Here is a 144179-nt window from a genome sequence, read left to right on the forward strand (position 1 = left end):
TCTTACCCAATTTAGGCTTAAGAGGTGCAGACTTGGCTCTGTCTAGCAAGGTCAGTCCTTAGAAATGAGAATACAATTAATTACATGGGTTCACTACTCCAAGGAACCTTCTCGCTAACTTGGCACACAGGACTGGCCTCATGCTCATATGCTGAGCCTTGTTTGCTGCTTGTGTACGAGAAGGCCATGGCAGTTGTCTTGGTAGGCTTGTGTCACCCACAGCAAGCCTTCCTCCAATTTAAACAGAAACTTGGATCTGACTGAAAATTCATGTCTTTTTCCAGATTCTAGTCCAATATCCAGCAAAAGCTTCAGCTACGTGTTACTGAATACGTTTCTATTTGGTTTCCCTCAATGATCCTTTTTATGAGGTTTAGATCATGTGTCCCTCTGAATTTTGCAGTCCCTTCATTGAACCACTATTAATTAATTCTTGGAACTCCCTCAGCCTCTTCATTTTTCATTCAAAAGGTTTTGCTTGTTTTTAAGTTTTGAGAGTACATGAGGTCGGAGGGATAATATGAATCTTAGATCTAGATTGTGAAAGAACTGCTCTCCACTAGGACACCTTCACTTCTACCAGGGAATCTTATTACGTGTTTATCTTATTACCCTCTGTTTTATACAGAGCTAGTTCTGGTCAGATGTTTCTGGTTAACACAAAAATGTATCGTTTTCATGATCAAACTTGTGATTCTTTATGAAGACATGCTCATGACAGCATGTTACGAAAAAGAAAGAGAAAATTAGATATAGTAAAATCCCAATTTTGCACCAACCAAGAATTAAAACAAACGTATATAATGCACTGAAAAAAAAAAAAGAAGAAAATCCATAAAATAGTAACATTAGTTATCCCTGGATAGTGGACTTAAAAACACTTTTTTATTTGCTTCTTAAAATTTTTTCTTTCCCCCCCCACCAATTTTCTAAAAGAAAGATGCATTGCTTTTACAATGAGAAAAAAATAAGGATAATTAACATTTTTAAGCCACAAAGAAAACAGGGGTCTTAAAACTGCATTTCTTTTTTTGTGGTAGAATGAATAGAGACACAGAATTAGAAGCAATGTAAAGCAGGCCCTGTTGTGCTTCTCCATCCCTTCTGCTTCCAGAGGTGGTCAATAAGCCTGTTTGTATCACTCCTGAGAGGCCAGGTGCAGCTGTGATGGGGATGTGCCTGGCACTGTCTAGTACGCGTGGCTTCCTTAGATAGTCAAACAGCAGTGACTAGTGTTGGAGGTCCTATTGTTTGAAGAGGCTATTGTTTTCTTGGAGAGGAATGAGTATCTGTGTCTTGGTAATGTCCATCCTTTGAGTACCAATCACATAATTATTCTAGAATTTTGTTTCTGCATGCTGGTTAAAGTGCAGTTCAGTCTACTCATTCTTTAAAACAGAAGAAACTGATAAATGTGATAACTGACTTAAGGGTTTACCCAAGTTAGAGTAACTTTCTCTAATTTCTTTCTTTTCTTTTTCTTTTTTTTTTTTTTTTAGAGACAGTCTCACTCTGTCACCCAGGCTGGAGTGCAATGGCACGATCTCGGCTCACTGCAACTTCCACCTCCCAGGTTCAAGCGATTCTCCTGCCTCGGTCCCTGGAGTAGCTGGGATTACAGGTGTGTGGCACCATGCCCAGCTAATTTTTGTATTTTCAGTAGAGACAGGGTTTCACCATGTTGGCCAGGCTGGTCTCGAACTCCTGACCTCAGGTGATCCACCCGCCTCCACCTCCCAAAGTGCTGGGATTACAGGTGTGAGCCACCACGCCCGGCCACTTTCTCAAATTTCTATGTAAAATTACATCATGAAGGACTAGAGTCATTACTTACAGCATTACTCAGGGGGAATCCTAGCCTTCTTTTTTTTTTTTTTTTTTTTTGAGACCGAGTCTTACTCTGTCACGCAGGCTGGAGTACAGTGGCATCATCTCAGCTCACTGCTGCCTCCACCTCCTGGGTTCAAGCGTTTCTCCTGCCTCAGGGTTCCCAGTAGCTGGGATTACAGGCACACCAACAGACTCGGCTAATTTTTGTATTTGTAATAAAGACGGGACTTCACCATGCTGGTTGATCTTGAACTCCCAGCCTCAAGTGATCCACCCACTTTGGCCTCCCAAAGTGCTAGGATTACAGGCATAAGCCACCGCGCCTGCCCAGAATCCTAGCCTTTTCTGACCTCTTCCTTCATAGTGTCTTCCTGGCTGCTCCAGCTCCCATGGAGAAGCGCCACAGCTTTTCAGGATTAGGAGGATGTGTAAGACGTCTCTTAGTTCCTGTTTTGGATGTGGGTGGTTTTACTCTTTTGGCTTCCTTTACCCTCTGAGGCATGTAATACATTCGTCATGTCTTCCTCCTCTGAGGAGTCTCAAAGAACCAGTTTCCTGCCCCATTTGACCACAGTGAGACTTTGCTGGAATTCGCACAGCTCTCCTGGGATTTGAGGGCAAAACTGGAATAATGGTCTCTTGTCAGCATCCATAGCCACTGTGATCAGGACATCCAGCACAGGGCTCGTGGGGAGCCTGGGTTACCCCAACAAAACTGGGAAGGCAGAAAAGTGTGTCTCCTGACCCTAGAATTTTGTGCACTTTGCTCCTCTTTTGTGACCCCCTCTGGGAAGGGTCTCAAGAAACTTCTCACACCTAGGTATAAATGACAAAGGAGGCTTCAAATAATGATCTCTCTCAGAAGTATCTGCATATTGAAGAAAGCTAATGAGGACATTTCAGGTGTTTGCTATCAGTTAAGAGAGGTGTTAAGCAGGGATGATTGTTGAAAAAAATCCCATCTCAGCTCTTAAATCAATTCAGTCATTCATTATTTAACAAATATTTATTGAGTACCTACCATATCTGAGGCACTGTGTACAATGAAGAATAATACAAACACATTGTACTCCCCTAGAGCTACAGGTTAGCTCTGGGCACAGTAATACATTATTATATAAAAAATGAGACTGATTTTCTTGGGTGGCTTATGAAACCTAATCCCATTTTATGTGAGCATTTGGATTTTGTTCAGTGCTTTTGATATCTTCATAAACCACCCAATCACGCATTATATAGAGACGTTCTTTTTATCCTTTTTTTCACCTGGTCCATCGAGCAAAAACTTGACTGGAACTAGTTGGGGTCAAATAAAATTTAATTTTGAAGCAAACAATGGAATTGGGTGTTTCGGGTTTTGTCCCGTGGGAAACAGCTGTTGTTTTTTGCCTGCCTTCATAGCTTCTTTTGGTAACAGCACCCTGATTTCACTTTGGGGAATCTTCTTGCTTGCCTTTGCAGGCCTTGTAGAGACAGTGCAGGATTGACTCACCTAGCTCCTAGCTCCAGGAAAGGGCACGCAGTCTCTGCATCTCCTTGGTTGTAACGATTGATTCAGGGCATAGGGCCTATGGAAAGCCTCTACAGGATTTTTTCCCCACAGTAATGGGGAAAGAGTAAGCCCTTTCACTGGGTTTGCGGACTGGGAAGAACCTGCTTAAGAATATGACCAGCTGGACGTGGTGGCTCATGCCTGTAATCCCACTTTGGGAGGCCGAGGCGGGAGGATCATTTGAGGCCAGGAGTTTGAGATCAGCCTGGCCAACATGGTGAAACCTGGTCTCTACTAAAAAATACAAAAATTAGCTGGGCGTGGTGGTGCATGCTTGTAATCCGAGCTATTAGGTTGGTGCAAAAGTAATTGCAGTACTTGGGAAGCTGAGGCACGAGAATTGCTTGAATCCAGGAGGCAGAGGTTGCAATGAGCTGTGATTGTGCCACTGCACTCCAGCCTGAGTGACAGAGTGAGACTCTGTCTCATGTCAAAAAAAAGAAAAGAAAAAGAGAGAGAGAGAGCGCGCGCACTCGCGTGAGCGAGCCTTGGCTGCAGCAATTAAGGAAAATTCATTAAATAATTTTTAAAAAAAGAAAAAAAGAATACGGCCAACAAGAGGGAAAGCAGAGACCAATGCCATGAGAGATTCCTGACATCACTTGGGTGACTGTACTTAGGTTTGTTTTTTCAGATCTATGAAACTGAAAAAGGGGGAGAGATTCATTGATCTGTATAGTTCTGTTTTTCATCAACTAGTTTGAGTTGGGTTTCTGTCACCAGCAGCTAGGTGAACTTATTCATTCGGCTGTACTAAACACATACCTAATCAAGAAAACCTAATCAGAAGATGATGGACTGGTCTCCTTTTCACGCATTTATTTCTTTGACATATATTTATTGAACATGTAGTTAACTGGTCATAGGACAAAACCTGCATGAAAAACTGGGCATTGTTCAGGGTGACATCAGTGAGGAGCATGGAGTTCTGAGGCCCCTGAAGCTTACCTAGTTCCACATGCAGCTGAAACAGAATCCCAACCCCCTTTTAAATAGTGGCAGATCCCTTCAAAGCATCCAGGATTTTTTTCTTGCTGCCTCTCTGGAATAAGGAAGGACACAGTTTGAAATTCAAGCTAGACTATGAAGATAGTGGAAGAATGACTCTGACTCTTTCTTTAGCTCTGTTGATGTAGAAGGATCAGTGTTTTCTTTCAAACCCATTAAGAAAGCCTGAAAGAAACAAAGTCTTCCTGGCCTGTTAATAACTTTGTGCTACTTAAAACACAGATGAATTTCTTTAATCCCAAATTTAGAAGTTGCAGTATCAACCATGCAAATAAAACACCTGATCATGGTTGCTTCGAGAAAGGAGGGTTTTAAGCAGTGGGGCTGCAGCACTAAGAAAACTCAGTCCCTGCACTTCGCGAGTTCCCTGCCAAGAGCCCCCTTCATTGATGAACAAGCCCTAGGAATGGGGCCTCTGTTTTTTTCACAAAGTAGACCAAATAATGTGACTAACAGGAGACCTGGGGGATAGAAAGGTATTTTGATGCCCACAAGCATGGTCCCGCAATGTCACATTCTTGTCATTTTTACTGCCCCTTTCTTGTCTGCTACTATGTTTAGACCCTCCAGAAGAAAAATGCAGTTTCTGGCCGGGCGCAGTGGCTCAAGCCTGTAATCCCAGCACTTTGGGAGGCCGAGACGGGCGGATCACGAGGTCAGGAGATCAAGACCATTCTGGCTAACACGGTGAAAACCCGTCTCTACTAAAAAATACAAAAATCTAGCCGGGCGAGGTGGCGGGCGCCTGTAGTCCCAGCTACTCGGGAGGCTGAGGCAGGAGAATGGCGTAAACCTGGGAGGCGGAGCTTGCAGTGAGCTGAGATCCGGCCACTGCATCCAGCCTGGGCGACAGAGCGAGACTCCGTCTCAAAAAAAAAAAAAAAAAAAAAAAAAGAAAGAAAAATGCAGTTTCATTTTTCATATCTAAATCTCATACTTTCTGTTCCATGCCTTCCTCAAGTAAAGTGGCCCTTTTCATCACACACTCATAATCATGCACACATTCACAAAGTACTTGCCCAGATAGTGCATGTGTATAAACAACCCAAAGACATATATAAATAAAACCAAGTATTGTTTAGGGGTAGACTTCTCTCTCAATAAATGGATGGTAGCTAGATGGATAGCAAGCTAGTGAGCTAGCTAGACAAGTTTATAGATCTCAAAATAATTGACACACACATTTCCCAAATTCTGCTAATATCCAAAGTTTATCATAACTATGACAATATCAGTCTCAACCAGGTTACAAGTTTGTTACAAATTACAAACTACTTAAAAATAGTTTTGAAAAAAAAAAATCCCAAATATTAACACTAAACACTACCCTGGAGTTAGAAAAACTGTAAATGGGATGAGGAAACTGAGGTACCAGTGGTGACATAAGGCCTTTTTGTCTGAGAGACTGTTTTCTGAAGTCAGCGTAGGATGTAGTCTAACAGCCCTCCAGAAGAATAATTCTTCCAGCTACCAAATCAGCACATTGAGACATTAAAATACTCAGATCAGAATAAAGACCAACACTAAGTTTAAATGTGTATTTGGATTAACATTTTTCAGCAGGAGTGCATGAAGATGGGAGAGGATATAAGTCAAAGACTGGGTAGTCAGGCGCCCTGTCCCTTGCAGAACCTCCTACACTCACCAAACAGAATATTAAAGCAAGAGCTACCCAATAAGAAGAGACTAAAGACCCCAACTCACTCCTCCTGTGTTGGCCAGAAGAACCTGGGCTGTGAGTCAAGAAAAGCTTCCCAGGGAAACTAAGAAAAATGTTTTAATTATGTAGCTTGCACATCATGGTACTCAGGGCACCTCCCAGGAAACATCTAATCCACACTCAAGGATTCTGGAAATGCAAATTCATCCTCACAGGATCAATTGGGCAGCCGCCATTATTCAGGTATCACTGCTTTGCTTTCAGGAGGAGATGCAATGCGGGACATGAAACCTCCTGCCATTCTGCCTCTCCATGGGAGTTCTCCACATTCTCAAGGGCAGGAGAAGGGAGTGAGCCAAGGCAGCAACCTCCCATGGTGGTCACCAACTGGAAAAGCACAGGGCAGGAAAAGCTACTGCGAATGGAGCAGACACTTTTTTTTTTTTTTTCAATGTTTTAATCATTATCTCTTCCAGTCCAATGTTTTAAAGACTGGTTGGCCAGTTCAAATTTGGACCAAGTTGAAAAGTTGTCTCTAGGGTTTTGATACAATTTAGGGTCTTCTGTAACTTACAGGATTTCTATTTTATGTTTATGGCCACCTAAAATTAGTTTTTAACTGATATTTGAGAACCGTAAACACTTTAGAACAATAAAAAGGAACTTTACCCAAGCAAATCTGATAAGCTAAATCAGAGCTCAGGTCGGAGGTCGGAGGTTGGAGGTCGGCTGCAGGGATGGGTGAGTGTGGATAGCGTCCAGGGCTCCACAGGCTGACCAGCGCCCCTGGGACTCATCGCCACACGGCATTGTTTTCAGTAAGTTGTTGTTTAACCAAGTCCATCAAATGACATAAACTCAAACTGATAAAAGTCTGCTGCCCTCAGATCCAGTCTCTATCTGCCAGGGAACATTTGGTGTGGAGGCCAGGAAATAATCCACCCTGTGTCTTCAGGCTGACTCCAGACTCTCAGCATATTCTGCCTCTGCAATGCCTTCGTCTGCTGCTGCTACGACTGTTGCTGCTACTTGCAAAGAGATGTGTCCAGCAACTTCATCACTGGGGCACAATGAGCTGTTCTTCACATTTTAGTGTCCTGGACAGGAGTGTCATCCTGTGAACAGGGGAGGAAAGAATTAATTAGGAAAATGGTGAGGAAATCCTGACACTCAGTATCTCTCCTCAGGGATGCTGGATCAGGCAATAGTAACAGTAGGAGTAGTAAGAATGATAGTCATAAGAATGCTATGTGCCCGACTTAGTTTTATTTTTTAATGCATTGACGTATTTAATCCTCACGAAAGCAATATGAGGTAGGTACTTCTATTGACTCTGTCATAGGTGAGGCAATGAAAGCACAGAGAGGTTATATCCCCTAGGTCACACAGCTAGTAAGTGGTGAAGTCAGGATTTTAACCTAGAGATCAGAGCTTGAGTCGTCAAGTACCAAGTGACCCCGCCCACCCCTTGATGCCTGAGTTCCCTCTATCTTGGCCTCTTACCTATTCACTCATTCTCATTCAATGTGCTCTCCTGAAACTCTGCTCAAGATTCTTTGGCAGCATATAAATGGAAAAAGGACAGAAAGAGTTGAAAATAAAAGACTAACACTTGAGTAAAAGGACAGTAAAGTAGCTTTTTATTCAACAGTCATTCAGAAGGTATTACTTCGAGATCCTTCTGTGCTAGGAGCTGTACCAGGACTCCAGCCTCATCTCCATCAGTTCTTTAGCTGAGAAATGGAAACATTTGGGAATGTAACCACAGTACAAGGTGGGGTGTGATGTGGACCATCCTAATGGATTATACTGAGCAGGGGGGCATTTGTCCTCAGAGCAATCAGAAAAGGCCTGTGGAGGGAAAGATAGAGGTGTGGTGAGAGGACTTCCAGGTACCAGTGAGGGCTGGGTTTAAGTGGACTGCTGGCAATTTCAGCTGGCAGTGCAGGCATTTGGGCAAAGAGGCTGAGGGAGTGGATGAGGGGATGCTTTGCCTATTGTGGAATGGTGAAGGGTGCAGGCTGGCTGGAGCCCCAGCCACGCTGTTGAGGGGCGTGGAGACAGCGAAGGTTAGGCAGGTGGCAAAGCCCAGCCCGTGGAGGAGCATGAACTCCATTTTTCAGTGGGCAGTATCAAAGGGTTTGGGATAGGAGAGCAACCTATGGTATTTATAGGAAGAAGAATATGGCAATGATGTGTAGGGTGAGTCTGGAGACCAGGAATTCTGTTAGGAATGAGTTGTGATTGTAGAGATAGAAAAGAAAGGCTAGCACTGGTATCATCATAGAGATGGGGTTGCGCCATGTTGCCCAGGCTGGTCTCCAGCTCCTGGGCTCCAGCGATCCTCATGCCTCGCCTTCCTAAAATACTGGGATCACAGGTGTGAGGGACTGTGCCCTGCCACAATTCCATTACTGATTGAGCTCCCACAAAGCACTGGTCATGCTTGGGGCTGGGGAGGGTCAAGGAGGAGGAGAGGAAAAGGGGAGAAGAAGAAGGAGAGGCAGAGGGATCTCTCGGGAGGACAGTTAATGTGTCTGAGGGATGATGGAGGTGGGAATGCAGGGAGTGCGTCCCCAGGAGAACTGAGAAGAAATAAGGGCCAAGAACTGAGTCTGTTGACCTGCCAGTTAACCAGGAGGGAGAAGAAAGAAAGAACAAAGTAAACACTACAAAGTTACAAAGGTAGGGGATTCTCAAGAGAAGGATGTATTTCATCAGCTCAGGGAGAAAAGAATTTCAAATCAAATGTTGAGAAACCAAGGGGAATGACTTGGAAAGCAATTCAATCAGGCAATTAGGAAGTCAGCACTTATCGTTAATACAACAAAGTCTCAGATTTCATGTCCAAACATTTCGAATGTCTTTGTTTGGGTAAGTTAGTCTCTGGCATAGCTGAGTGCCCTACACAATACTGGATACATAATGAGTGTTTGAGAAACATTTATTTATTTATTTTTAAAACATTTATAAATTTATTTTTAGACGGAGTCTCTGTCGCCCAGGCTGGAGTGGCTCGATCTCAGCTCACTGCAACCTCCACTTCCTGGGTTCAAGTGATTCTCCTGCCTCAGCCTCCCGAGTAGCTGGGACTGCAGGCTCGCACCACCACCCCTGGCTAATTTTCGTATTTTTAGTGGAGCCACGGTTTCACCATGTTGGCCAGGCTGATCTCGAACTCCTGACCTCAAGTGATCTGCCCGCCTCAGCCTCCCAGAGTGCTGGGATTACAGGCGTGAGCCACCGTGCCCGGATAACACTTGCTAAATTTATTTGAAGTATTAGAGTTGTATCTGATTCTGGGCCCTCTTTCCAGGGTGACTTTTCCTTATAAACAGAATCCTAAGTGCAGTGACTTGATACGTCCAGCCTGCCTGTGATCGAAATCCCCACAATGGCTCCTTCTTTCAGCATGACATGTTAAAACACTTGTGAGGGGCAACCTAACAGTAAGGGAACCCTTTATAGTGCTTTCACACATCTGATGCCTTTGGCGTACTTATGGAACTTTCCTGTTTTCTCTCGAAGAACAAATTGCTCCTGCCTTTGTGCTTCACATAGCACCCTTTGAGGGCAGAATCCCATTTATTCCACTGCCTTGTCGTTATTTGTTTATGCCTCTGTCTTTTTCACTTTTGACTCCCGGTATCTCACATACTGGTAGGGATAACGGGTGCTTATTAAATACTGATTGCATGAATGCAACCATAATTAGTTTGTCTGATCAATCTATTTCTACCACCAAGGAACAAGATGGGAATTAGGTTGGGGGTTAGAAAACTGCTTAGAGGTGTGTGCTGCCTCTGGGGGATCCAGGAAAGACCTGGGACAGGCATGGGTGCCTAAGGAAGCCTATAACTCAAGGGGTCAACCTTGTAATTGTTTTCACTGATGATTCCTTTTGCACTAGTGACTCAGGCATTTTGATTCTGACCTTGACCTGGTTTAAGAGGAACAGGGAGGACTGGAGAACCAGTGCCCTCTTCCAGATTAAACAAATTATGCACACGTGCACAGGTACTTTGTAAGCAGTTTATTCTGATGATGGGGCAGGTGCCTAATATATCAACATTGATAGAACTCTGTGACTATGGACAACTCCTGTCCTCTCTCAGAGCCTTGGTTTCTTTCTCTCTCTAGACTAGTCTGGGCGTGGTGGCTCACGCCTGTAATCCCATCACTTTGGGAGGCTGAGGTGGGCAGATCACTTGAGGTCAGGAATTCAAGACCAGCCTGGCCAATATGGTGAAATCCTTATCTCTACTAAAAATACAAAAATTAGCCTGACATGGTGGTGCGGGCTTGTAATCCCAGCTACTTGGGAGGCTGACACAGGAGAATCACTTGAACGCAGGAGGCAGAGTCTGCAGTGAGCTGAGATTGTGCCACTGCACTCCAGCCTGGGTGACAGAGCAAGACTCCATGTCAAAAAAAAAAAAAAAAGAAACTAGGCAATTGGGTTAAGTGGCATCTCAGAGATGACAAGAGGAAAAGCATTCCTTTCATTCCATTCAGAGGTGGAAGTGGAGCTACTCTTTCTCAACCTGAGCTGCCTGTTTGGGAGGAGTGTGCTCCTGAGGGTGCTGGGCATTCTCTTCCTCTGCCCAGGGCTCTGTCGGGAATATGGAAGTGGCAAGGCTTGAGAGATTACCAGTGAGCCTGCCCCAGAGCTCCTGGAGTTCCTGCAGGAAGACTTCTTCTATCTGAGACCTCCCTGAAGCAGCCCTCTTCCCTACTAGCTTTTCAACCAAAGCGACTTTTCAACCCTTCAGGATTGGAAGGTGCTGTCAGTGAAATGGGGAGGTCTCCTGGCAAGGCATGTGTCTCCTAACCTAAAAATAAGATGTGGCAACCCCTGGAAGGTGACTACTTGGACCCAGTGACTTCATCCTCAAAAAGGACTAACAGTTTGGGGCATGTATTTGCCTTCTGTAGAGCTGGTGGAATCTCTCAATTCCAGAAGATTCTAAATCTAAAGACCGCTTACGTAGAATGGAAAGTGTTAAAGAAATCTGGAGCACCTCTGCCTGACAACTTAACCCAGGGGTCTCAGTCATACTTTATGAGTCTATGGGACTCAGACATTTTTCTCCCTGATCTAGCATGAGTGAGAATAATGTGAGGGTCCCAGGAGATCACCTAAACACATCAATTCCTCTTATATGTGTACTTCTATCATTAGAGAGTATTTCTTTTGGGTCAATTTCTGTCTTCCTTCAAAATTCATTCATTCACTCAACAAATATTTTTTAAAGAACCTACTATGTTCCAGATTCTGTAGCAGGTGCTAGAGATGCAGTAAGGAAAAGGAGTAGAGAAAGACAATTAAAAAATACACAGGAGAATTTCAAATAGTGACGTGTTCTGTGATGACGAAGTAGAATCGTGGGAGAGAGTAACTGATGGGGTGGAGGGAGGTCCGCTTAGACTGAGTGACACAGACAGGCCTCGGTGAGAAGGGACCATCTGAGCTGAGCTCTGAGCCATGGGTAAGAAGCGGCCCTGTAAGGATCAGAAGGAATGTCCCACACAGAGGGGACAGCAAGGATAGAGCTCTGAAGTGGGAATGAGCTTGCTGTATTTGAAGAACAAAAAGACCTCAGCATGGCTGGAGCACAGTGAGGGGGAGAGTCAGGGAGAGGTGGGTACATCCAATCCAAACCCCTAGTACCGGTGAATGCGACCTTATTTGGAAAGAGGTTCTTGGCAGATGTAACTAAGAATCTCAAGACAAGATCCTTCTGGATTTAGGGTGGACCCTACATCTAATGACTGACATCTTTATAAGAGGGAGGAGGGGGACTTTGAGACACACAGTAACAGTGAAAGGCCATGTGATGGAGATGGAGGCAGAGACTGGAGTGGTGCATCTATACGCCAAGAGATGCCATGAATTGCAGCAGCCACCAGGAGCCGGAGGAGGCAAGGGAGAATTCCAAGGGTTGCAGGCAGCCACTAGAACTTAGGGGAGAGGAACAAATTCTCCCCCAAAACTGCTAGAGGAAACTAACCCAGCCAACAACTTAATTTTGGAGGCCTGAACTGTAGAACTGTAAGAAAGTATATTTCTATTGTTTTACGCCACCAAGTTTGTGGTAATTTTTTTATGGCAACCCTAATACAAGAGGAGAATAATTTTAGCAAAGAGCAGTTGATCTAAAAAACAAACCAAACCTGCTGGTTGCTGTCCAGAGAACGGATTATATCAGCAGGGGAAAAAAAAAAAAGTGGAAGCAGGAAGCCAGAAAAGAGGCTACTGTAGCAGGAAGCTGATAGTGGTGTGAGTAAATGAATGCATGCATGAATGAATGCACTAACAAAAGTGAAGGGGGAAACAATTGTGGGTGACTGACTTGAGATTGTTAGGGACTCTGCAGGGCTGGTTCTGCTCTTATTTATTTATTTATTTATTTATTTATTTATTTATTTTGAGACAGAGTTTCGCTCTTGTTGCCCAGGCTGGAGTGCAATGGCGCAATCTCGGCTCACCGCAACCTCTCTGCCTCCCAGGTTCAAGCGATTCTCCTGCCTCAGCCTCCCTGGTAGCTGAGATGACAGGCATGTGCCACCACGCCTGGCTAATTTTGTATTTTTAGTAGAGATGGGGGTTTCTCCATGTTGGTCAGGCTGGTCTCGAACTCCCGACCTCAGGTGATCTGCCCACCTTGGCCTCCCAAAGTGCTGGGATTACAGGCATGAGCCACCGCGCCCGGCTTGGTTCTGCTCTTAAAGCATAGATAGGTGGGCTCAAGATGGGCTTCCTGGGAGTTGGTGGGGAGCAGACGGGTGTAGGGGAAAGGGCCAGTTAGCGCAGGCCTAGGCAGAAGGGCACGGGCTGAGTCACTCCGTCCTCCTCATGTGCAGCAGATGCCCAATTCCTGAGAGAGAGTGAATGTCCCAACGTCACATACAGCCTCTTTCTCTGAGGGCCAACTCAAATGCTACCTTGGCCCTGAAGCATCCCCAACTTTTTGTCCCATCCACACACAAATTTTTTCTGCCACCCTTGCACTTTGGGCTTCCCTAGGAATGCCCCCTGTCCACTGCCCGATTCCACCTTGTTTATGCACGTGAAAGAGCTGCTGGTCTCATGTGCTAAACTGAGATGATTTTTAGAAAGGAGCCCCCCTTTCTTTTTCATCTCTGGATCCCCTGCAGCAGCCCGCCCAGGCTCCTGCACTCAGCAGGCTTCCATAGAAGCCTCAGTTACTGAGCCGTGCCGAGGCTCGGTCATTCCACACACACCCAGAAGCTTGCCAGAACTCCCAAGTCAGCGAGAAGCTGGCAAGAGCACAAGACACACTTCCCCTTTGTGTCCTTTTGTCCCCTCAGCCTCAGCGACAGCCTTTCTCCAACCAGTTGGCACGAGGCAGGAGCCTGGCACCTTTGTTTCTGCAGATTGAGCTGATTTATGAAGGGATGTACGGAACAGGGCATGTGACAGACGCACTCCCTGGTCCTGGCACTGACTTCTGCGTGTGAACGAGCCAGACCACCTACCTCTGGCCTGGGGACCACTCGCTCGCTCTGGACCTCACTGCTGGTCTCCAGCTGGGCAGGGGCGGTCTGGGGGCTGCAACCTGGCTCGAGCACTGCCCCTTCCTGTTGTTTTTCCTTGCCTTTCTCCTGCTTGGGGACATCACCGCCCTTCACTCCTCCAGGGGGACTATGGGGGGTCTCCTTCCCTGCAGCTCCCTCCTCCGGCTTCTTTGTTTCTTGGCTCTCATGTTCAGGTCCCGCCTCTTCATTTTGCACCGTCTCCTCCTTCACCTCTGTAGCCTTTTCCATCTCTGCTTCTTCTCCAGCTGGCTTTTCCTCCCTGGGGCTCCCACACCTATTTTCTGCCTCTGGGCCAGAGGTCTGGGGTGCTTCCGGGGACTCCTCCTGGGCCGGGTGCTGGCCGTCCACGTCCTCTGAACTCCGCCTGGCCTTTTCGCCGTTCTTGGCTTCCTCTGTGGCCCTGTCCTCCTCCTGCTTCTCTGTCCTGCTGGGTGACCTCCTCAGAGGAGGCTTTTCAGCGGGCCCCAGGGTTCTCACTCCCTCTCCTGCTGCCCCCTCACTGGACGAAGGGGATCCTGGGGCCTTGCTCTTGGATGGGAACACCTCATCCCCATCCTCTTCCTTAGCACCATTCTCCTGAGATGACTCCGCCGCCCTGAAATCTCCAAGTTCCCCACAGTCTGACTGCGACCTTCGGAATCGCCTGGAGGGAGGGCGCCTTTTGATTGAGCCCCTCGTCCGCACCTGGAAGAAAGTGTTAAGGAAAATTATCCAAAATCCATTAAAAAAAGGCCAAGAGGAGGGCTGTATGAGCTTTCAATGTCAGTCTGGTGCACTGCTTCACAAGTCCACGCAAGGACCATTTAATTTTCCAGGAGAACGAATCATTGTTTGCTATTTATTATAGGTTAGAGTCGTGTGGGATTGTGAAATCACATGGTGACCTGCAGACTTATATTTTGTGAAGATGAAAATGCTTTCCATTAAGTAAAAAACAAAAACAAAAACTCATGATGTTATTACACTGTAAAACACTAACCAGTTTGGTGTCTAATTTAGCAATTTTATTCTGACACTTAAAAAAAATTGCTGCCAGGCATAGTGGCTCACATATGTAATCCAGCACTTTGGGAGGCTGAGGCAGGAGGATCACTTGAGCTCAGGAGTTCAAGATCAGTCTGGGCAACATAGCGAGACTCCATCTCTACTAAAAGTAAGAAAAATTTGCTGGATGTGCTGATGCACGCCTGTGGTCCTAGCTACTTGGGAGGCTGAGGTGGGAATATAGCTTGAGCCTGGGAGATGGAGGCTGCAGTGAGCTGTCATCATGCCATGGCACTTCAGCCTGGGCAACACAGCAAGACTCTGCATTAAAAAAAAAAAAAGAAAGAAATTGTCTAATTGTCTATAAATAACCAGTTCTTCAAATGCTGTTTCAGTAAGTTTTACCATCTTACAAGTTTCCTCATAAATTGACATGTTGAATAAAATCTTTCTCTATTTTGCATAAGAGTCAGATTTTTATCTTGTGAAGATGCAAAAATGCTTTCTATCCAGTGAAAAAGATAACTTATGATTTTACTGCACTGTAAAATTTTGAAAAATTTGAAAATTGAACTTTTGAAAATTATACTTTGACAAAGATGAATCGCACCGAGAAGAGTGTTAGAGACCTGCTGACGGTCAGGTCCTGGTGCAGGGACCTCAGGGGTGCTGAGCTGGACACCTGGTGACTAGCTTCCTCTCTTGCCTGACTCTGCCCTTCCCATCCCCCATGAAGCTGGCTGATACTGGGAAACCTGAGCAGCCAGATTCCTTTGCTTCTGGAACTCAGGTCCACCACTGTCAGAAGCTGTTCCCCAGGAGCGCCAGCAGAGCTGCCTGAAGGTGATATCTCTGGGGAGCATGTGAATCTCAGAATCGGGCCTCTTCTCAGCTCATCAGACTTAGTCAAAGGTGCAATGGAAATGTTCACATCAGATACCCTATCTACTAGAGTGATGCATCCTTTAAAAATTAGTATGTAAGTGGGCTGGGCGTGGTGGTGCATGCCTGTAATCCTAGTACTTTGGGAGGCATAGGCCAGCGGACCACTTGAGCCCAGAAGCTGCAGGAGCTGGTTGAAGACATGGCAAAACCCTGTCTCTACAAAAAAAACAAAACAAGGCGTGGTGGTGCGTGCCTGTAGTCCCAGCTACTAGGAGGCTTGCTTGAGCCCAGGAGGTGGGGCTTGCTATGAGCCAACATCTCACCACTGCACTCCAGCCTGAGTGACAGAGGAAGACCCTGCCTCAACAAAACAAAACAAAACAAAACAAAACAAAACAAAACAAAATAATTAGTTTGTAAAATAAATTTTTGTAAATGTTATTTTCCCACTGATTTACATTTTGGTATTTGTCAATCCTAGTTCCCCATCTATGAGGTTTGGAATGAATACTTGGTTTATCAGGGCCTCCCAAGCCCTTTCCTGAGACCATGATGGGGTCAGCTCTGGAAGGTATCAAGGCCCCAGCCCTTAGGACCAGCAGGGTTCCAAAATCACTTCCCCTTGCTGCTGTCAGAAGGCTGAAGCCTCCAGGCATTATGACCAGGTAGCAGCTCCTCCCTCCCTGCCTTACCCTGTGAGAAGATGCTTCTCTCTCGGAAGGTTCCTCTCTGCCTTCAGGGGTCTCCATCACCCTGGCTGGGGAACTTCCACTCTGCCCCTAGCCCACAGGCTCAAGCCTGCCCGAACCCCTCCTTACCACTAGTTTATTTCCTTGAGCCCTCCCTGTTTTTACACATTTGACTTTTTTTTTTGCTAGCTGGACTTCCTAGAATGGCCTAGAAGATCTCATTTCTCCATCATTAATTTTAAAGCCGCACCCATTTAGCATTCCCTGGCACCAGACCCCCAGAAGTCTTGGCTCCTGCTTGGCCCTGGCCCACATTTGTTGGCTACCTGCTTGGCCCGTACCTCTGATCCTTACCTCCTCCCAGCAGGGCCAGGGATGTGATGAAAGCTCACACAGAGGACCAGGGTTGCATCTGTAGAAATGCACCCTGCCGTGTCATTTTTGCAAAGGGAACAGTTTGGATGTTCTTTAACTGGGCCAAGCTGCAGGAAGAATGATTTGAGTCCACACTGGGACACTTAGGACTATTCACACCAGGCCAGACAGGATGTTTTGGAGTTCTAGGGATGCTGCCCAGCATTCTGTGCGAATCACTGATCAGGCCTTTAGCTTTTGCGTTCAGCTTTTGACATTAATGAACCATGCAGCTGGGATCAGTCGTGAATTTCCATACCTCTCTCCGCAAAGGAGAGAGTACACCATCCCCCAAGCTTGTCTTGGGGCCGAATGGCATAGTTATAGGGAGAGAAGATGAGCCAGTCAGTCAAGGAAGGTTATCCTAGTTCAGGAATCACTTGCAAAGGAGGGGAGAAATTTCACTTGGGTTAAAACGCAGCTCTGAGAATAACTCCGAACATTTCCTCCTTTCCTCAGGACAAAAGGGTAGATAAAATTCAGGGGTGCCAGAGTCCACATTTCCACAGACACACTGCCATAATCTGGAGCTAGAATTTACCTTGTTGTAACAGGGCAGATGACTGCCTTCAGGGGGCTGGTCGAAGCTGACAGGCACTTCCTCTGCCTCGCTGGGCCGAGATCGCACACCAGGGCTACTGGGGGTAGAAGGTGGGCTGTGAAACGGCGACACCATGGCCTTGAGTCCAGGACTCTTGGGTGAGGCCCCAGGCAGCAGAGCAGCTGGGTCAAAGGTTAAATTGGCCTGTCAAGAAAAGATGAAAAACTTCAAATAGGACTGGGGAGAAGATGAGAGCCTCTACTTTAGCTTGTTGCTTACCTGGCCTCAGGCCTGGTTGAGACTAGGTAACACCCGGGTTTTCATGCTAATTCCCAATCCATTATCCACTGTCCCATCACCGCCTGCTCTTGGAAGGCATCACCTACTCTATCCTCCTTCCGCTACCTGGCTTGCCACAGGCTGCATTCCAAAATGCTCAGCCAGCACTGATGAGGATCCAACAAAAATGTCCCGGAACAAGCCCAGCTTATCAACAAAGTGGCGAAGCAGCAGCTGCCAGGAGCACCTGTGGTGCCAGGATCTCACGGGAAGTCAGGCTCTATGATCGCCTTTCTCATCAGAGTCAATAGTACTCACTCCCACTGGATGCCTACTATTGCCGGGCACAGGTAGCCGTGTCCTCCACAGCAACCCCACATGTTCAGCTGTGTTCTCATTGCACAATCAAGAAAGTGGCTAAGGGATCTGCCCTGAGATTCACACCGGGTCTGATTCTCCCTCAGCCTCCGGGTATCAGGTTCCTTCTTAACAGACGGCAGAGTGGTGAACACAGTAGGCCGCTGAGCTCCTCTAGGAAGAAGGCAGCAGGACACACCATAGTATGAGCCACCACTTGGGGTATCAAGGTACAGGTGTGACCCGATCAAAATGAAAGGCGGCCAAATGGGAGTCACCCAAAGGTAACGAAAGCCTCAGGAAGTCTTGAGTTTGGTTGGGGAGGAGGCAGATGGTCCCAGATGCCCGAAGGTGTCCATGGGGGGAACGTGCGTGAGTGTCCAATCCTCTTTAAGGCCATCTAGGGGCGCTTCTCCTGCCCTTGGCATTCCTGAATCACCGCAGAGCTGCATCCCGCAGACCCTGTGGCAGTGGCAAACCAGGAGACAGAGCCACTTTGAGACTTCACAGAGAAGGGACGGAGTGTGAGGGGCAGACAGTGCAATGGGAAGTTCATGGGTTTTCCACACCGACAGATCTGACTTTAAATACTGGATCTTTCACTTAGTAGCAGTGTGACCTTCAGGCCTTCAACAAGTCCAACAGCCTTTCTGAATCTCAGATTCTTTGTCTGTCCAAACCTCTTGTCCTGACTTCCAAAGTCTTTTCTGTCTAGTCCCTGTGTACTCTTTCCTGTCCCACACTCACACCCTCTCCCTCCCGGCTCCCCTTGGCCACCTTCCCACCTCCCACCAGCCAGACTCTGCTGTCCTGGAAACCTCCTATGTATACTTTAGGACTTGTAGACTTGAAAGCATTGCACACGTTTAGAAGGGTGTTAGTGTTTTCATTGTGATCTGAAGAAAGAAGGTATCATACAGACAAGACTGAGTCATGGTAAGAGTTCAAGATATAAAATACGAAAGTTAAATAGGATACTAGTCCAAACTATGTAAAAAAGCAGCATATGATGCTGGGTGCAGTGGTGTGTGCCTGTAATTCTTACTACACAGGAGGCTGAGGTGGGAGGATTGCTTGAGCCCTGGAGTCTGAGAGTTTGAGTCCATCCAGGGCAACAAAGCAAAGCAAGACCCTGTCTCAGGAAAAAAAAACAACAAAAATATAAAGAAGAAAAAAAAAAAAAAAAAAAAAAGCAGTCAATGGGGAGTACCCAGGGAAGGATTTGCAGCATAGTTGCTGTGCAGGTTGATGTGCTGGCATGACTGAGAGGGCTTCATGGCAGAGGGGGTTCACTGGACCTTAGAGGAAATGCCCTTCTCTAAATTTCAAGCAGAGAAATTCCCTCTGTAAGACTGCTTGCAAATAAAATGGATGTTGACAGTCAGCAGAAAAGTTGAGTTGTGAATTTTGGACTATCCTAAAAAAGAAAACCCCTAGCTCACAATTCATTCAGTAGAATAGTTAGAAGAAAATCTAGTTGGTGATGCATTTCTTAGCTCTTTCTCCCACATATTCCCAAGAAAGTAAGGTTCCTGTGGGATTTGGCTAAGTTGTCGTTCTATTGCTGACAATCTCAATGAGATTGAACAACTAGACATCCTAACCACATTCTCAAGTTGTTGTGTTTCCCCAAAAGACTCACTAATGCCTGGAAAAAGGAATGGGTCCAAAACTACAGGGCACAGAACATTTGGTAACTGGTTTCTGGCACTTGAATGAGGACTAGGGTGGGCTGCAGGGAGCCAGAGGTAGGAGTCTGGGGCTGCATCCCTCAGCTGGATGCTAGGAGGGGTGCTGGAGTTCTGGGATCCCTTCTGAGAGATCCCTGTTACATATTTAGGAGCCCTGCAGTCTCCCAGAGTGACAGGTAGCACCACCCTATTCCTGCAGCCGGGTGGAGGGCTTCTCAACTTGAATTAAATTTCAGGTAGACACTGCAGAGCCCTCCCCACCTTCCACAGGGTAGGCTCATGGCCAGAAACCAGAGATGCTTGCCTTAACCCCCAATCAGGCTGGGATCCCAATCTCTAGGCTCTTCCATGGCTGGGAACTACAGAGGCTGTGGCTATTCATCTTGACACCTTTGATGCCTTCAGAATGAAGTTGGTGAGCCAGTGCTCTTAGGTGAGCCTGGATGGGAGGCTACGGCGCACAAGAGCCTTGTTCCTTCTCCTGGGTGGTTGGAAAGAGGGTGGGGTGAAAACAGGAGCCTCTCCTACAGCTCCCGCCTGGACATAACATACCTACCTCTCCTCTGCACTTTAGCTTCTGCCGTTCCTCCACGGGGAACATCTTCCTCCCTCCTTTTCAGCCACCCATCCCTTAAGGACGGGCTCAGGACATAGGTGTTTCATAAGACATTCATTAATTACTCTGGCCCACTCCATTCTCTTCTTGCTCTGAAATTCTAGAATGGTGGGTCTCACCTGGGGTCAGAGATGGGAGACGATTTTGCCCCCAGGGGACATTTGACAATGTCTAGAGACATTTTTCATTGTCACAACTTGTTGGAGAGTGCTACTGGCATCAGTGGGTAGGACCAGGGATGCTGCTAAACATCTTGCAGTGCACAGGACAGCCCCTGCAACAACACTATCCAGCTCGAGTAATATCAAGGCTGAGAAACCCTGGTCTCGAGCAGCAGGAGCTGGGCAGTGACCTGCAGTGGACATCTCTGGCATTAGCTCCTTTTATTATATCACCTGAGAAAGCTCTGTCTCCACAAGACTGTGAGCTCAGGGCCAGTGTCTTCTGCTTAATTACAGTCCCAGGGAGCCAACCAGCCCTGGGCATGGTGGTCGAGGGCTCTGGGCACACAGGATTACTTGTGGAGAGGTTGGACAGCATGCTTCCCAAACAACAAATCTGTCCATACTGGTGCAGTGTGCAGCAGCTGAACACCAGCCCTATGCAGGACTGAAATGGTCTGTGGCTGCATTCAGGCCTTGGGAGAGAGGGCTTGGCTATTTCGGAACTGTTTCTTGCAACTATGGTGTCCTTTCCCATAAGACTCTTTTTTTTTTTTCTTTTCTTTTTTGGAGACAAGAGCTTGCTCTGTCACTCAGGCTGGAGTATAGTGAAGTGACCTCCGTTCAATGCAGCCTCAACCTCTTGGGCCCAAACGATCCTCCCACCTTGGCCCTCAGAGTAGCTGAGACTACAGATGCACATCACCATGCCTGGTTAATTTTAAAATATTTTGTAGAGATGGTGTCCCACTATGTTGCCCAGGCTGGTCTTGAACTCCTGGGCTCAAGTGATCCTCCAGCCTCAGCCTCCCAAAGAGCTGGGATTATAGGCGTGAGCCCAGTCGCATAAAGACTCTTGAGGCATCCCGTTATCCATCAACCCCCACTAAATGTCAAATACATGAGTTTATGCTTGATGTGGTCCTTATGTTAATTCTTTTCCCTCAGGCAGGGCTGTGAGATCCTCATCATTTACTGCAATTTGATTACTGGCTGATTATTGGGGTCAATTATCCAGGTGACACATGGGCTACCCGATGAGCCTCAAAGTCATGCAAATTTTGGATAAGAAGTGGAATTAGATAAAAGGTAGCAATGGACAATGAATTTTGCACTTACCTGAAGCTTCTCAATCAGAGGCGAGCTCTTGACCTTGAATTTAGGAGGGTGGCTCGCATTGGGTGGTGATTTCTATGGGGCAAATCAACCAAAACAACCAGATAAGTAAGGTGAGGAAAGTGGGGTTCTGGTTGGAACCCAAAAGCCACAGGGAGAAGGAGAAGAGAAGCTGGTGTTGCCACTTTCTCATTAGTTCAGTAGCCCACATACCTCATCAGGGCCTGGGTGACGTGGACTTTCCCCCTGCCTCCCTCCCTCATCCCACCACAGCAAGATCTTCCAATCAGATCAGAGAAGTCAGCACCGACGTCCTCAATACAGAAGGTCTCTCCCAGGAAGAGTGACTTCATTGTCGTTATGAGGGAAAACTATGTCTGAGCAAGATCTTCACCTCATGACCTTCAACACTGTGAATCAACAATTTGGGGAATTTCAAAGATAAAGGGCAAAAATGACCATCCTGTTTGTCACACACACAACAAGAAACCAGACCAGGATGACAGAGGTCAGACTGGAATTCCTCCCTGGACCCAGTGATATTTTGGAAAATCCCATCGATGGCATGATTTATAAATTACGATTTTCCAAAATGTTGAATATTCTTTTTTTTCTTCTTTTTTTGTTTTTATGAGACGGAGTCCTGCTTGTTGCCCAAGCTGGCGTGCAGTGGCGCAATCTTGGCTCACTGCAACCTCCACCTCCTGGGTTCAAGCAATTCTCCTGTCTCTGCCTCCCAAGTAGCTGGAATTACAGGCATGCACCACCATGCCCGGCTAGTTTTTGTATTTTTAGTAGAGACAGGGTTTCACCATGTTGGCCAGGCTGCTCTCGAACTCCTGACCTCAGGTGATCCACCCATCTCGGCATCCCAAAGTGCTGGGATTATAGGCGTGAGCCACCGCGCCCAGCCTTAATATTTTTTTTAATCAAGTAACCATTTACTACGTTCCAGACATTGTGTGGGTCATAGAAAGATGAGCATGATTCAGTCTCGGCCGCAGGAGCAGTCCGTGGCTAATACATGTGCTACATAATCACACATATTCTCTGTTAGTTGTAGATATTTTTGTGATGAATGTATGCCAGGAATCTTGTCTGCCTTTGGGATCTATATCACGTAAAAATATTACCTCTGTTTTGCATAAAATCCCCACAAATATGTGGGAATGGTGACAGTGATAGGATGATGATGAAGAAAAGGAAGAGGATGACTTCCATGTGGTGGGACAGAGGCCAAGGCAAAGAAAGGATCTCCCGATAGTTTGGAGACCAGTGTGTATGATCTGCTCCTTGACCCAATGTACTAATTTACCTGAACCATAAGAAGAGGAACTACACTGATCTCTTAGAAAGATTCTGAGATATTTATGATGTGAGATGATTGTATTTTAGGGATGGAAGGAGGGAGGCTCACTCAACTGAACCGCTCGTGATCTTTTTACAGCGGAGATCATGGGCTGTACTCACAAGATCCCCACTCCTTCTAATTCTAATTTTGGCAGGAGCCAGACGATACCCCTGGCTTCAGCCTCCTCTACCAAGGTGCAGCTGGGCAGGAATAAATGATTCTAAGGACTCCTGCTGCCTCTGCCTCCATGTGTCTTCAATGTCGGGTATGTTCCTATAGCAGTCTTTCAAGGAGCTTTTTATCTATAAAAAGTATAAAGAGCTTCCAGCTACAGTGGAAGTGTCCTTAGTTTCTGTGCTTTACAGGGAAATTTCAGATGGGCTGGGGTTTTCACAGAAACTTTTAGAAACTGTAGCAACAATTTTGCTGATAAAGCTCACTTCACGTAATACTATGAGTTCTTCTCTTCCCCAGCTGACCACTGTCTTCTGAAATCTGTGGAAATTCAGTGGACTCTGCCCCTTAACCACAGTATAGTACTGGGGACCCAGCTGATGCTCCATAAAACCCTATTGATTTGAATTGCAAAGCAGAAAGAATCCTAAAGAGCCTCTAGTGCAGTTCCTAGAAATGACAGCAGGCGGCATCATTTCCTTTACAGTTTAACAAGGGGCTTCAGGCAAGTGGCTGAGACTAACAATTGGTGGAGAAAAACCAGCTTTCCATCCCTATATATGTATATATATAGATGTATCTACATGACATTCTTATCACGTCTAGAAACTACGGACTAATTTTCAGATGGGAATGCTTTTCGAACTTTTCTGAGTAGAGGAGGTAGGATCTGTGACTGCATTAAACACCCTTTGGCTGGTTCTTCTAGAGAGGGGTAACCCCCATCAGGAGGGGTCCTGCAGTCAGCAGGTGCTGTCAGGGGGCTGACCCCGCTGTCTCAGACCTGAGCAAGCATAGCGGGGCAGGGACGAAATTTCTGGCACTGTGCATTGGGAACCGAGGGGTAGCCTGACTGGGGCCCTCCCTGCAGGCCCCCAAGGTTTCCAGCATTAGGACCTCTGCAGGCTGAGCTACAGGAGTTTGGAAGGAGAGATTGTGGACAGCAGCCTCCAATTAGCCCTGTAAGACAAAGCTGGCTGCTCATTTTATTTCTATGTGAATTTGGAGGCCACAAAAAGTCATTGATCCCTGGAGGTAGTGTCCTTTCAATGTGCAAGCAGCTTGTCATTCCAGGCAGGACTTTCTAAAATCCACCCTTGGACTTATCCAGCCCTTGGCCATTATATGCCATTTAACTTCTGGGTGACGTGCCCCATGGGGTGAAACCTGCGAATGCATTTCCACAGAGCTGCCAGGATGGAGCTATTTAACCCCATCACTAGCCTAACTCCCTGTGCTTTTACTCCAGGGGATAAAACTTCCCTAGCCAGCCTCCCTGATCTAGCTGGTTAGTGTTTTTGTCCTCATTTCACAAATAAGAAAAGAGATTCGGTATGGTGCGGTGACTTCTCCTGGGCCAAGCCTGGGCTATCAGGGGGCAGCCTCATATTAAGCTCTGAGTGGCCATAGCCTCAGCCCATTGCACATCAACAGAGACACCGAGCCCAGAGGATGAGGGTTACAAGGAGAAGCTGACCCTCTGGAAAGAGAAGTTGTTGGTATGTGTTTGGTTACAGCATTGGCTGATGACCCCATAAAGCCACAGAATCATATTGTTGGGACTTGAAGAGACCCAAGGAAAACCTCAGTATTTTTAAACTGTGCTCCTTGGGGTTCTCATCCCAGAATAAGGCCTTTGTTGAGTGGGGAGAGAGTATTCTGAGAGCATTTGGGGCTCCAGGCCTCCCCTCCCCCATCTCACTTGGCCTGGGTCAGCGATGAGTTTCTGCTTTATCTACTTCAGCTGTTTCACTTTATAGATGAGAAAATTATAGGCATTAAGATGCTTGCCCAAGTTCACATAGGGGTACCTAATGGCTATTGTCAGGATGCTGGTCCCCCAAAAAGGAGAGAATAAAGAGGTTGTTGAAAGAGGTTGGGATTCGGGGATGAAATTGTCTTTGGCTTGCTTGTTTTATTTTGGGGTTGGCCTCCCAGGTCAGATGACAGAACATGCAAATCCATTTCTGGCACATACCATGACCACAGTGAAGGTTCATGGGTTGCTGGCGTAGGTGTGGAGAAGACACTCCTGCAGCTACAATTAGATAAATAAAGATAGTAGAATATGCAGGCTAAGAACCTATTACTGGCTCTGATCTATGATACCAGAGCCTTTATTATGTTGGTAACATTGGCTATTTATATCTGAGAGCAACGAGGCCTCCTGTGTGCTCTGGTTTTCTTCCAGTGATCTTGAACAATAGCCAGGCTTTACAAGGATGTTGCAGAACCACGGGGTTTTCTCACGCTTCCGTCCTACCCCATGTGAGTGTAGCCCCCTTTCCAGGTCCCTTCTCCACACCTTATTCCAAGATCATCTAAGTCAGACCTGCGAATAAAACAGAATGTTCCTGGCTCCTGAATTGGGTCTGTTAATAATATATGGCCCATTCTCTTTGTTAAAATTCTCAGGCTTGGAAAATAGTGTTCCTATCCTTGACAAATCATAAAGGAACTTCAGTAAAAAGGAGCAGGGAGGAACCTAGTCTCCAAAGTAAAGGATTCAGGAAACATTTAAGAGGAGATTCACTCTGAAATGGAGACATTCCTCGCATAGAGTCTGAGCCTTCAAGTATGAGTTTGGTGGAAATCATTTAATCCACAAAACAACGGATGAGGGATGCGCTACAACCATCCTTGTCAAGGCACAGAAAGGTTAAGCCATTTGCCCCAGGAGCCCCTCCTCCAAGAAGGCGATAGAACCCGTCACAGTGTCTTCTGAGCCCCAACAGCAGCACTTACCTCCTCACCATTCTGGCCCAGCTCTACCTTGGGGGGGAACAGGGGTAGGGAACAGGGCGGTTTCCTTCGGGTTGGTTTACTGGCTGGTGTCTGGAGGGAGGGTGACAGACAGACAGACACACAGAGAAAAAGAGAGCACTGATCAGGCAACAGGGAGGAAGAGCAAGGAAGTGGAAACTGGTTTCCGGAAGGTTTAGGGATTTAGGAATGTTAGGATGTTAGGGAAGTGTAGGAATATTTAAGAATGGAGGAAGGGAACTGCGTGTCATTAGGACAGCCCGCTTACTATTTAAATGAATTCTGTTTACCATCTACCCATTTTGACTTTCATCCTCTCGGCTCCATTTCCTTTCCTGCTAGAATGTCCTCTTTTACTTGAGATTCACTGACCTGAGTCACATTCAGTTTTCAGACAGTGCCAGCACCTGAGATCAATGCTATCTTCTTTATCCTTTATGACATGCCTACACTGTCTAGAAATTATGAACCTGATTTTTCAGATGGGAAAACAAAACCCCAAAATAGTGCACTTAAAAACGCAGGGCAAATAAGTACTCACTTGCCCCAAGGGGCCATGATAGATTTCTCTCCACCTTGGGGCACCCTTCTCTCCTCTCACTTCGTATGTAGGTATGTATTTATTTCTTTTGAGACTGAGTTTCGCTCTTGTTGCCCAGGCTAGAGTGCAATGGCACAATCTCAGCTCACTGCAACTTCCGCCTCCCAGATTCAAGCGATCCTCCTGCCTCAGCCTCCCGAGTAGCTGGGATTACAGGCATGCGCCACCACGCCAGGTTAATTTTGTACTTTTAGTAGAGACGAGGTTTCTCCATGTTGGTTAGGCTGGTTGCGAACTCCCAACCTTAAGTGATCTGCCCGCCTTGGCCTCCCAAAGTGCTGAAATTACAGGGGTGAGCCACCGTGCTTGGCCCTGTCATCTCACTTCTAATGAGCTTCTCACACTGCATGACTCAAGAAAATCTAGCCCAAATCTCTCCAAAGTTAAAACCCTCCCTTGTCATACTTTATTCTACTGGTGACCGGACGCTCTTCCTTCCTGATCCCTGGTTTCGCATCTGAATGTGCTTTCCTTCAAGTCCTCTCTTCTTTCTCAATTCTCAGTTTGGAGTCTGCCTCACCCTTGCCTTGCTCTGGCTACGGGGCAGTAGCTGGCTGTAGGAACTTCTTTGTTCTGACCCCAGTCCAGGCCTGGCACAGCTGTGTGGGATCTAAGTCTGTATAGGTGGATGATCAAGATGGAAATGGATACGGATGCCCATCTCTGCCCTGTGTCTCATCCCTCCTGGCCACAGTGCAAGCCTCACCCTGGTGGGGACAGATTCTGCCCAGGCACAGCAGCCGTGAGACATTCCTCACATTCAGAGAAACCCCTCCAGCCCCTGGCTTCTCTTCCTAATTTGGTAACTCCCAAGCCTCCTCCCTCCCTCTCTGCTGGGCCTGACCAGGTTTCCCCTTCCTCCTGCCCCCTGCCGAAGAGGCTGCTCTGAAGCCGCCTGACTCACCTCCTTGGCTGCAGCCGCCTGCTCCCTAAACCGCCCAGCCAGCTGGGCCACCGAGGGGGACGCTGAATTGTCCACATTGGCATTGGTCTCTGCCGGTCGTTCCTGGCAAATAGAGGAGAAGCAACAGTTCATCAGCAAATGGGTACCAGATGCCATGCAAGGCATTTGTTTTGTGGCCACAAGCAGGAATGCTGTGACAATGAGGTATTTTAAGAGCATTATCCAACGGGCTCCTGCATTCAAGGACTTAAAAAATTCGGTCAACCACATTTGGTGAACATCTACAATGCTCTTAGCCCTGGGTGTGGCTTTGGGGACCTGGAGACGAACAAAACCTGGTTCTGTCCTGGAGGGATGCCCAGGGATCTTAGAGGCAGTACAGGTCCAATTTTCTCATTCCTCAACGACCCCACTGACAAAGGACAATGTCTGCGACAGTGTACGAGTCTCCTTACCTCCTGAATGAGGGTGAGCAAATGCCCTTTACTGAACTTGAAACACACATATATGTGTCTTGTGTTCCCTAGTTGAGTGCTATGGGTAAAGAAGTGTTCAGTATATATTTGTGGAATTAATAAATAAGTGACATGAGAGCAGATAGCACTGTGGATGGGAGCCAAACTGCCTGGATTCAAATACTGACTTGCTCCATCTCTTACCAGCTTGGGGACCTGGGGCAAATGGCTTAACCTTTCTGTGCCTTGACAAGGATGGTTGTAGCGCATCCCTCATCCGTTGTTTTGTGGATTAAATGATTTGCTATATACCCAGAGTGCTGGGACAAGGCCTGGCACGTCGCAAGTGCTTTGGAAGGGTGGTTGTTACTGTTACTGGCGATGAGTGTTGCCTCCCGTGCGGTCATCAGTTTACCGTGGCTGTCCCTCCATTGAGGTGCCTCCAGGTTCCCTGAAGAGGCCAAGATGCACCCTAGGACACCATTTATTCTTATGTACCATTTGTCACCAAGACACACAGTAAGTCGGTGACGCTGGAAATGGCCAGTTCATTTCTGCCTTGTTATAGGAGGCCTACATAACCACTTGGTTTGAATCAGATTTTTTACATGTCCAGTCCCAGAGACATTAGGTTTTTGTCTTTTGTCACCACGATGGCAGCATTTCTTACACAGACTTCGAACTCCCCCGTCACTTCCCCTCCTCACTTCTAGTCTGAAAATGGGAGGATTTGGGCAGTAGTTTGTCTGAGAAAGTCCATCTCTGCCTTTCCCTGGCTCTTGTGGTCTACAAAAACAAGAGATGCTTCCCTCCAGCAGCGAGCTTACTCCCTCGTCCACACACAAACACACACACACACACGCACACACACACACACACACACACACTTCCATGGCCCTCCTTTTGTGCTGAAAGTGGTATCTCCGAGCTTTCTTATTTGGGTGCTCCCTCCAAAGTAAATAACTTTAGTCATTCTAAGACGCTGTCCCCTTGGAGCAAAGGAGGGGCAGATCTCCTCACCTCCCACCCACTTCCGGCAGGGAAGTTAAGTTAATGGGGTCAAGCTTTGAGAAGAAGGCTTTGACAGGCCAGGCACGGTGGCTCACGCCTGTAATCCCAGCACGTTGAGAGGCTGAAGCAGGTGGATCACTTGAGGTCAGGAGTTCGAGACCAGTCTGGCCAACATGGTGAAACCCCATCTCTACTAAAAATACAAAATTAGCTGGGTGTGGTGGTGTGTGCCTGTAATTTCAGCTACTCGGGAGGCTGAGGCAGGAGAATCACTTGAACCTGGGAGGCAGAGGTTGCAGTGAGCCGAGATCGCGCCACTGTACTCCAGACTGGGCAACAGTGAGACTCCGTCTTTAAAAAAAAAAAAAAGGCTTCATTTAGGGATTTGAAGGAACTGCTGGGGCCATGGACTTTCCGATCTGTGAACGGCTGTTCTGGAGGAAAAGACAGGTACCTGTTTACTGTGGGTTGCTCTAATTCAAGCTCATCTCCATCCCAGCCTAAACACCAAATACTGATTTCATATAAAGATATAAAAGGAGTCACCTCTATTCAAGATGCCAGATTTCCCCATGATGCTGGGGGAAAACCGGGGAGTGCAAGGCCCCACCCTGCTGAGTTCCCCACTGGGGAGGGCTCCTAGACCTGACCCGTTTTACCCTCACACTTGCCACATAAGGAGGTCAGAGAATGGAACAACGAAGGGAGGCTTGGGGACAGTGTGTGATTAATTGAGCTGTTTTTGGCAAAGACGCTGGCTGATTGGTTTGTCCATCTGTCTAACTTCCTGCCCACATCACAGATCAGTCTCTCTGTCCCCTGCTATTTACGCTTGGGTCCTGCTGACAGTGCGCTTTACCTCAGCTTCAAAGGCGCCAATCGCTGGTGGAGCAGGAAGATAAATTCCAGTTAAAAATAGAGCTGTATAGGAATCAAAAGCTCCTCCCTTACTTCCCTGTCTCAAACTGGCCTTGGCAAGGGGCTCAGAAGTGAGAGAACTCTGAGGTTTCTGGAAGCGTTTAGGGCTTAAAAGTTGGGTTGAAGGAAAGACTCTAATACCTCTGAGTTTGTTTTCCTGGAGCCTAGTGAATGGGTTTTCTTTAGACTAAGGACTCCAGAGCTTGTTGAAGCTTGGCAGATCCTCTCACCATCAGCCCCTCTCCAGACACTTCCCATCCTCTTTTGTGGAAGACTGATTGATTATTACCGTCTGCCCTCTGGGCACATTAAACCCAGAGAAGGCAAGTGACAGCCAGAGTCACACAGGACAGACCAAACAGGATAATCTGTGAAACATCTGACTCCAACTCCTGAGACTCCAGTAATGAACATCGGTTAAGTAACATCGTTTGTGAAAGTGCCTTGGCAACTGTAAAGTGCTATACAAATCTCACCATTATTATTAGCCTCTGAGTTGCATAGGTGCAGTGGAAGAAGCGTGGTCTTAGGGATGAATCGGGGCTGGCGGCTCAGCCTGTTTGACGCTTGGCCTGGATTTCTGCCTTGCAATTCTGGCAGGTACAGCTGCTAACCCCACTGCAGTGTGCTCAGTGCCACACCACCTCGGCCATGGGCCAGGAACTCTTCACGGCAGTCTTGCTAAGGCCATACCCTCACCTTGACTGTTAGGTCTGAGAACTTCAGTTTCTCTACCTATTCCCAGACTTTCCTGAGACACCCTTAGCCTCTCTGGATTAAAAGTTCTTTCTCTGTTCCTGTGATGTCCATAAAGCACTTAGCACAGAGCCTGAAACATAGCATGTGCTTGGTTGGGCACAGCAGCTCATGCCTGGAATCCCAGCATTTTGGGAGTCCAAGGCAGGAGGATCTCTTGAGCTCAGGAGTTCGAGACCAGACTGGGCAATAAAGAGATACCCCATCTGTATACAATATTAGCCTAGTGTGGTGGCATGTGCCTATGGTCCCAGCTACTCAGGAGGCTGAGGAGAGAGGATCGCCTGGGCCCAGGTTGTCAAGGCTGCAGTAAATCATGCTCACATCACTGCACTACTGCACTCCCGCCTGGGCAACAGAGACTCTGCCTCAAAAAAAAAAAAAAAAAAAAAGTGCTCATCTAAGGTTGGTTTCTTCCTCCTCATTCCATCTGACCTGGTCTGTTGGTGTCAGGACCTGGGCACCTGCTGCCAGAGTCACTGACACCCTCAACTCACCCCTGCGGACCATACCCAGATGTAAGTCCCTTCCCTGCCAGCACCTACCCTCTAGGTCTTGGTCATTGCCTTGACTTTAGCTTGTCCTTTCTTCTTGGGCCATTTTCCATGTCTTAGATCTGTTTTCTGTACTCATCTCCCTTTGTGCCCTGCTTTAGCTCACACTTGTCTTTACAGATCGCAGGCCTGCACTCCATCTTCCTGGGCCCAGGCCTTGCTTACGAAGCCCTCCCTGCTACCTTCCAGCTGGGCCATGCCAGGTAACTCGGAAACCATGCCTTTGGTTACTGTCTGGTCTGACTTTGCCAAGGCCAAGGGAAAATCACCTCTGGTGTTTACTTTCTATTTCTATGGGACTTTCTTCTGAGAACTGAGGAGCCCCTTTGTCTGGACAGCATGGAACTTCCCCTCTGCTGTTGCCATGTTGCGTAAACACAATTTGGATACTGCTGACCATCCACATAATGAGACCTTTATGTACAGGCCAGACTAGGCTCTACCTGCTTCCCAGGCTCTGCCCTGTCTCTCCACCCTCTACGCTGGTCCAAGGTCTCATTATCTCCCAGCCTTTGGGCTATGGTTTAGGGAAACAAGGCACCAGGGAAGGCCTCATCATCTACAGTTTAAGAGAAGATGTAGTGAGAGAGCCCAGCATGGGGCTGGAAGAACTATGCTCTTAGCTAAAAGGAAGTTTCTCTCTCTCACCAGAAATAGGCCAGAGCCCAGAGCCTCAAAGGTCTGAGGTATGTTTGCTTCTTCACACCTCCAGGACTGAAGGGGATCACCCCTTCCAGTGTGACCATGCTTAAACCATCACTTCCAAAGGACCACCACAGAGTCTCTCTGAAATACTGCAATGACTCTAGAATCTTCCTTTATGTCCTTACTTATCCCTAGTTCTTCAATTTATCCCAATGTTTGACCATTACCATCCTAGAAGGAGGGAAAAGGTTCTGGACTGGGAACCAGGTAGGTCCATTTGACCTACTTGTCTATCAGAGTACCTCCTATGTGAGAGGCACTGTCCTTACAGCCTTCGATATATTTTCTACAATTCTTACTTCTCTAAAAGAGGAAACTGGGGCCCAGAGTTGCTAAGTAACTTACTATTCTAGTCAGTAAGTGCAGGCATGAGAATTTTCTGGATTCCAAAGTTCTAGCTCTTTCCACACCAACATCCTGTACTAACTCTGTACCTTTACTGGAAGAGTTAACTTACTCAGTCTCTTGTTAATAGACATTTACTGGTCTAGGCCCTGAGATACATCAGTGAACAAGACAGTCCTTGCCCTTCAGAAGTTGCTACTTCAGCAATAAACAGGCACACAGCGAAACCATAAGATACTTTGTTATATTCTATGAAGAAAATAAAACAGGGCACTTATTTTATGGGAATGTGGAAAGACATCTCTGAAGAGAGAGCACATGAGTTGAATCCCAGTTGGGGAAAAGAGAAAAGGAAAATTGTTCTGAGCAGAAGCACAGACAGAAACAAAGGTTGAGAAGCAGAGAAAAGAGAAGGGTGGCAGGGCCAAGAGGGGGCGGGAAGATGCGAGAGGTGGTGTGAGGCCAGCTACATTGGGCCTCATGGACCAGAGCACGCAGTTTGTGTTTTATCTTGAGCCAGCGGGATGTCATTTGGAGGATTTCAAGGAGGGATGTGACCTGAATCACACATCAAGGGGCTGTCTGTGGAGGAGGGACAGGAGTGGAAGAGGGTGAGCAGAGGCAGGTGCTGGCGGCAGTCCAGCTGAGAGTAGGTGCGGGAGTGAACCGGGCTTGTGCAGGGGGATGGGATTTGAAGGTCAGGCTGCCAGGAATTACTAATGCATGGGTGTGAGCAAAGGAAAGAGAAGAATCATGGATGACTCCTGAGGGTTTGACTTGGATAACAGGATGCATGGGGTATTTGCTTCTGGGTTGGAAAGCCATGTTGGGGAGAGAGGAGTGGGTGGGGCTAGGTGGGCAATGAATAGTTCTTTCTTGGTCATGAAAGTCTGACATGTCTATTAGACATCTAAGTGGAGATGCAGTGCAGGAGGTTGAATATATACCCAAGTCTGGAGTTTAGAGAAGTGTTTCAGGACAGAAACCAAACTTGGAGAGTCACTAGCTAGAGATGGTAGTTGATGTTACAGGACTGCATAAAGTCAGAGGAAATAGAGAATAGGGAAGAGAAGAGGCCCAAAGACTGAGGTCTGGGTTGTCTCCTTAGTCACCCTAATCTGCCTTTCATTCTCAATGTGAGGGGACTGGTCCTGTTATTCCAGTGGGAGCCTGGAGGGCATTTTGGTGTAGAATGCAGATGGGATGGGCTTGAAAGGAAAATAAACCTCAGACCCCAAAATCACTAAGCCAAAGGGAAAAGTCAAGCTGTGAAATGCATCAGGCAAATCTGCCTCCCACTTTATTCCTGAATAAGATAGACAAAGATTACAAAGCGACATACCCCTCTCATAATTTTCCCACTAGAAAATTCCTTGTGGCCCCAAGATATTTACCCTAAAACAGTTTTGTTGAATTTTACCCTGATAATGTAAATTAATAGCTTATCTTCACAGGTGTGGGACAAAGGACAGAACTCTAAGTCACTCTCTTGCTCACCTGAGACAAATTCATACCTGAGTCCTTCCTCTGATGTAAAAATGCAGATTCACTGAGCTATGGAGGCAATAAGTGGACTGTTTCCTCTACTCATCTCTCACATGTAAATTGTGTATCTGGTGAAAGGCTGATCAAAGTCTGAAAAGAATGCAACCATTTGTCTCTTATCTACTCACACCTTTTTAAAATTTCTTCCTCTTTCCCCAATATTCATTCTTTCCCCTTTAAATATTAAAGCCCTCAACATCATCTTTGGAGAAAGGCACAGACCTGCCTCCTGAGGGTACATCCTTAACTTTGGCAAAATAAACTTTCTAAATAAAGACCTATCTCAGATACTTTTGGTTTACATGGGTTAGGGCCAGAAGATTTCTTTGGCTAAAGTGATAGAGGGTAAGAAATCCTGAATGTCACTCGTGAATGTTGCGTGCCCCATCCATATTGTTGGGTCATTTAATCATCCCTTCTGAGCAACTGTAGACACTGTAGAATGCATTGGGGTAACCGTGATGGCCCTCAAGGAGTGAACAGACTTTTTCAGGGGTGGGGAGAATACAGAGAGATAAAGAAGAACTGCAAGAAATAGATAACGTAGAGGAATTGAAACAAGTATATATTAACAAATACATGTAATCAGATATTTCACACAAAACCAAAAAAGTCCCAGATGTCCCCTACCTAACCACTTGTAGACTTTAAGGATCTGAAAATGGCAGGTCCTTGGCCACTGCAACTGGCTCCCAGGGAAAATCCCACCTGAGGTGCTCCACTCACACAAAGGACCCACACACAGGCACTGACCCCGGGAGTGTGTCCCTGTTTGGAACCTCCAGGGCCTCCCAATTGCTCCCAGGACTTGGCATTGTCACCCAATAGTCTGGATAGGGTTTAGCCATCCTCACACTGTAGGGAACAGTCCTGGCTGCTTCAGTGGTTTTAAAATCAGCATAGTTCACAGCCGCTGGTGCCTGGGAGGGTCCTCCAGGTGGGGGTCTGTGGGTTTAGTAGTGATGGCTAGTGTCTGGGCAAATTCCCAAGTGCCAGCAGGGAACCACAGAGGGGAGGGAGATGTTCATCCAGAATGCCATTGCAGTGACAGTATTTTATCAGTGTAATATGGGAGATGATGGTGGGAAATTTGTCTCTAAAATGTGTTAACAGTTGTACAAGCATAAAGAAAGAAAAGAAATTATTTTGAGTCTGGTGGGGGGTTGGGAAAGCACAGAGAACAACAAATTCAGAGTCAGATCTGGGTTTCAGTCTCACTTCTGATATATTTTGGGTGTGAACATCTCTGAGTCTCAGTTTCCTTGTTTGTAAATGAGGCCATTAATATCCATCATCCTTTGGTCCAACCCAATATACAAACACTCATCTTGTTCTCTGGCAGTGGCACCGCCCTTCTTCCATGGGTGGCAGGAAGGAGGCTGATGCACTGTCTGCCCTGGAGGGTGCACTGTGCTTTGAACTGCTTTATGAAGGGAGGAGCACAGAGGTGAGGCTTTGAGCCAGACTGCCTGGGTTCGGATCCCAGCTCTACATTTACTAGTTCTATGGCCTTGGACAAGTTACCTAATTTGTCCGTGCCTCAGACTGCCTATCTGTAAAACGGAATGATGGTGATAGTAGCTATGTTACAGGCTCATTGGAAGGATTTAATGAGTTTTTGTATGTGAAATACTTAGAACAGGGCCTGGCATGTAGGAAGTGTTTGATAATTGTTAGCTATTACTGGATGTCGGCTATGGGGCTAGCAGCATTCCTGAATACTCTGAGGGATGTCTAGGCTTGCATCCTAGATGTCTAATCTTCTCCTGTCCTTCCATTCCCTCTTGGATACAGAAGTCCCAGACAGAGCCCCAGCTAGCTAAGATGTGCTCCCTGCTGCTTGCAGCCATTCTTTGCTCAAGAATGGACCATCTGGACTCAGCCATCTTGGTGGGCTCTTTTGTTACTAAGGCAGGAGCTTAACAGACACTCTCACCCCATCCCTGAGCTCATATCATCCCTGAGAGATGGATGTGCATGATATCTAGCAATTGAAAAATAAATACAGCTAAGTTTCACTTTATGGCTTTTAGGGTCTTGACAAGGGTTTTGAACACTCGCACATCCCAGCTGTCCAGAGCCCTGGGTCAAGTCAAACAGCTGAACCAAAATATCAAGTCCATGTCTGACATGGTTTGGCTGTGTCCCCGCCCCAATCTCATCTTGAATTCTAGCTCTCCTAATTCCCATGTGTAATGGGAAGGACCAGGTGGGAGGTAATTGAATTACGGAAGCAGGTCTTTCCCATGCTGTTCTCATGATAGTGAACAAGTCTCACGAGATCTAATGGTTTTATAAAGGGGAGTTCCCCTGCAAAATCTCTCTTGCCTGCCGCTGTGTAGGCCGTGTCTTTCTTCTCTTTTGCCTTCCACCATGCTTGTGAGGCCTCCCCAGTCATGTGGAACTGTGAGTCCATTAAACCTCTTTCCTTTATAAATTACCCAGTCTTGGGTATGCCTTTTTTTTTTTTTTGAGATGGAGTCTCACTCTGTCACCCAGGCTGGAGTGCAGTGGTGCGATCTCGGCTCACAGCAACCTCCATCTCCCGGGTTCAAGCGGCTGTCCTGCCTCAGCCTCCCAAGTAGCTGAGACCACAGGCACATGCCACCATGCCCAGCTAATTTTCTGTATTTTTAGTAGAGATGGGGTTTCACTGGTTAGCCAGGATGGTTTTGATCTCCTGAACTTGTGAGGTTCACCCACCTCAACCTCCCAAAGTGCTGGGATTACAGGCGTGAGCCACCATGCCTGGCCGGATATGTCTTTATTAGCAGTGTGAGAACAGACTAAATACAATGTCCACTCACTGACAAATGGAGAAACAAAATGTGACACAGCCACACAGTGGAATATTTTTCACCTATAAAAATGAATGAAGCTCTAATATATAGTAAATGTGATGAACCTTGAAAACATTATGCTAAGTGAAAGAAGCCCATCACAAAAGACCACATATTATGTGATTCCATTGTTATGAAATGTTCAGAATAGGCAAATCCAGAGAGAAAGAAAGTAGATTAATAGTTGCCTGGAGGAGATGGGAAGACAGGAGGTGGGGTGATAACTAAAGCCTACAAGCTTTCTTCTTTCTCGGTGATGAAAATGTTCTAAAATTGACTGTGGTGGTGGTTGCACAGTCTGTGAATATACCAAAAAGTATTTCATTGTATACTTTAAATAGGTGACTTGTATGTAAATTATATCTCAATAAAACTGTTATTATAAAAATTGTCAAGTTCTTACAGCCAGTCTGTTGGATTGTGGGTAGGAGGGGCCAATGGAGGGAAATTGGCTTTGCTTCCATGTTCGTGACTTCCCTTCCCTTGTGCTCAGCACCCTCCACCCCCAGGCTCAGCCCTTCCCTGCTCCCAGCATGCCTTGCAGCTGCAGACACATCTGAGAAGTCTCTTCCAACCCTCCACTGGGAGGGCTTACATGTCTGTGAGGAAGACAGAGTGAGTTTCATGTCAAGTACCTGTGAAGGGTCTGGCTTGAGGGGGCACTCAGTCCATGGCTGTTCACTTATTCATTCATTCAGTGAATATTTATTGAACACCTAATGGGCCCGACACTGGTCAGATGTGGGGATATAAAGATGAAGTTTCATGGTCCTAGAGCTCAATGAGCTTCTACTCAGTTAAAGGCAGACTTATAATAAAACTATCAGAATGAAAACAGGCCATTGCTGCAATTGGGACATGCATAACACTGCAATGGAAGCTCAGGAGAAGGGGTACTTAACCTGCTTAGGTGAATCAGGGAACACTTCGCGAGGAAGTGATGCTTATGCAGAGTCTTGAAGGACAAATAACAGCTTGCCAGGAGAGAAGGTGGGCATGAGGGGAGAAGGAGGAAGGCATGTTGTAGGCACAGGGGCTAGCTGGTACATGCAAAGTGTCAAAAGCATGGAAAAGCATGGTGTCTATGGGAAACTTTAGTTCGATATGGTCTAAGCAAAAAGAAAGGTAGAGAAATTGAAAGACATGGCTTGTCCAGAGTAAAACATATACAAGTTATAATTCAGGCTCCAGAACTTATTAGCTATATAGGTGACCCTGGGCAAGTCACTTGATTTCTTGAGTCTCAGTTTCAACATCTGTAAAATCAGGTGGGCAATCCCTGTGTCATTGTGTGGTGACGAGGAGTATCTAAGATGATAGCAGCCGTCATAGCCACCACTCACCGTGAGCTTCCTCAGTGCTGGCTCATACCTCAAGTTCCTGCTAAGCATGTGAGAAGTGCTTGGTAAAAGCAGTTATACTGAGGCTGCGCTACAACATGTGGACTTCATTTCTTAAGCCGGGATGATGAGGAAAGTTATATTATTTGCTATTTAGAAGGATTACCTGGAAGCAGATAGACATCAATCTATGTTTCAATCCATTCTGAAAACCTTGGGCAAATGGAGGGAATCTGCTGCGACTCTTTTAAGGCAGTGCTATTAAAAGGGAATTTGTCATGTCCTCTTCCTCCTCTTTTTCTTCTCCTTCTCTTCTTCTTACAATTATGCTTATTGCTATTCATATGCTCTCCCATTGCCTAATGCAGGGAGCTCTCAGAGGCTTGCTGGTAAGAATGCAAGGTTAGTCCTGAGCATCATCTTGGATCTGTCTCTTTCCTGAGTTAGTCAGATCACATGAGCTCTTGCAGTCTCAGCCTCCTCATCTGTAAAATGGGATCATAACACCTGCCTTACCTACCCCAACTATCATGGGATAGTTGTGAGGCTCTAAAGACACAACGAATGAAAGCACCCTGGAAGAGACATACACAGAGAAGGACAGGATGAGTACGGTCTATAACTCTGGAGTTTATGGCCTACTGTGGAACAGGGACAATAAAGCAAGTACATAAAGTATGATAAGGTCAGTCAGTATGGTAGCAGAATAACGGCCCTCAAAGATGTCCATATTCTAATCCCTGGAACCTGTGAATATGTTAGATTAAATGGCAATGAGGAATTAAGGTTACAGATGGAATTAAGGCTGCCAATCAGCTGACTGGATTACTTGGTGTGTCCCATATTATCACAAGGGCCCTTAAAAGTGGAAGATGATGGCAGGAGAGTGAGAGCCAGAGTGACGGGAGGCAAGAAAGACTCTACCCACCGTTGCTGTCTTTGAAGATGGAGGAAGGAGCCACAAACCAGCAAAGGCGGGCAACCTCTAGAAACTGAAAAAGGCAAGAAAATGGTTTCTTCCCTAGACCCTTCAGAAGAAATGCAGCCCTGCTAAAAACTTGATTGTAGTCCATCTTGAGCTTTTGACTTCCAGAACTCTAAGATAATAAGTTCATATAGTGCAAGCCACTAAGTTGGTGGACATTTGTTACAGCAGCCATAGGAAACTAATACGGTCAGTGGGTCAAGTATTTGCAAGCACCCACAATGTGTTCTGAGTTCTGAGAACATAGTGGGGAAGAAGAGAAAGTCACTGCTTATCACTGGAGCTCACATTCCAGTGGAGAGAGCTAGCTAAGACTTCCAGGAGGAAGTAACAAACAGGCCAAGCCTGAAGGGTAAGTAGAGTTGGTCATTCTCACGAGGGAGCAGCACGGGTGAGGAGTTCAAGGCCGGGGAAGCCTCAGGGAATGACAAGTTCTGTCATGTAGGCATGCGTGCAAGATGAGGCCAGAGCATGAAAGGCTGCCTAAGTTGGGACTCTGGCCTAAGGGCCATCTGAGGTCACTGGAGGGTTCTAAGCAAAAGGCTTAGATTCATTTTTGCAAGATGCCTATGGTTGCAGGGTAAGAAATGTGTGGGCTGGGGGTCAGGAGTGGGCTTCAGGGGTGGAGAGCCCAGTCTAGAGGCCACTGCCACTGTCATGGAAGGTAAAAAATGAGCAAGTTGGCAACTATGCCACCTCCTGCAGAAGGTGGCAGAAGATCTTTTCATTGGGCTGAGCTTCTTGTGGGGTCTGGATCTGCCAAGGGAACTGGGAGCTGCATTTGGGAAGAGTGAGTGTGGAGGAGAGCAGGAGCAAGGAAAGCTGAGAAATGGATAAGGGCTGACCCCTTCTGGGGTGAAGTGGCAAGAAAGAAAGAACCTCTGGCAATGGGATGGCTGAAAGGACTGTGAGGATCAGAATTTCAAATGCTTGATTTAGAATTGTTAGCTGTGCGGTGTCAGCACGTCTTCCTGCAATCTTCAGACCTTTAGTAAAAGTTGAACTGTGCGCAGCAGCCTTTTTATTTGTGGGTGCTTTTTAGACCTGTAGAGTGAGAATCAAGAGCGTAGTCCACATTTAGAGGAGTAAAGGAATAGCTTCAAGATGTGGAGTTTGTTGAATGAACTACTCAGTAGATATTAATGAGGCCCAGAACATGCCAGACCCTAGGCCAGGCTCTAGGGATTCATCAGAGCAGAGCAGAGCAGATGAGGCTCCCTCCTTATAGGAGAATGGAGAACAGAGATTCAGCAGAGGCAGAAAACTGGGCCCAGTGGTGACCATGAGCAGGTAAGTCCATCTGAGAATAAATAGAGATCTTAAGGATGGCTTGGATCCACAGGGTTGGAGTCAATATTCTGTTGATTTCAGGAGTCTTTAAAACTAGAGAGGATGATGGCCTGGATGGGGGTATGGTTAGTGGAGGGGAGATTATTGATAGGACTCAAAAGCAATTTAGGAGGAAGGACTGACCAGAATTGGGGACTGATAGGTGGGGGCAGGGAGGAGTCAAGATGATGCCCAGATTTCTGGCTCTGGCTTCTGTGTGGAGATGAGTGTCATTTACAGAGACGGGGAGCTGAGGGGAGGAGTAGGACTGGAGGAGTGCTCAGACAGGGTGAGTTGCCAGAGTGGAGGGCCCAGGGCAGACCCTGAAGCACCTGCTTGGGATTTGTGGAGTCAGACAAACCTAAGGGTGAATCTTGGCTCAAATTACAAGGTGATGGCAGAGCCTGAAGACAGGGAGGGTGAGCGAAGGCTGCAAAGGAGATGGAGAGGGTGCTGGGATGAAGAGGCAGAAGGCAGCAATGCCTCAGGGGGTTACACACAACCATTTTTGTCTTCTCCTTCCTTTTCCCACCAGCAGGCATGCAGGGGCAGAGGTGCCGATCAAACTCAACCTTGTCAGTCTGGCAGCCTCTGAACAGCTTGAGTGTCTTCTTCTTCTTCTTCTTTTTTTTTTTCCCCACAGAGGGGAAGAGCGGGAAAGAAGTGTCTCTTCATAGCTGGCATGGGTGATTTAGATGGATTTACTCACCTAGGCCAGCAAGTAAATGTATGATTTGTTACTCTCTAAGGTAAGTTCAGAATCTCCCTGTCATGCACTACTCTGACTCTCTACTGTTGGTTAGTTCAATAATACAATTGACTTCACAGAGAGCTCCTCTAAGTCTGAAGGGCGGTTGGGCTCCAGGGAGCCACCTTTCCAGGGTTACCTGGAGTCCTGGGGTATGTTACAGCCACCTGGAGGCCCACACAAGTACCCTTCACTAGGGGCCATTCCTGCCTCCCAGGCAGGAGTCAAGTGACAGTGTGAGTGTGCGTGTGTGTCCTGAGGTCTGGGACACTTGTCCTTCAGGCTGCAGCAGGAAGCCAAGGCATACCTTCTAAGATTAGAACAAATTTCCCAAGGACCTGGCCCCCGGTCTGCATCCTAGTCAGCTGTAGCCTATCCTGTTACAGCGTCTCCCAACCCTACCTCCCTTGCAGTCAGGAGTGAGCATGAGCAGGACATGGTGCTGGGCCCTCTGGTCCCTGCCCTTGCAAGCCTCACGAGGGGGTACTGGAGGGAGACAGGAGAGGACCATCAGTTAAGACAAATTTTTGCATTTGACTTGTGGATCCAGGTCACATGCAGAAGAAATCAATGATAATAATTCAGTAGCTGCAACATCCTGAGCACCTAGTACATGCCAGGCCATCTGCATGCACAGTCTTCGTTAAAGTATGTAACAAAACCCAAAGAGGAAGCCACTTTGCCTAGTAGCCCATGTAAAGTGAAAAGAGCAGATGGGGCAAGGGCTATGCTGGAGACCAAAGGAGGCCCTGCCTGCTGCAAATAGACATAATTTCTCATGGTTGCCAGGCCCATTCTCAGAGGCTCAGGGCTGGCCTTGAAGTGACAGGTCAGGCAGGTTCAAGCATGCCCAGAGTACAGCCTAGGGCTTGTCCTGTGGAGGCCAATGGGCCTTGGCTCACATTATCAAGGCAATGGCAGAGCAGGAAGCTAGGAAGAAAAAAAAGAATGTTTTCCACTTTAATCAGTCTGTATCTGCACCAATGGTTTGACATGGCCACTTGATCAAATTGCCTATTGTTATTTGTCCATGATCCCTTGAAAATTCTAGATAACCTTATTATCCACAAATCAAGGTGTTTTCAGTGTTTAGATGTCACAGTCATTAGATTATTAGCAAAAAAAATTAGAAATTTTTTCATGCGCCTCATTTCCTTACTTAATTTTTGACTGTACTTGGAATTAATGCATGGGGGAAGTGTCTAATTTGGAGGCAGAAGAAAAATAACTGGATTCAGAAGAACATTAGAAGGATACAAGCTTAAGTTTATTATTGAATTCGCAAATCTGTTTAACTACATTTGCAAAATACTACATAAAGTTCTAGAAAGAATCTACGAGTGCCTAGTAATACAGAGAGCACAATCTGAAAAACTGACATCTGAGCTTCCTTCAAGCACAGTTTCACCCTGGGCACTTCCAGAAAACGCCCTGTGAAGCTCCCCTTCCCCACCATGCACCTTCCCCCATTCAGGCAGAATTGGCAGCTCCCTGGTTTTTTTTTTTTTTTTTTTTTTTTTTTAGTACATCTTGGACATATTCATTCATTCATTATTTCTGTATTCCAGGCCCTGCACTGAGTGCTCAGGGTATAGGAATGAGCCAAATCAAAAGGATCCTTTCATAAAGGAGATTACAGTTTAGTAGGGGAGACATATATTCCATAGCCATTATTATCTTAACTCCAGCTTATTATTTATTAGGGTGATAAATGCTGAAGAGGAAAGGGTTCTAGGAGAGCATGGGACAAGAAAATCTGACCCAAAGATGTGACATTTAAACTGAGGTCAGTAGAAGTGATCCAGGCAAAGTGTAAGGTTTGAGGGATGAGGAGGGTTAGTCAGAGGGTGGGCAGAGGTAGCCAAGGGCATTCCAAGTAGAGTTTACACAAAAACTTCCTGGAGGAGAGACAGGAGGTGTTCGAGGAACTGAAAGAAGGTGTTGCTGGGACTCAGAGAGTTTTTGCTTTTGTTTTTGGAGATGGAGTCTTGCTCTGTGCCCAGGCTTGAGTGCAGTGGTGCAATCTCAGCTCACTGCAACCTCCGCCTGCCGGGTCCAAGTGATTCTCCTGCCTCGGCCTCCCGAGTAGCTGGGATTACAGGTCCCCACCACCATACCCAGCCAATTTTTTTAGTTTTAGTAGAGACGGGGTTTCACCATGTTGGCCAGGCTGGTTTCGAACTCCTGACCTCGGGTGATGCACCCGCCTTGACCTAAATTGTTGGGATTACAGGCGTGAGCCACTGCACCTGGCCTGAGAGCTTTTAAAATACCCACATTTTTTCATGTTTTTCTCTTTCTACTGTAAATGCTGAGCACAGAGACCATGTGTTATTCATGGCCCCATCCCCTAGCCCATAGTAGGTACTCAGTAAATGCTGGTAAAGTGAATGAACGAATAAATGAATGTTGTCTCCATAAACCAATACCACTGGGACAACGTTGTGAGGGCTTGATAAATATAGATCCAGACCTTGAAGTGAAAATGGAAACAAATTGTCATCCAGGGAGGCTCTGAGCATGTCAGGCTTGAATATTTTAATTAAGGTTCAGTGACTTGTCCAAGCTCCCTACAATAGTAACCAAAGGGCAAAGAATGAGGCTTTCTCCTGCCCAAGCCATTACTTAACAGTCTGAGCCTCCTGTCTCTACTTGGAACTATGAAATCTATTATAATTCCATATCTCTATCCATGGGTATCTGTCTTCTCCAGTTTTAACAACCCAACCTATCCTAGAACATGACACATCGAAAATACTTAAAATTTGTTTCTTTATCTAGAGTGGTTGAATATATCTGTTGGCTGCTTGATATTTTCAGACCCATTTCAGCAAGGAGAAAATTTGAAGAAAAGAGAGGTATAATGCAGAAGGTAGAATTAATGTATTATGAATATAGTAGAATGCTGTCTGCCCCGGATCCGAAGTCCACATCTCTGGTCTGGTCTCAGTATCTGCCTTCAGTCACTAAGGGAGAGGCTCCACGCCTCCAGGCCCCTTCCAAGGGGTCCTCTGCTGCCCAGGGATACTCAAAGCGGGATTCCACAGTCTCTAGTATATCAAGAGGGCTCCATCCAAAGTACGGGATAGATCCCCGCTCCCTTGAAGCCTACTCAGCTACAGTGGGACCAAAGGGGATCTTGGAGCTGACTTTTTAAAACAAACTTTTCCATCTCCTCTCACCGACCTGCTACAAAAAGGGAAAAGAAACAAAAGCCATCCAGCTGAGTTGAGTTGCTTCCCTTGAAAGTTCGATTGCAGGGTTTTTCAATCTTCTGGCTTCCCTGGGCCACAGTGGAAGAATTGTCTTAGGGCACACATAAAATACACGAAAAAAAACTCATGATGTTTTAAGAAAGTTTATGAATTTGTGTTAGGCCACATTCAAACCACTCCCCTTGGCCACATGTGGCCCATGGGCCGTGGGTTGGACAAGCTTGTTCTATTGGGTTTTACAGAGCAAAGCAGCTAGGCTCCTGGCATGGCAGGCAAGATTGTTGGGTATTCAGCCTGTAGAGGCTTGCTGATGGCCAGCCCTCTCTCTTCCACCCACCCTTTCCTCTGGATGCTCCCTTTGGGCCTTGGGCTGATTCACGGTTACTGTCCCCTCCCAGGGCTGACAGAAAGCACTCCAGGGCATTGGTCCCATGAGAATTCAGACCTGCGTGTGGGGAATGGCTGCCGGGCACTCAAGTCCCCTCTGTAACTAGCATCATCCGCATACTCAGGAATTCTCTCTACACTTCCTTCCTGCTCACTGTCTCTCTTTAGAAACTGGTTTTGAATTAGTAATAGTAGGCTTTCGTAATGTATTTTTCAACAATAATAAAACAGCCAATTTACTGAATGATTATTGTGCCAGGTACTGTGCTAAGATGATCTCATTTAATCCCCATGACACCTCTGTGACATGGATTCATAATTATCTCCTTTTTACTGAAGAGAGTTGAGACTCAGGAGCCCAAGTAACTGAATTATGGGTTGCGGAGCTACGGATGAAAGATCTGGAAACCATGCTCAGTTGGTCTATTAAAGCCTGTGCTCCCGACCACAATACCACACTGCGTCCAGCAGGAAAAGCATAGACAGTTTACATTTTGGGATTAAAAAGTGCTCATCTGGCCACACACGGTGGCTCATGCCTGTAATCCCAGCATTTTGGGAGGCTGAGGCAGGCCGATCACTTAAGGCCAGGAGTTTGAGACCAGCCGGGCAAACATGGCAAAACCCCATCTCGACTAAAAATACAAAAATTAGCCAGGTGTAGTGGCACACGCCTGTAATCCCAGCTACTCAGGAGGCTGAGGCATGAGAATCTCTGAAACCCAGAGGCGGAGCTTGCAGTGAGCAGAGATCGTGCCACTGCACTCCAGACTGGGCAACAGAGTGAGACTCTGTCTCAAAAAAAGAAAAAAAAAAGAAAAGAAAAAAGGTTGCCCATCAAACTTATTAATAATGAGACAACAGTGAAAATGGGCAAAGGATTTAAATAGACACTTCACCAAAAAATACATATGAATCACTAATAAGCACATTAGTCATCAGGTAAACATAAATTAAGACTACAAAGAGATACCACTACACACCCACAAGAATGGCAGAATTAAAATAAACTGACAATACCAAACGATGGTGAAACTGCAGAACAACCGGATCACTCCTATGTTATTGGTGGGAATGTGAAATAGTATAGTCACTTTGAAAAATATTTTGGTAGCTTCCCATGAAGTTAAGCATACACCTACGCTACCCCTACCAACAATCTCACTTGTATTTGCCCAAGAGAAATGAAAGCATATGTTCACTTAAATACTTGTATACAAATCTTCAAAGAAACTTTATTATTAATATTGGAGACCTAGAAATAACTCTGATGTCCATCAACAGGTAAGTAGATAGACAAGTTGTGTTATACGTGCATTATGGAATACTATTCAGCAATAAAAAGGAACAAACTACACACAACAACATGCATGAATCTCAAAAGCATTGTGCTAAGTGAAAGAAGTCAGACAGAAATGACTTCCCGTATGATTCTATTTACATAACATTCTTTAAAAGGCAAAACTATAATAACAGAAAGAAGATCACTGATTGAGTGGGACCAGTGGTGGGGACAGGGAATTGACTGTAAAGAGTGTGAAGGGTCTTTTGGGATGATAGAAATGTTCTATATCTTCTTTTTTTTTTTTTTGACACAGCGTCTCACTTAGTCACCCAGGCTGGAGTGCAGTGGTGTGATCTCAGCTCACTGCAACCTCCAGCTCCTGGGTTCAAGAGATTCTTGTGCTTCAGTCTCCTGAGTAGTTGGAATTACAGGCATGCACCACCACACCTGGCTAATTTGTATTTTTAGTAGAGACAAGGTTTCTCCAGATTGTTCAGCCTGGTCTTGAACTCCTGACCTCAGGTGATCCACCCGCCTTGGCCTCCCAAAGTGCTGGGATTATAGTCGTGAGCCACTGCACCTGGCCAATTTTGTTTTTTTAGTAGAGACAGGGTTTTGCCATATTGGCCAGGCTGGTCTCAAACTCCTGACCTCAAGTGATCCGCCAGCCTCAGCTTCCTAAAGTGTGAGGATTACAGGCGTGAGCCACAACACCCAACCAGAAATACTCTATATCTTGATCATGTTCTATACATCTCGTGCTGGTGGCTATATGACTGTATACATTTGTCAACACTCATCAATGTATACACTTAAAATGGTTGAATTTTATTGTATGTATATTTTACCTCAAAAAGGTGATTAAAACATTTTAAAGTGCTCATGATAGTTCAGATACAAAAGTTGAGGTGCACTCAGCCTGCAGGAGGTCTCCTTTCATTTGCCCTAGGGCTAGAAGCCTGGCTTAGTCTCAGGATGCCAGCTCTGTGTGCCTCAGGGCGTCAGCAGGAAGGCACTGTGGCTGCAGGAGGCTGGCAGCCTCTGGCCGCTGCTGGGGGCAGGCCACATCCAGCCACTCCTGCCCTGCCCAGGGCGGCTGCCAGGCAAGACAGTAGAGACAGCACAGAATTTGGAGTTTGATAAGAGCAGGTTTGGATCCCACTCTATAATTGATGGGTTGTGGGATCCTAGGCAATTGACTTAACTGTTCAGACTCTCATTTGTAAAATGAGGATAATAACACCCCCTACAGGGTTATAGGGACACTAGGAGATGGTGTTTGATTAGACAGTTTGGGTTCACATCCAGACCCTGCCTTTTACTAAATGTGTGATCTTAGGCAAGACACTTGACCTGGTTGAGCCTCAGTTTCCCGACTTGTAAAATAAACATTTATAATAGCACTTATTTTTTAGGATTGTGATAAAGCCCAAATGAAATATTGCATATAAAGCCCCAGCACAGTGTCTGGCACATAATAAGCTCTCCCCTTATTTTAGCTATTGTTGTTGTCACTTAAGATACCAACTGACATACAGTAGGTGTTAGTCAAAATGTGGGCTGCCTCGCACTCCTTGTAGAGATACCAGGCTGTTGCCAGTTTGGCCCTGAAGGATTGTAAGGGGGTGGCAGGGATCTGCTACTGCCAACTCATTTTCATTCCCATCTTGCAGAATAGGTTGGCAGAGCAGATGGGCTGGTACTGCATCTTCATGTCGGAGGAATTTACAAATGGGAGTCTTCTGAACCACAGGAGCTAGCTGGAGTGTGATTCTGGCCTCCAGCCACAAGGACACTCACTCAGAGCAGGGCCGTTCATGTGCGGGGGTCATTTGGATGTCTCCAGGCTGTGGGGTAGGGCAGTGGGGTCAGGATCAGCCTTCAGAGGGAAGACTGCTTCTGGCTTCTGCAGGTTGGGGAAGGTCTTGCCGTTACCCAGGCGTATGGTATGAAGGGGCCATAAAGAGCAAGTCCCAAACGCAGCTGGCCTCAGGGGTGTGGCCACAGTTTGAGGGTTGTGCCTGCCCCTGCAGGTCTAAGCCTGATGGGGATAATTTCTCAAGTGAAGGCAGGGGCTCTCAGAGGCTTCCGTGGGTGAATGGCCTGAGTAGTTCTCCAGGGAAGGTAATGGTCTAGGGAGTGGGACTACGGGGTTAAGTCTCTGAGCAGACAAGCCCTGTCCTGCAAAGTTAAAGGGGAAGGTCCAGATGAGTCATTTCAAGAGCTGAGCAGCTGGGAGGCGGGTGAGGCCACTGACCCAGCAGTCAGAGGAGCGGCGTGAACTCACTGGCCCCCATGCCCTTCCGCTTCATCTGTGAGATGAGGGGCTTGCAAAGGACCCACGCTGCTAAGACCCATGCTGCTGGCTCGCTCTTCATTTTCAACATAACGTAAGAAGAAAATTGGAAAAACTTGGGTTATCTTTCTTATGTAGATGAAAATAGAGGTGGATAATGGATAACCTAATTAAGTTCAGGCAGAATCGGAACAAACTCTGCCAGGAAACTCAGGGATGCCAAGCAAACCCAGCGATTGCTACAGACCCAACATCTTCACACTCAGCTCTTCCAAGTAAAGAATCCCATCCCTCCTCCTCCTCCTGCTTCCTAAGATTTTAGGAGTGGAACTCCCTACCTTTCTTAAATCAGGAATAAAATGCACAATATGATATGGTCCTTTTATTCCAAATTAGCAAGCTGAGGCCAGCCATTCTTTTGAAAAGGAGAGTTTCAGGAAAGCAGATGGCATGGCTCAAATAGCCTAGGAGGTATCCACAAGCACTTATAGAGGAAAGTGGGTGAAAAACTGGTAATGAATAACAGTGACCAAGATGGTCAAAGGATACAAGGTCAGAAGAAGTATAACTGTGAAAGGGAAAAAGAAAAAAAGAAATGAGGAGACAGAAAGAGAAAGAAAGAGACAGCAAGATCAAGAGAGCCTGCATATGCACACATACACACACGAGTGTGCTGCCTGCACACCCCAACTCCCCCAACACCCCGGGGGATTGCTGCCACCCAACTAGGGAAACAATAACCTTCACTTTGGTTTTATCAGAAAAGTCATACAAAGAAGGAAAGAAGATTTTGTTTTCTTTCCTGTTACTTTTTTGCCATCTGCTACACCAAGGGCACAGGCCTAGCCCCTTGGCCAGCTTGAGAGCCTCATGGTTCTGAAGCAGGAAGGGTCCAAGCAGGAAGCAGGGGCTCTAAGAATAGAATGGGTCATCTAGGGAGGCTTTTGGAGTAGATACAGACTGGGTTTCTCACTAATCCGCCAGGGTGAGTTACTGGGGCCCTCCTGCCTCCCGCAGGGGGCTCCCAGGCTCTAAGCAGAGGTTAACATACAAGGTTGCTGCACAGATCAATCTGTGCGTTATATTCCTCATGGGAAACCCAAGAAGGGTTCTCCTTATAGTGAGCACAGAAATATAATGGCCCCTCAGCCCAAGAAGCAATGCATACAAGATCTAAGATACAAATAATTCAATCTCCTTTTGCTACACTCCTATTAGCATCTGTACTGTCCTCCACCAGATGCATGAGAAATCTCTTTTTGGATACTGGCCAATCTGCTCCTTGTATAGTTATTTGAGCAGATGACTCACAAGATTTTATATATATTAATTGACAGCAGAGTTGTGGACAGCCCAGGCAGTACTTTATCCCACCACCTCAGCACATCCACATCCACTTCCTAGTGGCCTCCAGGAACCCAGGATGGTGGCTGCTGTGGCTTTTGCAGGAGAGGTAGCTCCACTCATAGTGGCTTCCAGCCACTTCACCCAGAGAGGATCGAGGATTGCAAAAGGACCTTCTGGATCTCCACAGAAAGCAGAGAGTAGAAATGATGTTCACTTCCATCCCAGGGTCAGCACAGTGCTGGCAGTGAGGTCAGACTGTCCCATGCTGGTCTGTCTGGGATCAGCCTAACGTCCAAGCACAGCCTGGCATGGAAGATCCAGAACTAGGCCCTGAACTTGGGACTCCACAAGGGGAGGATGTGGAGTTGGAAGTGCAGGGTCTAGTCCCAGACCTACACTTCACAGCAGGGACCCTGGACAAGCTACCTATCTTTTCTCAACTTCATTTTCTTCCTCTGTAAAATGGGGATGATATCTACTACATAGGATCATTATGAAGATAAGTGAAATAAGGTGTATAGTAAGTGCCTTATAAACCAATGTTTATTTAAAAATAAGGAAATCCCAACATGTATTATTCCCATTTTCAACTGATTTTACTTAACATGGTTAGGGGCTGGCCCATGTTGGGAATAGAACCTGCTTGACAGTCAAGATCAAGCAGGGACTTCTGCAGGCCCCTAGTTGAAAGCAATGAGATTTAAGAAGATTCAGTCTCCCTACAGAAGTCTTAGCTAAGCCTCATTTTGATGGAGGCCAAAGGAAGTTCCTGAAAAATAAGATACTATCAACTAACAATTTGGTGGTGGGGAGGAGTTTACAGAGAAATTAAGTTGTGATTCCTCTGTATTGAAGTTGACAGACCAGTTAGGGAAATATGAAACCAGGGTACGCCAAATGCAAGAGTGAATTAAAGCGGGGCACGGCGGCTCACACCTGTAATCCCAGCACTTTGGGAGGCCAAGTCAGGATTACTTGAAGCCAGGACTTCGAGAACAGCCTGGACAACAAAATGAGACTCCATTGCTACACAAAAATAGAGAAATTAGCCCGGCATGCTGGCATGCACCTGTAGTCCTAGGTATTCAAGAGGTATTCAAGAGGCTGAGGTGGGAGGATCACTTGAGCCCAAGACTTCAAGGCTGCAGAGAGCTATCACTGCACACCAGCCTGTAACAGAGTGAGACCCTGTTTCTAAAAAACAAACAAACAAACAAAAAATAGCGAGTTAAGGAGATAATGGTATAGTAGTTGTAACTGTAGGGGCATGATTCACAGCCCGAGGAGCAGCACAGGCTGTAAGTGTGTCTGTGGCTATGGGCCCAGGAAGGAGAAGTGATGGGGTAAGGATGGGGGTCAGATGTGATCAAAACATGATTATAGACAGTGTTCTGGACATGGAGTGTCTGACTGACATCTCCATTCTGTTCCTTATGTGACCTTGGGCAAGTAACAACCTCTGTAAGCATCCGCGGCCTCATCTAAAAGTGAGGACAGGAACACTTAACGTCATAGGCTCATATAAGAATCAAACGAGAGAGCACATGTAAAATGCTTAACACAGAGCTTGGCACACGAACAAGTGCTCAACAAATGCAAGCTATTAAGCATGGAGCTAAGGTATTTGGAATCTATCCGGAAGGGGTAAATATGGCGAGGAGTTTAAGAGAAAACACTTGTCCTAAATTCTTACATGCAAACCAAGATTGCAAAAAAGAGGCACATGAGCAGCCCCCACAGTGATGCAGACATCCTTTTGGAGAGAGAGTTCGATGTCCAGGGAAGGGTGGGTGACCTGGCTAAGATGGCAGGAAAAGACCCTGTAACCCTGGGAGGCCCTGGAGCAGGGGCATGGTGAGTTCAGGGACATTCCATATCTATCCCGCCAGAGAGGAGGGCAAAATATAGAAGAGAGCTGAGAAAATGGAAGGAAAACTTCTATTTAAGGAGCAAATGGGGGAGGGGGCTGACAAGGGAGGAAAGAGATGACAGAAGCTAAGAGCTGGAGCTAGAAAAATTCCAGACTGGTATCAGCTACAAGATCTGGCCAGGGAATGGACACGTGGTCCAAGGGGAGCCTGTGATCACAGTTCCCAGCATGCTTTGCTGGATTCCCACGCCTGGCTCCGCAGTTCATGGCGTTCTAAAGGCAAATTGAGATTACTTAATTGAAACATAGGATGCAGCGGCAGAGTGTAGAATGTGCCCAAAAGGGTGTTAAAATGAATGTATCCCTTTTTAACTAAGGGAAAACTCCCAGAAGCTATTACAATTTTAAAACCCCAGGAAAAAAAGCCCTCCTGACTATGAAGGAAAATGTAAAACTTATTTACATATAGAAATACTATCAAAGAAGTCAAGAGAAAACTAGAGACCTGGAAAAGTATTCTAAAACAGATGAAAATGAGGTAGTGTCTGTTATATAAAGCACTCTCACATAATGACAGGAACGATACATAAGAAAGGATATAAATAGGCAATTCATAGAAAAGCAAATTCAAAAAGCCAATCAACATAAAAAGATGCTCAAACTTACTACAGTAGTTGTCAGGGAAATGCAAATTAAATTAACACTAAGATTTCTTTTTATGCTTATCAGATGATGGGTGATGGGAAGGAGAGGGAGAGAGAGAGAGGAGAAAAAAATAGCAATTGCGGTTGGGGAAATGGAGATAAGGAACCCTCATATATTGATATATTGCTGGAGTAAATGTGACTTGTTACAGCCTTTTGGGAAAGTAATCTGGCAACATCGATTAAATTAGATTACACAAACCCTTCAGCTCACCCTACATTCCTGAGAATCTACTCCATAGACATAAACGCGAGCGTACATAGCCATGGGGGCTAACTGCAGTACTGTTTACAGCAGCAAAACACTGGAGACAAAGTGAATACCATAAAAAGGGAAATGGTTTATGGCCCATCCACTTAACGGGTTATTAGGAAACCATTAAAAAGAATGAATTAGGCCAGGCACAGTGACTCACGCCTGTAATCCCAGCACTTTGGGAGGCCGAGGTAGGTGGATCATTTGAGGTCAGGAGTTCGAGGCCAGCCTGGGCAACATGGTAAAACCCCGTCTCTCAAAAAAAAAAAAAAAAAAAAAATTAGCCGGGCATGGTGGCGGGCACCTGTAATCCCAGCTACTCTGAAGGCTGAGGCACAAGAATCGCTTGAACCCAGGAGGCGGAGGTTGCCATGAGCCAAGATTGCACCACTACACTCCAGCCTGGGCAACAGAGCGAGACTTCTTCTCAAAAAACAAACAAACAAGCAAACAACAACAACAAAAACCTCCAAACTGTCAGGAAAAATTGCAAAGTGAGAATTGTAAGATGCAGATAAGTTTATATAATATGACACCAGTTTTATAAATCAACAGCCAAAAAAGCTTACCCCTTATGTGTGTGTATCTCTATGTACACATATGCACACAATGTATATGTAATTATTTATATAGTTACGTGAATATAAACTATCCTACAGAAAGGTATAGATGAAGTTTCTGGAGGCTGGACACAGGGAGCGGGGCTGATCTGGGGGAAGCAAACCAAAAGAAAAGCACTGCTGCATAAACCCAGTGTGTCTCATCCCATCTCAGTTATGTAAAAGTGTGTGTAGCCAGGTGTGGTGGTGCACACCTGCAGTCCCAGTTACTTGAGAGGCTGAGGCAGGAGGATCACTTGAGCCTGGGAGCTTGAGGCTTCAGTGAGCTAAGATGACACCACTGCACCCCAGCCTGGGTGACAGAGTGAGACCCTGTCTCTAAAAAATTAAAACAAAAATAAAAGCATGTGCACGTGTGTGTGTGTGCGCGCGCACATGAGTAAACTAGAACTGATTTATAGGGCTGTCCATGATATATTTTCAAGGGAAAGGAAGCAACAAGATATGTAATATGGAAAACATCAAATAAAGAAAAGAAAATTTTAATGCTGAAATGAGAATTTCAAGCTCTGCTCTCCAGGACGTCTGATTTGAGCAGGGGAACAAATACCAGGAAAACAACGCTGCAGTGAGCTGTCAATCTTCTCAGAATATCAAAACCAAGTTCTGGGTGTCTGGGGACTGGGCACATATGCCCAGAGGGGAGGGGAGGAAGGAGGTGAACTTACTAATAATACCATAAGGATATTTCATTACTAAATTTAAATGTATGCACCTTGAAGCTGTTTTTGGGAAGCATGAGGCTTACTAAAATTTAAGTCACTTTGCCCCATTTGCAGCCAGCCCTAAACATATTTTTTAAAATGCTGTCCCTTTGCTATTGGCAACTGCTTTCAGCTCAAGGAAATGATCAATCTGAAGTCAAAATGGGCCCTGTCATCTCAGCATATACTCTTAAAAATCCAAATCACAAGACAAGAGAAAGAGAATGGGAACATAGGTGATTTCCTTTAGGCCTCACACCCTGGATTTTCTGTAGGTTTTGGACATATCAGCATAGATTCATCTATATCCCTGGTGATAAACAGACTGTATCTCCAAAGGAGTCACGTATTCACCAGTTCCGGAAAGACCAGGAGGACGGGAATCAACATCTATAGATTGAGTGCTTACTATGTGCAAAGCACATCACAGACATTGGCTCACTTAATCCTCTTACTACCCTGTGAAGTAGATATTCTTGTATTATCAGTCCCATCTAACAGGGAAGCATAGAGAGAAAGTGGCTTTCCCAACCATGGTCACATGCTGGCATAGTGAAGTTGGGTTCAAAATGTGTCCCAGTCTGACTCCGAACAAGACACAGCTATCCTCCCTTCTATGAACTCTCTTTCTACTCTACGTCAGTGATGTAAATTCTGAACAGGAACTCCTAATCCGAGACTGCAGTTTTGACTCCTGGGAGCAATGATCCCCTTTTGGAGCAGATGGAAAAGGGAGAGCTTCCCAATGTGCAAGACGCATTTTCATCCAGGCCCACCTTTTAGCTTGTTTCCATGCCTCCCTCTGCCATCATTTAGAGGAGACGTTGCTAACTCCAGTGCCTTTAGAGGGCGGGCAGGCAACGTAAATGAACATGTGGAAGGCGTCCTGTCCTGACCCCACCCAAATGAATGGAGCTGCTGTTCCTCAGCTCTAGCTCACTCTCTGCCTGTGTTACACTGGGTCATTTTTCAAAAGATCATTCAAGGCCCAGCGTCACCAAATGATCGGATTTTTCAAAAGAAGATTAAAATCCAGATTAAGTGTAATCTGTTGATTTTTAAAATTTGCTCAATTAAAAAAGAAAAACAAGGAAGAACCTCAATAGTGGAGAAAATTTTTGCCTGCTGCATTTTATCCCAATAAAAGCACTCCGTTTGCCTGGACAGGAGGTGTCTCTTGGTTTAACATATTAATTTCTTTTTAATTATTATATGCATATCATTATACCACTGTTCTTAATGTGAAATAATATCAAAGGTATCATTACCTCCTCACTGAATTCTAGGGAGGATTATGACATAGAACTCGAGACAGGATGAAAAGACCTGGGTTCAAGTCCTCCACTTGTGCCTCAGCAGCTACTCAACCCCCTAACCATCCTGAGCCGTAGTTTCTTAAATGAGTTCACAATACCCACCTCACAGAATGCCTGTGAGAGTTTTAAAAGATAGGCTGTATAATTAAAATATTCATAAATATTTGTTCTGTTACTTCTAAAAGACAGATGTGAGGCTCCATAAATCCTTGTATATTGTAAACAGATACATTTAGAGAGATTATGTTGTTTAACTAATAGTTTCTTCACTTTAGAAAAGGATTTCCCATAATGGGCTTCTGTGGTGCAAGGAGAACGTGGTGTTTTTCCCAGAGTTTTAGTTTATGTATAACATTTTTCTTGCCTAAATGAACAAGTATTCTGCCTTTTCAACAGCGAAGGCATCCTCACCTGTTCTATAGGGCTGCCATCTCTGGTTGGGATGGAGAGTTGTCTTATGTATGAGAAGCAAAGAAGATTCTATTGCAGCTGCTAGCAGTAGCTAGGAACTCAACAACCACAGAGTATTGCTGGAGACCAAAGGCTTCCTGCTCTCCTAATCTCGCTTTTGTACCTCTTATCAGCTGGTACTAAGAGAGAGCCCTGCTATGCACCCCTGGGTGAGTGGTGGAGGGCACAGAGCAGGTTATGCAGCAGTGGTGTGCTCCCTTCGCCTTGCCCAGAGGGGGTTTGGGATGGCACATGCAGGTCATAGCAGGGAGACTTTTTGATAATCTCAGGAACAAAGCTGATTATGTGACGAGCTCTGACCTTTCTGACAGCAATACCATAGGAAACACCTGTATACAGCAGGAAACTAGAGGAATTAAAAATATTTCCCTGATCCCTAAAAAATAAATAAAAGAGGAGAGAAAAAATGGTCTCTCTTTTTCACAGGGAAAGCAAACAAAGCGATATCTGGTTTGAGCCATTTCCTCTCCGCAAAGCACATCCCTCCTGTGGGCCAGCCCTCCCCAGGCAGAGATGGGCCTGGACCAGACGCTTTAACAAGCTGTCTGGATGCCTAAGGGTGATCGTCAGTGCGGGTCTTAGGGCAGGCTCCAAGTGTCCAAGCTTAAGATTTCTTTTCCAGGAGGGAGGTTTGGGGAAGCTGAGCTCATTTCCTTCGGGAGAGGTGCAGCCTCCATCCAGCTTCAGAAACAAGAGGCCCTTGTACTCTTCCTCCACAGCCTTCTCAGCCTCAGGAAGTCAGTCCCTGAGAGGCAGGAAGAGCAGCAATGACAGGCTCGTCTGGAGTAGACATGACGGCTGGGTCTGCAGGACCCAGCTGAACCCAGGAGCAGATTTGGGGATGGCAATCAGGTGATGTCGGACTCTGTCTCCCCGGCTTTCTCACATCCAGTAGGTCACTAAGCCTAGTCCTGTCTTCTAGATCTTTATTACTGGTCTAGACTCTTCATCCTCACTGTAGTTACTGAACTTCAGGCTGCTATCATTTGTCTCTGGACTGTGGGGAGAGATTATGGCTACCTAACTGATTTCTTTCTGCTCTCCTCCTTCTTGTCTATTCTGCCCTCTTCTGCCCACATAACCTTTCTCAAATATAAGTCTCATCATGACTTTTCTCGGTTTATATGCTACCTACTAAGTAATCAAAACATCTTAGTAGAGAATATAAGGCCCCTGTCAATCTCTCCTTCCTGAAAGGTAACTGTGGAGGCTAACATAGCACTATATTGACTTCTGCTTAACCCTGGTTATAGGAATGCCTCTGAAATGTCCAGTTTAAGTATTGTTCCTTGTGTAAGAGCACAAACTTCCTGTACATCCTGCCCTTACATACAATCATCCTTGATAAACTTGTACTGACTTAAATCCTGCCCTTAGATCAAATTCCTACCCATTCCCTCTGAAGCACGTGTACCCTTTCCCTATGGTATATAATCCCTGGTCTGAGGGGTAATGGTGCAGAGATCTTCCTGTCTTGCAGCCACCCAAGACCATACTTCTGTCCATAAGTTCCCCAATAAAATCACCCTCCAATGGCAAGCTGGACTTCTTTGTTGCTCAGTTGCCTCTGCATTTGGGAGTCACTTTGTGTATATGACCCTTTCACCAAACAGTAACACTTCCTCAATAATGGCGAACACTTATTAAACATTTACCATGTGCCGAAAACCATGCTTAGCGCTTAATGAAGATTATTTCATTTGATCCTCAAAATTACCTTTTGAGCCAGCCAAGCATTATGATCCGTATGCTGTGGATGGTGGAATTGGAGCTCAGAGAAACAAAATGACAAAGGTGACAAAGCTGCAGTAGAGCTGGGGTTTCAACCCTGGCAGTCCAATTCCAGGCCCCTGCTCTTCCCACCAGGGACTTCCTGCAGCCTTCTGAACCTATTATGCATTTTCCTGCCTCTGTGTCTGCAGATGCTGTTCTTCTACCTCAAATGCCTTGATCCTTATTCCCTTCACCTGGATAGCTCTTCTTCATCATCCAAGACCCAGCTCCTTCCTGCCTTTTTAAAGAAGCCTTCATGGACCTCTCCCCTGGGTTACGCCATCACAGCCACTCCATGCAATTCTCCCTCATAGCACTTATCTTGCTCTATTGAACTATCTGTCCCTCTAACAGAGTGTGAGCCCACCTTGAAGGTAGGTACCCCCTCACCTTTACCTTGACATCCCCATATTCCTAGCAGAGTGGCCAACACATAATAGGTGTGCAATATTGGTGGGTTTAAAGATATCAGCCACTGGACACAGACTGAGGGTCTGTCTTCTGGATCAAGTAACTGGGCTACTGTGCCTAGGGGATCTCCATCTGTTAAATAACACTAGCAGTCTGCTCAGTTCCTCAGGTGTTGAAATTTTAGAAACTCTCCCCACAGGACTCTAACAGGCATCCAGGGTTGAGAACCACTGCTTTCATCTAAAGCAGATTTGGTGGAGGCAAGGGCTGCAGGGTAGAAGCTTGCTAAGGAAAATTACACAACATGTTTATACATGTGAAATCTGTGTAAAATAAACACCAGAAAGCAACTAAAGGAGATAAACTTCCAAAGCATGGGAGAAAATACCAACCCAAAGTTATCGTTTAGGAAGACCCCTGACATTGACAGTCGTTAATAAAATGCAAAGTAACTCTAAGGTATGGTTGCACAATTGTGAGATGGTCAGAAATCTGTAATAATGATAAAAAGTTGCCAGGATTATGGCGAAAATTTTTCCCTTAAAAACTGCTGTTAGCATTACCCATTGATTAATTCTACTCTGTTTTGAGACAATAATCTGCGACTGTGTAACCAAAGCTCCAAAAGTCTTTGTTCCATTTTTAGAATATACACTAAGAAAATCAAGGAGAAGAATGCAGTTTATTCCAAATTATCTGCAGCAGTGGCATGACATAAAGGTGAAAAATTAGTAGCCATCTAAATACTACATTTTGAAGAGTAGTTGAAGTAAATTATAGATCACAAAGTAAATTCTGGAGCGTAATAACACATTATGCTCCCATTACGGAATGATGAATATCCAACATTTCTCACACATGGAGATGTGTATGAAACAAGAAAAAGACTAGAAAAAATCCCCCGTGCTTTGTACCCCATGATGAGTCACATAACAGCAAATCAATATAAATTCACAAAGACTGGAAGTGTGTTTGACAGACAGGCAAAAATGTACTGTTCATTAGCCTTGAAGTTGTTTGACTTTCTCGTAATTAGAAAATAATATTTAGAAAATGTATGTCCTCTGCTGGGGCAGCAACTGTCTGTCTCGAGGGTGCAGCAGGCCTGGTTCCAGCCTGACAACTGCTTGTCTCTTTACCTAGGCCTCTGGCTGAAAATATGCTCAAGTATCTGGGCCTGGTGAGGTTTCATCTTTAAAGGGCTCAGTTCCTTTCAAACTTAAACTCTCTCCAGGCTAGATGCTAAGAGGGGAATCATGGCTCCAGGAGGAATGAAAAGTGAACAGAGGCCAGGTGTGGTGGCTCACACCTGTAATCCCAGCACTTTGGGAGGCTGAGGTGGGCAGATCACCTGAGGCCAGGAGTTCGAGACCATCCTGGCCAACATGGTGAAACCCTGTCTCTACTAAAAATACAAAAATTAGCCGGGCGTGGTGGTGCACGCCTGTAATCCCAGCTACTCAGGAGGCTGAGGCAGGAGAATCGCTTGAACCCGGGTGGCAAAGATCGCAGTGAGCTGAGATCGTGCCACTGCACTCCAGCCTGGGTGACAGAGCAAGACTCTATCTCAAAAAAAAAAAAAAAAAAAAAAAAAGGATGAGCAGAGGCAGGAGCCGGGGCTGGGGGAACCTCCTCCCATCTCAGGCCTGGAAACAGGGCTTCTGCCCTCCCATGGGAAAAGGCACTGTTGACTGTTTGGGTGAGAAGAAACATCTGGGCCCAACCCCCAGATAATGGTGGAGGTCGGGGAGGAACGCAACCTTCCACAGAAACAGCGGGGAGAAGGCCTATCAGAGGCTCATCCCACCCTGTTCCCTGCCATGCTTTCCCCGTATCTATACCCTCTTCTCCTCTGTCTTGGCTGGGAAGACCTAGCACCCCAAATGGAATAATCCTGGGAGGGTAAGAACCCAAAAGGACCAATATTACTAGCAGGATGGCAGGGAGGTGTTGCAGGTAGAGGGACCAGCAGGAGCAACAGGCCGAGAAGACAGAAGGGCAGGAAGACACCTGGTCACAGTCCACAGCATTGCACTCTGTGTTAGAAAGGGATGACACGAATTTATCAACCCAGAAGGAGGTGACATAAGGGAAGCTGGGCCCAGGTTGGCGTGTGAGGAGAGCTGCACAGCAACAGTGCCAGTGCAGATGCAGTGTGCCCTGGTGCCTGGGATGCTCTTTCTAGGATATGGCCCAGAGCAGGCATGACAGAAGGAGCTAGGCATGAAGGGAAAGGTTGGACCCAGAACTCCAGCACGGATCGGGTGTTCAGAGCCCGTGGCATTCCGTGGTTGGGAGTGGTGACCTCTGCTGTGACTTTTCCATTCTCACCCACAGCTGGAAGTGAGGCTCCAGGCTGGAGGCATTGTCCTGGGCTGAACTGTCTCCTGAAATTTCCATGTTGAAGCCCTAACCCCTAGTACCGCAGAATGAGACTGTATTTGGAGGTAGGGTCTTGACAGAGGAAATTAAGTTAAAATAAGATCATTACGATGGGCCTTGGTCCCACCTGACTGGTGTCCTTATGAGAAGAGACAAGGACACAGATACCCACAGAGGGAAGACCACGTGAAGACACAGGGAGAAGATGGAGAGAGGCCTCAGAGGGAGCCAGCCCCGCTGACACCTCCATCTCACATTTCTAGCCTCTAGAATTGCAAGGAAATAAAGTTCTGCTATCTAAGCCATCCAGTCCATGGCACTTTGTTACAGCAGCGCTAGCAAACTAATAAAGGCATTGAACTTGGCCTTGGGGAAGCTGCTTCTGGGGCTGCCCCCCTCCTCACCCCATTGTACCATGCACGCTCCTCTCACCCCTCTCCCTACTCCATTGCCAACCTCACATAAGCAGAACCATTGGCTCCACTCCCTGCTCTCTGCTTAATTGGTGCTTTTGTTTCTAAACCTCAAAATGCTTAACCAGACAGAGGGTAGTCCCTATAGCTCCTGGACTTTGGCCTTGGCTGTGGCTGGAACAGAGCTCTTGGCTGAAGGGATGGGCAGTGGTCCTTCTGGTTAGAGCGCACAGGCCTCCTGGTAGGCCTCTGGTGTAACAGGCCAGAGCTGGACCCAAACACTCGAGAGTCAGGAAATCCTGCCTACCCACTGGCTGGTGACCTCAAACACAGCCTCTGCTTCTGAGTGAGTGGTCTGGGCCTGGCCTAGCCTGGCCTCTCATCTGTAACAGCTGCTCAGAGCTTCAAAGGGAAGCCACAAGACGAGGAGGAAGCAGAGGCCAGAGGGGAGGTGAACGCCCCACAGCTTGACCCTGCCTCCACCCCAACACATGCACATCCGGACTCCAGAGCACCTGCTTTTCTTTGAGGGACCAAGCTGTTTCTGGACATTTCCCCATGTTTTCCAAAACACAGTGGAGACAACACCTTGCTTGCATCTGTGGAGTCTTTTATACTCTTTCCAAATCCTTAACTCTGAATTCATTATCTCATTTAATCCTCCCAATAAGCCAGGCAGGGATGAGATGATCATCCTGGTGAGGCCCCCAAATCTTGTGCCACGGATTCAAGATCCCACAGCAATTTAGTGATGGGATTTGGTTCAGAGCCTTGAACTCCTGTTGGCCACTCTGCCTAGCTTCCTCCTGCAACTTGTTAATGCTTGCTTGGTTCCCGTCTGGCACACACATGGACACACACAGTGCATCTTTACAGCTGTCCTAGAGGCACAGGTGAGCTGTTTATTATTATGGACACAAGACACCCAGGCCCTGGTCTGTCTGTCCTTTAAATGTTATGCCTACACCCAGGCATCCCCATTAACACACAGGTCCCTTGGAACAATGCTGTCCCCTCCCTTAGTCATCAGCTAGGCCTTAGAAAATGCTTGTCCCTGTGAGGAAGGGTCCTCCTCTCAAACTCCTTTCTCTTTCTCTGCCCCCACAGTCCCTTCTGAAGCCCAGCTCTCCTGGTCTTTAGTCCATATGAATGACCAGCCTCCTAAAGGCCTCATACCATGCTCTCTCCAATCCATTCCCTGAACCATGGCCAGAGCCAACTTCCTGAAATTCAAGTCTGGTTATGTAACTTTCTGCGCCCCCAGCACTCTGGGAATAAAACAAGTGATGAGGTCAAGCTGTGGTTTTTGAGAGCTGTAACACCCCATAATATCATCAGCCACACCAAATACATATTCCGTTTTAGGCAAAAAGTATGTTTGTTATACAAATAACAGTGTCAAGGCTAGCCCTTTGGACTCTCCCCTTGCAATTAGACTGTAGCTCCAAGCGCCTTCTGTGTGGAAATCCTGACACCTCCTAGATCAAGTCCTGAAGAGGCTCTCAAGGTCTTGCCTGGCTTACCAACTCAATCAGGTGGGACCCCGCACACTGTTCTCTTTCATGCTATTTCCTCCAGCTAGAACACCCTCCTCTTCACCCTTCAACTATCCATTCCCTCTTTGTCCTTCTGGATTGAGCTCAGGTATCACCGCCTTTAAGAAGCCTTTCTTTCCCCCAGCCCGTCCCCACTCTAGGCAAGATACCCAGGTTGTACTCAGATCTGTGTTCTGAACATAGATCTCTTAGAATACTTAACCAAACTGTTTCAATCACTTGTTATTCTGATTGTCTTACTAGACTGCAAGCTCCCTGAGGGCAGGATCCAAGTTTTATTACCTTTTGTGTCCAGAATTCCCAGCAGAGAACCTGACATAGTGGGCACTTTAAAAATATTTATTAAGCAAGTGAGTGAGTGATTGCTTCTACTCTCAAACCCAGGCTATTCTTGCTCAGGACTTCAAGGGATTTCCTAGAGAACAAGCCCATCACTCTCTAGAGTTCAGCCCAAACCCTCAGGTGCTCTGCCTCCATCCCTAACTGGTGGGTGAGATTATTGGTGCCCTGGTGTCCCCGGGCTCACTGTTGCCTACACCCCATCACTGGTATGTAACTTCCCCCTATCTACAGCTGCTCCAGCGGGAACTACCATATGATTGCTTCATTTCCAGGGTGTCCACACCCCTTTCCTGTGCTACCCTCCTGTCCGCTCCCTGCTGGTGGAGGGGGAACCACAGGACTTGCTGGAAAGCACTGGGAGGAAAGGGCTCTTTGCTAAACAGGCTTAGTGGAGGGCTCTCACCTCACATCTCCTCCCTGGCACATCTCGCTGAGCCTGCAATTGTGCACACCAGGTACATACAGTGAGTCTTTGCAAAAGGAAGGAAGGCCAAGGCCGATTTGGCAATGTTCATCAAGAGACATTCATATCCTTTGACCTAATAATTCCACTCCTGGGAATTGGTTCCAGAGAAATAATTCAAAAGAAGAAAAAGGATACATGTACTGTTTATAGCTATGTTATTTGTAATAAGGAGAAAGTAAAAGCAAATGCTGTGTTCCAAAATAGAAAAATGATTAAATAATTATGATATATTTGTATAATGGAGTGTCATGAAGACATTTACAATGAAAACATGACTATGAGGAACAAGAATACTGACCTGGAAATAATGTTAAGAGAAAAGATAGAGTACAGAGTTGTATATACGCTGATTACAATTACATAAGAATTATGTATTTGGCTAAAATTAATAAAGATATGGAAAACTGGAGGAGTTATATTATGCAGGATTGTCTTTTTATTCAAACTTTAAAAAATAATAAAAGAGATATAATTAACAGTTTCAAGGAAGCAAACAAAAAAAAACAAAAAAGAAAATAGTTATGTTAAGATGATGAATTTCAAATCTTAAAATATTTAAGATAAGCTTAATTTTAGCTAATTAATATTTTAAAACAAAGTGACTAGAAACTAGAGAAAATGTCTTGAACAGAGTCCTAGGGCTTTCTAGAAAGAATTTTTATTGGTTGTGGTCTTATCGTTGTTTTGTTTTATTTTATTTTTGAGATAGGGTCTTACTCCGTCACCCAGGCTGGAGTGCAGTGATATGACCACAGCTCACTGTAGCCTCCATCTCCCAGGCTCAAGCAATCTTCCTGTCTCAGCCTCCGGAATAGCTGGGACTACAGGTGCACCACCATGGACTGCTTTTATTTTATTTATTTATTTATTTATTTAGTTAGTTAGTTAGTTATTTTAGAGATGAGGTCTCACTGTGTTGCCCAGGCTGGTCTTGAACTTCTAAGCTCAAGCAACTCTCCTTCCTCAGCCTCCTGAATAACTGGGACTACAGGAACACCACCATGCACTGCTACTTTTTTTTTGTAGCAATGGGATCTCACTATGTTGCCCAGGCTGATCTTGAACACCTGGGCTCAAGTAGTCCACCCTGCCTCAGCCTCCAAAGTGCTGAGGTTACAGGTGTGAACCACCATGCTTGGCCCCTTGTTTTAAAAATAAGAACATGCCTCATGCAGGCCTTCTCAATGCATGGGTTATAAATTATTTGCTGTGGAACCCACAGCCTGATTAACACTAAAAGCACTTAAAGACATGTGCCTAATGGACAAGTAATTCTGTTGCCTCTACCCCCTTCTCTCTCTCTCTCTTTTTTTTTTTTTTGAGATAGAGTTTCACTCTTGTTGCCCAGGCTGGAGTGCAATGGCACGATCTCAGCTCACTGCAACCTCCGCCTCCCAGGTTCAAGTGATTCTCCTGCCACAGCCTCCCAAGTAGCTGGGATTACAGGCATGCACCACCATGCCCAGCTAACTTTTGTATTTTTAATAGAGATGGGGGGTTTCACCATGTTGGTCAGGCTGGTCTTGAACTCCTGACCTCAGGTGATCCACCCTCCTTGTTCTCCCAAAGTGCTAGGATTACAGTGAGCCACCACACCGGCCTCTACGCGCTTCTCTACTTGGCTACCACTACCCCAGCTTTCGGGCTATGCCCCGGAAGTTCCGAGGATCCTATTTCTCTTGAGGCGTCCATTTCCTGAGCTTGAGAAAGAGCTCTGGAAAGCAGGGGGTCACAGAAAGGAGAGTCCTGGGGAGAACGCCTAGACAGGATTAGAAACTCAAGCATCAGGACAAATAGCTATGGCATGTGGGGCTTAAAACCTAGATGACGGGTTGATAATTGCAGCAAACCACCATGGCACATGTATACCTATGTAATAAACCTGCACGCACGCATCCTGGAACTTAAAGTAATATAAGAAGAAAAAGAGAAAAAAAGAAACTCTAAGTCTCACACAAAATTGAGTCTTTCTACTTCTTTTTCTTCTTTTTCTTTTAGAAAAGTGTTAGCTTATGGTCGGTTATAACTCCCAAGCCCTCTTTCACTGTCCTTAGTCTTCTTGGCATTCCTCAAATGTGAGGGCTGTCCCGAGCTGTCCTTGGCCTGCTTCTCTCCTTATAGCCGCCGCTCACTACCCAGGCCTGCGGTGAACCACTGCTGCGCAGATGACCACCCAGCTGCGCCTCAGCCCAAAGCCCTCCAAACTCCACTTCGGAATTTCCAACGGGGTGTCCTGTCAATGCCTCCACCAAAACTCAGCCTCTTCCGCACCCCCAACGAGTAAAATTCTCCATGCTCCTAGATGGAAAACGCAGTCATTCTGATCGCTTTCTCTCTAACTCTGCCCCTGTGACAGTCTCCAACCAAATACCAACTCTGCACTGTGGATTCTTCCCACAGCTGGTTTCGCAGCTTCATTGCCTTTCCATTCTCAAGGCCACCTTTCAGCAGTGCCTTGGCCTCTCAACTGGTATTTCAGCTTCTAGATTAATCAATGGCCCTCCAGTGCTCCTTCCATCGCGTGAGCCCCACTCTGCAAGGACCTTCATTACAGACTGAGGGAAGTAGGCAGCGTCAGTGCTGTCTCCCTAGTGTGTGCACCACCTCATTGCATCCAGTCCTTCCAACAGTGTTTACCCTCCCACTCCCCATCCGCTGTGCACACACATGTGCACCCACACCCACACATGTGGGTTAAGAGGTCCTCCACCCTGGTCACTTAGGGCACTCACAGTTCCCCATGGGTCTCCTTCATTCCTTCTCATCACACTAGCTTCTCACCACCATCCCTTTCTTTGCCCCTTCATTACTAATACCTGTTTAAAAAAATTCTTCCTAGTTTTTGGTGGGCACTCTGATGTCACCCTCTCCCAAGAAGCCTTCTTCAATTGCACAAGTTGAGAATGTCCTTTCTCTGTGAAATTCCCCAGCCTCATGGTCTTGTTCCTTATATAATACTTTAGCATATCCTGTGCCCTGCTTTATCTAGGGACACATCTTATCTCTTGGCACCACCAGTACTAAACCTCCAGCTTATTGAGATACTGTCTTTATATTTCACTCCCTTCAGGAATCTAGACAGCATGTCTCATACAGTAGGCCCAATAAATATTTGTGGAACAAATGCATGCATATTTCTAAGCCAGGTCTGTCCTACGCTGGTGCATGAAATTTTCCTAAAGTTAGGCAGAGGATTTTACATTCATCCCTGTTTAATTTTATTATGTTGGTTTTGGCCCAGCATCCCATCCTGTATAAATCATTTTGAACTTGAGTATGTCACGTAGCATATCAACTGTCCCAGGTGTGGGTCATCTGGATTCTTTCTATTTTTCATCCAAGTCATTAACAAAAATGTTTAACAATCAAGGCCAAGGATAGAGCCCTGTGGCCTGCCACTGGAGACTTTATTCAGGAAAGACCTGGGGTCCTTAATCAAAATACTTTGGGCAAGGTAGTTCAACCTGCACTGAATACATCTTGTCAAAAAATCCTTTGTAATACAAGTAATGTGACCACATGAGAAATCAGAATACCCTTGTTGGCATAGGAAAGCACTCAACTCCTTAAGCCCAGTCGGAAAGATCAGGACTGATGTCAGCTTAGATAGGGAGAGGGGCTCTGGTTTGAATGCTTAGCCTCTTACTGTTCAATCCTTGCAGCTGTTTTAGCAGTCTCCGAATCCCACGCTGTTCAGCTCCATAGCAGGGGCCTCCCCACAGAGGTGTGAAAGGTAAGGAATTGTCAGGGTACAGGCAATCCAGGTATGTGAGGGGAGGAAGTGGAAGGGAAGCTCTACTCCACACTGCTCTCCTTCCCATTTCTTACCTCCTCCTCTCACTCATCTACCACGGTGAACCCACAAAATACACTTGCCATCTGCTCTCCTTCCCTCCCTTTCTTTGAAATTTATTTATTTATTTTATTATTATTATTATTATTTTGAGATGGAGTTTCACTCTTGTTGTCCAGGATGGAGTGCAATGCTGTGATCTTGGCTCACTGCAACTTCCGCCTCCCAGGTTCAAGCAATTCTCTTGTCTCAGCCTCTCGAGTAGCTGGGATTACAGGTGCACGCCACCACGCCCGGGTAATTTTGTATTTTTAGTAGAGACGGGGTTTCTCCATGTTGGTCAGACTGGTCTCAAACTCCTGACCTCAGGTGATCGTCTGTCTGGGCCTCCCAAAGTGCTGGGATTACAGGTGTGAGCCACCGCGCCCAGCTGAAATGTATTTCTTGAGCCAAGGAGACTCCCTTTTTCTTGCAGGTCTTGGCTGCCCATAAGCCTGACACTTGGATTTGCTATTCTATGCCCAAGGCTCCCCTAGTCTCCCAGGTTCTAGTATGGATTTGTGTGGGATACTGTTCCAGCATTGCCCCCAAGACCCAGCCTCCTACAGAGATTTCCCAGCAGAGTTTTGCGTGCAGGATGCAGTAACCACCCCTCTGTGAAACTCTCAGGCTGGAGGAGAACTTCAGATGTCCTCTTGTCCATCCCGTGTCCCAGTCAGAGCTGCACCAAAAGCACAGAGGCTGTTCTCTTCTAAATGATTATAAAAGCCTCTTTCCTTAATCAATAAACAATTACATTACACCTAATATGTACCAGGCACTAAGCACTTTACACAACCGCTAACTCATTTACACCTCATAACAACCCTATCAGGTAGGTGTTATCATTATTTCCATTTTTCAAATGGAAAAACCAAGCCACGGAAAGGTCACGAGCTAGTAAATGGCAAAGTCAAACTCAAACCCAGCCATATGGCTCTCTGTGCTCTTAGCCCTTAAGTTATTGCGCTGCCTCCCCATGAGGCATATGAAGCCTGCATTCCTGCATCTACTCACAGGATGTGTTGAACAAACATTATGCTCATCACAGGCTGTTAGGACCTATGATGGGGATTTGCAGAGCTTACGGTTTAGCTGACCAGGTACGGGAAGGTACTTTGAAAATAAAGTGTGGTAGAAGTGTAAAGTATTTTTCCTATTACTGTTGCACAGCTTAGAACTTCCTTTATGCTATAAAAAGCCTCTTTGTCCTGTATTGGAAAGGTTCACTTTGCTCATATGCACCAATGCCACCCTCTTTGCCTTTCCTTCTGCCACCTTCCGCTAGGCACAGAGAGTGAAGACACACTCAGGATTGTTACAATTTTTCACAATATCAGTTTAATAAATACTAATAACACCACCATCATGCATTTGTGAAAGAATTGAACGTTTCAAGGTACTTTCATAAGATATTTATTACATGCACGATCTTACTTCCTTTTCAGAATAACCCTGGAAAGTAGGTAAAGCAGGTGTCAGTTTTACAGAGGGGGGAACTGATCGGGATCCTGAGGCTAGTAACTGACCCTGAACCTAAAACCCAGGATTGATGGTCTTTCTCTGCATGGCATCCCCCTTCGTCTATTACAAATTCAATAATGAGGCAAAGAAAGCCTTAAGGGAGCAGAGGGCAGTCTGTTGCTACCATTTCTTCAACTTCTACTGCCTAATTCCAGTGTTACTCACAGGCTTTCACCAACTCCTTCCTTAGGGACAAAAGGTAGGGCTTATGTACAAGGCTTATGGGAAAGAATGGTGAGTCTAAGTGTTACGTAACTACATGTAGAAAAAAGGCATAGATTCCCTTTCACCAAGGAGGAGAGCGTTCCAGTCAAAAGGTGTGTGGACAATTCTATGCTGCTCACATAGCAATAAAGACGTCCACCTCCCAGGAGCCACCTAGGCTATGAGCTGTAACTCCTGGAGGCATGGACCATGGAATTGGCTGTTCCAGGGCTAAGAGGCTTGAGAAACAGTCTAAACAGAGGCCCTTAATGGCTTATGTTTACATTTCTCTGATATGTTTTCCTGCATATCTGCACCCCCAGCTTCTTGTTCAAACCTACTTGCCTCTCTCAATCACCCCCAAAGCAGAAGAACAGTTGACATCATTGAAAACATTATTTGTGCTTATGAAGCAGTTTTCATTTCAATCTGCAAGAACATCTCCGACCACAAAAGCTGTGTAAGACTCAAGCGAATGAGCCCTGAGTGGTGCAGATACACGCTTTCTCCCTCAGCTTTTCCCCCCTTGTCAGCCTGAAAGACACAGTCTTACTTCCAGACACAGCTCAAAGATCGCCCGCTTTGTGAAGGCTTCTAAGACTCCACCAGGCCACTAACAATGTTTGTGAAGTACTTCTAGCTCTCATCATTTGGAGTCCATGAGTGGATGGTACTTTCTGCCCCTGTGGTTAAGTGGAGCCACGTGGATAGTTAGCAACTTTCCAAGAGAGAGCATTTAATGGCCAGTACGAGTCCTTCAGAACTTTCCTTCCTTCTGCCACGACAATTAGCAAAGGGGTAGCTGCTCCCACAGCTTAGGTCTCAGAGGGAGGATAAGCAATGACCCAGAGCAGAGCCCAGCTAACCCTCAACAGACTTGCCGCAGATGTGAAAAGGAAACCTTTGTTGTTTTCAGCCACTAAGATTGTGGCATGGTTACAGCAACACTAGCCTGTCCTATGATTTATGAAACAGGACCGTTTACTCACTGCCTTTTCAGAACCAATCACACTGTTTTGTAGTTATTTCTTTCATTTATGTCCCTCTTTACCTTCAGACTGTATGGATCTTGAGGGCAAGGATTGTGCCTTATTATTGTTATTTTTTTAAGACAGAGTTTTACTTTTGTTGACCAGGCTGGAGTGCAATGGCGTGATCTTGGCTCACCGCAACCTCCGCCGCCCAGGTTCAAGCGATTCTCCTGCCTCAGCCTCCCGAGTATCTGGGATTACAGGCATGCACCACCATGCCCAGCTAATTTTGTATTTTTAGTTGAGACGGGGTTCTCCACGTTGGTCAGGGTGGTCTCGAACTCCCGACCTCAGGTGATCCACCCGCCCGGGCCTCCCCAAGTGCTGGGATTTCAGGCGTGAACCATGGCACCCGGCCAGGATTGGTCTTATTAATTCGCATTTGGTAGCTTCTTGGTACATGTCTCTAAATAAATGAATGAAGGGATGAATGAAAGAATAAGATAGGTGAGAATAGGATTTTATAATCTTGCTAGGCATAATCCTTTACAATGGTGGTGGTGATCCTAGATAATCTTGAGTGGCTCTTTCCAGCCTGCTTACACCATAGTTATCTCCCTGAAAAGGGACCAGATGAGTTGGGGGTGATCCTCATGGCTTCATGGAAACGCTCCATGGTGGCCTGGAGACAGACTTTCCCTCCCAACCGCAGCTTTCTGAACAGAGAATTATAGCTGAGACCCAAGCCACTAGGGGTATGGAGGACACAGCTGTGTATACGGGCTACCTAAGAGGCAGGAAATTAGTCACACAACAGGTGTCAATAAATATTCCTTGGTAATTTGCACCCAAGGCACTAGTGGGGGCTCACGGGGTGGTTATAATATAGCTTAACAATAACCCGGGATTCATTCCACCAATCCCCAAGTCCTTTACCTCTATATAGATAACATGTTGCCTGCGATAGTGGAGTGAGTGGTGACCCCCTAAAAGATATGATAATTTCCTGGACAGACACAGTGTCTCACACCTGTAATCCCAGTGCTTCAGGCGTCTGTGGTGAGAGGATCACTTGAGTCCAAGAGTTCGAGACTAGTCTGGGCAACATAGTGAGACCTCGTCTCTATTAAAAATACAAAAATTACCTGGGCGTGGTGGTGCATGCCTATAGTCCCAGCTACTCAGGAGGATGAGGTGAGAGGATCACTTAAGCCCTGGAAGGTTGAGGCTGCAGTGAACCATGATTGTGCCACTGCACTCCAGCCTGAGCAACAGAGCAAGACCCTGCCTTGAGAAAAAAAACAAAATAAAACATATGCTCACTTCCTAATCCCTGGAACCTGTGAATGTTACCTTATGTGCAAAAACAGTCTTAGCAGAGGTAGTTACCAATTTTGAGATGAAGAGATCATTCTGGCTTATTAACGTAGGTCCTGATCCAATGACCCAGGTCCTTATCCAAAAGAAACATGGAATGGAGCCGCCCCTTGAGCCTTAGTGGGGAATGAGGTCCTGTTGACTCCTTGCTTTTAGACATCCGGCCTCCAGAACCGTGAGAGAAGACGTTTCTGTTGTTTTCAGCCGCCCAGTTTGTGGTAATCTGTTACAGCAGCAGCCCTTGCAAACTCATACACCTGCCAACTCCAGTGGCATCAGATTCTCCACCTGGGCAGCATTTCCGCACTCTATAGCAGCCTGGAGTGCCAGGCATCTCTTTGAGTCTCCCATTCGTTTCCCCAAGGAAAACAAGCATTTGGAATCATCCTTGTTCTTCTCCTCTCCAGTACTTAAATTCAGGCCTTTGTGAGGGGATTCAGGCATGACTGGACAACAGGGGCCAAGGGGCTCCCCCAGAAAGACCCCTTGAGGGCATCAGAGAACGTAAGCCTAGTAGAACAAGGCATAGCGCTGCAGCTAGGGTAGCTGGGCCCTCCTAGCCTCAGCTCTGGGTCTCTTGGCATTTGTTAAAACAATGAGAATGGGCTGGGCATGGTGGCTCACGCCTGTAATCCCAGCACTTTGGGAGGCTGAGGCAGGTGGATCACCTGAGGTCAGGAGTTTGAGACCAGCCTGGCCAACATGGTGAAACCCTGTCTCTACTAAAAAATACAAAAATTAGCTGAGCGCAGTGGGAGGCGCCTGTAATCCCTGCTGCTTGGAAGGCTGAGGCAGGAGAATCATTTGAACTGGGGAGGTGGAAGTTGCAGTGAGCTGAGATTGCACCATTGCACTCCAGCCTAGGAGACAGAGCAAGACTCTGTTGCAAAACAAACAAACAAAGAAAAAACAAACAATGAGAATGAAAACGGTTCTTCTCCCTGCCCACCCTATCCCCACAGAGAGTGGTGCTTGCTAGGGAAGACCTAGAGAGCTGAGCACTACTGTGTGGAGGACTTCAGAGAGCCATGAAGACAATACACAGAAATGCGAAGTCAATAAAGTCATTATTTATGAGTCCATTTAAACAGGTGGATCAAAGGCACCCTAGTGTGCTGGGAGTCAGAGGACCTTGTTTTTTTTGTTTTTTGGTTTTTTGTTTTTGCTTTTTGTTTGTTTGTTTGTTTTGAGACGGAGTCTCGCTCTGTCTGGAGTGGAGTGCAGTGGCGCGATCTCGGCTCACTGCAAGTTCCGCCTCCCGGGTTCACGCTATTCTCCTGCCTCAGCCTCCTGAGTAGCTGGGACTACAGGTGCTCGCCACCACACCTGGCTCATTTTTTGTAGTTTTAGTAGATACAGGGTTTCACCGTGTTAGCCAGAATGGTCTCGATCTCTTGACCTTGTGATCTGCCCACCTCAGCCTCCCAAAGTGCTGAGATTACAGGCATGAGCCACCACGCCCACCCAGGACCTTGGTTTTAACTCTTGACCTGGCTACTAACTGACTTTAAGTACGACCATTGGTAAATCACGTATGTTCAATTTCCTCATCTTTAAAATGAAGGGGATGGAAGAAATTGCTATGGTTCTTTCTTGCTCTCAAAACTCCAAAGTTCCAAAAATGAATTTGGAAAAATCTTCCTGTTTTGCTTCAGGTGTGGGCAGCAGTTTCACCCACAGACACAACTGGAGCCTTTCAGAAGTCTTTTAGCTGTGCAGAGGAGGGCTCGGCGTAAACCTGTGCCAGGCCTTACAACCGCCAAGCCTTGAGCTGGCTGGCCTCCGCCATGGCCTGGCCTGAGCTGGAGGAAGACTGGCCAGGCTGAGGGGCATGTTGTCTCCCTGAGAGCCCACACAGGCGCTGTGGGGGAAGCCAGAGTTTCTCCAGAGCAAGAGGAAGAACAGGGGCCACAGGATCCCACTTGATAGGGTAGGTTCAAATGTTAGAAGGTTGGTAATTACCTTCTAGACCCTGGGCACATTATTTAAGCGTCTCAAAGCCTCAGCATCCTTTCCTAGAAGACTGACATAATACGACTTTATGAAGATTAAAAGAAATGAATTTGTGCACAGCATCTATATATAGTAGGCATTCAACAAGTGGTAGTAATTACCATGACAACAAGCTTTAGGTCTCTCCCACACTGACATCGGTGTGGTTGCTCAGAAATGAATTTCCCATTGTTCATCAAAACATCTCTAAAGCATGACAAGCCAGGAACCTGAGGCCTGGGAATATGCTTCAGATATGGAGGTCATGGTGGATGGCCCAGCAGGGTGGGAAAAGTGTATGTTTAGCTCATGTGTTGGGAATGAACTATTGAAAGTCTAGGGTCTAGGCTCAGAGGAGGCCCAAAACCTGCTGCGGCACATTGTGAGATGCAAATGCTCTGTGACCTGTGGCGTGGGTGCCTGGATTGTGCAATAGCAGCCACAAGGCCCAGTGGCACTGCTTACTGGGTTGGGGCTGATGCATGTGGTTGGCTGCTGCTCTACAGTCCACCCTGGTGCATGCCTTGGCTGCCTCTGGGCAAGCAGGAGACACGCTGGCTTTTCCAGGGGTGTAGAGAGTGTGTGGCCATAGGGGAAGGAATGAGCGGAGCTGCAGGTGGAGGTGTGAGTGGGAACAGAAGAGAGGTGTATGCGTGTGTGTATGGTCTATTCCTAGAGCTCTCTTTCTGTCAGAGAAGGTAGGAGGACTTGGGGTGGCTTTTGGTGAGCTTGACCAAAGGCATTCCCTTGGCACCTGGAGCCTATTTCAAATCAACTTCTCTAGCTGGAGCCTTTGGGGCAGGCCCCAGGCAGACACGTGCCCGCCATTAGATTGAGGTCTCCTGTGTGTTCTGCACCCTAGGGCTGCCAGGAGGTGGGGGAAGAACAGCACTTGTGGAGGAATCCCCAGCACAGGAAACCAGTTTTCTCTACCTTGTATTAGAGGAGCTTTAGAACGCCCACGCACCTTAGAACTTACCAAGATTCTATCTTGCATGTTTTTATGTCATGTCATTTGGGTATATCTTGTTTCCCCAAATAGAAGAGAGCTCCTTTTAGGGCAGGAACTGCAACTTACATTTCCTGTACTCCCCACCTAGTTCTCAAATATCTTTATCTTGCTTTATCCTCCAGGGATGAACTACTCATTATCTCCCATGCACACCATGCTGTTTCTTGCACCAGTAGCTTTGCTCTTGTCATTCTCTCTGATTAGAATGCTCTTCCCAATTTTCTGCCCTTGGTTAGCTCTTACTCACCCCTCAAGATTCAACTCAGAAATTATTTTTAGCAGGAAGCCTTCCCTGAGCCCCAGGCTGATGTTCCTCCTCTGTGAGTGTGAGCTCTCATCCCTGCTCTGCAATAATCTGTTTAGGTGTTTGTCTCCCCTCTTAGACTGCAAGTTCTTCAAGGGTCAGCAAGCTGGTAGATATGTACCCTTTTAGATCCGCAGTGCCTGGCAGGCAGTAAGGACTCAGTGTGTGCTTACTGAATCTAACTAAAAAGCTAGTGCATGGGCCAGGCGTGGTGGCTCACACCTGTAATCCCAGTATTTCGGGAGGCCGAGGTGGGTGGATTACCTGAGGTCAGAAGTTCAAGACCAGCCTGACCAACAAGGTGAAACCTTGTCTCTACTAAAATACAAAATTAGCCGGGTGTGGTGGTGCATACCTGTAATCCCAGCTACTTGGGAGGCTGAGGCAGGAGAATCGCCTGAACCCGGGAGGAGGCTGCAGTGAGCTGAGACTGTGCCATTGCACTCTAGCCCAGGTAACAAGAGCAAAACTCCATCTCAAAAAAAAAAAGAAGAAGAAGAAGAAGAAGAGCTAGTGCCTGGCATGCTGTGAATCATTAATGATTAATGATAAAAGATTCAGCCTGGGAAAGAGTAGTGATTGCTATCCCGAGTCCAGGAGGTTGGCCCTGGCATGGTACAAACAGGTTCAAAACAAAGGGCTGGAGACATCTGTGATGCTGACTCGAATTTTTCGCTGGAGATAATGTCTGTTCCAAAGTCCAGAATTTCTCAGTGCCCCCATCTGACAGCTCCAGCTTGGAGGCTTCTAATACTATTCATTAAAGATAGACTCTAATGGCAACTCAGACGGGTCTCTTACAGAGGTAAGGGCCCTGCACCCCTCTTAGGGAGTCATTGGGATTTGGAATTGCACTGGCTGGAGGCCCTTCCCATGGAATAGGATTTGATCCATCCAAATAAATGGCTCTACAGGGTTAGCCTCCTGGGCTTAGCCATCTGTTTCCACGATTACCAGGAGATAGGTATTCAGGAAGCCCCAAAGGAAAAAAATGGCAGGCTGACTGCCCAGAAGACCGAAGAACCAGGAGAGTGTTCATTCGGGTCTGGCTCTGGTGATGAGCTTCAGGAGATTCCTAGGGCAATCCTGTCGAGGGTGGCAACTCAGTGTTCATCCTGTGTCCGAAGCATTACTGAAACTTTGATACTACAAGAACCATCCTTCTGTCTTACTTCTGAAGGCTTGGGCTGAACTACTCCTCAGGTAAGAGAAAAATTGCAAGCTGTTGGCTTTCCCAAAGTCCAATAGTGCCTAAATCCTCAGGATACTTCTTGGTGAGTTGGTTTATCCCTTTACCTTATGGCAGAAGGCAGTTAAAAATTGTTTTATTTCACCCAGAGCTCTGAGATTTTTAGATTCTAATGAGTTGAATAGGGGTGGTCAGGCTGGCTCCACAGACTTAAATATTATTACTGGAGGAAAGCGGAGCTGCCTTCAGATTTCTCTGGAACCAAAATGCTTTCTCTTGCGGCCCTGATAAGATTACCGGGCTGCTGAGCCGCCAGTGTTCAGATTTCCCACGGAACCGCGCGCGCCAAGCTCTGGCTGGCCGTGCTGTGAGGAGCCACGCTGCGGATCAGGCTCTGAAACCCGACTCCTTTCCAGGAATGCACACTCACCCCTCCTGTGATAGGGCCTGGGCTGGGCCCTTAAAGTCTCACTCCCCAAATTCCCCCTGTCGTCGCAGTCCAACAAATGGAAGATGTCTGCTGAGTGGGGGCCAGTGTGACAGTGAGGGTCCCACAGAGCACGTGGGAGCCAGAGAAGAATGTGGGGTATTTTGGCATGCCGCAAGTCCACCGAGCCAAACTCTAGCTTTAGAGGCTGTGCAATTCCTAATTACGGCCCATCAGCTCCAACCAGCAGCCAACATATGGCTCAGGGAGAGGGTGGGTGGGTCAAAACACAGCGAGGCCGTGGGTGTTTCTCCTAGTGTTTCACGGTGAAATATCAAAATAATCTTTTTAAGACTTGGATTCGTTACATGTTTCTCTTCTATCTCCTAGCCCCATAATTTAAAAAAAATGTGGTAGAAAATGTTTACTGAAGTAAAAAGATACGGATGAAAAAGTAGGTTACAAAACGAACACATCATATACACCAATATGTACACACACACATGCATGCACACACACACAGACTCTCATCAGAGTAATACTGACAGTCTGTGAGAATGAAAAGACATGAGAGCTCCATAATTTTTAAGTAACATTTAAAATACAAGATCCAGTATGTAATAAGGGCCCAATAAATACTGAGATTTGCAGTTACCCCAGAGAAAATGATTCATTTATTGACTCCACCTAAGTTAGAAATTCATGATTTTATCAGTGCCATGATGTGCCTACAATTTAGTTGAACAAACAAAGGATTTAGTCAGTGAAAATTATACTTTTTTTGAGTGACCTCAGGCTATTGGCAGTGCACACAATTTATATTTAAGCGACCAAGAATATTAATTTAAATGTGACATCCTATGCCTCCAGCTCCTTCTTTACACACTTCTGTCCTCTGGGTTCCTATCCACAATAACATCACCTATTATCTCTTCTAGAGGAGAATCACATTTATAACATAACAGGTTTGTATTTCTTAGGGAGTGGTGGATATTCTGCTTAGAACAATCAAAACCAACATATCTAAACCCTGCTTGTCAAAAAAAAACCGTGATCTTTCTACCGTCTTCAATATTTGCTCATGCAACAAGCCTTTCTTGATGCCATTAGGCTCTAAACGTATAAGACATGGCCCCTGCCCTCAAGGAGCAAACAGGGAGGTGACAGTCAGGGAGGCTGACAGTTCCAGTTCTGCCTAGTGTTCTGATAGTGGCTTGAGCAAAGTGCTCTGAGAGTGCTGGGGGCATCACAGAGGCTTCCAGAGGTGGAGACGTTTGAGCTACAGACCGAGAGGGGAAGGAGTTCCTTATTTCTGCTAATCATTTATTAAGCAAACTTTTATTGAGAAATTATATGACTATATGCCAGGCACTGTGCTCATTCTGGAGACTCAAAGACCAGTGAGACAATCCCTGCCTGCAAAAGGCTTTGTATGGAGCTATAAAAGTTGGTACTGCCATTTTCCCTGGCACCATAGAGAACTTCACTCTTCTGGGCAGCTTGGTGACTTCTGACTCCCCTTCCAGCACATGGTCTTTACTCTTTTCCACTCTCTCCATTCTTATTGTATCCCGAAGTCAGAATATACCTGGACTCAAAAAGATGCTTTCTCCCCTGGTTCCCTTGCTCACTCCATGAACTGGCATTTTTGCTGTATCATCCCTGCTACATCACTGCTGCCAGCTGCCTCAACACCTCTCAGAGTTTCCTACTGTCCATGGAGCAGAATCCAGGGCCATACACCTCTGGCCTTCAAGGGTTGCAGATGGCCTCTGCATGAATTAGAAAAAGCCACCTGTGTGAAGCTCAACTAGGCAAGGAGATTTTGTATGAACAAAAAGTAACCTTTTCCTTCAAGTGATTTGGATTTCAGCTCCCACTCACCCACTTAGCTGGGCACCTACTATACTCAGTGACCTTGGATTTATCTTAATACTTTCATTTTTTTCTGTTACTGCTTTCCTACCTTCCTTCCCAGCTGGTTGGACAAAGCTGGCATGTTCTCCCTGTGCCCATTCCTTATACCTTCTCCTCCTCACCCACATCTTTCTTCCAAGGCTTCTTCTGAACCTAATCTAGTCTAAACTCCTGCAGAACTCATGATCTGCAGCAGTATTCAACTGGCACTTATGCATTTGAAGATTAGGTATATGACAGGATATAGTCAGTCTCATTCCCTTTATTGGGTTGTGAGCTTTTAAAAGGCAGGGATCAGATAGCATCTATACTTTGTTTATTCCGGAGGGCTTTATGAGGGCTGAAGTAATGATTGATGTTGTTGATAATGGTAACAGTGACTTTAAAAAAAGATCTCTCAAAGACTTCCAATGGGTACATGAGCTTTAGAGAACGAATGTTGAGTAACCCTTGTTGGTCTGGTTCGGATTCCTAATACTGAGAAGTAACATAACTTCATTTCTTTCCATATACAGTAGCCCTTTCATGTCCCAAAAGTGAGTTTCACCTCTCAAAAGAGGGTTTTACTCTGAGATTTTCAGAAACCCCCAAATCCCACTCCTGCATAACATGCTTCACCACGAAAAGTTTACTTCCTGGCTAAGAATGGTCACTTCCCTGGCCCCTAGTTTTCCTCTTTACTTTCTTCACTAGCAGTTGCAGGGTTTTTTTGTTTTTCCCCCCCCCCCCCCCCCCAGGCATTTTGACAAAGAAACTTCAAAAGCAGCCACTGTCCAACCAATAAATTGACACCCTGCAATGGATGCAGGGTGATTTGTCAGGCTTCTGGCTGGCTGAGCGATTCCCTCCCGTGTCCCTCCCAAATCCTGGCACAGGAGTGATTTTGGTATCTTGTGGAATCCTGCATAAGTTACTAAACATCTCGATAAGGAAGGGCCTTCTCTTTTTTTGCAATCCCCTCCACCCCCCAAGCCACACAGGAAGTTGCTCAGCTGATAGTTTCAGCGCCTCTGCCATACACTATCCCTTCCTCAACTGAGGGGGGAGAAAGTGCCTCTGTGGAAGGAGACCCACCTTGTTTTCCTAGAACAAAGTTGACACTTGCATTTGGCCCTCCAGTAGCAACCTGCTTGAAGTCTAAGAGTTGCTTTCCTCTTATCTCCAATCCGTTTCTTCAAGAGGTTAGACAGGTCATACATCATAGTGAACCTGCAGCCTGGGGCCTAAGGCACTTCGTACACTTCCAGAAGAGGGAAACCACTTCTAAAACAATATCTTAAGGAGCCTTCACCCAACCCAAGAAGCTGGGCGTTGCCTGGGCCATTTCCCTCCTCTGCCCTGAAGCAGTGGCCAGCTCAGAGAGAACCCTGTTGTTTTGTGCTTGTGTGATCTTTGGGTGGATGTGTGCACACCACCTGCTGAGCTTCGCTGTGTGCGTGCCTCACCCCCAGCCCTAATCTGCCTGAGCTTCCTGGCCTTGCAAATGTTTCTATGGAGGGTCCATCTTAGACTCCAGTGGTTCTTGCACTCTATAAAGTCTCCTTGAATGTAATTCCCTGTTCCTTGAAGACAACTGGTTGGGCTGGATGCCTGGATACAGCTCCGTGATTTCTCTAAAGTACAAATTTATTGCCCCTTTAGAGAAGTCATGAAGCTTCGCCGGCAAGCACAGAGTCTAGCTTAGAAAAGACAACCAGGACCAGGAGTGGTGTGGCTCATGCCTGCAAATCCAGCACTTTGGGAAGCCAAGGCTTAGAGGATCACTTGAGCCCAGGAGTTCAAGACCTGCATGGGCAATATAGTGATAACTTGTCACTACAAAAAAATTTAGAGCTAGCTAGGCATGGTGGTACACACCTGTAGTCCCAGCCACTTGGGAGGCTGAGGTGGGAGAATCCTTCAAGCCTGGGAGGCAGAGGTTGCAGTGAGCTGAGATTGTGCCACTACACTCCAGCCTGGGTAACAGAATGAGACCCTGTCTCAAAAGAAAAAAATAAAAAGACCACCAGGGCCCAGGCACAGAGCCTGGAGCAGGGAAGAGATAGCGGAGTTAATTGTGAATCCTGATTGCACTGACCACAGTCTAGTGAGCAACACAGGTTTCCTTTTGAACATGAGTGGAAATCACCTTTAAAACTATATAACATTAGCATCTTCTCAAAAGCACCAGGTTCTACTAAGATTGACTTAGGGCTACATATCAGGTCTCATTTGCAAGGGGGAAACATACCGAAGCCTCAAGATGTGCAGAAGAGAGGAATGTGGGGAATACACCCAACCGCTCCTCTGCTGAGGTTGTAACAGAACAAGGAAAGTCCCCAGACCTCCTCTCAGCAAGCAGAGAAGTGCGGGGCCTGGCTCTGGCACAGCCTGCATACGTGGCCAGCATACCTCCGGACACACAGCTTCAGAGGCAGGGGTGTCCAAGGGAGTCTTAAGTTTTATCAGAAATAATGTCATTCGACTGATCAGTGAGGGGAACTTTTCAGAAAGTTATGGAAGAAGATGCGACAGACCCAGGAAGGACTTCAGAAGCAAGAGGACAACTGGACTCTCTAAAATGCCACTCCGAAAGCGAAAAGGGAAGCCCACAGACCCACGAAGGCGTGCTGGCCTCGTGTTGCCACTTCTGTTTCCCTTTCAATACTCATCTCTTCAGATTCAAGGGCTTCTGCCTTCTTGCAAAGTTTTTGCTGACACGTTTACCCGTTTACAAACCTTGGCTGCACCTAACTTTTTTTTTTTTTTTTTTTTTTTTTTTTAGCATTTAAGTTCCTAACCAAAATACCCGGGCCTCTAGGAAAACCGTTTTCTCTCCCTCTGAGGTATTTCCTTACCAACCCCAGCCTGCCCACTCGGGTGTCCTAGGTGGGACCAGGGATGATCCTCCGGAGTTGGCCAAGGAGGCGTCGGAACAGCAGGCATTTGCCCTTCTAGTTGGCAGCAGCGATGAGCCGCGTGCTCCATGCTCAGAGCAGGGGCAGCCGCCCGGGGAAGGGGCGCCCGGTACCCCGCTCACTACCCAGCCCCGCGTCCCTCTCCAGGGTCCTTTACCTCCATGTCCTTCAGGTGCCGACTCTGAGGCGGACGCACCCGCTCGCTCGGGTCGGAGCTCACGATCCCCGCTGTCCCCTCCACTCCCGGCCGTGGCCAGTTTCGGGCTGCGGCGGGCACAGGGCGAGTGGGCGGCGGCGCGCGCCCGGCTGCGCTCGGCTGCGGGACTGCCCCGGCCGCGGGGGCCCTGCGCGAGAGAACGAGGAAGGAGGAGGAGGGAGGGAGGGAGGGAGGAAGGGGAGGGGAGGGGAGGGTGGGGAGCGGGGAGGGAGGCCGACGATCAGGGTTTAAATTTAGACGCAAATCTAAACAGATACTGTCCCTCCCAGGGCAGGACTCAAGAGCGGGAGCCACGACTCCATGTGCCCAAACATGGGGATGGGCAGCTGCAGGGCCCCTCTGTCTCGCGAAGTTTCTCAGGACCCTGGGCTTTGCCACGGTCTCAGTCCTTCTCAATGTCTCCCTCCCTTAATGCGTCTTCTTTCTTTTTCCTGTCCCTTCAAGAATTAGAGTGGTCCTTTAATTCTTTTGATTTCCTCTCTTTTCGATTTCCTTCTTCTGTGTCCATCCGTCCTGCTTTCCTTCTTCCTCTCCCTCTTTTTAAAATTGCATGACTGTCGTACCTGGTTTCCCTGCAGTTCCTGGGTGGAGTTCGAGGACCCTACCTGGTGGAAGGCGTTTGTGTTCTCCCAAAAGAGGAGCCCTTCAGACCGAGGCTTCAGAGCTCAGCTTGGCGCCGACAGGACCACCTTTCCCTTCGCACCTCTTTTCCTCTCCACCTTCCAGGAAAACACTATCTATCCATCTATCATTTGTGTACGAGGAGAAGGAGGAGGAGGAGGAAAATGAGGAATCCACGCAAAGTTTTCCAAGCTCCCTGAAGTGATAAACCTTTTCTTCAAATCTTGCTTTGACTGATGCATTCGGTTTTGTGGGAATTTTGGCTCCCACAAGCTTCTTGCTAAAGGGCCTCGTCTCCATTCCTGTTAAATATAGTAAAGGGCAGGATGCTCAACATCTGATTCCCACGGGGCCCAGCATAGCAACCTTCCTTTGGGGCCATCCCAGCTGGGCAGCAAAGAGACCGCGTGGGAGGGATGCGGGGACTGGAATCTGCACCAGGGTCGCTCCCTGCTATCCGGATCCCTGCTCCCTGCGGACCCTTTGGCAGAGAGAAACAGGAAAATGCCTTCAGAGACCTGCGAGTGTCAGGGTATTGGCTGGATATATGACGCCTCTGGGTTATCCCACAGCATTCTCACTGGCCCGACCCCAACTCAACCGGGGAGGGGAGCCCCGTCAGAGGTGGCCAATGGGACAGGTTATGGTGAGCGCTGTGAAGAGACATGTGGAGAAACAGTAGAGAAAACAAGCTGAGAGTCTGCTCCTGCTACAAAGACTGCCCTGATTCTGCTTATCCAGGCACCATCTGTGCACTTGCAGGCACTTAGATTGTTGCTTTGGGTACCAGTCTTAGAAATATGGCGTCCTTCATGACCTAGAACTTTCTAAGGCCCAACTTTCTAAAACACTGGCAGCCCTAATGCCAGAGTGGCTTCTAGTTCTTTAGCTTAGCTAAGTATAGAGGAAGACCCCTGGTTTTAGAAACAGACTGAGGGCTTAATTCCAGCTCTGCTACTTTCTAGCTGTATTTTCTTTCTTTCTTTTTTTTTTTTGAGACGGAGTCTCGCTCTGTCGCCCAGCCTGGAGTGCAGTGGCCGGATCTTAGCTCACTGCAAGCTCCGCCTCCCCAGTTTACGCCATTCTCCTGCCTCAGCCTCCTGAGTAGCTGGGACCACAGGCGCCCACCACCTGGCCCGGCTAGTTTTTTGTATTTTTTAGTAGAGACGGGGTTTCACCGTGTTAGCCAGGATGGTCTCGATCTCCTGACCTCGTGATCCACCCGCCTCGGCCTCCCAAAGTGCTGGGATTACAGGCGTGAGCCACCGCGCCCAGCCCTGATATTTCTTTTATTTAGAGCCAGGCACTCAGGGACCTAGTGAAAAGAGCCCTCACTCTCAGGAATTAATGGTGAGCCCCTCCCAGTCCAGACACATGGCTGCTCAGGTGAGGACTCCGGAGCAGAGTCGGCAGTAAGGAAGGATATTTACTGGTAATCTGCAACGCACGCTTTTGCTTGTGATATTTTCTGTTCTTCTTTTTAAAGGTTCAGGACATAGTGATGACTGCATAGTCTACTACCAGGTCTTCTAACTCTGCTCCACAGGGCCTTTTCCTTTCTCCTTCTACCTAGTCCTCCTTTGTGCTCAGAATGGGGCTGCCCCAGCACAGGTTTCTGGCTTCACAAACAGGAGGGCGGAAGTGCTTACCCAGAGGAAACCGTTAGGCCCAGATAACATCACAGTCACCCAAGGTGACTTGCAGCTGCTCCCCACGCCCTGCTCAGGCCTCCCTTGGCTGAGAACAAATGACCACAAAGCAAACAAGCTTGGCCTCCACCATGCTCCTGGGTCCCCAGTGCAGAGCTGAATGCTGCTCCAGAGCTATCTGGGCCCCAGACTGGGACTCCTCCTGAGGGAGGGGCTGGAAAAAGGGGAGGGAAGGACCAAGAGGTAGCCCGAGCTGTGTTTCGGCAGCCACGAGTAGGTGTGGTATGTGTATTCCACTCATCTTCTTCTGTCCCTATAGAAGATCTCCAGGAGCCAGAATAGCAGTAACTCTGCTGATAAACACCCGGGTTTGCTGGGTTATCTGGGATTGTAACTGGCTGCTCTGGGGGCTGGGAGGAAACAGCAGCCCAAGGGGAAGGGAAAGTGACTTTCAGAGGAGTTGGTTCCCCTCTCTTTCTGGGGGTCTGGCTAGCTAACATGGAACCACTTCCTTCACTCCACCCTGGGCCCTTACCCTTCATATACCCTGATAGTCAGAACCAGCCACACAATAAGTAGAGGTCATCAGGTAACTAACAATAAGAACACCAGGCTGGGCGCGGCAGCTCATGTCTGTAATCCCAGAACTTTGGGAGGTGAGGCAGGTAGATCATGAGGTCAGGAGTTAAAGAGACCAGCCTGGCCAACATGGTGAAACCCCATCTCTACTAAAAAAATACAAAAATTAGCTGGGCATGGTGGTGTGTGCCTGTAATCCCTGTCACTCAGGAGGCTGAGGCAGGAGAATTGCTTGAACCGGGGAGGTGGAGGTTGCAGTGAGCCAAATTCTTGCCACTGCACTCCAGCCTGGGTGACAGAGCCAAGACTCTGACTCAAAAAAAAAAAAAAAAAAAAAAAAAAAACCAGGCGCGGTAGCTCACGCACTTAGGGAGGTTGAGGCAGGCAGATCACGAGGTCAGGAGTTTGAGACCAGCCTGGCCAACATGGTGAAGCCCTGCCTCTACTAAAAATACAAAAATTAGCTGGACGTAGTGGCATGTGTCTGTAATCCCAGCTACTTGGGAGGCTGAGGCAAGAGAATCGCTTGAACCCGGAAGGCAGAGGTTGCAGTGAGCTGAGATTGCGCCGCTGCACTCCAGCCTGGGCAACAGAGTGAGACTCCATCTCAAAAAAACAAAAAAACAAGAACAAGAACAAGAACACCAGAGATACAGCTCAGCCAGGGGAAGGACGTGTGGGGAGGAGCCAGAGGTTCCTCCAGGCATATAGAAGGCCCTCAATACATATTTAGTGAATGAGGCCAGGTGGTAGCTCACACCTGTAATCCCAGTGCTTTGGGAGGTGGAGGATGGTTTGAGCCCAGGAGTTCAAGGCTAAAGTGAGCACTGTAGCCTTGGTAACAGAACAAGACCTTGTTTCTTAAAAAAAATAAAAAGTAAAATAAAAATAATTTGGTGAATATGTGCATGAATGAATGAACAAGTGAAGCAAATTAGGATTTTCCCCTTTAAGTCAAAGACAGAGTCTTTCAGAGATGGGTCTCCCATGGGAATAAGGACCCAGTGGGAGAAAAGATCATGAAAGGCCACAATAAGTAGTAACTTAATTAGCTTTCAAGCAGAATTGCAAAGAGCTCTAATCAATCAGCTGTTTATAGTGGACACATTTATTTTAAAAATGAAGAGCAAGAAGCAAATATTCTTTTTTGACTACAAATACTACCTAGTATGGTATAGGTAAATGCATATATAGGTAAAAATTACCTAATATGGTATTAAGTAAAATATCATCTATATAATACAGTTATATTAATAGAATATTTAAATATATACAATATAAATATATAAAATAATATAAACATATAATATATATAACATTTTACATAATACCATTCATTCCTAAATTCTGATAGATTGGCAAAACAAAATATAATGAAACACACACACACACAGGAGTTTGAGAACAGCCTGACCAACATGGTGAAACCCCGTCTCTACTAAAAATACAAAAGTTAGCCAGGTGTCGTGGTGTGCGTCTGTAATCCCAGCTACTCGGGAGTCTGAGGCAGTAGAGTAGCTTGAACCTGGGAGGTGGAGGTTTCAGTGAGCCAAGATCACCCCACTCACTTCAGCCTGGGAGACAGACCAAGACTCCATCTCAAAAAAAAGAAAAAAAAAAAAGAAAAAGAAAAACATACAAAATGCCAACTAACATGTGTAAAAAACATTTCCATCTAACAACCATCATACTTAATTTTAGGAAAGAAATAAAGTTGTATGCTAAATCTATTGGGTACAAGTGGGGTAAGGAATGAGGTTTTACATAATTTAAACCAGCTCCCTCAAGTCACTGATTAATTACAATAAGGAGAAAAGCAACCTTACAGAGAAGAAACTTTAATAGACATAATATTAATCAAGTGACCAAAGTCAACATCACCAGTAATGAAACAAATTGACGTCACATGATGGGATGCAATAAGAACGCACCATCGCTTCTGCAATATTCTGGCCAAAAGGGCATAACTTGAATCTATTCATGAGGAAACATTGGACAAACCAAATAGGAAGACATTCCTCAAAATGACTGGTCTGTAATTTTCATAAGTGTCAATGTCAGGGAAGTCAAGGGAAGGCTGAGGAGGGGTTCTGGTTAAAGGAGACTACAGAGACATGATAACTGGGTTAAATGAGTGGTTTGAGCCAAGCATATTAAAGGAATTATTAGGATAATTGGCAAAACTGAAAGGAATTCTGGGTGGGAGGCTATATGGGAGTTCTTTGTGTTAACTTTACAACTTTTCTCAAAGTTTAAAATTATTTCAGGCTGGGCACAGTGGCTCATGCTGGTAATCTCAGCACTTTGGGAGGCCAGGGTGGGAGGATTGCTTGAGCTCAGGAATTTGAGACCAGCCTGAGCAACATGGCAAGACCCTGTCTCTATAAAAATTAAAAAAAAAATTAGCTGGGCATAGTGGTATTCTACAGATTATAGTCCCAGCAACTTGGGAGGCGGAGGTGGGAGGATTGCTTGAGCCTGGGAGGTCAAGGCTGCAGTGAACTGTGATCATGCCACTGCACTCCAGCCTGGGTGACAGAGTCAGACCCTGTCTCAAAAAATAAAAATAAAATAAATAAATAAAATTGCTTCAATTTTAAAAATTAAGAAAAAAGGTAGTTAGGGGGGAGGAATTGAGCCCTCACACTGCTTTGATTCTGGACTGACTCCTGTGCCAGCCTTCTGTCACCCCCTCCTCCTTACCCCCACCACAGAGATCCACTGACAAGCCGGGGCCTGAGGACACTGGCCGTGTGGAGAGACAGGCCCAGAGAGAGCCTCATCTTCTGGAAGAATAGAGAATGGATACAGGAAGAGGAAGATTATTCAACTATTTCTTGGTAAAAATAACTTTGTGCTGTTTGAGTGGTTACAGTAAACACATGTATTTTCATAATTTGGGGGGAGAGATTTAATTTTTAAAAAAGAAGAAAACAAAAGAGTCCCAGACTGGACTGAGGAAAGGGTGGCTGTGAGGATGGAGACTGCACTCAGCTCAGGTGCTCTGAGGAAAGGGGTGGGTGGTCTCCAGCTGAGAGAAAGGCCAACGATGGATGGGGCTAGGAGAAGACACTGGTCTAATAACCGAGGCTAAAAAACAGTGTTGATGGAAAACCCAAGGGGATGACTTAGAGATCCCAAAAGATTACAGCCTTCTCCTTCTAGCACATTATCCCAGATTTTACGAATGACATTTGGTAAATCTACCAAGGAAGCTCGAACCTTCTTAAACCTAAAAAGTATATCATGTAGGGCACCTGCACAACAGTTTCAACTCAGGCTGTAAATTAGAATGACCCAGGGAGCTTTGGAAAAAATCTTTCTTGACTGGATTCAGTGGCTAATGCCTGTAATTCCAACACTTTGGGAGGCTGAGGCAGGAAGATCGCTTGAGGTAGAGACCAGTCTGGGTAATGTAGTGAGACCCCATCTCTTAAAAAAAAAAAAAAAAAAAAAATCTGTCCTAGCTACTCAGGAGGATGAGGTGGGAGGATCACTTGAGTCAGGAATTCGAGGCTGCAGTGAGATACGATCATGCCACTGTACTCCGGTCTGGGCAACAGAGTGGGACCCTGTTTAAAAAAAAAAAATCTGGGCCTGGGCCCCATGCTAGAACAATAGGGAGCGGGGCCTGGTGTTAGTGGGTTATTCCTGAATAGTCTAAGCCAGTTTTAGAAATATCATTCCCCTTGCCAGAAACTGTTTTAGGGAGGGATAAGTGAGGAATGTTGGCTAATGAGACAAAAGGGGGAAAGCATTACCCTTTCTGATAAAGAAACACACAGGAAGAGATGCCCTGTAAATATTGGGTGTTATCCTACCTTATAAGGATGCCTGGAACTGCAACAGCCATTTTGCTACCATGAGGCAAAGCTGCGAAAAGCTAGAATGTAAACTCCATGAACACAGATATTTTTGTTTCTTTTCTTTCAGTGTGTATCCTGGGTGCCCAAATCAAGGCCAGGCACAAATAGGCGCTCAGTGAACACTCATTGAATAAAAAACCCAATAACTTTGTTGAGGTGCTGAATCAAGCAACCCTGGGATGACTTCCCCCTCTGGACTTCTTGTTATGAGTAGCAAGTGCTTCCTTCCTCCTCTCCCCTCCTCTCCCTTCCCCTCCCCTCCTCTCCCTTCCCCTCCCCTCCTCTCCCCTCTCCTCCCCTCCCCTCCTCTCCTTTTCTCCTCTCCTCTCCTCTCTTTCTTTTTCCTGAGACGGAGTCTTGCTCTGTTGCCCAGGCTGGAGTGTAATGTCTCAATCTTGGCTCACTACAATCTCCACCTCCTGGGTTCAAGCAATTCTCCAGCCTCAGCCTCCCGAGTGGCTGGGATTACAGGTGCAAGTCATCACGCCCAGCTATTTTTAGTGTATTTTTTAGTAGAGACAGGGTTTCAACATGTTGGCCAGGCAGGTCTCAAACTCCTGACCTTGTTATCCGCCTGCCTCGTCCTCCCAAAGTGGTGGGATTACAGGCATGAACCACGGCGCCCAGCAGAGCAATACATTTCTTTATGCCTTAAGCCATTTGAGTTATAATCTTCCCTCCCCCACCCCCGGAGACAGAGTCTCGCTCTGTCACCCAGGTTGGAGGGCAGTGGTGTGATCTCGGCTCACTGCAACCTCCGCCTCCCGGGTTCAAGTGATTATCCTGCCTCAGCCTCCTGAGTAGCTGGGATTACCGGTGCCCGCCACCATGCCTGGCTAATTTTTGTATTTTTAGTAGAGATGGGGTTTCACTATGTTAGCCGGGCTGGTCTCGAACTCCTTACCTCAAGTGATCCTCCTGCCTCGGCCTCCCAAAGTGCTGGAATTACAGGCGTGAGCCACTGCGCCTGGCCGAGTTATAATCTTTTGTTATAGCTGAAGGTATTCAACTGAGTCAGATAGGTACAAACTTTAAGAAGACAAAATCAGACACATATATCCGTACAAAGAAAGAAGTTGACCCTCAGAAAAATGTGGAGCAGAGATGGGGAGAAAGAGACTGGCAGGGAAGGGTAGAGAGAGAAACACATGCGTGCGGGCGCGCTCACACACACACACACACACACACACACACAGAGAAAGAGATAGAAACAGAAAGATGGGAGAATGCGACACAGAAAAAGCGAGTGAGAAACCTAACATCACTCGTGGAGGAAAAACAATTTTAAATTGAAAAAAATAAGAGTAACCATTATCAGAATTTGAAGTGTTTTAATTCCTATCTAAATTTTAAACAGCAATGCGTATTGATAATCCTTTTCCTCATTCTTAACAAAGAACTAATTTCTTCTAGAAAATGAAGTGCTGTTTAGTAAAATTAAGGTTTTTTGGATGTAATTTCTTTAGGATATTGTTAGTAAGGTTAAGCGACTTTGCAGTTTTGCCTCTAAGGGCATTTGCTAATACAAATGAGTATCTTGAAGTGGGCAAGAACTTGTCCAAGCTCGAGGTTACCCACTTGGCCTTAAAACAATTATCTCCAATAATTCTATACAAATAAAGTGAAACAGACTATAAGAAATGAGAGTATCCAAATCCCACCTATGACTCATCCCCCTTTGTCTTTTTACACGGATAACAGGCAGAGAAGTATGTCAAAAGTTTTCTGCACAACGTGTTCTTGTTTTTGACTTTGGCAAAGTACTCATTTGCAAAAACATATTGAAAACCTGGGTCCCCACCTGATAGTTTCTCTTTCCTTCTTGTAGTGGCCTCAGTATCCATCCATTTGCTCATGACAGAAACCTGGGAGTCGCTCTTGATTTCTCCTTCATCTTTAGCAATCAGGTGCTGCAGTTCTAGCTCTGAAATACCCTGACATCATCGCCGCTCCCTCCCTCACTGTCACTGCCGTCTTACATCGGGATTATGAAAACAGTGTCCTAGTTCATCTCTGCATCTTCTAGTTGTTCTCCTTGCCTCCAACCTTGACTTGTACTCCCCCCCACCCCATCTATTTTCCACTCCACAGGCAGTAATCTTTCTAGAACGTGTAACTGGCTCCCAGGAGCACTCAGGATAAAGGCTGACTTCTTAGATGTCTCACTCACACCCTTTCCTGACATGGCTGCACTTATCTGCCTGGCCTCTTCTCAACAGAGAACAGCCAGTATTCCAGACTCCAGGCATTCTGAGCTGCTTTCAGGTCCCTGAGTGGGCTCTTCCCTCTGCCTGGAATACATTTCCTGATTTGCACAAAGTGAACTCTTACTCATTTTTGAAAAAGAGTTCTTGGTTTAGGGTTTCTCTAGGAAGATGATCCTGACCACCACCACCCCTTTCTCCACTCTCCTACCACCTGGGAGAGAGACATTTCCTATGGGCCACTCAACACCTGTACTATTACTGCCATTGAGAGAATTATTATGTAATTGCCCATTTACTTTCTTTTTTTTTGTTTTTTTGAGATGGAGTCTTGCTCTGTTACCCAGGCTGGAGCACAACGGCACGATCTCGGCTCACTGCAACCTCCACCACCCAGGTTCAAGTGATTCTCTTGCCTCAGTCTCCCCAGTAGCTGGGATTGCATGTGCCCACCTCCGTGCCTGGCTAATTTTGTATTTGTAGTAGAGACGGCGTTTCACCACGTTGGCCAGGCTGGTCTCGAACTCCTGACCTCAAGTGGTCCATCCACCTCAGCCTCCCTCCCAAATTGCTGGGATTACAGGTGTGAGCCACTGCGCCCGACCCCATCTACTTTCTTCATTTTCTTATGAAACTGTAAGCTTAATAAAGGCACATTCCACCCTATCTTGGTCAAAGTTCTATGATCAGTGTCACCTTCAAATCTGGTGAGTCAATACATGTTGGATGAATGAGCGCACACTAGCCCCATGCAAAAAGGTAGATAATTCATTTTGTAATCCATTCTCACATGCCCACTTAAAAATGCAGTAATAACATAGGGAGTTGTAATATACAATATACCATAGCGCAGTTAAAGACCTGACCTTTTTTCCTAATTACCACATATCAACTAGTTTACGTACTATCATGTCCTCGTATAAAGTCACAACTCCTGGTGCTGAAGTCTCTTGCATGTTTTTACGGTTTGGGAGTATGTTATAATTACACTGTCTGCTTCCTGCTGTGTGAGAATCTTTGAGACTTTTAAAGACTTTTTCTCATCTTGGTGTACCTAATACCACTCTAGGACCCATGAGGCAAGCATAGAGTTCATACCTTGTGAGTGTCATTTATCTGAAAAGGCAATAATAGATCCTTGAGCCTTTGAATCAGAGTACAAGCTAAATACTAAATGTGTTGAAGCAGTGTAAGACTGGATGTTGCTGGATACTGAGGAAGGCCGGAGGGACAAGGATGGAGTGCCAAGGAAGGCCTTGGGGGCAAGAGGAAGAAGGTGTTGGTTTAGGTGTGCCCAGTGCAGGGGCTGATGGCAGAGCTTTGTGCGGAAGGATCCTGTCAGCAAAGAGCCCCAGAAGCCTGCGGAGGGGGTAGAAGAGAACGTGAGCTATTGCCAGAGCCAGCTTCAGTCCTCAGGTTTGCAGGGCCCGCTCCAACAGGGTGCACATCAGCCCTTTGAGAGGGCACAAAGTTTGGAATCCTTTTCAGTCTCCTTATGGAGATCCTGCTGCACTCAGCATGTTGTTCCGGGAGAGTTTTGCGCTTGGTGTTTGCCTCTGTGAAAATGGGTGAAATCTGCATTTTGAAGATGATTGAACTTGAGCAGAATGGCTTCTGATTTGTATTTTCTGCTTCTGTTTCCTTCATTGCACGTGGAAGGGCTTTTAGGTGGCAACAAAGAGAAAGAGCTGGGATGAGAGTAACCAAGGGAAAGAAAGATTTGACAACAAATTACCTATAGATAACCTGTAGGCAAAGGGGCCAAAGTGAGGCCTGGGGATTCGAAGATCCTACCAGATAGGTGATTTGCAGAGAGCAAAGTGACTTTATCGTTCTCCTTTTCTAATTTGAGGAGAGTTCTCATCAGTCACCCAGGGATGTGGTAAGGAACTCCTAATCAAAATGACCATAAATCTGAAACCATAATGAAATGGGTTAAGCACTAATCTGACCCCTCACAGCCAGGCTGGCAATGAAGCAAAGGACGCAGACAGCCCCTGATGGAAGTCACACAGGGAGATGAATGCTTTGCTGCGGAAAGGGGAATGGTGTGGGTGGCAGCCGTTGGGGAGAGGGGTGGGGGTGGGGTGGAAAAGGAATTTGCATCTCATGGCTCAATCAGATCTGAAACCTAACATCCTGTTTTTCTGTAGGTTGGGCACATCAGTAGCTGAGAGACTCCTCTGACCATGGTCAGCCTCAGGAAGTGAGTGTCAACAGCCTTGCAGATGGGAACTCAAATCCTGAGTACCCATGCCTGAAAAGACGTAAGTCCCGCTCCCATCGGCACCAGACCCCCTGCCCTCCCTCTACCCCCAATACTAGAACTCCAGACCTCACCCCTCCTCCCCAGAGACATATCAACAGGAAGTTAAGTCAGCTGGAACACTCTGTTCCCTTGACATTTCTGTTTTAATTCTGCAGCTGTGTTTAAGGCTTCATGAATGATCTGTCTGGCACGGTCTGTTTGTCTGCCTGATGCCTCTTCTCCCTGCACCAGGTCATGATTACCCTAAGGCTGGTAGAGCAAAACTAGAACTAGGGTTGGTAAGAAGGAAGTGGGATGGTAAGAAAGGGCATTAGGGACTGTAGTATTAGCTGTTGATGAGCTAAGGAGGATGATCTGATTGCTTGCTCAGGGAGAAGGAATTCCTAAATCATTAACAGTGTGCATTGCCCATAGCTCTCTTTCCTCACCCCCTTATGGTATTTATCTCTACGTCACATCATAGTGATGTATGGGTGTGTCTTTTCTCCTCAGTATTCTATAGTGCCTACTTACATGCCTTATTCATGCTTATTCATGTTCAGGAAGTCGTTGGTAATTGAAGGAATGAGACTTCTCTCCTTCCTTTTATCTCAAGTCAGCTTATCACTTAAAAACAAAAACAAGCCACAGCTTCCAAATTCAACTTGGTCCTGCTCAGGGTGGTATTTCTTAATTTCTTGTAGCTGCAATTCACAGTTCTGTATCCTTGCTTGCCAATGTCTGTTTTGATATTCATGGTAGTTGGTTCTGAGACATATCAGAGCACTATTTTGTTCTTTCCTGGCTGCTTTTTCTTCTACTGCCTCTCGTCGAAGTCTTGAGAGAAACTTAGAGACCTTCAGTTTCTAAAGCCACTAAGAACCTAGAAGGAAAATGGTGATTAGTCTCTCCAAGTTCCTCTTCCTCAACAGACCCAAGAAGAGTCTTCTGCATTCACTGGTCCATCGGGCTCACATGTGTGAAACATCAAGGCTGGCTTTAAAGGACCACCCAGCAAATGGCTTATTGTTAGTTACACGAGCTGGGTATGCTTTGTCAGTCACTCCGCTTGAAACCTAAGCATGAGAGAACATAGCTCACAAGACAGGTATGGCCCCATATGTCTCCATAAGCCCACATCTAGAAAATACATATGCAGATTTTTCTGTTGACAGTTGGTCATCCTGGGCTATCATTTCTAATGCGTGACTAGTTTCAACCAAATTTAATATTTTAAAACCAGTCTCAAAGCCCTATATTTTAAAAAGTAAAACTAGAAGTGGGCCAGGCATGGTGGCTCATGCCTGTAATCCCAGCACTTTGGGAGGCTGAGGCAGGTGGATCACGAGATCAGGAATTCAAGACCAGCCTGATTAATATGGTGAAACCCCGTCTCTACTAAAAATACAAAAATTAGCCAGGCATGGTGGTGCGCACCTGTAGTCCCAGCTGCTTGTGAGGCTGAGGCAGGAGAATCACTTGAACCTGGGAGATGGAGGTTGCAATGAGCCAAGATCACATCACTGCACTCCAGCCTGGGCGACAGAGCCAGACTCCATCTCAAAAAAAAAAAAAAAAATCTATATAAAGCCCACAGTTAACATTACAGTCAACAGTGAAAAACTGAAAGCTTTCTTTTTTTTTTTTTCTTTTTTTGAGATATAGTCTCACTCTGTCACCCAGGCTAGAGTGCAGTGGAACGATCTTGAGATATAGTCTCACTCTGTCACCCAGGCTGGAGTGCAGTGGAATGATCTTGGCTCACTGCAACATCCATCTCCCAGGTTCAAGTGATTCTCTTGCCTCAGCCTCCCAAGTAGCTGGGATTACAGGTGCGTGCCACCACACCTGGCTGATTTTTGTATTTTTAGTAGAGGCGGGGTTTTGCCACATTGGTCAGGCTGGTCTCAAACTCCTGACCTCAAATGATCCACCCCACCTCAGCCTCCCAAAGTGTTAGGATTATAGGCATGACCCACTGCACCCAGTCAACTGAAAGCTTTCTAAGACCAAGAACAAGGCAAGCTTGCCTGCTCTTACCACTTGTATTCAACTTGGTACTGGAAGTCCTTGCCAGAGCAATTAGGCAGGAAAAAGAAATAAAAGGGATACAAATCAGAAAGGAAGAAGTAAAATGATCTGTTCACAGATGACATGATCTTATATGTAGGAAGCCCTGAAGATTGTACACCAAAACACAGTTAGAGTTATTAGATGAATTCAGCAAAGTTACATGATACAAAATTAGCATAAAAATCAGTTGTGCTTTTATTGTACTAACAATGAACAATCCAAGAAAAAAATTAAGAAAACAATCCCATTTCCAATAGCAACAAAAAGAGTAAAATACTTAGGAGTAAACTTAACCAAGGAGGCAAGCTGAGAACAACACCTATACACTGAAAATTACAAATCATTGCTGAAAGAAATTAAAGACACAAACAAAAACACACTCTGTGTTCATAGATCAGAAGACTTAATGTTGTTAAAATGGCCATACCCCCAAGGCTGTCTGCAAATTCAATGTAATACCTATCAAAATTTCAATAGCTTTTTTTTTGCATAAATAGAAAAAAATTTAAAATTCATATGGAATCTCAAGGGACCCCAAACTGCCGAAACAATCTTGAAAAAGAACAAAATTAGAAGCTTCACACTTCCCGAATTCAAAACATATTATAAAGCTACAATAATCAAAACAATGTGGCACTAGCATAATGACAGACATATAGACCACTGAAACAGAATAGAGAGCCCAGAAATAAACCCTCATGCATATGGACAAATGATCTTCAAAAAGGTTACCAAGACCATATGATGGGGCAAGGACAATCTCTTCAATGAATGGTGTTGGGAAAGCTGGGATATCCACATGTGAAAGAATGAAGTTGGACCCTTACCTTACAGTACATACAAAAATTAACACAAAATAGATTAAAGACCTAAACCTAAGGCCTGAAACTATAAAACTCCTGGAAGAAAACAGGGGGAAAGTTTTATGACATTGGATTTGACGGTAACTTCTTGAATATGACACCGAAAGTGTAGGAAACAAAAGCAAAAATAGACAAATGAGACTATATCAAGCTTAAAAATTCCACCACATTAAAGGAAACAACAGTGAAAATGCAATCTATGTAATAGGAGAAAACAATTGCAAATCACATATCTCATAAGGGGTTAATATCTAGAATATAAAAAACTCCTACAACTCAACAATAGAAAAACAAGTAACCAGCCAGGTGTGGTGTCTCATGCCTGTTAGCCCAACACTTTGGGAGGCCAAGGCAGGAGAACAGCTTAAGCCCAGGAGTTCGAGATCAGCCTGGGCAGCATAGCAGAACCCTGTCTCTAAAAAAAAAAAAAAACAAAAAAATTAGCCAGGCATGGTGACATGTACCCATAGTCCTAAATACTCAGGAGGCTGAGGTGGGAGGATCACTTGAGCCCAGGAGGTTGAGGTTGCAGTGAGCCATGATTGTACCACTGTACTCCAACCTGAGTAACAGAGCAAGACCCCATCTCAAGAACAACAGCAACAACAAACCAAAACAACAACAACAACAACAAACAAAAATAAAAAAACAATAACAAAGGCAGGCAGGAAGGAGGGTGGGAGAGAGGGAGAGACGGAAGAAGAAGGGAAGAAGGAAGGAAGAAGGGAGGAAGGGAGGGAGGGAGGGAGGAAGGAAGGAAGGAAGGAGGGAAGGAAGGTCCGTTAAAAAAATAGGCAAAGGACTTGAAAGGACATTTCTGCAAAGAAGATACATGAATGACCAATAAGCATATGAAAGGATGCTCAACATCACTAATTACTGGAGAAGTGCAAATCAAAACCACAATGAGATAGTTGAGCATACCCCATACTCATTAGGGTGGCCACTATCAGAAAAAAACCCCCAGAATTCTCTAATTTTTTATGGAGAAATTAGAACACTGTGCACTGCTGGTGGGAATATAAAATGGTGCAGTCCCAATGAAAAACAGTATGAAGTTTCCTTTAAAAACTAAAAAGAGAATTACCATATGATCCTGTAATCTCACTTTAGGGTATATATTCAAAAGAATTGAAAGCAAGATCTTGAAGAGATTATTTGCACACCCACGTTCATAGAAGCATTATTCACAATAGCGTAGAGGTGGAAGCAACTTAAACGTCCATTGACAGATGAATGGATAAAGAAAATGTGTTTGGCTGGGCGCGTTGGCTTACGCCTGTAATCCCAGCCCTCTGGGAGGCCAAGCTGGGCAAATTGCTTGAGCCTAGGAGTTTGAGACCAGCCTGGGCAATATAGTGAGACCCCATCTTTACAAAAAATACAAAAATTAGCCAGCCCATGATTGCACCACTGCACTCCAGTCTGGGTGACAAAGCAAGACCCTGTCTCAGAAAAAAGGAAAAGAAAAAGAACAAAAACAGAAAATGTGTTATATGCATTCAATGGGATATTATGCAGCCTTTAAAAAAAGGGAATCTTGTCACATACTATAACATGAATAAACCTTGAGGATGACATTTATGCTGAGTGAAATAAGCCAGGCACAAAGGACTGCATGATTCTACTTATGTGATATGTCTAGAGTAGTCCAAATCATGGAAAACAAAAGAATATTGGTTGTCAGAAACTCGGGGAAGGAGGAAAAGAGGAATTGCTTGACAGAAAGTTTCAATTTTGGAAGATGAAGAAGTTCTAGAGATCTGTTACACAACAATGTAAATATAGTTACCATTACTGAACTGTACACTGTACATTACTGAACTGAAAAAAACGAGAGGGCAAATTTTGTAATAGGTGATTTTTTTACCGCAATTAAAAATTATTATTATTATTATTTTTTTTTTTTTTTGAGACGGAGTCTCACTCTGTCGCCCAGGCTGGAGTGCAGTGGCGCGATCTCAGCTCACTGCAAGCTCCGCCTCCCGGGTTCCCGCCATTCTCCTGCCTCAGCCTCCCGAGTAGCTGGGACTACAGGCGCCCGCCACCACGCCCGGCTAATTTTTTGTATTTTTGGTAGAGACGGGGTTTCACCGTGGTCTCGATCTCCTGACCTTGTGATCCGCCCGCCTCGGCCTCCCAAAGTGCTGGGATTACAGGCGTGAGCCACCGCGCCCGGCCTAATTAAAAATTATTTTAATTAAACAATAAACACCTGAATATGCCTGACCATAAATTGCCACCATCAGTGTCACTCCTCTGGGTTAACTTCTAAGTTCAGGTTTATGACTAACTGGGTAAAAATTCTAAGAAAGCAGATTTGGCATCAATAAAGACAACACTTTTATAAGCCTTCTAGGTGTGGCCTCTTTTTTCTAAAGATGTGTGTTCTCCAGTACTGAACATCACAAACAAATCTCAGACAATCACTTTTGGGTTGTTAACGTCCATGTTCTGATAGAGTCTAATGATTTGACTTTCAAAGTAGTTTCCACTGTGGAGATTCTGAGGTTAGAAACCATACATTTGGGCTGAGAAGTGGTGATAGGAGAGGTAGAAGGCCCTTTGGCTTTGCACATTATCTCCCTTTCTGTGACTAGTAATGATATTAACTGCTGAAGCCACAAACTAATGTCACACTTGAGTGGATGAAATGTAGGACATCTATGACAATGTGTGTCTGGTGGATTGGCTGGGGGTGGCGATGTGGTATGTGGGCATTGACAAGGGAGCAGGAATACAGCGGAAAACAAGCAAAGCCCTCGGGGAGTGAAAGGGAGGAGGGCAGGTGAAAGGTGGGTAGCATCTTTCAAAATGAGGCAAGAAGACATTACGCCCATCCTGATATGATGCAGTAAGGACACAGTGCCACCTATGATGATGGGATATTTGCAAAAGTAAAAAAATATAAAATGAAACCAGAGACTAATCAAGCCTCTAGCTCTAACTTTCAGTTTACAGGAAACATGGCAGATGGCCCATGTACATCCCATGAGGATTTAATCAGCAAAAACTAGAATGTGGGAAATTTCTATAGATCAAATGAACTGGTTTCTTTAACAAATAAACAACATTTTTAAAAAAGAAAGAGAAATAATTGTTATACATTTAAAGAGACTTAAGAGAAGTATCAGCAAAATGCAATGTGTGGATCTTCATTGGGTCCAGATTCAAACACACCAATAATTTTGAGACAATTAGGAAAATTTGAACACAGATGGTATTAGATGATGTCAAGAAATCCATGTTACTTTTCCTAGGTGTGAAAGTGATGTAGAGATTGTGTTAAAAATAAAATATTTTATCTGCCAGAGATATATACTGAAGTACCATGGCTAAAGTTACATGAGGTGTGAGATTTGCTTTAAAATCTTCCAGGGGCAAAAAATCCTTAAGGAGATAGATGAGGCAGGATTGGGAATGCATTGATAGTTGAAACTGGGTGCAGGCATGTGGGAATTCATAGCACTATTCTCTCTGGACTTGTATATCCTCATAAATTTTCACAGTAACAACAACAATAACAACAACAAGAACAACAAAAACAGTGAGTAGACTCAAGGTGATTGGATAACCAGGACAGGCTCTTGGTGTTGGAGAGAGAAAGGTCATTGAAAACTCTGAGATCCGTAAATACATCTTTATCTACTTTAGAGGTTTGCTTAAGGGCAGCATTCTTCATATGGCTGTTGGAAGAGTTTATTCATTTCCTGAAAAATTGTTGACTCTGCTCCATGAACCAGCAATTCCAAACCTAGGCATGCTCCCAAGAGAAATAGGTAGATATGCCTTCAAAAGACACATACAAGTCTATCATAATGGTACAAATCAGTTTTATCTATGATAGTACAAAACTAGGAACAATCCAAATGTCCAAGAACAGATCAACAAATTGTGGAATATTAATGCAGTATTAATGACCACACTCAGCAATAAAAAGAAACAAAATACTGACACACATGACAGAGGTGAATTTCAAAAACATAATGCTGAGCAGAAGACAGACACAGAAGAGCATGTGCCATGACGTTTAAGAATAGGCACAACTAATTCAGAGTGATAGATGTTAGAATAATAGGTACCCCTGAGGTGGGATATTGACAGGGAAGGTGCATGAGGGACCCTTCTGAGGTGATGGAAATGTTTTACAGCTTGATCCAGGTGCTGGTGTATACAAATACAAGAACTCACTGAGCAGGACATTTAAGATCAGTGCACTTGTGCACTCTATGCTATTTGTATTGTATAACTCAAAAATAGTCATCATAATGAATAAACAATAAAAAAGGAAAATAAAAAAAAACCTGGAAATGTTTTGAATTTCCAGAATAAATCTAATGGTAGCAAAATTTAAGACAATATTTTTAGGGTCTAATGAAAATTGAGTTTGTGACTCAGAAAGCTAAAGTCTTATGCTAGGAAAATGTTGTCTGGAATGTTCTATAGTCCAGGGGTCAGGGAAAGGGTTCCAGTTCTATTGCAGACTTCCACCCTGGCTTTTTCTTTTTGCAAAATGCGTCAGCCCTATCTAGTCAGTTCTTTGCCCCAGCAGCAATTAAAGAATCCAGTCTTTTTTTCTATTTTTTTTTTTTTTCTGAAAACATTCATGAGAAAATCCTAATAATCACCAGGTCAACACATTAAGCCAAAGGAAGTTGTCATCTACAGAATAATGAGCATGCAGCCTGCAAAGAAGAAATGGTTTGTTTCCCAGGACCTCCTCCTGGGGTACAAGGTCTGAGGGAGAGGGGGATATGAGGTAGGATGAGGTGGGGTAGGGTGGTCGAGTTCAGTAAATGGTACTAGGCTGGTCTTCCTACTAAGACTTGGGTTCTAAATATAGCTATTTTTCGAGTGTGTTTGGGGGCAAATCATGCCAACTTCTCTTGTCATCAGTTCTTCCTATAAAAATTCAGGGTGATGAAATTGCAGGGATATCGTGAGGATTAAATCAGATCATGTGCACACAGTCGCACAATCAACAGAGACTTAAATAGAAAAGAAGTAGGAGGAACCAACATTTTCTGGTTTTTTCTTTTCATCTTTGTACTAGTTCCTTTTCTCTTCCTCTTACCTCCTGGTGCCTCAGAGGACCTCAGGCCCTCCTGCTATGGTCAGTACCACACTCTGGCACCTCCTCTCAAGTGCTCCACTACAAACCTGAGATACAGTCTTAGATGTAGCCAGTGCCCTTAGCCTGGGGCAGAGATGGGACAGCAGTGAGAGCTAAGGTGCTGAGGAGGTGTCACTGAGGACTGAGCACTGGGATTAATAACAAAGACCCATGTCAGATTTTTCCAGGCTGTGAAGCCATCAGGAGCAAACCGGAGGACACACAAAGTGGTGCACTGTACAGAGGGAAAAGCAAAGTCCATTGAGACGGGGATGACAGAGAGGAACAGGGGCTGGAATTGGACATGCAAAGTAATTTGGACTTTGTCAGTAGGAGAAAGGGCAACATCTTAAGAACTGTTTTGCAAGAGTAAGATTTACATTTTAGGAAGATGATTCTGACAGCAGAAGGAATCAGAGGCAATTTTGCATACAGGAAAACAAGTCAGGAGAGTTGAAGACCTAAGCTGGAGAGGAAAAAGAGGGTTGAAAGACACTACAAGGTTGATTTTCCAGGGGTTGCACACGTACGAGGATGTGGGAGTAAGTAGGAGGAGCCGAGATTAACTTAAACTTTCAGAGTAAGGCTGCCAGGTTTATCAAATAAAAATAAAAGCCGTCCAGTTAAATTTGAACATCAGACTATTGATACGTAATTTTTGGTATAAATATGTCCCATGTGTATTAGTCTGTTCTCACATTGCTATAAAGAAATACTTGAGACTGAGTAATGTATAAGGAAAAGAGGTTTAATTGGCTCACAGTTCTGCAGGCTGTACAGGAAGCATGACGGCATCTGCTTCTGGGGAGGCCTCAGGGAGCTTTCACTTATCGTGGAAGGCAAAGCGGGAGCAGGTGTCTTACATGGCAGGAGCAGGACTGAAAGACAGGAGGAGGTGCCATGGACTTTCAAACAACCAGATTTTATGAAAACTCATCATTCTCAAGTTCAAAGTTCCACAGATACTTAGGGCAGGGGCATAATGCCTGTGAGTTCTTTGCTAATGCATAACAAAAGTGACCTTCGCTCCAGTTTCCAGTAAGTTCCCCATCCCCATCTGAGTCCTCCCTAGCCCGGCCTTCACTGTTCATATCACCATCAGCGTTTTGGTCACAATTCAAGCAGTCTCTAGGAAGTTCCAAAATTTCCCCCATCTTCCAGTCTTCTGAGCCCTCCATACTCCTCCAACCTCTGCCTGTTACCCAATTCCAAAGTCGCTTCCCTTTTCAGGTATTCTTATAGCAATGCCCTACTTCTCAGTACCCATTTTCTGTATTAGTTCATTCTGGTACTGCTGTAAATAAATACCTGAGACTGGGTAATTTATAAGGAAAAGAGGTTTAATTCACTCACAACTCCACAGACTATCCAGGAAGCATAACAGCATCTGCTTCTGGAGAGGCCTCAGGGAGCTTTTACTTATGGCAAAAGGCAAAGCCAGAGCAGACATCTTATATGGCAAGAGCGGGACCAAGGGTGGGGGGTGGTGCCACACACATTTAAGCAATCAGATCTTGTGAGAACTCAATCCCTAGCATGAGGACACCAAGGGGATGGTGCTAAACTCTTCATTAAAACCCTGACTCCATGATCCAATTACCTCCCATCAGGCCCCACTTTCTTTCTTTTTTTGTTTGAGATGGAGTCTTGCTCTGTCGCCCAGGCTGGAGTGCAGTGGCAATCTCGGCTCACTGCAAGCTCCGCCTCCCGGGTTCACCCCCATTCTCCTGCCTCAGCCTCCCAAGTAGCTGGGATTACAGGCACGTGCCACCACACCTGGCTAATTTTTTTTTTGGATTTTTAGTAGAGACAGGGTTTCACCGTGTTGGCCAGGATGGTCTCGATCTCTTGACCTCGCGATCTGCCCACCTCAGCCTCCCAAAGTGCTGGGATTACAGGCATGAGCCACTGTGCCTGGCCAGGCCCCACTTTCAACACTGGAGATTACAATTCAACATGAGATTTGAGTGGGGACAGATTCAAACCATATCATCATGCAATAATTAATCTGAAGTTCAAATTGAATTGGGCGTCCTGTATTTTGCCTGGCAACTCTATTTCAGAATCACCTCCCTAAAATGCAAAGCTGATCTGTTTTATCTATTGCTATCTTAATGTGACTTCACAGGTAAATAATCTTCCTCAAAAGAGACTGTATTTGTCAACTGGAAGGAGTATTTGGGTCAATTGAAAAATCATATTTCTCATTTTCAACCAGAGAATCAGCACAGTGAAGGGCATTTTCCCAGCACCATTTTTGTTTCGGTGCCATGGGCTCTCCATACCGTGATTTTTTCAGTATATTTTAGATCTATATTAAATTAATTTACTTTTTAAATTTTGCATTACACTAAGTAATGATATCCATGAAATTACCACTACAATGGGCTACTGATTTTTTATACCTATTACAATACACACAGGGCTATAATAAATTTTTATTCCCATATTATCTAAAACTTGCATGTACACTTTGGGAAATACCAATAGAGGAAGGAGAGCTGTGCTGGCGCTGGTCTGATCTGACTCATACTCTACCAGCCCAGAGGCCTCAATTACCATCTGGATGGAGAGGAGAATGCCCTGGTGTGCTGGCAAACCCTGAACTTGATTGGATTAGATTAGGATGGAGGGACAGGACAGTCAGGCTTCTGGTAAGGATGGGCAAATGGGAATTTGGAACTCAGCCTCCAGGAATCCCGCAGGTCCCATGGTAGTGGAGCCATATATATATATATTTGGAGTCCCACTACCAGAGAAGAGATACATGGGGACTGGTGAGGGCCAAGAATGTGGCCGGAGGTTGTGGTTGAGGAGTTTAGGACCCCAGATGAACAACACCTCTCTCCAGGGGCTGTAAGCAGATACTTAAGAATTCTTCTTGTGGGATTTGGACACCGACTGCGATCTACCTGCCTGCACAATGTCTCATTGTTCTTGACTTGTTAAAAAAGCTTCTTCTGATACTTGGTAGCAGTTCAGGTTGATGTCAGTCCCTGGGCTGTCCAGCAGAAAGATTTTCCCAGGTTTCTCAGTGGAGACTGGAGCCACCAGAACTGTGACACCCTGAACTTGAACCAACCAGCCAGTTTTGCCGAGGCACCTCTGACCCTAAAGGTCATGCTGAGAGCGCAGAGGCTCTGATCATGATCTCAGCACTTCATCCACATAATGAAGTCCACTGTTGTGTTGCCCAAATGCTGCAAGGCTCTTTTGCTCCGGCTTTCACTGATCCGCCCCTCCTTTTAAAAAGACTCTTGGATTCTGCCAACATTACTCTGGGCCCCCACTCTCTGCTCACCAAAGCCTAAGCCCTGTGGTATGGGCCGATGAGTCCTTGGAGACATTTCCCAGTGTGTTTTTCCTTGGTGGGCTGCTGAGACAAGAGATGATGGGGGTCTGTACTTGTGTATGTAACACAAGGCTGTTCTGCAGAGGGGCTGGGCAGGAGGGAGAGTATGAAGTGTCTGTTATGTGCCAAGCATTGAGCTAAGCCAATTGTCACAATAATCCTGGAGGCAGATATCATCATCTTCAGTTTATAGATGAGGAAAGCTAAGCTCAGAGAGATTAAATGACTGTGAACGGCAGAAAAAACAGAGCCGGAATTAGACGTCAGGCCTTCCGACCTTAAGTTTGGTGCTCTTTGAGTCACGCCACCTGAAATCAATTCGAGAGAAAGGGCAATTGTTCGCTCAACTTTGATGAAATAAGAGTTTGAGGGGACACTCTCTGGGTGCCTAAGGATGAGGCCCAACACAGGGAACAGAATTCAGGAGACTCTGCGTGGGCAGAGCATACTGGTAACACATCCTGCAGGCTTTAACTCCTATTCTTTTTTCGTGATTGTTCCACAGTCTTCTTTCCTAAGGACTATTATCAGATCTATATATCCATGTTAGTTAGAGTAAATGTTAGGCTTCTGTAACAAATAAACCCAAAATAGAATGGCTTAAGCTTATCTCTCTCACACAACATTCCAGGTGAGTGGTTCAGAGCTGGCGCACAACAAAATGGCTTCCTCAGCTCCTACCATCACATCCTGCATCCCTGCCATCAAGATGGAGGAGAACATGCAATTTCTTTTTAAGAATCTGGCCTTGAGGATTGCACGTATCACCTCTACTTGTATCTCATGTTGTCCCAAACAATGACATGAACAATTGTAGCTGCAAGGGAAGTTGGGAAATAGAGTCTTTATTTGAGTTACCATGTACACAATAAAAACTTCTGTTGCTATAGAAAAAGAGGAAAAAATTGGAGAAAACATAGAGGAGCCACTACTACAATAATTTGGGACACTCTTACATGAATTGAGAGCTCATTTATGTTTTCTTTAAGAAGTCTGGGCCAGGCACGGTGGCTCACATCCGTAATCCCAGCACTTTGGGAGGCCGAGGCAGGCAGATCACCTGAGGTCAGGAGTTCAAGACCAGCCTGGCCAACATGGTGAAACCTTGTCTCTACTAAAACTACAAAAATTAGCTGGGCATGATGGTGGGTGCCTGTAATCCCAGCTACTTCGGAGGCTGAGGTGGGAGAATTGCTTGAACCCAGGAGGCGGAGCTTGCAGTGGCGCCACTGCACTAAAGCCTGGGTGACAGAGTGAGACTCCATCTCAAAAAAAAAAAAAAAAAAAAAGTCTGGATTATGTGGCTTAGAGCCACCACTCTGCCACTTAGATGTGATCTTGGCAAGTTGTGTAACTTCTCTGAATCCCAGATTTTCCCTCTGTACAACGAGGTGATGGAATTAGCCTGCCTACCAAACTGGGATGTTGGGAGGCCCAAATAAACTCATATCTTTGAGTACTGCATGTAGGCTGCAAGGTCCCATGAAAAGTGAAGTGCTACAGCATTGGGCCACCCAGAGGGGGCTTTTTTATTTTTGTCTGTGTGTTTGTTAAGCATTTGGTGCTCGTTCCTCAGCTTGGTTTAGCGTGAAAACCACATATCCAAGTCTTCTATATTGTATTTCCACTCTCAGGGGGAATACTTTAGCACATCCTATTCACTTCTGCTGGTTAGCCTGCCTCTCTCCCCAGAGCCCTGCCACTCTTGTGGGCTCCCATCCTTCCCTTGGGTGCAAGTCACTGCCAACCCACCCCCACTGGCCACTTCTGATCTCTAATCACATATGGGTAATAAAGGCCTGGAAACTTACTCCTCCCGGAGTGGATTTGGGTGGAGGGCCCCGAAACAGGGCCCGCAGGAAGGAGCCCAGGAAACGGCCCCCAGCAATGCTAATCTGAGCCATTTTTCCCAAGCACATGCAACAAACCTCAAAAGGCCACCTGCATGCTTTCACACCCCTAGTTGAGTTTGTTTGACAGTCTGCAGTGTGTGTTAGTTACAGCAGAACCAGTTGTTATCTATTAGCCTCTAAGCTCCTTAAGGAAGGAAATAAACCTTTTCTCAGCATCTATTATGCCTTAGGCTCATAAACAACTTGCCAGCATTTATTCCTCACCCAACCTCACTGCCAGCAGGAATTATGACCTCCTCCTTGTAGACGAGGAGTAAGATGTTGAAAGAGTACCTTGTTCAGTACCAGACAGTCATCAAGTGAAGGAGGCAAGATTTGAATCCAGGATCTGCTGCCAAGTCTGGCTCTCTCCTATGATACCGTGATTAATGTGTCTTGTAGTTGAGTGTGAAAAGGTGGAAACTGCGTGTTCAGCCATTGTACCTTCCCTTGAGCACTAACACAATTTCATGCCAGTAGGGCCTCAAAAGGGTTAAAGAGAATGGCATTTTTCACTATTTTATCTCTGACAGTGCACAGCACAGTTCCTGACACGCGAAACAGGTCATTATGATATTTCTTGGACATACCGAAATTGTTGGATTGGTATTTTAAAAAAAATCATAGCTGCATTCATTCATTCCAAGAGCGGAAGGTGAAAGTGCCTTGCAAAGCCTTCCTGGGAGTAAGGTTGTCATGCAGATAAAACAAGCGAGTGAAATCAGGGAAAAGATTTCCTGGACACGACTGTTCATGCCTGGCTTCCTGGCAGAACCACAGCAGGAGTTAACCAAGGGCCTACTGTGGTTAGTGCCTGGGCCCCACTCACAGCCATGAATCTGTGGCAAAAGCAGATGGCACTTCCGGCAGACATCCCCCAGAGGAGAGAATTTTCCATGAGGCCTGTGTATGGCAGCCATCCATCTGGGTTTCCTGGCATGGTCCAATTTCCCATCTTTTGTCTCAAAGTCCTTAGAAGGACATATGTATGGGGTGGGTAAAGTCCTGCTCTTAGTTATTTAATTTATTTATTTTTACAGGCAGCCTCTCAAACCAGAGTAGGCTCAGAGAGACTCCAAGCCCTGCTTTTGAATTTGGAAAATACGGTTATAGCAGGCACGTGGAAAGTGGCTTTTACTGCCTCCCACCTGCAGATCAAAGGCAGAGGGGCCGGCCCGCCCAGGTCAGCCTGTTTCACCCGGGAAAGGGAGGGCCATCTGCTCCAGTCAGGAAGCCCTGGGAAACCTTCTAATAGAAGAAGCCCACCAGGGCCAGAGCAGGGCTATGTCCTAAGAATTCAACAGTCCCCAAAAAGTCAAAGAAAGTAGTGACAGGAAAGAAGCAGCAGCAGAGGCAGAAACCGCTCTTTTGATCTCATTGCGCAAAGGAAGGAGGTGACCCAAGGCCTCTTGTGACACACACAGAAGCACATAGAAGTATATTTGGGGAAGTGCGTGAGAGCTCGCCCCAAAGATGTCTTCAGATTAGAGGCCAACCCTGGGTGGCTGCCCTGGGACAAACTGGGATGCTCTTTGTGGTTCAACTCTTTCCACACTCAGATGGGGTCACTGCTGGGTAACGGTATGCCTAGCAAGCACGGGTAAACCAAGCCAAAAGCCTATTTGTTTTCTAGGATCAGTCTGTTAACCCCTCAACTCCCAGCCAGGTCAGGCAGGTCCCTATGGGTTAAGCTTTGTGCTAGGCCTCAGGAGACCTTGGGTCTCATCCCGATTCCCTAAACAGCTCTGAAGCCTGGGACACATCACTCTTTTCCTCTGACCTCAGCATTCTCACCGGTTCAGCTGAAGAATCAAGAAGACTAACAGAGGTTTAGAGGGCTTCCCGCACACTGGCTGTTCGCTTTGCCCTGAAGTGATTCAACACTAAAAAAGCTCGAAAGTGTTCGTTTTCTTCAGTTTGGTAAAACCTGTGTGATTCTACACACCCTATTCATTCATTCACTTGCTTAAACTTGTCCTGAGCATCACTATACATCAGCACTGCTAAGTAACAAACACTATTAGTGTCTCCTTATTGAGTTCCTACTAAGTGTCAGGCACTTTATACAGATTACCCCCACTTAATCCTCCTCACAGATCTATGAGGTAATACCTCCATTTTTATTTATTTACTTTTCTTTTTTTGAGACAGGGTCTTACTCTGTCACCCACGCTAGAGGACAGTGATGCAATCATAGCTCACTTCAGCCTTGACCTCTCAGGCTCAGTTGACCCCCCCACCTCAGCCTCCCAAGTAGCTGGGACTATAGGTATGTGCCACCATGCCCAGCTTATTTTTATATTTTTTTGTAGAGACGGTGTTTCACCATGTTACCCAGGTTGGTCTCAAACTCCTGAGCTCAAGCAATCTGCCCACCTTGACCTCTCAAAGTGCTGGGATTACAGGCCTGAGCCAATGTGCTCAGCAATACCTCCATCATTAGAGCAAGAAAAGGTTAGGCAACTTGCTCTAGGTCATTCATCTTTCATTCTCGGTCAGTCTCCAAAGCTGGTGTTTTAACACACTAGTTCTATCCCCGCAGAGATAAATGAGATGCGGTCATCCTCATTTCAAGGAAGTTCCAACTAGCAGCCCTGTGGTCAGAAGGCCAGCTTGCAGCCCCGAGAGTGCCGGCATTGTTCATAGAGTACATTAGGACATGTCACACTTGGAAAACTTGGTGAGCCTAGAACACATAGCAAACCATTTTTCTCAGCATGTTCCTAGCCACGGTTCTGCAGACCTAGCTTCCCACAAGAATTTCTGTACCATGAATATTACAAACTATAGAAATAGTGCCCTCATGTGTCAGGAGCGCAACACACCTTTGAACTCTGGAGAAAGGCACATTTTAAACATTCTTAAAACTATGAAACACTTTTATTTTTGCTTCTTTCATTTGTTTTCGCTTTTGCTTTCTATGTCTTTGAAGCATGCTGGGAAGAAATGATGAAAAATTGCTCAATCTGCAGAACTCCACCCAGAGGCAAATTACTAAGCACCAGGACCTGCAGGAGAAACCAAAGGGAAGTAATCTTGGAATGGCTGGTATTCCATGAGTTGTCCATCTGTGGATTCAACCAACCGTGGATCAAAAATGTGTGAAAAAAAATTCCACAAAGTTTCAAAAAGTAAAACTTGAATTTGTGTGCACTGAGTACTACATTAAATCCAGGCAAGTGAAGTGATATGTAGGCATTGCATTAGGTAGTCTAGATGTGATTTAAAGTATTTGGGAGGTCATGTGTACACTATATGCAAATACAATGCCATTTTATATAAGGGACTTGGGCATTGATATGGTTTGGCTCTGTCTCCACGCAAATCTCAACTTGAATTCTATATCCCAGAATTCCTACATGTTGTGGGAGGGAACCAGGAGGAGGTAATTGAATCATGGGGGCTGGTCTTTCTCATGCTATTCTCCTGATAATAAGTCTTATGAGATCTGATGGGTTTATCAGGGGTTTCTGTTTTGCTTCTTCCTCTTCTCTCTTGCCACCACCATGTAAGAAGTGCCTTTTGCCCTCTGCCATCATTCTGAGGCCTCTGCAGCCATGTGGAACTGTAAGTCAATTACACCTCTTTTTCTTCCTAGTTTTGAGTATGTCTTTATCAGCAGCATGAAAACAGACTAATACAGTAAATTGGTACCAGTAGAGTGGGGCGTTGCTGAAAAGATACCTGAAAATGTGGAAGCAACTTTGGAACTGGGTAACAGGCAGAGGTTGGAATAGTTTGGAGGGCTCAGAATAAGACAGGAAAATGTGAGAAAATTTGGAACTTCCTAGAGACTTGTTGAATGGCTTTGCCCAAAATGCTGATAGCAATATGAAAAATAAAATCCAGGCTGAAGTGGTCTCAGATGGAGATGAGGAACTTTTTGGGAAATGGAGCAAAGGTGACTCTTGTATGTTTTAGCAAAGAGACTGGTGGCATTTTGCCCCTGCCCTAGAGATTTGTGGAACTTTGAACTTGAGAGGGATAATTTAGGGTATCTGGTGGAAGAAATTTCTAAGCAGCAAAGCATTCAAGAGGTGACTTGGGTGCTGTTGAAGGCATTCAGTTTTAAAAGGGAAACAGCATAAAAGTTCAGAAAATTTGCAGTCTGACTATACAATAGAAAAGAAAAACCCATTTTCTGAGGAGAAATTTAAGTCTGCTGCAGAAATTTGCATAAGTAGCAAGAGCCTAACATTAATCCCCAAGACCATGGGGAAAATGTCTCCAAGGCGTGTCAGAGGTCTTCACAGCAGCCCTTCCCATCACAGGCCCAGAGGCCCAGGAGGAGAAAGTGGTTTTGTGGGCCGGGCCCAGAGTCCCCGTGCTGTGTGGAACCTAGGGACTTGGTTCCCTATGTCCCAGCTGCTCCAGCTATGGCTGAAAGGGACCAACACAGAGTTCAGGCTGTAGCTTCAGAGGGTGGAAGCCCCAAGCCTTGGCAGCTTCCACGTGGTATTGAGTCTGCTGGGGCACAGAAGTCAAGAATTGAGGTTTGGGAACCTTTGCCTAGATTTCAGAAGATGTATGGAAATGTTTGGATGCCCAGGAAAACGTTTGCTGCAGGAGAACCTCTAGTAGGGCAGTGCAGAAGGGAAATGTGGGGTTGGAGCCCCCACATAAAGTCCCTACTGGGGCACTGCTTAGTGGAGCTGTGAGAAGAGGGCTGCTGTCCTCCAGACCCCAGAATGGTAGATCCACTGACAGCTTGCACCATGCGCCTGGAAAAACCGCAGACATTCAATGCCAGCCTGTGAAAGTAGCCAGAAGGGAGGCTGCACCCTGCAAAGTCACAGGGGCAGAGCTGCCCAAGACCATGGGAACCCACCTCTTGCATCAGCATGACCTGGTTGTGAGACCTGGATTCAAAGGAGACAATTTTGGAGCGTTAAACTTTGACTGCCCCACTGGGTTTCAGACTTGCATGGGCTCTGTAGCCCCTTTGTTTAGATCAATTTCTCCCATTTGGAATGCTGTATTTACCTAATACCTGTACCCTCATTGTATCTAGGAAGTAATTAACTTGCTTTTGATTTTACAGGCTCATAGGTGGAAGGGACTTGTCTTGTCTCAAATGGGACTTTGGACTGTGGACTTTTGGGTTAATGCTGAAATGACTTAAGACTTTCAGAGACTGTTGGGAAGGCATGATTGGTTTTGAAATGTGAGGACATGAGATTTGGAGGGGCTGGGGCAGAATGATAAGGTTTGGCTGTGTCCCCACCCAAATCTCAACTTGAATTGCATCTCCCAGAATTCCCACATGTTGTGGGAAGGAACCAGGGGGAGGTAATTGAATCATGAGAGCTGGTCTTTCCCATGCTGTTCTCGTGATAGTGAATAAGTCTCATGGATCTGATGGGTTTATCAGGGGTTTCTGCTTTTGCTTCTTCCTCTTCTCTCTTGCTGCTGCCATGTAAGAAATGTCTTTCACCCTCCACCATGATTTCAACCTCCCCAGCCATGTGGAACTGTAAATCCAATTAAACCTCTTTTTCTTCCCAGTCTCGGGTATGTCTTTATCAGCAGCATGAAATTGGACTAATACAGGCATCCATGGATTTTGGTACCTGTTGGGAATCCTGGGATCAGTCCCCCATGGATACCCAGGAATGACCGTACTCTCATGCATGCTGAGGGGAGCTGATGTCCTACGCTAGCCTGGAAAGTCTAAAACTTTTGTTTCAAGGGATATGATGAGGAAAATATATGTAATAATAACAATAATAATCAGAAAATGATCCTTACTTCTTTACATGTTTGTTTCTTCTTTTATACTTTCCTTTTCATGTCTTTTATTATTTTCCCTTCATTTGCTTTTTTCCTTCCTCTCTCTACTCTTCCTATCAACTTTTAGAAATAGTTATGTTTACTTAGAAATCATGGTATTTTAATTTTGTTCATTTATGTGGTTTTAAAACTTTGCCACTTCATTTTTGAGTGTGTGTTGGGGTGAATGTAGATGTGCAGAGATTGAAGCACTATGATATAACCAAGAGAAAACCAGACTTGGATTTAAAAGATCTAGGTTCCTCTCCATCTGTCCTTCCCTCCCTGCTCTCTCCACAAAGGATTAGCAATCATTCATTAAAACACATACAGTAAATAATCATACAATATACTTTTAAGGGGTATGATGAAGGAAAATAATAAAAAAGTCATGGGTAAGACCAGTGCAAAGTAATGTATAACATAGAGTCCATATTTGCTCAAAGTAGATCACAAGATATTTCATTGTGAAAACTCTCAGAAACCAAAGCAAAAAGGAAAAATAATTAATAATTGTTTTTGTCATCTCCATTAGATTAAAAGAAACCAATTGCTCTTTGGAAGTATTATGCTTTCTGATATTGAGAATTGACACATTCTCTTATGGGTGCTCATAAAGAAAGTATTGTTTTATAGAGGGAGACATCTCAACACAGCCCTACAAGAGCAATAGTAACACATTTCCTCCTGTTCTTTCTTATAACTATGTTTGAAGTAAGCTGATATTGTAACTCCAGGGTGCAATTCAATAAAAACAAAACCAAACAAAAGGCCAAATAATACAATTACGGTAGGCAATTCTTTGATACTCAGATACATTTCAAGGGTACAATTTAGAATACCTAAAAACAAACAAATAAACAAAAACAAAACAAAACAAAAAACCCAATATGAATGGACTGCATGTTCTTAGGAAATCCACCACGGGTATTATTTCTTCTAACTGGGCTTTTGATAACACTAAACATGGCAGAGTGTGAAGCTGTGAAATCTCAAAAGAAGCAGCAGAAGGTAGATTAAGGGGGTATGCAAAAACGGAAGCCAAAGTCTCTTTCAAAGAACAGTTTGGGATCTCCTTTAGCGTATGAGAGAAAGAGAGGCATCGAAGAATTCTCGAATGTTGTTGTGCATAGGCCGTACTTGGATATTTGTTAAAAATGCAGAGTCCCAGGAATCTCTCTATGGGGTTTTGATTCCATTGTTCTAGAGCAGGCCAATGAATCTGCATTTTAAACAATTACTCAAGAAACAACTGGGACAGGACACTGCCTTAAGCAGGTTTACGGTAACTCTAGCTGGGGAAAAAATTCAAAGCAGATGCTCAGGATTGCTCACTTGGACAAACATCTCTCAGTAAAACACCTTAACTTAATTTTAAAATACAGAGTTAAAACAAGTTTAGCCTAAAGCGGCCTCCTTACATATAAATATCTTAGGTTCGGCCTAAAGGTTTCTCTATATATCATGAACTGTAACCTAAATGGACTTGTAAACAGATGGTAGCCTACTCTTGTGCCAATTACCAAGTTTTGGCCAGTCAAAGGTGGCCAACTGTTCCAACCCTGTTCAAATAAGGCGAACACTGAGCTGTAACCCATCTGACTGTTTTGGCCCTCATTTCCATTTTTTATAGGGCACTTTCCTTTTTCTGTCTATAAATCTTCCATCACGTGTCAGTGCTGGAGTCTCGGAGCCTACTCTGGCTTGGGAGGCTGCCCGATTCACACATCAGTCTTTGCTGAATTAAACTCTGTTAAATTTAATTTGCCTAACAAATTAAATTTTTTTTTTAATTTTAACAGTAGCTTCCTGGTAAACCCTCTAGGACAAATTAGTTTGGAATTGCGGTCCCTGAGTAAATGAATGTTTTCACCCACTGTATAGAATTGCTGCTAAAGCTAATTTATGTTAAAGGATGTGTGCCAAACTTTTTGATTTTAGAGTAGATAAACTAAAGCCATTAGATCAGTTTGGATTAGGTTTGGCTGCATATGACAGAAAAAATACAGTGGCCTAAATATCATAGATGTTCTTTCTCATAGAAATGGGTTTCTCATTTCATCCTGTAATCCCAGCACTTTGGGAGGCTGAGTCAGGCAGATCACTTGAGCCTGGGAGTTCGAGACCACCCCAGGCAGCTTAGTGAAACTGCATCTCTACAAAAAATACAAAACTTAGCCGGGCATCGTGGCACAAACCTGTAGTCTCAGCTACTTGGGAGGGTGAGGTGGGAGGATCGCTTAAGCCCAGGAGGCAGGGGTTGCAGTAAGCCAAGATAATACCACTGCACTCCAGCCTGGGTGACAGAGCAAGACCCTGTCTCAAAAAAAAAAAAAAAAAGAAAGAAAGAAAGAAAGGAAAAGGGTTTCAGAGGTTGGCAGTGCTGAGTGCTGAGCAGGTAGCAGGTATCATGCTCTCCAATGGCAGGGACCTAGGCTCCCTCCATTGCTCTGGGCATGTGGCTTCTACATGCTGAAAACATCACACCCAAGATGGCTGCTGAAGCTCCTGCCACAGTTCCACATTGCAGATTGCAGGAAATAAGAAGGGCAAAGGTGGACGTACTCCATCCCTTTAAGGACATTTTCCGATTTTGCATTCAGGATGTGTACATACATGTCATTGACCAGAACTTAGTCTCATGGCCATACCTAGCTATGAGGAGTTGGGGGTAAGAGGGTGTAGGGAAATGTAATTTTTATTTTGGATAGCCACATGCCCAGCTAAATATGGAGGTTGATTACAAAAGAAAAAGGGGGAAAACGGGTCTACCAGTCTCTGTTATAGGCGTTTGTGGACATAAATTAGGAGACAAAAGCAATTGTCTATTGAAGCTAGACATGATACTATGATAAAACCTAGTAGGCAACATCAAAGCCATGTCAACTCTCTCAGGACATGTCTTTCTTAGAAAAAGTCTTTCTGAGGCCGGGCGCGGTGGCTCAAGCCTGTAATCCCAGCACTTTGGGAGGCCGAGGCGGGTGGATCACGAGGTCAGGAGATCGAGACTATCCTGGCTAACATGGTGAAACCCCGTCTCTACTAAAAATACAAAAAAAAAAACTAGCCGGGCATGGTGGCGGGCGCCTGTAGTCTCAACTACTTGGGAGGCTGAGGCGGGAGAATGGCATGAACCCGGGAGGCGGAGCTTACAGTGAGCCGAGATCACGCCACTGCACTCCAGCCTGGGAGACACAGCGAGACTCCGTCTCAAAAAAAAAAAAAAAAAAGAAAAAGTCTTTCTGATTTCAATATCAAATGCACATGCTTCCTCCTTACCTGAAAGCAAAAGCAATTCATGAGATACACACTGAAAAGGTGTGTGGTCAAAATCCCTCTGCTTTTTTCCATTTCTACTGTTATGGAATTTTTACATGTGTAATGTACCCTTATTGTGACAAACCCAAGCAGCACAGAAGAGTAAAAAGTGAAGCATCCTCCTGTTGAAGCGCCTCCTTCCCCCAATCCTACCTCAAGTGCTGCCTTGGTTAACATTTTGAGTGTTTCTTTCCAAACAAGATTTGTCTCCTACTCCAAATTGTTACCTAATCTGTCAGGACTCCATGCTTCTCCTGACTTATATTCTGCTATGTTTCATATTAGTGTGGCATTTTATAGTCATTCACTGCAAGAAGGGATGCAGTGGGGGTCAAAGATTACAAATGTTAAAAAGTGAAAGGGGCTTGAGATATCACAAAGCATTCTCACAAATGATTCCTTGGTTTATGTTGGAATGTAAGTATGACTACACTTGCTTTTTTCCCACATGACTTAAGGAATTTTCTTTATGTTGTAATGTTTGATGGATGCAAAGCAAATGTGTAACTTACATGTTTAGGAAGCATAATAACATAACGAAACCTGTGCATCCACCGCCAAATTTATAAACCAATTTATGATCGGTGCCTTCTAAACTACTTGCATGTTTCTCTTTTCAGCCCTCCACCTCCCCACGAGAGGCCGTACTATCCTGACTTTTACATTTTAATTAATTTGGCTTAAAAAAAATAGTTTTACTACAGAGGTATATGTGTACAAACTATATATCAATCTTACTTCTTTTTTGAGCTTCAAAAAAGGGATTATATGGTGAATCGCCTTCTGCAACTTGACTTTCTTCTTCCTACTACATTATACTTCCAAGATGCATTCATGTCGATACAGGTAGCTGGTGAAAATATTTTTTTTTCTTTCTTTTTCTTTTTCTTTTTTTGAGACAGGTCTTGCTCTGTCACCCAGGTTGGAGCACAGTGGTGTGATCATAACTTACTGCAGCCTCAAACTCCTGGACTCAAGCAATTCTCCCACCTCAGCCTCCTGAGTTGCTGAGACTACAGGCACATGAAACTGTGCCCAGCTAAAGATAGAGTTTTTCATTGTTGTATGATATTCCACTGGGTAAATATTTCACAAGTTATTTATCTATTCTCCTGTTGATGGAATTTGGGTAGGTTCTGTTCTGTTTTGTTTGGGTCATATAAAAAGTGCTGCCCTAAACATGTTTCTTGGTGGGCGTACATGAGCAACAGTTTCTCTAGGATATTATGTCCATGATGAAAGGAGAGGTGGGTGGTAGGATATGTGTCTAACTATAGAAGATAATTACAAATTATTTTTCTTTTTTTTCTTTTGTTTTTGTTTTTCTTAAGACAGAGTCTCACACTGTCGCCCGGGCTGGAGTGCAGTGGCACAATCTCGGCTCACTGCAACCTCCACCTCCCAGGTTGAAGCGATTCTCCTGCCACAACCTCCTGAGTAGCTGGGATTACAGGCGCCCGCCACCACACCCAGCTAATTTTTTGTATTTTTAGTAGAGACAGGGCTTCAGCCTGTTGGCCAGGCTGATCTTGAGCTCCTGACCTCAAGCGATCCGCCCGCCTTGGCCTCCCAAAGTGCTGGGATTATAGGCGTGAGCCACTGCGCCCAGCCCGACAAATTGTTTTTCATAGTGGCTAAACCAATTTACATTCCCACAGTCATGTATAATACGTTATTGACATTTGGTTTAGTCAGACTTTGTTATTTCTGTCCATCTACTGGATATAAACAGTGCTCTCCTTTGTATAATTCATAGTGTGGCTTGGGATCTTTTCACAGTGACCTTATCCTAAACTTTAAGGTGATACCAGGACTTTGTTTTATTTTTATTTTTTTAAGTATATATACAGACAGGCCTACAAACTTACTGCTTCCTGAATCCACTCACAGTACAGCCATGACAGCCAGTGGTCTTGGCATGCTGGCCTCAGACACAAAGGTCCCAGAAGTGGCACAGCCCTCTATGGGTCTCCATGTCTTCACAGAGCTTGTTGTCCGGACCAGAACCTAGCTATAGTTTCCATCCTTTACATCCTTCTGTCTGTTCAGGAACTAGTGTGGGATCTTGTAATGGCGTGGATTCTGCATAAGGGTGATCCTCAGGGAGTTCCACTTCATCCTCAGTGAAATCTCCTGCCCTCTTGGGGAGGTCGATGTCTGCTTTTTCAACTCCACACGAGCATAACTTCAGCACATACCCTTCATGGCAGTGATGGCAAAGGCTATTTTCTGCCACACATTGATGTTGGTGCTGAGTATTCACAAAACATGCTGGAACTTCTCAGTGATCACTAAAGACACAGTGGCAGCATGAGTGGCGATGCGCAGGCCTCCTGTGGAAGAGCTATGTCAGCGCTTTGGATGACCAAACATCAAGATTAAGTCTGCACAGCTCCGACTGATAACCTATCCTATCCATAGGCTCAAAGACTGAGGAAAAAATATTTTTAAATAAAGGACACAACCTTTTTTTTTTTTTTGAGATGGAGACTCACTCTGTTGCCCAGGGTGGAGTGCAGTGGCGCAATCTCGGCTCACTGCAACCTCCGCCTCCCAGGTTCAAGCAATTCTCCTACCTCAGCCTCCTGAGTGGCTGGGATTACAGGCGCCCACCACCATGCCCGGCTAATTTTTGTATTTTTAGTAGAGGCGGGGTTTCAGCATGTTGGCCAGGCTGGTCTTGAATTCCTGACCTCAGGTGATCCGCCTGTCTTGGCCTCCCAAAGTGCTGGGATTACAGGCGTGCGCCACCGCGCCCGGACAAGAGCACATTCTTACGTTGATTCTGACAGACTTCCCCACAAGGTGTTTCGCATATAAGTCATGAACTGGGGCTGGGTTCCAAATCCACATGCTTCTGGTAGGGAATATTGATCCAAAAAACCAGATCTGTCAAGTATGAAAAGCAACCTGGAGTTTATAAGCTGTTTATTATATAAACTGACCTATTATTTATGGGAATAGAGAATTGTCCTCCTAACTATGAATCAGGTTTATATTTAGGATAGGCTTAAGATAAATCTGATTATAGAAAACCTTTAGCTTTATATTAGTCCATTTTCACGCTGCTGATAAAAACATACCCAAGACTGGGCCGGGCACAGTGACTCATCTCAAAACAAACAAACAAACAAACAAAAAATACCCGAGACTGGGCAATTTACAAAACAAAAGAGGTTTAATGTACTTACAGTTCCACATGGCTGCGGAGGCCTCATAATCATGGTGGAAGGCAAGGAGGAGCAAGTTACATCTTACATGGATGGTAGCAGACAAAGAGAGAGCTTGTGCAGGGAATCTCCGCATTTTTAAAATCATCAGATCTTGTGAGACTCATTCACTATCATGAGAACAGTGCAGGAAAGACCCACCCCCATAATTCAATCACCTCCCAGCAGGTTCTTCCCAAGCCATGAGGGAATTGTGGGAGCTAAAATTCAAGATGAGATTTGGGTGGGGACACAGCCGAACAGTATCAAGTCTGTTATTTGAGAGTTCTGATCTCCTGTACCCGATCACAGAGGGACCTGGGATCAGCAAAGATCAGAGTGGTTTCTCCTGGACCACACGGCCAAACAATCTTTCTGCGTGAGATACTGACCACACCTTTTGGGAGCAAATGCACCCGAAACTACATTGCTTGATTCCATGTCGTCAGCTTGGTTGGTGGTGGGGAGCTCACGAGCCTGGTTCAGTAAGCAGGCTTAGTTGTTGGAGAGGAAAGATTTTGACTAAGATAGTTTTCTTCTGTTAGTCTGCCTCAGGAACAGTCCCCAGGAACTTACGGCTTGGTCCTATAGAGAAGGGGGGTGTACATTAGGACTCCTTGAGGAGTGGAGGCACAAGCAGTTCTTCTTTGTTTGTGGCCAATCTGTGGCCAGTATTTCTTTGTTTGTCTCCCAGCATCCTCTCCCTTGGTGCAGCAACGTTCCCTGACTTCCCCACCCTCTCCTAGTCATGTTGTTGGGGTGCAACACATGACTCAGCCTTGGGCAGTCAGCATAGTTCATTCCCCGGCTTAGGAGTGGGCTCCTCACCTGAGTTGGTCTGATGAGAAGAAACCCAAGACTCCTCTGCAGAACTCCCAGAAGAGAGGCTTTCCTTGTACTGCCTTGGAGGCCATTAGGTTATGATGGTTTGCCCCTGCCTAGAGCCTAAGAATGCTGGCAACACAGGGAACAGCAGAGCAAAGAGATAGAAAGAACCCAGAAGACATCACTCGAGCTCTGAGCCCAGCCACATCTGAACGTAAAGCTCCTCTTCGGATTTTTTTTTAACACTATACTTTTTAATTTTTATTTTTAATTATCTATATTATTTGTACATATTTTGGGATACATAAGATATTTTGATACATGCATACAATGTGTAAGGATCAAATCAGGGTAACTGGCTATCCATCATGTCAAACATTTTTCTTTTCTTTCTGTTGGGAACATTACAATTCTTCTCTTCTAGCTGTTTTGAAATACACAATAAGTTATTAACTATAGGCCAGGTGTGGTGGCTCATGCCTGTAATCCTAGCCCTTTGGGAGGCTAAGAAGGGCAGATCACCTGAGGTCAGGAGTTTGAGACCAGCCTGGCCAACATGGTGAAACCCCATTTCTACTAAAAATACAAAAATTAGTAGTCCCAGCTACTTGGGAGGCTGAGGTGGGAGAATCAGTTGAACCCATGAAGCAGAGGTTGCAGTGAGCCGAGATTGCGCCACCGCACTCCAGCCTGGGTGACAGAGCAAGACTCCGTCTCAAAAAAAAAAAAAAAAAAAAAATTAACTGTAACTTCCCATTACACTATAAAATACTAGAACTTATTCCTTCTTTCTAACTGTATCTCTGCACCCATTAACCAACTTCTCTTGATCTTCCTCCCGCTTCCTTTCCCAGTTTCTGGTAGCCACCATTCTACTTTCTATCTCCCTGAGGTCCACTCTTTTAGTTCCCACATATGCATGAGAACATGTGATGTTTGTCTTTCTGTGCCTGACTTATTTTACTTAACATAATGACCTCCGGTTCCATCCATGTTGCTGTAAATGACAGGATTTCATTATTTTCCATGGCCAAATAGTATTCTACTGTGTATATATGCCATATTTGCTTTATCCATTCTCCTGCTGATTGACAATTAGGTTGATTCTGCATCTTTGATATTATGAATAGTGCACCAATAAACATGGGAGTGCAGATGTCTCTTTGATATATTAATTTCCCTTCTTTTGAAGATATACCCAGCAGTGAGATTTCTGGATCATATGGTAATTCTATTTTAAGCTTTTTAAGGAACCTCCATCTTGTTTCCTGTAATAGATGTACTAATTTACATTCCCACCAACAGTGTGTGTTCCCCTTTCTCCATATTCTCAGCAGCAGTTTTTTTGTCTTTTTGATAATAGCTATTCTAACTGGGGTCATATGACATCTCATTGTGGTTTGATTTGCATTTTCCTGATGATTAGTGATATCGAGCATTTCTCAAATACCCACTGGCCATTTGTATGTCATCTTCTAAGAAATGTCTTCAATCACATAAATAGTATCTTCCTTGTTTACTTACTTATTTTTTTGCCATGGTCAGTTTGAGTGTGATTTTGCTGACACTTGATTCAGAAAATGTCCCCATAGGTAACCACCTAAAAGAGGTGTGAAACAAATTCAGGAAAAGAGAGGCCATCTTCCTTTTCTACCACAGCATTTAGGGGCTCCAGTGGCACAGAAGGTGGCAGAAGCCCCCAGCCAGGAATTGTGGGGTCTGCCACAGTGGCCCCTGCAGATGCATGTGAAGAGGCCAGCAGAAGTAGTGATACCTTGAAAGGGCAGTGGTGTCTGGAGCAGATCCCCAGCAGAGGAGGCTCTAGCAGGAGGAGGTGAGAACGTGGTCTATGCGACGCGTACCCCAGTCTCCTCGCCCCAGGGCTGTGGCTGCCAGTGCGCTTGCTGCTGTGGTCGTCATGACTTCATCTTCTCATAGTGCCAGCAGCCTCAGCCTCCCCCTGGAGAGGGCCTGCTTCTACTTGGCTTCTATAACGCTTGTGGGGACAGCACAGGTGCCCCGATTTTTCCTTACTAGACCCACAGCTGCTCTGGCTCCTCCCACACTTCTGGGCTCAGGTGAAGGCCGTATTGGAGGACATGGGATTTGGCCTCCCTATCAACTGCATAGAGCAACCACATAACTCAACCAGAAGAGGGGGGGAATCAATGCCCTGTGTAGTGAATCTTAACAATGACAGAAGGTGAAAGACCTAGCAGATGTAGCCCTCTCCTTTTTCACCAAGAGGGACATTTCCAAGGCATGGTGTGTCTACAGGGCCTGTCTAGACAACATTCCGCACAACTAGGCAGCCGCTCTCTTTCCTTGGAAGCTGTGGGCTGCTAATCCAAGTGCCACCTTGCATTCTCTTTTCTTCCTTCCCTGCCTTGCCCCTGCCCTGGGATTTACAATGAGCTGTAGCATGTGAAGCTTGCCTCTGCTCTGTTTTTCTAGAAAACATGGGCCAAGGGAGTAACTGATAGTATTTGTCGTGAACACATGTGAGCTGCTCCCTAAAGGCAGCATTGCTAGATTTAACAAATACAAACACAAGGCCAGGTGCGGTGGCTCACGCCTGTAATCCCACCACTTTGGGAGGTTGAGGTGGGCGGATCACCTGAGGTCAGGAGTTCAAGACCAGCCTGGCTCACGTGGTGAAATCCCATTCCTACTGAAAATACAAAAAAATTAGCTGGGCATGGTGGCGCACACCTATAGTCCCAGCTACTCGTGAGGGTGAGGAAAGGAAATCGCTTGAACCCAGGAGGCAGAGGTTTCAGTGAGTCGAGATCCACCACTGCACTCCAGCCTGGGCAACAGAGCAACACTCCATCTAAAAAAAAAAACAAAACAAAACCAGGACACTCAGTTAATATTGAATTCCAGATGAATATCAAAAAAATGTTTAATATACATATGTCCCAAATATTGCATGGGGTGTAGTCATGCTAAGAGGAATTATTTGTTATTTACCTGAAATTCAAATTTAACTATGTGTCCTGCATTTTATCTGGCAACCTTATCTGATGACTCCCAGAAATACCTGGAGGAAAAGGAGGACCTAGGTCTTTGATGATGTCATTAAGGCACTGCACGATCTCTGGACTATATTTCTCCAGACTTCTTATAGTGTAAGAAAATGAAACCCCAATTAATTAGGGCTACAAATGTAAGGTTTTATTTCACTTGCAAAAAATTGATTAACCTCTCTAATTCATCTTTGTTTCTTTCTTTAGAACTTAGCACAGTGTTTAAGCCCAGAGTAAGTGCTAAATAAATGACTGTTAAATCATTTATATTTAGAGGAAATAAATTTCTTTCAATGCATAGACTAGGCATCATATACTTATAGTTTAAAACAAGGGAGACTGGGCATGGTGGCCCATGCCACTAATCCCAACACTTTGGGAGGCCGAGGCAGGAGACTGCTTGAGCCCAGGAGTTCATGATCCACCTGGGCAACATAGTGAGACCCTATCTCTTTAAAACAAACAAACAAGGGCTAAGTAATTTTGTCAAGTTTTTATTAAGGAAAAATTTAAACATATAAAATAACATAATAAGCCCTGAAGTCCCATGTACATATCACCCAGCTTAACAATTGAGGATAAATAATTTAATGCTTTATGACTATGTATTACATAAAATGATACTTTATATCCATCACTGATAACTTTCTTTTTTTTTTGAGATGGAGTCTCACTCTGTTGCCCAGGCTGGAGTGCAGTGGCACAATCTCGGCTCACTGCAACCTTTGCCTTGTGGGTTCAAGCAATTCTTCTGCCTCAGCCTCTCAAGTAGCTGAGACTACAGGAGCATGCCGCCACGCCCAGCTACTTTTTTTTATTTTAGTAGAGACGGGGTTTCACCGTGTTGCCCAGGCTGGTTGCGAACTCCTGAGCTCAGGCAATCCGCCTGCCTTGGCCTCCCAAAGTGCTGGGATTACAGGTATGAGCCATCGCGCCCGGACCATCACTGATAACTTTCTTTTGTGGGGGTGATCACTGTTCAATTGCCATTCCATCTCATGCATCCTGAGATAATAACAAATATGTAATTGGTTTTTTGCCAAATTAAATATCACCATTTAGACTCCTTCAGCAGACACAAAGAGAAAGATTTTCAGAATTTTATAGAGTCAAAACCAGAAAGCCATAGCAGAAACAGCAATACTGGAAGTCGAAAGCTCTGTTTGGGTCAAACTGTGTCTAAATTTCTCATCCATAACAAGTGGGGTCTGAAACGGAATCTCCTCTAAGGGTTTTCAACTCCAACAATACGTGAGTTTTGGAAGAATCCTAAATGTTTACTAGGCAAATGGCATTTGAACCATACACTCAAGGTATGGGTTCTGCTTTGAGTCTGCACTCAGATCCTGCTTTAGGTCAAGAATGACTTAAACTGCTCTGCATAGACTTTCTCAGAGAGGATGCTGTGGTGTGCCCCTCAGATACCCACTTCCAACCCCTTTCAGGACCGGGTCACTTATTTCCTCATTCGCTCAGAGTGTTGACAACTCACAGCTGGCAGCTGAGGCCCTCTCTGGAGATTGCCCTCAGCTGGTGAACACAGCTAGTAAAGGCAGAGTGTATAAATGTCTAGCCCCCTTGCCCCAGTGTGGGATGGCTATGAGCCATCTCAGCTCCATAGGACCAGTGGCATTGGTTCAGGCTTTTGATGTGACTACGTCACAGCTTAACTTCTCTTGTTGCCCCATCATGCTCCCTTCACTTCCCCTGGGGATTAATTTTAAAAGCACTCCCCAATAAACCTCTTTTTCTTGTTTTTGTTTGTTTGTTTGTTTTGAGACAGAATTTCACTCTTGTGGCCCAGGCTGGAGTGTAATGGCATGATCTCAGCTCACTGCAACCTCCGCCTCCCAGATTCAAGCAATTCTCCTGCCTCAGCCTCCCAAACTGGGATTACAGGTATGTGTCACCACGCACCTCTTGCACCTGGTCTCCATCTCAGAGTCTGACGCCCAGGGAACCTGATCTGTGGCAGTGTGGGGACTCGTCCAAGAATGAAGACTGTTTGTAAATTGGGATTTGAGGTTGGAGTCATCCACTGGCCAGCGAGCAGTGAGAACCTGCTGCTGGTGGTTGGGGGTGCACAGATGGCCTCATGCCCGCTGTACTGCTGCAACTATTAAAACTCCACCATGGTAGACATGGAAGGATGGCTGGTGGAATAGAACATACTGTCAAATAGTGTATCAGGCATTTGAGAGATACAGGGAAATAGTCATTATAAAGACAATAGAACTAGATAGTTTTTGTTAGGAAATAATCTATTCTTTGAGGTAAGACAGTAAAAGGCTGAGGATAATTGGTCACCTATTATAGGTTAAGTCAGAGTTCCAGAGGACATCCTCAGAAGCATAAAAAGATACCCTCATCTCCTATCACTGGAGTGCAGAAAAACCTGAGGACTGAATTTAGGATTTAATTATGGAAGCACAGAGCTCCAGAGAAGGTTGAATTCTGAGTTCCACAGACCAGCTCTGCCAAGGTCAGAGCCCTAATTATGAAGGAATGTGACTGCAATACATGGGATGTGGATAACTGATGTAGAATTTTTTCTTCTTGGTCACTTTGCAAACCTGAGACCTCCAGGCAGTGATGTCCTCCCAGGGCTTGCTTGGCCATGCTGGTGTGCCTCAGCTCACCTGTGTTATAGCTTGTACCTGCATTCGGTGATTCTCAAGCTCTTGTACCACACCCAAGAAGAATGAGGATATGCTGCACATTGAAGGGTGAGGAGGGCAGAGAAGAATTTTACTGAGCAACAGAACAGCTCTCAGTAGAGAGGGGACACAGGGGATGGTCCCTCATCCCCACAGTCTGGTGGTTCTCTCCTCCTTGTGTAGCTCGGTCCGCGGATTTTTATGGGCTCAGAATAGGGGAGGGGCAGGCCATAGGTAGTATTGGAAAAGGCAGCATTCAATTAGTTCAAAAGTGTTATTCAGACCCTATTGATTCTTTCTGAATAATACAATCTATACAACCCAAAGAAATCAAGAGTAGATGATTAGGAGACTAAAAGTAGCCACCACAGTAAAAACTTAAAATCTCCTTTTTAGTTTCCAGACCTGAGCCAGTTTTCTGACCTAGCACCCATTGATTGAAGGAGAGTCTAAATCCCCAGGAAGGCCTTGTAACACTATAGCAAGTATAAATGGCAATGATTCCCCTAGTCTTCCCCTCAAAATACTAAGAACTATTTATTTTGGTAATTATGTACTGGGAAAGGGTGGTACCAAAATAGTTTGAGGACACAGAATCCAAGCTAATATTGGTACCTGGAAACCTAAGACATTATGAGAGCCATCTATTAGAGGAGGTGTGAATGGGCACCAGATAATAAATGGTCCTGGCCTAGGTCGAGTTCACACTTGGTTCCCTGTGGTCCACAGACTCACCCAGTGGTCATGGTCCTAATCCCCAAATGTGTAATTTTAAATGGACATACTTGAGGATTGGCAGAAACCTTACATTGGTTCATTGGCCTGCAGAATGAGAAGTATCACAGTAGAGAAGGCTCAGTGCAAACCTTGAACTATCCCTCCAGCCCATGCAGATAAGACAGAACAGGAACTCCTTTTCGGAGCCTGTACCCACCTTCCCCTGAGCATGAAAATAAAGGAAAATCTTCCTTCAAAGGAAATTCGAGGCAACTACTTAGCCTCAATAAGGGAACAACTTAATAAGCAAGAAGGTAATAGTAACTTAAAACAATAGCCAAGGAAGTTAGAGCCAGCAGATGTTTTGTTTCTTATAGAAACTAAAGGTAACATCTTTTTTTTTTTTTTTTTGAGACAGAGTCTCACTTAGTCGCCCAGACTGGAGTGCAGTGGCGCAATCTCGGCTCACTGCAAGCTCCGCCTCCTGGGTTCACGCCATTCTCCTGCCTCAGCCTCCCGAGTAGCTGGGACTACAGGCGCCCGCCGCCTCGCCCGGCTAATTTTTTGCATTTTTAGTAGAGACGGGGTTTCACTGTGTTAGCCAGGATGGTCTCGATCTCCTGACCTCGTGATCCGCCCGCCTCGGCCTCCCAAAGTGCTGGGATTACAGGCGTGAGCCACCGCGCCCGGCCTAAAGGTAACATCTTAACACATGTCACTGAGTTGTTTTTCAAAAACCCGGATCCCCACCAAATGGATCCATTGGCACTCAGGCCTCAGATAAGGAGGAAATGAGGACTGAACTCCTACCGCCGTTCTTTGTTCTAAATTTCTTTCTAAGGGGCCTGGAGGAGGTCACACCCATGAGCCAGAGCTGACGTTCTTTTTTAGAGACAAACCTTTGCCTCCTTAACTAATTGCAAATGAGAAAATCTTTGAGTCTACCACCAACCTATGGGCTCCTGCTTTGAGATATCCCACTTTTTTAGGTCAAACCAATGTGTAGCCTCCATGTTTTGCTTTATGACTTTGCCTGTAACCTCTGCCTCTTCACCTTTAGAAACTCTTACCTGTAAGTCATCTGGAAGTTCTGGTCTTAAGTATGAGCTGCTCGATTCTTCTTGCTTGGTGCCCTGCAATAAATACCTCACTTTCTCTTGATGCTATGCCAATGTTAGCATTTGACTTTGCTGCCCCGGGCAAGTGGACTCCAGTTCAGTTTGATAACAAAGATAAGTAAATCAAAACCAATATCACATTCTGGGGGAAAACAGCAGCTGAAAATATCTGCCTCTTCCATGGTCGTATTCCCACATCCAGGGGCAGGCCAGTCCTGGAGGATCAGGACAATTCTAAAAGGCCATCCTTCATCTGGAGCCCTCCATGAGATTGGCTGAGACCATTGGTATGACCGTGTCACACTCCAATTCTCCTTCTGCCCAGTCTGGCTTTCTCCACCCCTCACAGGTGTTGATTCCCAAGAGTCCCTCCCAATAACCTTATTGCATATGAATATGTATTTCAGAATCTGCTTCCTGGGAAATCTGACATGACAGAATGAATCCACAACATTCATTATCAGAAGATGCTCTGCCTTTGAACTGGCCTGCCCATGGGCTTTTCCCTGGACTTCGGGAGCCCCTCTAATCAAAAGTTAATACCCAGAGGCTCAGAGGTTTCACTCAAACACTGCCCAGGAAGGAGTCACTGAAAATCCTATGAGGAAGGGAAGTGGGGGAACCTGGGAGGAAGGAAAGTACACAATCTGAAAGATGTATAAATACAAGGTTTCCATAAGTTTGGGGCTTGAATCATATACCTGAGAGAGAGAGATTGCTAGGAATGAAAAGAAGCAAGTCACAGCCTTTCATCAACTACCTAAGCCAAGCAGTGGGCAGATCTACCAGCTGGCCATGCAGGGAGTGCTGAATGGCTGTCAGTCTTGTGGGCAGGACGTCCCAATTATTCTGACCCGTCACCACCATTTTGGGCACAGAAGGGAGGACTGTGGGGCAGTCAGCCTCAAGGCACTTAGTCTTCTACTCCTTTTCTCTTCCTTTCCAGTTCTTTAAACTGAGAATCAGGGTTTATGTACAGTCCCAGAGTGACACTTAATTACACCACTTTGTTCTCTCTCTCTCTCTTTTTTTTTTTTTTTTCTGAGATGGAATTTTGCTCTTGTTGCCCAGGCTGGAGTACAATGGTGCAATCTCGGCTCACCACAACCTTCCCCTCCCAAGTTAAAGTGATTCTCCTACCTTAGCAACCCAAGTAGCTGAGATTACAGGCATGCACCACCACACCCTGCTAATTTTTGTATTTTTAGTAGAGACAGGGTGTCTCCATTTTGGTCAGGCTGGTCTCGAACTCCCAACCTCAAGTGATCTGCCCGCCAAAGTGCTGAGACTACAGGCGTGAGACTACAACATGGTCCAGCCCTGATGCCTCCCTTTTCCTCCACCCCCATCTAAGTTGAGAAGATTCTTAGCTGTAAAACTGTCATGAGCTGACTGGAGAGGTCTATATTTTGAGCTTTAAATGCAACTGGAAAGCATATTTTTGCTCTGAAAGTGCCCAGACATGGAAGAATTTAAACAGTTTCTAATTTCCACTTTCTACAGGACTCAGAAAAGAAAACCCACCTGAGAGGCATTTTTTTCTCTTACTCGGTGTCTCAGTTTCCTAGGGCTGCTGTAACAAAGCACCACAAACTGGGTACTTAACAGAAATGTCTCGTCCCATAGTGCTGGAGGCTAGACATCTGCAGTCAAGCTGCGGGCAGGGCCAACCTGCCTTTGAAAACTGTGGGGACCCTTTCTAGCCTCGCTGCTAGCTTCTGCTGATTTGCTGGCAATCTTTGGTGATTTGATTTTTGGCTTGCATCTGCATGACTCCACTCTGCCCTCATTGTCACATGGTGAGGGAGAACCCTGTGTGTCTCTGTGCCTTCTCGTGGCCATCTTAAAGGACACCAGACAGATTAGGGGCCCACTCTATTCTAGCATAACCTCATCTTAACTAATTGCATCTGCAAGAGCCCTGTTTCCAAACGAGGTCACATTCTGAGGCACTGGAGGTTAGAACTTTAGAATATGAACTTGGAGGGCACGCAATACAACCCATAATACTCAGTGAGGATTGCATTGCCACCCTTTCTCTGAACCCCTGGTAAAAAGAAAATAAAGAAGTCGTGCTTGGGATGAAATGAGAGGTCAGAATGATTGGAAATCTCACTCTTTCAGGCACTCCTGGGTGGTATTTGATTGGGAGTCAGTAAAAAAAGAAGAGCTCAGCTGGGCACGGTGGCTCACATCTCAGCACTTCGGGAGACCGAGGTGAGTGGATCACCTGAGGTCAGGAGTTCAAGACCAGCCTGGGCAATGTGGTGAAACCTCGTCTCTACTAAAAATACAAAAATTAACTGGGTGCGGTAGCGCGTGCCTGTAATCCCAGCTACTCGGGAGGCTGAGGTGGGAGAATTGCTTGAGCCTGGGAGGCGGAGGTTGCAGAGAGTTGAGATTGCACCACTGCACTCCAGCCTGAATGACAGAGCGAGACTCCATCTCAAAAAAAAAAAAAAAAAAAAAGAAGAGAAGAGCTCAGGCCAGGCGCGGTGGCTCAAGCCTGTAATCCCAGCACTTTGGGAGGCCAAGACAGGCAGATCACGAGGTCAGGAGATCGAGACCATCCTGGCTAACACGGTGAAACCCCGTCTCTACTAAAAATACAAAAAATTAGCCGGGCACGGTGGCGGGTGCCTGTAGTCCCAGCTACTCGGGAGACTGAGGCAGGAGAATGGCGTGAACCCGGGAGGCAGAGCTTGCAGTGAGCCGAGATCCGGCCACTGCACTCCAGCCTGGGTGACAGAGCGAGACTCCGTCTCAAAAAAGAAAAAAAAAAAAAAAAGCTCAAATGTGTTATTAAATACAAATTAGCCAGCAGAGTTGTTGGATGATTACAAGACAGCTAATAAAAAAATCATATTTTCAGAAGACATTATTCTCTAAGTAAGTACCAAAGGCTAGCACCATATCTGGGCTTGTGGAAATAAAATGTTTGATTTCAATGTTGGTCTAGTTCAGAAGAATGTAACCTGCTTAACGTTCACTAGAATTTTTATCTGTGCTCTTCCTTGTCACAGAATGTTATTCAGGGCACTTTGACCCAGGAATAAATGTAGTATAATATACTAACATTTATCAAGTGCTGATTTTGTACCAGGTACTTTTCTAAGAACTTCATCTGTGTATTTAATACTCACAACAATTCTCTTATTGCCATTTGACAAATTAGGAGATTGAGGTACAAAGAGGTTACACAGCTAGGAAGTGGCAGCATGAACAACAAAAGAAAAGGTTAGATAAACTGGACTTCCTCAAAATTAAAAACTTCTGTGCATCAAAGGACTTTATCAAGAAAGTGAAAAGGAGACGTGTAGAATGGGAGAAAATATTTGCAAATCACATACCTGATAAGCGTCTAATATCCAGAGTATGTAAAGAACTCTTGTAGTCCAGCCTAACATGAAAAGGACTACCCAATTTTAAAAATGGGCAAAGGACCTGAATAGACATTTTTCCAAAGATATACAAATGACCATCAAGCACCTGAAAACACACTCAACATCATTAGTCATTAGGGAAATGCAAAGCAAAACTTCAACCAGCTACCACTTAACACCCATTAGCATGGCAGTAATCAAAAAAATAGCCAATTACAAGTGCCGGTGAGGATGTGGAGAAATTGAAACTCTTGTTCATGGCTGATGGAAACAGAAAATGGTGAATCCACTATCCAAAAGAGTTTGTTAGTAACTCAAAGAGTTAAATATAGAACTTTCATTTGACCCAGCAATTCCAGTCCTAGGTATATACTCAAAAGAATTGAATACAGGTACTGAAATCCTTGTACATGAATGTTCACAGTAGCACTCTTTAGCATAGCCAAAAGGTGGAAACAACCCAAAGCTGCCTCAATGGATGAGTGGATGAACGAATGGTGGTATATATATACAAAGGAATATTATTCAGTCATAAAAAGGAATGAAGACTGACACATGCTATGACATGGATAAACCACAAAAACATCATGCTCAATGAAAGAAGGCAGTCACAGAACAGCATACGCATACTGTATGGTTTCATTTATTTGAAGTATCTAGAATAGGAAAATCCATGGAAACAGAAAGCAGATGGATGGTCTCCTGGGAATGAAAGTAAAAGGAATGGGCACAACTGCTTAATCGGTACAGAGTTTTATTTGGCAGTGATTAAAAGGTCTTGGGACTAGATAGATGTGATGGTACAACATTGTGAATGTACTAAATGCCATTGAATTGTTCTGTTTTAAATGATTTATGTTATGTGAATTTCACCTCCATTGAGAAAAAACTTTATTCTACAAGCAATGGGACATAGTAAAAATGTTTAAAAGCAGGAGAATGCCCCAAGTTCTTGTATTTGTAAAGCCATTCTGGCTCCTTTGTGGAGAATGGACTCTTGGCAAGGGTGGCAAGAGTAGGGACATGGAGGCACTCAGGAGGCTACTACAACCATCCAAGTGAGAAAAGGGTGCCTTTACCTTTGGTGCTAAGAAGGGGTTAGGGAGAAGACATGGGAGGAAGAATCAGCACAGTTAAGTGTTAGATGAAGGAGGAGTCAAAGATGGCTCAGGTTTTCAGGTGACAAACCGGCAGTGTACCCTTTAATTCAGTTAAAAAATACAAGAATAAGATTGGGTGGGAAGTTTGGTTTTAGACTTAAGGTTGAGAGTCCTGTGACACATTCAAGTGGAGCTGCTAATTAGGAAGCTGGAAATACAGAGCCGAGAGCTGTTATCCTTCTGGTAGCTAATGAAGCCACGGGAGAGGATGGGAGTGCTTAGGGAAAGAGTGTAGAATAAGAAGGAAAGATGGCTTACAACAGAGCCTCAAGGAACTGCAAATTTTGTGGTGAAGTAGAAAAGGAGGAGCAGGCAGAGGAGATTAAGATGTGCCAAAAATAGTAGAAGAACAGGAGAAGAAAATCAGGGGGTCAAAGGAAGAGAATGTTTTGAGAAGAATGAAGTTAGCAGTTGTGTTGAATGCTTCTGAGAAGTGAAGTGTCCACTGACTGTAGTAACATGGGAGTAATTGTCACCTTTATATGGAAGGATGGGGAGGAAAGCCAGAGTCATTAAGTCAAAGAGTGGGAACTGTTATTTCTTCACCTTCTTGGCTTCCAGGTCACTGCAGGATTGTCTTAGATTTTGTCCTCCGACTTCTCACTCCTCATTCCTTGTTCTTCATTTTTTTCCCTGTGATGCACAGTTTTTGCTCCTTAGTTCAGCTAAAATCCAGGTCCTTGTCTCATGACCAAGACAAATTAGGCATGCAGACATACTGAAAAGTGAGGAGGGTGGAAAGGAAAACCCTCAACAAGAAGCGTCCTGCAAGCAGGTTTTCCACCTCAAAAATTGAATACTAGGCCACCACACACATGAGTCGAAGAGGCCCAGCTCCCACCTGCATAAGGCACGAATTCCTGGTGGCTCCACCCCATTCTTCCAGTGCGCATGCAGGCCCTTAGTCTGAGCCACTCCACATTGACTTATTTTCCTTACTGCACATGTGTTAAGGGATGGAATTTTCCAACCAATCTCGGCTCACTGCAACCTCTGCCTCCCGATTCAAGTGATTCTCCTGCCTCAGCCTCCTGAATAGCTGGGTTTACAGGTGCATGCCACCACGCCTGGCTAATTTTTTGTATTTTAGTAGAGACAGGGTTTCACCGTGTGGCCCAGGCTGGTCTCAAACTCCTGAGCTCAGGCAATCCACCTGCCTCGGCCTCCCAAAGTGCTAGGATTACAGGCATAAGCCACTGCACCTGGCCCACCGTGGGCATGTTAGGGAAGCCCCCTGTGCACAATGACCTGGATGGCATTTGGCTGTCTCCTGCCTCTATCATTCCCCACCTAAAGAAATACGTCTAACTGCCATTAGAATAAGGATAATGATAAAGTTGAAGACTAATCTTAACTGCTTCCTGCCGACAGGATATGCTGTTTTGGGAAAATGGTAGTCAGAGCTCCCTCAGAGACCTATGTAAGGGTCTGGTAAAAGGGGTCATCGTCCAAGGCTCCAGTTGCATGACCATTTGGAGTTTAATGGCCTGAAGGTTAGAAGAGACAAACCAGGTTATTAGAAGACATATATCGAAACAAAACAAGAGGGTGAGGATGGCTCAAAAATCCCAAGGCTGCTGATACACCCAGATAACTTGTGACTATAGTTATGCTTGCTAAGATTTGGGTGCATGGGGCTTGGCTTTGGTTAGCTCCCTTGCTCTTATTTTCTCAAAAAAGGAAACCTCCGGGTGGTGGGCACCCTATTTACTCCTATTACCTGGAAGGATTTGTAGGATAATTCCAGAACTAGAATATTGATCCAAGCACTTATCCTTCTTTAAGTGCATTAATTAGAGCTCTTTCTATAGACATCACACACAACACGTATATAACTATACAGAGAAAGAAGATCTGATAGCTATAAGACTTTTTATTTGCCAATCTCCTAATCGTATTATTGGCCTCCAGGTGGGGCCCTTTAAGAGCAAGGCTAGGAAAGCATGCTATTTCCGGGGCCCAACAAATAGGTATCGCTGGAAGACAAAAACAAATTTTGAGAGGGACCTATCTGTTTTTAATTCCTGGGGTTCCATGAGGAAAACAGAGGTTTCTCCCAAAATGGAATCCATGGCACCTTTTCTGTTTTTTCCAAGGAGTTCCAGGCCACCAGAAATTATCTTAGAGTCTCTCATGCATGCATTAAGAGTGGCAATGCAAAATGGAGAAAAGTAATTCAGTCAACTTTTTCTAGCAAAACAAGATCCAAGAAGAGAAAAACATAAAGTCCTTTTAAATACGCCTATAACTGGGATATCAAGTTTTAATTAAGCTGAGTGCTCTTTAAGAAAGTCCTGGTTGGGTGTGGTGGCTCAAACCTGTAATCCCAGCACTTTGGGAGGTCAAGGCGGATGGATCACTTGAGGTCAGGAACTCAAGACCAGCCTGGCCAACATGGTGAAAGCCTGTCTCTACTAAAAATACAAAAATTAGGCTGGGCGTGGTGGCTCATGCATGTAATCCCAGCACTTTGGGAAGCCAAGATGGTTGGATCACCTGAGGTCGGGAGTTCAAGGCCAGCTTGACCAATATGGTGAAACCTTGTCTCTACTAAAAATACAAAAATTAGCTGGACATGGTGGCATGTGCCCGAAGTCCCAGCTACTTGGGAGGCTGAGGCAGGAGAATTGCTTGAACCTGGGAGGTGGAGGTTGCAGTGAGCTGAGATCACACCACTGCACTCCAGCTTGGGCCACAGAGTGAGACTCCATCTCAAAAAATAAAATAAATAAATAAATAAATAAACAAACAAAAAGCAAAAATTAGTCAGGTGTGGTGGTGTGCACCTGTAGCCTGTAGTCCCAGCTACTCGGGAGGCTGAGATAGGAGAATTGCCTGAACCTGGGAGGTGGACGTTGCAGTGAGCCAAGACTGGGCCACTGCACTCCAGCCTGGGTGACCAGGGCTGACATTCCCGACCCCTTAGAGTGTCAGGGTTGGGGGATAGGGTGCAGTTTCCTCTGCCTTAAGTCTGAGGACAAGAAGGCTCAGAAACAAAAGGGAAAGAGATTTTTGAGTCTGCATTTTACTCACCATTTTTCAGGTCCCTATATGGGCACCAAAATAACGCGGGATTTTTTGCTCCTTAGTTCAGCTAAAATCCAGCTAAAATCTTGTCTCGCAACCAAGAAAAATTAGGCATGCAGACTCATTGAGAAGTGAGGAGGTCGTAATTTATTAAGTGAAAAGAAAAACTGTCAACAAAAAGAGGGGTCCTGCACACAGATTTTCCACCTCACAAAATTGAATACCAGGCCACCATACACAAGCTGAAGAGGCCCACACCTCCCCTCCATAAGGCGTGAATTCCTGGTGGCTCCACCCCATTCTCCCAGTGCACATGTGGGCCCTTAGTCTGAACCACTCCACATTGATTTATTTCCCTTACTGCGCATGTGTTAAGGGATGGAATTTTCCACTGTAGGCATGTTTAGGCAAGCTCCTTGTGCACAATGACTTGGACAGCATTTGTCTGTCTCCTGCCTCTATCACCTGGATGACTTTCTTTATGTCTCTCCTTCTTCTTAACAGGTAACAGACCCTCCTCCCAGATTGGGCACAGAAGTTTGAGGCAAATTTGTCTCTGGTGCAAGGGCATGGTTGCCCAGGAAGCACATTCAATATTATTTTCCACTTTCTAGTACTAGGGCAAGAGCCACCATTCACACAAAGCCCTAGTAATCAATGGTGTGCTAGTAAGTGTTTAACAACCAACTCTCCAGGTAGGAATAAAAAGGGCCCTACTTTTCAGCATTTGCTAATATCTGTGGTGTAAATACTCTCAACGTGGCCAATTTCAAGCCACTGTGAGGTGACTGAACTTGGAGATAGGAAGCTACACGTGGAATCGGCTATTAAGAGCTGGTACATATCGGCTCCAGAACACCACTACCTCTGCACCTACCTCCAAACTTCTGTGTGGAAATTAGTTGTACTTTTTTTTTTTCAAATCTACTTCCTCCAGAATGTTATCAACAGATTTGGCTTAAGAAGCATGCTTGACACATAGGAGCTATTGAATTGTATTTGTTGAAAGAGTGAAGGAATGTATGAAATCGTTTCATGCTCTACTAACTGTGTGTATATAACATGAGGCAAATGGTACTCATTGAAAAGAATATAGTTTATTTGAAAGGCAACCTAGACTTAGAAAGCGTACTGAACTTGAAGTCAGAAAACTTAGGTTTAAGACCCAGCTCTGTCACACATTATGAATCTCACTTAAGGTACGTCTGTTAATGGCTCTGGACTTGATTTGGATCATCTGTAAAATGAGGCTAATAAGAATGTGCCAGAGACTGCTGGCAAGATGGCCAAATGGAACAGCTCCGGTCTGCAGCTCCCAGCAAGACCAATACAGAAGGTGGGTGATTTCTGCACTTCCAACTGAGGTACCCTGTTCATCTCCCTGGGACTGGTTAGATAGTGGGTGCAGCCCACAGAGGGTGAGCAGAAGCAGGGTGGGGTGTCACCTCACCCAAGAAGTGCAAGGAGTTGGAGAGCCTCTCTTTCCCAGCCAAGGGAAGCCATGAGGGACTGTGCTATGCGGCCCAACTATGCTTCTCCCACAGTTTTTGCAACCCATAGACCAGGAGATTCCCTCGGGTGCCTACACCACCAGGGCCCTGGGTTTCAAGCACAAAACTGGGCTGCTGTTTGGGCAGACATTGAGCTGGCTGTGGGAGTTTTTCTTTTCGTACCCCAGTGGCGCCTGGAACCCCCGTGAGACAGGCCCGTTCACTCCCCTGGAAAGGGGGCTGAGGCCAGAGAGCCAAGTGGTCTCGCTCAGCAGGTCCCACTCCCATGGAACCCAGCAAACTAAGAACCACTGGCTTGAAATTCTCGCTGCCAGCACAGCAGTCTGAAGTCAACCTGGGACGATTGAACTTGGTGGGGGGCGGGGTGTCTGCCATTCCTGAGGCTTGAGTAGGCGGTTTTCCCCTGACTGCTAAAAAGGCCTGGAAGTTTGGAATGGGCAGAACTCGACACAGCACGGCAAATTGGCTGTGGCCAGACTGCCTCTCTAGATTCCTCTTCACTGGGCAGGACATCGATCCACCCAGTCAGGGGCTTGTCGATAAAACTCCCATCTCACTGGGACAGAGCACCCGTGGGAAGGGGCGGCTGTGGGCGTAGCTTCAGCAGATTTAAATGTTTCTGCCTGCCAGCTCTGAAAAGAGCAGCAGATCCTGACAAAGAGGGTTCTACCAGCACAGTAGAGCTTGAGCTCAGCTAAGGGGCAGGCTGCCTCCTCAAGTGGGTCCCTGATCCCTGTGCCTCCTGACTGGGAGAGATATCCCAACAGGGGATGGACAGACACCTCATACAGGAGAGCTTCAGTGGGCATCAGGCCAGTAGCCCTCTGGGACAAAGCTTCTAGAGGAAGGAGCAGGCAGCAGTCAGAGGATGCAGAGAAATAGGAACGCTTTTACCCTGTGAGTGGGAGTGTAAATTATTTCAACCATTGTAGAAGACAGTGTGGCGATTCCTCAAGGATATAGAACCAGAAATACCATTTGACCCAGCCATCCCATTACTGGAGTATATACCCCAAGGATTATAAATCATTCTATTATAAAGACACATGCACACGTATGTTTGCTTCAGCACTTTTTACAATAGCAAAGACTTGGAGCCAACCCAAATGCCCATCAATGACAGACTGTACAAAGAAAATGTGGCACATATACACCATGGAATACTATGTAGCCATAAAAAAGAATGAGTTCATGTTCTTTGCAGAGACATTGATGAAGCTGGAAGTCATCATCCTCAGCAAACTAACACAGGAAGAGAAAACCACACTGCACGCTCTTACTCATAAGTGGGAGCTGAACAATGGGAACACATGGACACAGGGAGGGGAATAACACACACCAGGACCTGTCGGGAGGTGGGGGGCAAGGAGAGGGAGAGCATTAGGACAAATACCTAATGCATGTGGAGCTTAAAACCTAGATGACGGGTTGATGGGTGCAGCAAACCACCATGGCACATGTATACCTATGTAACAAACCTGCACGTTCAGCACATGTATCCCAGAACTTAAAGTAAAATTTTAAAAAATTATACAAGAATCTAGAACCAGAAACACCATTTGACCCAGCAATCCCATTACTGGGTATACACCCAAAGGATTATAAATCATTCTACTATAAAGACACATGTACACATATGTTTATTGCAGCACTGTTCACAATAGCAAAGACTTGGAACCAAACCAAATGCCCATGAATGAGGGACTCAAAAAAGAAAATGTGGCACATATATACCATGGAATACTATGCAGCCATAGAAAAGAATGAGAACATGTCCTTTGCAGGAACATAGATGAAGCTGGAAGCCATCATTCTTAGCAAACTAACACAGGAACAGAAAACCAAACACCGCATGTTCTCACTCAAAGTGGGAGTTGAACAATGAGAACACATGGACACAGAGAGGGGAACATCACACAGTGGGTCCTGTGGGGGGTGGGGGGCTAGGGGAGGGAGAGCATTAGGACAAATACCTAATGCATGCAGGGCTTAAAACCTAGATGACGGGTTGATAATTGCAGCAAACCCCCATGGCACATGTATACCTATGTAACAAACCTGCACGTTTTGTACATGTATCCTGGAACTTAAAGTCAAATAAAAAATTAAAACCAAAACAAACAAACAAAAGAATGTGCCTGACATAACAGGAGTGTTGTGGGGATCATATGAAATTATATTGAGTAAAAATTCTATGGTGCTATTTTATTGGCAACACTGCACAGCAGAATTGGAAATTCAAAAAAGCTATGAATCTGTAAGAATATTCACCAAAAAGTAAAGTTAATAAGAGTAACTATAAATTCAGTGTAGTGAGTACAGGCACTGGATCAGATGGATGTGGATTTGAAAATAGTCTCCACCATGTATTGCTCTGTGGTCTGAGAAAATCACATCAATAACATGGAGATAATAATACCTGTTTCAGAGAGTGATTGCAAGAACTACAGTTAGATAGTATATCAAAGTAGGCTAGGCTATACTATGGTAACAAATAGCTCTTAAATCTCAGTGACTTCAAACAACAGGTTTATTGTTTATTTCCCACTCATCATACGTGTTTACTGGGTCCCTGCAGACCAGCTTTGGTGGGAGGAGGATCTACTCTACATTGATCCAAGACGCAAGTGGACAGAGCACCCACAATCTGGAACGTAGCAACCTAGGTTGAGGTAAAGAGTCTTCTGGAGGGTCTGAATGGAAGTGATACATATCATTTCCATTTAGATCTCAGTGGCCAGAACTAGTCATATGGCCCCACTGACCCTAAGTTGGTCCCCCTTGTGCCTAGAAGGCAGACAGCCAGAAATATTAGGTGGATGGTATAATGCTTACCACAGATAGCACACATGATTACCCTTGGCACAAAATGCCCACTCAGATGTTCCTCCGCCACACACACACACATACACACACACACACACACCCTTTTTTTTTTTTTTTTGAGAGTCTCACTCTGTCACCCAGACTGGAGAGCAGTGGGATGCTCACAGCTCACTGCAGCCTTGATCTTCTGGGCTCAAGTGATCCTCCCACCTCAGTCTCCCTAGTAACTTGGGCTACAGGTGTGTGCCACCATGTCCAGCTAATTTTTTTTTTTGTGTATTTATTGTAGAGATGGGGTTTCGCCTTGTTGCCCAGGCTGGTCTCAAACTCCTGGGCTCAAGTGACCTGCCTACCTTGGCCTCCCAAAGTGCTGGGATTACAGGCGTGAGCCGCTGTGCCCAGCCTTTCCTCCCTTTCTGTGGAGGAATAAGATGAATTTAACCAATATGCTTGAAATTTATTTGATCAGCATATACTGATTAACTACTTAAAGTTTCCCTTTGAAATTTTGTAAATGTGAAAGAGGGAGTTTTAAAATAGGCCCCAGAGTTCCTTTAAAAGAAGAAATATATTTCATTGAACAAAATGCTCAGAAAGCCATTTTGTTGTGGAAAAGTAGCCCCCATGCCTCGGTGGCTGTACTAGGAAAAGACACTAAGCAAAATTATTGTACATATTAAAGGAAAAGAATTTCAAGTTTCTTGAGGCAGCCTGGGAAACGTTATAGAATAGAGACTCAAACATTCCATTTTAAATAATCTGCAGTGGTATGTGCGATGTAACGCCTCCCGCAAAGCTTCAACAAAAACCTGCCACGCTTTGGGTAAGCAGTGTTTGTTGTGGGGAAATTAAGGCAAAGTAGTGTTTGTTGGGTTAATTCAGGACAACAAGCAAAGAAAGCTTTAAGCAAGATAAAAAATCTAGCAGAAAACTATTGTAAACAGCATATACCCCTGGGAATCCTCAGTCATTCTGTGGGGAAATGCTGAGTTTCCAAGCCCAGTGTATGAAATATTTCCATTTAAATGTTAAAGGAAAAAGTGACCCCACTAAACTGAAGGAAACGGGGCTCTCTAGGCTGCTGAGTTTTAAATAACCAGTATAGCCCTCCGATATTGGTGGGTTACTTTGTAGTTGGTTAGCATTTAAAAAATCATAGTTGAAGCCGATTTCTTTGACAAATGCTAGCCTCTTATTAAGCAAGTTCAGTATATAAAGTATTGAAATGAGTTCCCTGCAGAGACTTTGCTATTATAATACAGCAAGTCAGGCAACCATTTCCCTATGCGGTTGAGATGGGAGCTGCTCCAGCCTTTCTTCCCGAGCATCCCTCTGTTCTCCTAATGAAGTCACTCTGTAACCCACAGCCCTCCAGGGCAGCTGAGCCAGCAATAAGAAAGGAGGTTAATTTACCTCTACCTGCCTCCTGTCAAACAGAAAATCACATTTTTGAAATCCACACAAAACTTAGGGTCGTAATAAGCTTATGGGTGAAGAATGTAGGTGGTTTGGGCTCTTTGTAGAACAAAACTAGGCTCTGTGAAGAGGTTGCAGTGAAATAAACATTTTATGGAGCCCTTCCTGAGGTGTTCTTTTTGTTTGTTTGTTTTTTGGAGGTAGGGCCTACTCAAAATTTTTGTAACATATCTACTTTTAAAAACATTTGCCCGTCTTTACCCATGAAGTATTGAGAGCGCTTATTGAGGGTTAAAGTGCTTATTAGTGGGAGTTCACCTCATGGCTGCATGGCCAGAGAAGCCCTGCAGTGGGAAAGGGCTGCCCTTGTTTTCCTGCCAGATCTTGAAGGCCTGGCCAGAGCATGTTACCCTCTTTAAGCATTTTTCTTTTTACTTTCAATGAGGGCTCAGGCTTATAAAAACATCCTATGTCATCCTCAAGGAAAACATAAAAATAAATGATTGTGAATGGCCAAGGAAGTCCATCAGGGAGGAAATATAGTGGAGAGAAAAACAACCACAGGCTCTCTCATCAACTCTCGGAGAGGCAAGAAATGTGGCAACGTCAGGGTGAGTTTTTACTCATCCTTGACCTCTGTCTGGAGAGGGGCAGTGACTCCACCTCCCGCCCAGGACAGGATGCTGTGGACGTGAGGAGGGCAGCTCTGGGCACAGCACCTACCTGAGGCCATGCATTCCTTCTAAGCCTCTCGGGCACCTGGGAGTGACTTTTGGAATACAGGATATCCGTTAGTCCACTCACTAAATGCTACATCTTGGGCAAGATCTGTGACCCCCAGGGGCCTCGGTTTCCTCAGCTGTAAGATGGGGCTGAGAAAAAGAGCTTGTAATCCCTTACCCAAGACCCTTGGGTCAAATGTGTCTCCGAATTCAGGATTTTCAGATCTGAGAAAGGCAAGAAGCTAGCCAAAAGTATCCATTTTATGTACTACACACAAAAGAAAAGAATTTCACATTTCTTGAGGCAGCCTGGGAAACTTCCTAGAATAGAGAAAGTGGTGTCTGGAGCAGTACTTGCCATCGAATACACTGAGAGACACACTGAGGATGGAGAAGTTTCCACTGAGGCTGTGGCATGTCCTCGTCCTCCACAGCTGTTTTTCCACCCACTCTGACACATGACCTTAGCCCCTAACTGCTCCTCCTCATCCCTCCTAATGAAATCCCAATTGCCTGAACAACGGTGGTTGATGTGCAAGAAGAATTCTTCTCTCTTCTAAAATCCATCCCTCATCTACTATTCCTGAACTTCCTGAATTAGGGCTGACCCCCCTGCTAAGGCCCTATAATGGCAACAACAACAACAACAACAACAACGGCAACAACAACAACCACAGCAACAAACAACAAACCAAAAACCCTCCCTCCTCCCCAAGGTATTTGAGAACACTCCTTTCAGGGACTGCTCCTGCCTGGCAGTCTGGATGAAAGTCTATGGTCATGGTGTTCCAGTTGCGTTTCCTCCACAACATTCATAGTTCTGCAGTGAGACATAGGAACACCTGTGGTGCATAGGAATGGATAAAAAACACGAAGAGCCTCACCGAGGGAAGGTGTGCTGGTAAATGACTGATGAAAATGTCCCGTTTTCAGAGCTTTTTGAATTTTGGAAACGAGGATGTGAAATTGACGACCTTTGGTGCTATGTGGTCGGGTTGATGTGAAAATGAAATGAGGTAGTACATGAAAGTATTTGGAATAGTATTGGGCACACAGAGCTTAATAAATATTTGCCATGGTGATTATGCTGAGAGTTTTGTGTAACCAAGGAGCTGTCACATTGGGGTTCAGACTCACGGGTGCACAGAGGGACCACAGCTTAGGACAACGCCCTGGGAGAGGGCATCCTCTCATCCCTGCACCCTGAAAAACTTTGCAAGGACAGGTTTCCAGCCATACCTGCATCTGGCTCTAGGCTGCCTGTTTCTGGGAGAGATCCTGTGCATCCTCAACAGCTCCACATAAAGGCTCTGAATGCAGCCTGTCTGCAGAAGACTCCAGTTTCCCAGTTATCCAATGATTTATTTTTGCACAAGGCAATTGTAACAGGACTGAGCCCATAGCTTGAAGAGCAGCCCAGAATTCTTGGGCTTCTTACTGAGGCACATAGATAGAAAGAATATATTCTTTTGATAGAAGTATAAGAATGTAGAGTGATATCATCTTAAATTGTACTTCAAGTTATACAAACTATAGAAGTAAACATAGCTAAAAACATTTAAAACAAACTTGTGCAATCCGTGGCCCGTGGGTTGCACAAATTCGTAAACTTTCTTACAACATTATGAGATTTTTTTTGCGATTTTTTTTTTTTTAGCTCATCAGCTATCATTAGTGTTAGTATATTTTACAAGTGGCTCAAGACAATTTTTCTTCCAATGCAGCCTAGGGAAGCCAAAAAATTGGACACCCCTGATTTAAAACATGGCCCATAATTTAATTATCCACATATTAATTCATTTAACAGTCAGTGCCCGTGTACCTGTGTGGCCCAGGCACTGATCTATGCCCAGGAATTCAGGGCTGAACAAAACAGACAAGTTTCTCCTCCCATGGAGTTTCCATCCTAGTGAAGACAGTGGACAAATAACTAAATAATATAATTAATTGTGGTGGGTGCTAGGGAAAAAACAAAACTAGGTAATGGAGCTGGGAGTGTCTGGAAGTGCGTATTTTGAATGGGGTAAGTCAGGAAAGGTCTCTATGAAATTATCTTCAACAGTTGAGAAGGGGGTTGGAAAGAAGCTGGCTCATGAAGACCTCAGAGACAAAAGTTCTTAGCAGAAGGAGGAGCAAGTGTAAAGCCCCTGAGGCAGAAAGGATTGGAGATGTTTGGGGAGCAGCCAGGAGAGGCATGTGGATGGAGCTGGGGATTGAGAACAGGAGGTGTGGTTGGAGAGGTGTGCAGGGGCCTGCTCCACCGGCTCAGACCCTGCGGGCCATGCCAAGCAGTGTAGATAGTAAGTGTAAGGAGTAGCCACTGGAGGGTTTAAGCAAAGACATGACACAATCTCATTTATAATTGCTTGAGGAGCAGGATAATTATTTTCTATAGTTCCATTTTTCACACACCCTTAAGGGAATTTGCTAGGCATAGCTTTTAAAGGGCTCTGAATTCATTCTTGTGACTGTATCTGGTATTCTAGTAGTCACCTAGGTCACTAACAGTGCCTTGAGTCACCACCTCCAAAATTAAGCCATCCCCACATATGAAAACCTGTGACTATCAGACTTAATGCATATGATGTTTTGTGGCTTTTTCTACTGTACAAAAAAACCCCCTTACATTAAATATAAATGCACATTAAATATTTAGCAAACACTTGTTTAAGGAATGATGCACGTGGAGCAAGAAATAAATGGCATAAGCTCCCGACATACAGGCCACATAATATCATGACAATTCAACCTTACCTGTCACTACTTAGCTTTCATTTTCCTTCTTGCCTTTAGGAAAAACAGCCCTAGCATTCCCTATCTCCTGACACCTCGCTGCATCACACATCCACATTTTGGGTAGAAGGAGACTTTGACACCCAGCTCAAGACTCTCGGAGGTTGTAGACAAGCAACAAGGGCAACGTAAGGACCAGCCAACAGCCAATCTGGATTCAGTCCAGCAGCTGCCCGGTTGACACCTTGACCAAAGCCAACTTCTCACTCACCTCTAGCATAGTTACTATCTATCTAGCTGATGATTTCTCCTTCCTTTCAGTGAAAGCTTTACCTACATAAGTGGCTTCTATTTGCCTGGGAGACAAAGTGGGTCACATTCACAGTAGCACTTTATATTGATGACTATTGTCTCCACTCATGTGGGGCCTCTAGTTCTCCTCCAAGTTGCTCCTATCACCAGAAGCACCTCATTTATGAGCTCAACCTCCATTGCCTGCTGGGGCCACCTCTGCCTGCACAGCTGCACAAGGGCCCTTCTTCTGTTGTCACAGCCCTCAGATGAGCCACTTTCACGGGGAACTGTTGCACCAGATACTGTGTGCAGCTCTGCACTGGCCTACAACCACCAGGCCATCGAAGCTGGGCCTCCACTGTTGCCAAACATTATTGCCAACATACGCACTTTCAGTTCATGTTGTTGAGGATTTTTTTAGCCCCTCCTTCCCCTTTCCATCATGTTCCACTTCTAGACTAAGGCATGAGACCAGGGGAGGTCATAAAGCTGGACTGGAGGATAAATATAAGTTGTAGATGTTCTTCCGTCTTCTTTGTTACCCCTCCTCTCTGAATACTGGAGTAGTATAACAGCACCAATCATATATGCTTACTTTCCTTACCTCCTGGTATCATGCCCTGTGTTAATCCCCTCTCCTTGAATGACAGAATGTCATTCTGAGATTATGAAAAAATTGTAAGACTCCAGTGGAGCCCTGAGATGACTGCAGCACCAGCCAACAGCTTGATTGCAACTATCACGATAGACCTTAAGCCAGAACTATTTAGTCAACCCACACCTTGATTCCTGACCCAAAGAAATAATGAAATAATACATGTTCATTATTTAAGTCACTAAGTTTAGGTGTAATTTGTTAAGGAGCAACACAAACATAGACACATAGAAGGATATAAATCAAGTGTAGAGCTCAGTGATTATTTCATAAGGTAAGCACACCTCTACAAGCACTGCTCAGTTCCAGAAATGAACATTGCCAACAGCCTTGAAGCTCCCCTCGTGCTCTCTTCCAGTCATTATCTCCCAAAAGGAACTGTTGTTTTCATATTTAGACCTTAGAATTATTTGTCTACTTTTGAATTTTATATAAGCAGAATCATACATGTGTTTTGTGGCTGGCTTCTCTTGCTCAGCATCATCCTTATGTGATTCATTCATGTTGCTTCATGTAGCAGCACTCATTGCTGAACTATTCCACTGTGGGAATAGACCACATTTTATTTTCCATCCCACTGTTGATGGACATTTGGGGGCTATTACAAATAATGCTGCTATGAACATTCTTATACACATCTTTTGGTCAACATATGTCAGTATTTCAGGCTGGGTATGGTGGCTCACCTCTGTAATCCCAGCATTGTGGGAGGCCAAGGTGGGTGGATCACTTGAGTCTAGGAGTTCAAGACCACCTGGGCAACATAGCGAAACCCTGTATCTACCAAAAAGTACAGAAAATTAGCCAGGCAGGATGGTGTGCGTCTGTAGTCCCAGCTACTTGGGAAGCTGAGGTGGGAGAATTACCTGAGCCTGGGAAGTTGAGGCTGCAGTGAGCCGAGATCGTGCCACTGCACTCCAGCCTGGGCAACCGGAGTGAGACCCTGTCTTAAAAACAAACAAAACAAAACTATATATATATATATATGTATGTATGTATGTATGTA

The 144179-nt window shown here is 45.5% G+C and overlaps 1 protein-coding gene and 1 long non-coding RNA gene across 5 annotated transcripts; one reads left to right on the top strand and one right to left on the bottom strand.

Annotated features, from left to right (window-relative positions):
* Positions 1 to 5573: 5573 nt before the first annotated feature.
* Positions 5574 to 81153, bottom strand: RCSD1 (RCSD domain containing 1). 4 transcript variants are annotated; one of them, XM_025361956.1, is made up of 7 exons: positions 80285 to 81153; positions 27137 to 27238; positions 25614 to 25703; positions 21347 to 21418; positions 17124 to 17327; positions 13551 to 14294; positions 5574 to 7165 (listed from the first exon to the last, which is right to left on the bottom strand). In XM_025361956.1, exons 1-7 carry the CDS (start codon positions 80288 to 80290, stop codon positions 7133 to 7135), a joined length of 1251 nt encoding a protein of 416 aa, XP_025217741.1. In that variant the 5' UTR covers positions 80291 to 81153; the 3' UTR covers positions 5574 to 7132. The 4 variants fall into 4 exon arrangements, with proteins under 4 accessions (XP_025217741.1, XP_025217714.1, XP_025217723.1 ...); XM_025361929.1 differs by lacking the exon at positions 5574 to 7165 and having other exon boundaries at positions 12957 to 14294; positions 80285 to 80473; XM_025361938.1 differs by lacking the exons at positions 5574 to 7165; positions 21347 to 21418 and having other exon boundaries at positions 12957 to 14294; positions 80285 to 80519.
* On the top strand, positions 80040 to 83507 carry LOC112609352. The gene is made up of 3 exons (XR_003116193.1): positions 80040 to 80299; positions 81071 to 81978; positions 82156 to 83507. It is a non-coding gene; the product is annotated as an uncharacterized LOC112609352 (long non-coding RNA).
* Positions 83508 to 144179: the final 60672 nt, after the last annotated feature.

Source organism: Theropithecus gelada, chromosome 1, assembly GCF_003255815.1.
Source record: "Theropithecus gelada isolate Dixy chromosome 1, Tgel_1.0, whole genome shotgun sequence".
Classification (NCBI taxonomy): domain Eukaryota; kingdom Metazoa; phylum Chordata; class Mammalia; order Primates; family Cercopithecidae; genus Theropithecus; species Theropithecus gelada.

Bases quoted from the DNA above. Each gene is read 5' to 3' on its own strand.
- RCSD1 (XM_025361929.1), bottom strand. The intron at 25,704-27,136 runs GTGAGTCAGGCG...CCCTCCCTCCAG, and splicing joins AGGCGGCTGCAGCCAAGGAG to ACACCAGCCAGTAAACCAAC. The intron at 21,419-25,613 runs GTAAGTGCTGCT...TTTGCCCCATAG, and splicing joins TGGGCCAGAATGGTGAGGAG to AAATCACCACCCAATGCGAG.